General features: G+C 43.3%; 1 protein-coding gene across 1 annotated transcript; it reads right to left on the reverse strand.

Moving 5' to 3' along the window:
- Positions 1–13,580: 13,580 nt before the first annotated feature.
- On the reverse strand, positions 13,581–61,212 carry aif1l.L (allograft inflammatory factor 1-like L homeolog). Its single transcript, NM_001092679.1, is given in 6 exon segments — positions 13,581–14,281; positions 35,002–35,164; positions 35,313–35,354; positions 40,036–40,102; positions 60,759–60,820; positions 61,091–61,212. Coding segments are annotated over 6 exon segments (447 nt in total). The 5' UTR covers positions 61,116–61,212; the 3' UTR covers positions 13,581–14,193.
- Between the last annotated feature and the right edge of the window lie 82,967 nt (positions 61,213–144,179).

Raw genomic sequence — 144,179 nt, forward strand, 5'->3', positions numbered from 1 at the left:
TCTAATGTGGTTTTTATAGTTTTTGTATTGTTTGATACAAAGTTTCTCCAACTCTGCAGAACCAGTGGCTGCAGCAAAATAATCCTCCAAGTAGAATCCCAGTTTACCATGATCTTTGTCCCTGCAGCTGGAGTACAGTAAAGGCAAAAATAAAATCCAATACAAATCTCTACACAGTCACCGACTGCTCTACAGGGAAACAAACAAAGCTGCTTGAGTTCTGCACGGCTGGGAAGTAAGGTGGGGGCTCCCCCTGCTGTTCATAAGTATGATTGTTTCCTTGCAGGGCAGTTAGGGACCGTCTGACAATTTCTATCCACAGCAGTAAATGAAGGGAGAATTTCTCTGCATACAGTCAGGTTTCTTACAAAAAAGGTACACATTTTTTAATTAAAGTATATTGGAGATAGGTTTCGTTTTCATTAAAGAAAGTAAAAATTGGATATTATTTTTTTGCCTTTACATACCCTTTGACCAAAGCATTATAAAGATATATGAGGAGGACCAGGTGCCCCGAACCTCAGCAAAAGGGAGAGGACATCACCACACTGCCTGCAGGGTAGGCACTCAAAGAGCAATCCTCCAGGCAGTTGAAGTAAAAAGGTCTCTATTGAAGTACATATATGGACGCATTTTGGGCTCTCACAACACTTAATCATAGGCTTTGAGAGCACGAAACGCGTGAGGCTGGTCTACAATAGAGACCTTTTTACTACAACTGCCTGGAGGATTGTCCTTTGAATACCTACCCTGCAAGCAGTTTGGTTTTAAAGTAGTACAGGAATGATATTGTTCTGGGGCCCTAAGGAGTGGGCTGAAAACTGTGTCATATCTGTTTGGGATGTTGTCTCCTCCTAACACATCTCCGTAGGCTTCCATTACGATCAGAACTTGTAGGTGACCAGACACTCATCACTTCCTGATATGGTACCTCCATCCTCTGGTCATCATCTTGGGCTCCTCCCCCATGTGAAGTACCCACAATGGCTGCACCCCCAAAAAAGCCTCATTCATTTGAGAGAGAAAATTCTGCTGTTTTATATTCCCTCCCAAGCAGCTTTGGGAAGCCATGACTTGTTTCTTTTGGTCTCTTGCCATAGCAGGGTGTTGACTCTTGAACAGGAAGTGAATTATGCAACGAAAAATGATTTCGAATCTTGGAAAATGAGGCGAGCACTCCAAGAGCATATTAAATGCTGTGAAACATGTTTCGGGCCTGTACTAGATCCTTTGGGGAATAACATAAAGATCCACTTAGTCTCCATGTGCAACAGCATTCTCAACTTATCCCCTCCTCTTTGATCTAATGTTCCCTTTTGTATAACCCCCGTATATGCAAATAATCGAAATGACCCGAAACACAGTTATGAAAATGTTTGGTCACTGTATTTTGGGACTTATTATTTGTGTTTTCTCGTGCCCGTTCTTTCAGAGTTCTACTAGTATTGAATGCCATGTTTATTGCATGTTATCAGATAAACTACATGATGAGTGTTACAATTGATAAACTAATTCATTTTAATATGAGAAGAAAAAGTGTCCCTCACTTTTAGATAACTACAGGCAGGTCTGGACTGAGAATTAAAATAGGCCCTGTCATTTCAGGTACACGGAGGCCCAATAAGCCCCCACCAGCCCACTAAATACTGACTTTCTATGGCACCTTATAGCAGCCCCTCTGGCATTTGCCAGAACCCACAGATTGCCAGTCCGGGCCTGACTACAGGTGACCCAACTCTTTGCCCCACATCCAAAACAGCCTTTATGTTCCAACCAGGTAAGTTGTTTTTCTTCACTTTTTATTCTACTTGGGGAAAGCGCATTTCTCAAAGTTCTAGATTTCCTAGGGGCCCATTTACTTAGTTCGAGTGAAGGAATAGAATAAAAAAAACTTGGAATTTTGAATGTTTTTTTTGGCTACTTCGATGATCAAATTGGCTACTTCGACCTTCGACTACAACTCCGACTTCGAATCGAACGTTAGACTATTGGACCATTCGATAATCGAAATACTGTCTCTTTAAAAAAAACTTCGCCATCTAAAACCTACCGAGGTGCAATGTTAGCCTATGGGGAAGGTCCCCATAGGCTTTCTAGAATTTTTTTGGTCGAAGAAAAATCGTTTGATCGATTGAATCCTTCGAATCGGAAGGATTTAAGCGTTCTTTTTTCGTTTGATCGTACTATTTGCGGTAAATCCTTCGATATTCGAAGTCGAAGGATTTACATTCGGCAGTCGAATATCGAGGGTTAATTAACCCTCGATATTCGGCCATATGTAAATCTGCCCCCTAGAGACAAATCTGTATATCTTCTAAAATAGGATCTGTGTTTCATATATTCAAATTTTTCTTTATGATTTTCACATTGCCCTGATATTGTGAGTTGTTAGTTAACACACATGTAATCGGATCAGGAACATCAGTGGAATTATATCTAATTAGGTTGTCGGTGTTCATCAGAAACCAAAAAAGTTGTGCGTTTTTCTCCGAAAGTAATGACCAAAAAGTATAATTAAAAGTTCAAACCATTTATTAGGACATATAGGTGAAGGCCTGACGCTTTTCGTGCCTATTGGGGCACTTACTCATATATATATATATATATATACTGCTCTCCGAAATTCTCTCATCAAAATTGGCATCTTATAACCACGAACAAGTAGTCTGTCTCTCAGGCACAAGATTTATCCACAAAATCATTAAAGTCTGAACATAAACGTTATTATCTCAAAAACTGGCCAACGGGTATATTGGGAATTAAATGGATATAATAATTAAGAGCTTGTATGTGTAATGTGTAACATAAATAATAAGGTCTGGATGAAATGAAGATGCCGAAGCACTTTAACCCTGCTAGTACTGCCTGTAACTAGTAACGAGCATGAAAGCACCATAGTGCTGTGTAGATTCAATGGTTGCTACGCTTACAGGCAATGTGCATTTTTATGTAGTGTAATACAAGGACATTCTGCTGTAAAGCATTTCACATATTTGCTATTGGTTTGGCCAGTAGAGGGCACTGCTGCATTGGACTTTGTGGATAAGGATAATACAAATTGCCATGTCCCGTGAGATCCACTCATTTGATGGGGTTACGACATGACTACACTTCTGGCCTGCTGCACCACCCATATGCTGGGCCAACACTTGTGTCATACTGCAGACCTGGGGACAAACAAAGTTGGACGAGGACCACATCACTGCACCAATGCGATCCTTGCCCAATGGCATCTTCAAACCTTCCTGATAGATATATCCTAGGGACGGAGAATTTCTTGACCCGCACCTGGCCCGGGCACGCTGCTGCCCTCTATTGATAGACCCGCGCCCGCCCCGCAGTGATGTCACAAAAGTCTATAAACATATATAAGTCTATAAATTCTGGTGCCAGAACTTCTAGATTGTGTGCGGGGAAAGCAAGAGAAGATTTTGTGCATTAGTTGGCCCGAACCCGTCCGACCCGCATGTTCCGCTGGTTTCGGGCCAGCCCGCCCATCCCTAATATCTCCCCATTTTTGACTAGATATCGGTTTGGTAGGTATGGGGGTGTGCCCCATACCCAGGCCAACAAACCGCTCACTCATTCTGGAAGGGCCAAATTGGCAGCTAAATGGTGCATTGGTTTCTGGGGATCTAAATTTTGGTCACAGCCCCTGTTCGTTTGTAACAAGGTTACAGATATAGGAAACCATTAGTTCCAAGAATATCTAGGGAAGCAATTACGTGTTCACCTCTTTTAAGTCCACCTAGGAGAGCAAGTTGGCATTCTACCCAAATATCACCCTAGTTAGCCTTTAGGATGAGCTCTCACCTTTCCAACTTTCAAATGGGAGTCACTGATCTAGAGTCCTGCAGTGGGTCGGGTACTCGCTAGAGTTGCCACCTTTTCTGGAAAAAAATACCGGCCTTCCTGTTTATTAATCTTTATTCCCTATTAATAACATTGGGATAAACCATCATTTTTACCAGCCAGGCCAGTAAAATGCCAGCCAGGTGGCAACCCTAGTACCCGCTAGGGTTGCCACCTTTTCTGGAAAAAAATACCGGCCTTCCTATATATTTATCTTTTTTTCCTATTAATAACATTGGGATCAACCATCATTTTTACTGGCCAGGCCTGTAAAATACCAGCCAGGTGGCAACCCTAGTACCCGCGGGTACCCACAGGTTACCCGCAAAAAAAGGGGGCACCCTGCAGAATGGGGGGAAGATTTTCAGGTGTGGGGATAGATGCGGGTCGTGGGTCTGTGGGTCGGGTTGCGGGTCTCATCTAAATTTTTTATCTTATGTAATATTTATGTTAGGGATGCACCGAATCCACTATTTTGTATTCGGCCAAACCCCAGAATCCTTTGTGAAAGATTTGGCCGAATACCGAACTTAAAAAAGGGGAAAACATTGTTTACTTCCTTGTTTTGTGACAAAAAGTCACACGATTTCCCTCCCAGCCCCTAATTTGCATGCGATTCGGCCGGGCAGAAGGATTCGGCCAAATCCGTTTTGCAGCAACATAACTTCTTGTTTGATGGTGATCGGCGGGTTGCGGATAAGGCAATTGCGGGTCCGGGTTGGGTAGCGGATCAAAGTGGGTAAATATGTGGGTTGTGGTTCCGGTCGTGGACTGCAGGTTGGGGGTTTGGGACAGGTCCAGGTTTTAGGAATTGGTTCCACGCAGGACTCTAAACTGATCCCATCTAAAAACAAATGCTCTGCAATTTGTAGCTGTATTGTTGTTGCTACTTTTTATTACTGATCCTTCTATTCAGGCCTCTCCTATTTATATTCCAGTCTCATGGTTGCTAGGGGAATTTGGACCCTATCAACCAGATTGCTGAAATTGCAAACTGGGGAGCTGCTGAATAAAAAGCGAAATAACTCAAAAACCACAAATAATAAAAAATAAAAACCAATTGCAAATTGTCCCAGAATATCCCTCTCTACATCACACTAACAGTTCATTTAAAGGTGACCAACGCCTTTAATTAGGAATAGGGCATCATTTCCCTGCCCGATTCTGTAACTCTTGTTTCAGTTGCAAGTGAGGGATATTCAGGTGTGCAGTCCGTGTGAGATTTGAGCCGGCACCTGCCCGGGTATCACAGAGAGGTGAGACAGGAACCAATAAAGTAGTACAGATTTAGCTGTTTATTCTCTTCTCGCCCAAGGCTTCTAGTGTTGGCTCCGGACCAGAGGAGCTTCCTGTTTATTTATGGGCTCAGCAATTGCCAAGAGGGAGATTAAACTGGAAAAAAAAGTGAAATGAAAGAAAAAATAGGAAGTGCAGTACAGCGGGAGAGCGGAACTGGATAAATGGCCTTTAGAATTGCTGAGAGAAGGGGGGCCCGGGGTTGGGAGCGTTAGTCCGAGTGTCCTGGTAGAGGTCACCTCTGTGTTAGAGTCAAAGCTGGTTATACTGGTTCCACACTGTCCTTGCTGAAGGTCAGGCCTGTGCCAAGCTGGAGGAAGGAGCCAACTTTAGTGGAGAAGTAGAAAAAGCTAATTATCCCGCAATGTGTCTGCGGAAACATCTAATTAACTTGCTCTCTTCTAAATAGGGAAAAGTCTAAGTAGAAGTGATGCACTGGATGCACCGGTGAGCTCTTTCACTGCTGTCGAATATCTCGTTTTAACTGTGAAATCGTTCAAAGCTGAGTTTATTTTCTCCTACCCAGATTAAGTGTTACAGTAGGCTTGTTGTGTGTCAGCCCCTTCCTTGCGTTTATACAAATGAGCTGATGAGCTGCCATACTGCTTTCATTAAGGCATTTCATTGAGGCATTCTCCTTACACCTCAGCTGAGGCAAGCAATATGGCAGCTCCCCATAATAAATTTAAAAAAACACATATGCGGTTTTCAGCACGGTTTTTTAAAAAAAAGACCACCACGTACGCTAACCTAGTGTGCCATTGGCTAAGCTTAGAATAACTTGGTGTATTTACACATCGGTCGGCTTTTTTAAAAACCGCATGTGTGTCCGGGCCCTTATACTTTCTAATGCAATCAGTATGGCACCACTCACCCATAGACATAACTACAGAAAGACAGACACAGAACTTTCTGGGCGCACCATAAGCTATACCCTCATACTGTACTGTCTAAGGGAATCAATATGGCACCTCCTCCCATATGTATAAATACAAATATACAGAGAAGGAATGTTCTGGGCACACAATAAGCTATACCCTCATACTGTACTGTCTAAGGGAAACAATATGGCACCTCCCTCCTCCCATATGTATAAATACAAATATACAGAGAAGGAATGTTCTGGGCACACAATAAGCTATACCCTCATACTGTACTGTCTAAGGGAATCAATATGGCACCTCCCTCCCCCCCATATGTATAAATACAAATATACAGAGAAGGAATGTTCTGGGCACGCAATATGCTATACCCTCATACTGTACTGTCTAAGGGAATCAATATAGCACCTCCTTCTCCCATATGTATAAATACAAATATACAGAGAAGGAATGTTCTGGGCACACAATAAGCTTTACCCTCATACTGTACTGTCTAAGGGAATCAATATGGCACCTCCCTCCCATATGTATAAATACAAATATACAGAGAAGGAATGTTCTGGGCACACAATAAGCTATACCCTCATACTGTACTGTCTAAGTGAATCAATATGGCACCTCCTCCCATATGTATAAATACAAATATACAGAGAAGGAATGTTCTGGGCACACAATAAGCTTTACCCTCATACTGTACTGTCTAAGGTAAACAATATGGCACTTCCCTCCTCCCATATGTATAAATACAAATATACAGAGAAGGAATGTTCTGGCCACACAATAAGCTATACACTCATACTGTACTATCTAAGGGAATCAATATGGCACCTCCTCCTCCCATATATATAAATACAAATATACAGAGAAGGAATGTTCTGGGCACATAATCAGCTATACCCTCATACTGTACTGTCTAAGGGAATCAATATTGCACCTCCCTACAAAAAGTATTAATACAATTATACAGAGAAGGAATGTTCTGGGCACACAATAAGCTATACCCTCATACTGTACTGTCTAAGGGAATCAATATGACACCTCCTCCCATATGTATAAATACAAATATACAGAGAATGAATGTTATGGGCACACAATAAGCTATACCCTCATACTGTATTGTCTAAGGGAATCAATATGGCACCTCCTCCCATATGTATAAATACAAATATACAGAGAAGGAATGTTCTGGGCACACAATATAATATAACCTCATACTGTACTGTTTAAGGGAATCAATATGGCACCTTCCTCCCATATATTGTATTCTGGGCACAGATAAAATAAAAAGTTGGGCTGAGCCCAAATTAAAAATGTACCAATGGGGCTAGATTTTGCAATAAAAATGTTTTCGTAAACATATATTGAAATGGCTCATCACTGGGCCCCCTATGGCTCCTGGCCCCTTCTCCTCTTCACGTTCTGCTTCCTCTATACTTATGCCCAGGTCCGGCTGGCAATCTGTACATTCTGGCAAATGCCAGAGGGGCTGCTGTAAGATGCCATATAGACAGTCAATATTTATTGGGCATGTTAGGGCTGTTGGGCCTCTGTGTATCTATTATGAATATGTGCCTGAATCTCACTGCTTGCTGTGCACTTTTCTGACCTGAAGGGGGCACTAAATGTTTTTTTTTTTCATATATATTACATAGTGTTGCTACTGTCTATTAATTAAACCCTAAGTCTGTGCCCACCCCTCTCCATTATGCTAACTACTGCTTACACATTGATATGAATGATGGGCACTGTTCCCTGTGCATGTGCCAGATGTATGGCGAAGGTCTTAGCTGAATGTCACAATTTTCTGCGCGGAAGGTAAATATTTAGGCAGGGCCACCTGATTACTGTAAGCTGCAGAGAACCCTCGGAATCTCACAGCAGGGAAGTTGTCCTGAGCTGTTTCTAAACTACAACTCCCAGAATGCTCTCACTGTATTTTAGCAAACACCCTAGCGATTGTATCCGATTAAAGGAAAACTATATCCCGGAACAATGTAGGTCTCTATAAAAAGATATTGCATAGAACAGCTCATATGTAAAACCCTGCTTCATGTAAATAAACCATTTTCATAATAATATACTTTTTTAATAATATGCGCCATTGGGTAATCCTAAATAGAAAATTGCCATTTTAAAGAATAAGGGCCGCCCCCTGGGATCGTAGGATTCACGGTGCCCACAACAAACCATACATGTTAAGTCACATGAGCCAATTAACAGACAGAGTCCTTTCTTTTGTTTCCAAACTTCTTCCTGTTACAGTTAGAGCTGCAGTATTTCTGGTCAGGTGATCTCTTCCTGTTACAATTAAGAGCTGCAGTATGTCTGGTCAGGTGATCTCTTCCTGTTACAGTTAGAGCTCCAGTATTTCTGGTGAGGTGTTCTCTTCCTGTTACAGTTAGAGCTGCAGTATGTCTGGTCAGGTGATCTCTTCCTGTTACAGTTAGAGCTGCAGTATTTCTGGTCAGGTGATCTCTGAGGCAGCAAACAGATCATCACAAAATGGGGATTCAAGGCAAGAGATGTAATAGGGAAATATTTACTTAAATGGGTGCTTCACCTTTAACTTTTAGTATGTTATAGAATGACCAATTCTAAGCAACTTTTCAATTGGTCTTCATTATTTATAGTTTTATAGTTATTTGTCTTTTTCTTCTGATTCTTTGCAGCTTTCAAATGGGAGTCGATGTCCCCTTCTAAAAAAACGAATGCTCTGTAAGGGCAGGGGCACACGGGCAGATACGGGGAGATTTCGTCGCCTGGTAACTAATCGCCTCTTCTTAGGCGCGACAATCTCCCTGAACTCTGTTCCCCCTGCCTTCCGCCTGCTGAGAAAACGCAAACGCAATGGCACTCACAGCGCTTTAATTTCAGAAAGTCGCCGGAGTTGCGTCACGAGGAAACTTCTGGCGATTTCGGAAATCGAAACGCCACGAGTGCATTGCCGCAGGTGATTTTTCATTTTAGCAGGCGGAAGGCAGAGGGAAGGCAGTTCGGGGAGATTGTCGCCCCAAAGAAGAGGCGATGATTAGTCACCAGGCTACTAAATCTCCCCGAATCTGCCCGTGTGCCCCTGCCCTTAGGCTACTAATGTATTGTTATTGCTGATCCTTCTATTCAGACTCTCTCCTATTTTCAATAATAAAACAATAAAACAAATTGCAAATTAATATACTTTCTACATCATACTAAAAGTTATCTCAAAGGTGAACAACCCCTTTAATATGCCACTTAATAAGATTAATTAAATATTCATTTTGGGGGTATAGTTTTCCTATAAGACATACAACTGTCAGTTTTACTTGCTCCTTACCTGACGATCTTTGTTTGAGCAACCGTGATAGTATGAAAGCTATGTAACGGTAACGATCATTTGCATTCATTAAAGGGAACATTATGACGGAGTCACAGATGGAAATTGTTTTGCACTTTGCACTTCCCGCTGTGCATTCAGTATATGAGTTTACTATTGTCTCCTGACTATAACTGCAGGGAGCTGGATCTGTCGGGCAACATTAACAATTAAAGGAGAAGGAAAGGTTAAAACTAAGTAAGCCTTATCAGAAAGGTCTATATAAATACACCAGTAAACTCTCAAAGTAATGCTGCTCTGAGTCCTCTGTCAAAAGAAACAGCACATTTCTTTCCTTCTATTGTGTACTCATGGGCTTCTGTATCAGACTTCCTGTTTTCAGCTTAAACCTCCAGGGCTAGGGTTTGAGCATGCTCAGTTTGCTCCTCTTCCCTCCCCCACCTCCCTTCTCTGCTGTAATCTGAGCTATAAGTGAGCAGGGAGAGACTCAGGCAGGAAGTGATGTCACACCAAGCTAATATGGCAGCTGCTATCCTAAATAAACAGAGAGTTTCTAGAGCTTTTTACTCAGGTATGGTAAAGCATTCTACAGAATATATATAGCACTCTATCTTGCACTATTGCAGCTAATCTATTGGATTGGATTCCCCTTTAAACTGACTTGTATCCAACTAATTTCTAAATGTAATTGTAGTGATAGAAGTCAGGCATGCTATATGGTATGGCTTTGTGTATTATAAATAATTAGTACAAAGGATCCCATTGGGGTGTGAACCCACTGCCAGAGACCCTGACAGCCTAGTCTGACCATGATAAATTGGAACCTGTTGCTGCAGGTTTTTAATACTGGGGGCTGGACGGTCCAGGTGATATTTAAAGGCCACAAGTACATCCCTTATTGTTCTAGTAAGGCTGCTGTCACATCAGCATGTTTTAGCTGATGGATCTGTTGGGGTATACGTTCAATCACTTGCTAGCCATTGAGTGTATTCTGCGGTCCATTACTGGCCTTTGGCCGTGATACATAGTGGCGCAGCGTACCACAACATTGTTGTTGACATCGTCGACTGTTTCAATAGCTCACAACAAAACCCGTGAGTCAACTGTTGTGCTCAGTGTTTAACTAGGGGCAGGCAACACGGCACCTACCTGGGGTGCAAACATTTAGGGAAAAGGCGGTGCAATTTCAGAAAATGTTTGTTGGGGTTATATTGCTGTTCTTATGTCCAAATTCCAAGTCATTTTTAATAAAAACCGTGCCCTTAAAACCTTAAAGCGTTGGATGGCATTATGGGCACAAAGGTCATGATGGTCCTTATGTCTTCTCACCTTTTTTATATAGGTTGATTTGTACCTGCCAGCAACTCTCGATAATGGACAGCACCTCTTTGTATGAGTAAAAAGCCTTTATTGTTACATGGCTTACGACCAACGATACTGTAACGTTTCGAGCCACATCCTGGCTCTTTGACAAACTAACTGATACATTTATCAGACTTCCTTTTAAAGCACTCCAAATAGCGCCCTCTGGTGTATTTAAGATAGATACAAAACATGGTCAATTTAAAACAATACACACAAAGTTTCCAATATTATACAATGTAACAGCAACTCTAACAGACAGTTAGTAATCCATACCTCCCATTAGAGTCCTGCACAGGCCCATTTCTTTTATACTCGTACCCGACCCATACCCACTACCCGTGACCCCCAACCCTGACCCGTAAGCCAGACCTGCAACCCAGAATTTTCCCCCGCTGATCCGCTACCCAAACCACAATACCTTCCGACCCCGGGACACACAAAACTGATCAGTTTGGACTGAAAGTGATGTCACTCCGGCACCGAATCCGGACAAAAATAGAAAAAGAACTGCCACAACTACAGGAGCTCAAGTGCACACCTCTGTCAGGTACCCAACAAGATCCCCCATTATAGCTATAAAGGTGTATAATGATATAATTAGCTAAAATGAATATCTAAAACGATATATAATGTCCAATAAAGTTGTTTGCTTTCTGGAGGGATGAATAGGTTAAATATCCACTGCGCTGATGTTGCAACAATTCCAGTCACAATTACTCCAATGTCCTGGCCCAATTTCTCATCAAGACCCAACGCCAAGTCACATGAAGCCAAGGTTGGCTCTGCTGATCATTCCCAGTTGCAAAACACCCTTATTAAATTCATTTTTGTGCTTTGCTGCGTGAGATGTAACCAGCAAGTTAAGCTGTGGCTGAAGTGCAAGCGTGAGCCTAATCTTGCCCAATATATTGTCATTTTCAGATGATCCTGCTGTAAGTGGAGATGGTAGAAAGCTATCGCTAAACTCCACGTTGCTCCTATGGGAAATGTATCTTGTTAGGGCCATAAAAATGATTTTTAAAGTTCTGACATCATATTTGAAAGGTGGCGAGGCACTTGCAGTGTTTTTTTAATGTTTGAATGTTTTGCACTGCTAGAAGTCTCTGATATGTCTGGCTGTGGAGTAGAGCAGCCCTCCAACAGGCGGAGAATAATTTAGGGAGGCATCACTTCTTCTAAAGACCGTGATCCCCAACCAGTGGAGGAACATGCTGCTCACAAGCAGGTGCTTGTTTTTGGTTGCATAAAAACCAGGGATACTGCCAAATAGAGTCTCCTGTAAGCCGATAGTCCACATAGGGGCTACAAAATAGCCCTTATTTGGCATGCCTGGGGAATATTTTTCATGCTTATGTTGCTCCCCAACTCTTTTTACATTTGAATGTGACTCACGGGTATAAAAGGTTGGGGACCCCTGTCTAAAGAGACCAATCACTGTATAGTCCAAAAAGTTCTCCAAAAACGATAGCAGGGTCTTCCATTTGTTCCACTCCAACCTTTGGTCAGGGCCCTCTTTAGCTTATAACAAGGTTACAGATATAGAAAGACATTGGTGTAATAGCCATTCAGCCATGGTTTCAATAATGTTAATATCAATATCTATTCACCCCACATCTCAGCCTACTTGACCTTCATGCAGGGCTTTCTAGCATATGAGAAGCATAGGAGAAGAAATAGGAATTCTTTACAAACCACACCATAAGTGGCCTTCAGGTTCAACCCTACCCCTACTCCAGGCCCAGCATGTTGGTAATCTATGTCTGAGCCCTTGGCCATAGACATTACAATTGCGATCTTCCTTATGTGTGTGTGTGTATATATATATATATATATATATATATATATATATATATATATAGATTTTTGTATATAAGGATCCGCACACCAATATTTTTCATCAAAATAAGTGTTTTATTCGGTACATAGATCCGACGTTTCGGCCCACATTAGGGCCTTTTTCAAGGATAATGCATGTACATCAAAATGGTGTTTTTATACCACTCCCCCATTTGAATCTGGCGCCAAAAATGACGTCATTAACCCCAGAAATTTTCTGGGGTTAATGACGTCATTTTTGGCGCCAGATTCAAATGGGGGAGTGGTATAAAAACACCATTTTGATGTACATGCATTATCCTTGAAAAAGGCCCTAATGTGGGCCGAAACGTCGGATCTATGTACCGAATAAAACACTTATTTTGATGAAAAATATTGGTGTGCGGATCCTTATATACAAATCTCTATATGAAGTCTCTTTGGACCCTGCACCCACAAAGATTATACCAAGTCCGGTTTTCAGAGTGCGGTCGTTTGACACAGACTATATATATATATATATATATATATATATATATATATATATATATATATATATATATATATATAAATATATAGGCCCTAACACTGGACTGGGGTATTGTTGGCTGTGCTTGATGGCTCATTAATGCAGTCTTGGGTGATTGTTTATTATTTTTGGACTTTTGCTGACAGGCTCTGCCCCTTATAGGAACACCATTGACGATGATTACAAAACCGTTCCACTTAATTAAAAAAAAAAGTACCATAACACGAATCTCTGGACTCGTTCCAGTGTAGCACATCTGCAGCAAAATGCTGATTTCTGTGCGTTTGTTTAGATATCGGCGGAACCTCTTCCTAACATGATTGATGTTTATGCTAATAGGATCTAAAATTAAAATTCAGAAGAGAAAAACATCATTATAGCTTCTTTTTTTTCCCCAACAGCAATTAAACGTTCATTTCTGTTAGAGGGATGCTTTTAATCGCCATTACCAACTTCTCTTTCGGTATTTTTATCCCTTTTTTTTTTTTTTGGAGGGCTGAATAAGAAAAGCAACGCACAGGTTTCTAACGTGTTTAATGTTTCCCTTTATTAAATCATACACATTGTTTAACGCAGCTCGGCGTCACTCAGTATCGGAAAATAAAAACAAGCGCTTCTGATCGTATACACAAGTCTTTACAAAATATACAGAGGTAAAAATATCAGAAAACGTTTCAGCCCCTCAAAAATCTGATTCATACTTTTTTTTAATAAAAGCCTGCAGGGGCAGGAGAGAGAGATTTTATAAAGGGCTTTACAGGCTATACATTGGCTCATAAGAACTGATGCTCTAATTTAATTGGACAGGAAATAAAAAGAGCATTTGTTAGATAAGAAGAGACACTATGGGGCAGCACATTCCGGCTACATTCATCCCAAGACTGAATTCTTCTCCTGCCCAGTCCAATGCCCCCTCCACCCAACAACTGCACCCTATAATAAATAAGACTTCTATGTGATTTACAAGCAAACAAGATGGCCGCATGACACAGAGATGAAGAAGAGGCAAGATGTGAAGGCTGCGTCCGCAACCCCATTAAGGCACATGGTATACTGGAGTGCGTTTGTTGAAACAACACCCCGTAACACTTGGCTTTGTGTAGGCAGGAAAGTAGCACTGGCCGCCGTGCTGTCGGTCTCCTTCAGGGAAGGCTGCTGATGTCTCTCTTGGGTGGTGGACCCTTTGGCTTGGGACATGTGACTTCATTTTTTCCCTCAAACATCATGATACTGGCAGTAAGGAAGAGACAAAGAAAAACACAATTATATTTACAAATATCTTTAAAACAATTGACATTTTTTAATTAATTTATAATGAGTTCCCCTTTAATCCCTTGTTCACCCCCACTTTTATGGAGCCTGACTTCGATTCTGACTGGTTTTTTTTGTGGTCATTTTGTGGTTTGTATGTTGCTTGGGTTTCTTCCAGACTTGACAGTTTCCTTCCCCAATATGAAAATAATTGTCAACAGAACAGTCATATGTGCATTCTCACATATGTATGAGTAGGAGCTGCCATAGCGTTTGCTGCAAAGGCATGCTGCCTTACAAACATCAATATATATATATATATTAGACTAACTGATGATTGTTTTACCATTCTTGCCTTGTTAATAACCCCAAAGCGATCAATATTGCATATGGTTTCTCTAAAATATGCTATTAATTTGTTTTAATGCTTTTTATACAGATAAACTTGGCCAAGGCAAGCAGTATGGCAGAGCTATTACAGTGCAGAATTTGTTATCCATTATCTGGACCCACTACTAGCAATATCTATCTACCCTCCTGGAAGAAAACGTAGGGATAATCTAGACCACTCCCTGATAAGTCTCAGCGCAGAGAACGAGAGCGATTGTTGAGTTTGGGGTAGCTGAATAAAGATGTTTTCTACATTGAGTCCTTCATAGTGTGCTAGGGCCTATGTAGAAAATGTATAATACCCTAGAAAATGTAAGGATATATGCAGTGGCACGTTCATATGAAATACCTCCCAGAACACACAGCAGGATAAACACAGGTTCCGTTCCATGTATAATACCCCAGAACACACAGCAGGATAAATACAGTGCCAATTCCATGTATAAAACCCCAGAACACACAGCAGAATAAAAACAGTTGCAATTTTATGTTAATACCCCAAAACACACCTAGGAATAAACACAGTGGCAATTTTATATTAATAACCCAGAACACACCTTAGAATTAAAACAGTTGCAATTTTATGTTAATACCCCAGAACACACTTTAGAATAAACACAGAGGCAATTTTATGTTAATACCCCAGAACACACCTTAGAATAAACACAGAGGCAATTTTATGTTAATACCCCAGAACACACCTTAGAATAAAGACAGAGGCAATTTTATGTTAATACCCCAGAACACACCTTAGAATAAACACAGTGGCAATTTTATATTAATACCCCAGGACACATCTTAGAATAAACACAGTGGCAATTTTATATTAATACCCCAGAACACACCTTAGAATAAACACAGTGGCAATTTTATATTAATACCCCAGGACACATCTTAGAATAAACACAGAGGCAATTTTATATTAATACCCCAGAACACACCTTAGAATAAACACAGAGGCAATTTTATGTTAATACCCCAGAAAACACCTTAGAATAAACACAGTTGCAATTTTATGTTAATACCCCAGAACACACCTTAGAATAAACACAGTGGCAATTTTATATTAATAACCCAGAACACATGGCTTAGCCACCCGAGCCTCCATTAAATTCTGTCTATACCAAGGTACTTTCCACTAAACTCTGCTTCTTTGGGGGCCCCGTGGTTTGGGACCATTCTGCCAAAATTGGGACTATTGGTGCTGTATCAGGAAATAAAAACACCTTTGGTGCTCCAGCTGTTCGTGATCTACAACTCCCAACATCCTAAGACTAAAGCTGGCCATAGACGCAAAGATCCGCTCGTTTGGCGACATTGTCGTATGGTCGAACGATTGAATTACGATACGCCAAGGGGCTCCGACGGGTTCGGTCGGGTAAAAATCAAACCTTCCCGATCGATATCGTGGCCAGATATCGATCGGGAAGACCCGTCGGAAGCCCCCATACACGGGCAGATAAGCTAAACGACCGATTTCTGCAGCTTTATCTGCCACCTTTACTTGTTTCACTGAAAGTTGTATGATTTCTGGGAATCCCCATATTAGATTCGTTCATAGTATTAACTGAAAAGCTGTGAATTTCCCCTTTGTAAAGAGCATATCTGCTTTCAATATTTTCTTGCTCTGCTACTGTTTCTTATCCAGGGTGATTATCACTTTACTTTACCCCACTGGTGTAAATTGACATTTTCTATTATTTTCATCTATTTGTGTTACTTCTCCTTGACAACTAAAATGAACAATGTTTTTTTCTAATTGTGATGCTTGTGCTCCAACTGGAATATACAAATTTGGGTTCAGATTTAGTTCAATAGGCTTTGTTCCACTGAATTTAAAATTATGGATTTTGGTATTTAATAAAAGACTTCAGTGTAATCGGCAAATAGTTCTCGATGTTTTTTAGAGAAAATGCCAAGCTGATTCAGTAAGATTCTTTTTAACGTCGGAAAAATATAATTCTGCCTTTTATATCCCTAAGAGTGTCAATGCCATGTCATCATTGGAAATAAAAGGCTTAAAATAAAACAGCCAGACTGTCCCTCAATCCCCCTTTCAGGGAATGGAATACTCTGAGCTCCCATTTCTGCTCCCCATGGGAATGCATTGAAAATGCATGTTGCTGCTCTCAGAACAGGGGGGGACATGGCAAGCATACAGAAAAGGAATTGTTGAGAGTCTAGGCTCATTGCCACAAGGGAGTCGGCATCAAACGCACCCGAGGCAAAAGGGCTGCCATCCCATCCATCCAAACGAGGACCTAATGCGCTCTCAGATAATAGCTGATAACTGAGAAAGGTGGAGGGAACTGAGAGTGGAGTAGAGAGAAGTGGGAATAGAAAGAAGAATAGGACCAGTGACAAAGGCGCCCAGTGTTCTACAGGACTGGGTGATGTAACTTTAGGCACAGAAGAGCCTTGGAGCTCATAGGACTGCCTGTGTGCACCTCTCTCAGTAAAGCTTTTTAGGCAAGGTGACATTCTACCTCATCACAAAGACCCTTATTGAATTGCTTTGATAGGCAAGGATTAGAGATTCCGAAAGACAAATCCCTCTTTACTACTATGCTGGCTATTCATCATCCAAGGAAGAACAGACACAAATCCGGTCAAAATATAATCTTTGCGCTTGTGCCCAATGTAATGTTATGGAAAGTAGAGAAGCGTTGTATGAAAACTTCAAAGAGAACCAATTTTTGTTAATGTTTAATATTGCCATGTTTATAAAAGAGCAGACACAGTGGGCACAGATCCTACCCTCTGTACGCTGCGGTCCTGCCCTGCTTTATGACAGCTGAGATTCTAGCTATCTGTATAACAGAGCATTCTGTCCCAGTGGCTGCACAGATCCTATCTGATCCCCACTGTAAGCAGCAGTCCTATTCTGCTTTATGGCAGCTGAGATTCTAGCTATCTGTATAACAGAGCATTCTGTCCCAGTGGCTGCACAAATCCTATCTGATCCCCATTGTAAGCAGCAGTCCTGTCCTGCTTTATGGCAGCTGAGATTCTAGCTATCTGTATAAAACAGCATTCTGTCCCAGTGGCTGCACAGATCCTATCTGATCCCCATTGTAAGCAGCAGTCCTGCCCTGCTTTATGACAGCTGAGATTCTAGCTATCTGTATAACAGAGCATTCTGTCCCAGTGGCTGCACAGATCCTATCTGATCCCCACTGTAAGCAGCAGTCCTATTCTGCTTTATGGCAGCTGAGATTCTAGCTATCTGTATAACAGAGCATTCTGTCCCAGTGGCTGCACAAATCCTATCTGATCCCCATTGTAAGCAGCAGTCCTGTCCTGCTTTATGGCAGCTGAGATTCTAGCTATCTGTATAAAACAGCATTCTGTCCCAGTGGCTGCACAGATCCTATCTGATCCCCATTGTAAGCAGCAGTCCTGTCCTGCTTTATGGCAGCTGAGATTCTAGCTATCTGTATAACAGAGCATTCTGTCCCAGTGGCTGCATAGATCCTATCTGATCCCCATTGTAAGCAGCAGTCCTGTCCTGCTTTATGGCAGCTGAGATTCTAGCTATCTGTATAACAGAACATTCTGTCCCAGTGGCTGCACAGATTCTATCTGATCCCCATTGTAAGCAGCAGTCCTGTCCTGCTTTATGGCAGCTGAGATTATAGCTATCTGTATAAAACAGCATTCTGTCCCAGTGGCTGCACAGATCCTATCTGATCCCCATTGTAAGCAGCAGTCCTGTCCTGCTTTATGGCAGCTGAGATTCTAGCTATCTGTATAACAGAACATTCTGTCCCAGTGGCTGCACAGATTCTATCTGATCCCCATTGTAAGCAGCAGTCCTGTCCTGCTTTATGGCAGCTGAGATTATAGCTATCTGTATAAAACAGCATTCTGTCCCAGTGGCTGCACAGATCCTATCTGATCCCCATTGTAAGCAGCAGTCCTGTCCTGCTTTATGGCAGCTGAGATTCTAGCTATCTGTATAACAGAGCATTCTGTCCCAGTGTCTGCATAGATCATATCTGATCCCCATTGTAAGCAACAGTCCTGCTCAGCTTTATGGCAGCTGAGATTCTAGCTATCAAGACTGTCATTTGCTAGAAATTGTAGCATGGTTACACCTGCTAAGTAGCTCATTATTTTACCTGATATTGTGTATCCTAGTTTCAGCCTCGTTACAATCTTCCTGCATCTGTTCTCCGCACAGTTGAGTTCTTCATACCACAAAAAAGCGTCATAAAAAATAGACAACGTTGCATATACAAGTTGAGGTGTATACAAACATATACCAATCCACCAATCGCAATAGCATCCCTTAAGTTTAGAAGAAACCGCACATGGGGGACTTTCACCGTTGCTGTTCTCACCAAGAACACCCAAAATCTCAATGCAATGCGTGGCAAGTACAAGCAGCAGTAGGCGGACAATGAAGCGATTGCATCTTTTAGTGTAAAAAGTGCAATTATAACCTCTGCACAAGAAATCTCGCCCCACCTAACCCAGTTTAATGCAGGAGAGGTAAAGGCTCAGAGGGTGAAGGGTGGCTGGTGATGAGTCTACAAGTAGGACAGACGTGTTCTTCGGTATTTATGTTATAATGCAATTAATTTTACTATATTTATTGTTAGGGGCAACTAAAGTCCAAAATTATTTATATTTCCATTATGGTACTGGTGTTTCTCTCATGAGTTGTAGTTGTGTTGCCATGTGCTACAGAAGTGGCATATATCATATTAGTTTAGCTTTGAAACAGGAAGGTTGGCTTTAATACTCCAGTAGACTCTCTTGTACAGTGTTAAAGGTTGCTCTAGCGCTAGCCCAAGGACCATTTGGACTTACAACTGAGGTATAATGTTGGATCCTGGAAATTAGTTATGTTTCTGGTTCCTTCTAGACTTTCCTTGGAGATCTTGGAGAAGATGTATGACTAGGACTCTAGATATCAATGCAGAAGTTTCAAGACATGATGCAATAAGCCATTATCTGAAAGGCTCAGATAATTCAGTGCTTACCTTTTCAGCACTTGGAAAGGCAGTAGCACATTAAAGTTAAAGACTGGGAATAGTTAGGAAAGTAAAGATGACGGGGAAACTTCCTTTAAGGATTTGTTACCTGGGTTCCCCTTTCCAAGCAAGTAGGGTTTCCATGAGATACATGTATTTGTGGGTGTAACCTGGGCCCCTGTAAAAAAAAGCATAACATAAACATACAAATTAGCCTTTTTTCCTTTCTGTATTGAAGTTCTGCTTCCACCTTGAAACCAGAATCAAATTCAATATCAGTGTCAAATATCTAAGGAGTCTAGAAAGAGGCAACCAACTTCCAGGTATCTTCTTGTTGGGCTTGATGGTCATCCACAACTGTATCGCATGGGTGGAACAACAGAAAAGAACATTTGTTATTGTTACAGAACTTCTTGATTCCACATTGAATCCAGAATCAAATCCAACCCAATATTAGTGTCAAATATCTAAGGAGTATAGAAAGAGGCAACCAACTTCCAGGTGTCTTCTTGTAGGGCTTGATGTCATCCACAACTGTGTCACACGGGTGGAACAACAGACAAGAACATTTGTTATCGCTACAGAACTTCTTAGAAGTAGGAGAACAGTCTCTTCTATTCTTTTTCAGCTGTGATAGATAGATATTAAGTGTTCTCTTTTTTTTTCTTGACTTTGTGAACCTTTGACCGGCCTTGGTCTATCTATCAACAGGAGTCTCAACCTCTGACTCTTCCATTGAAAGTATAAGCTATACAAGACCCTTCACTGCCCAGGGTCCAAGTGACAAGCAGTAGACTTTCTTGCAGCTTTTCCATATCTTTCAGAACAATGCTTCCTCTATGGTATGTTTCATAGGTTTTGTGTGTGAACTCCATTCTTCTGGCAGCTCCTTTGACATTATCGTTATCAGATTAATCGAAATATCTATGTTGTTCCTGTGACCTTCATGCTAGAGACCTACAAGAGCTTCCTGGCAGTGTTATGCCTCGTTGTTGCATGAACACCATATTTCATACTCCTATAGCATTACCTCTGTAATCATGATCTTTTGCTCTTCTTTTGACAGTTGCTTTGCAATGTATTTTGTTGAGGGCAAGGAAGCATTGATAATGGCCTGTATGTTCAGAAATAGAACCCTATTCTCCTTTAGATTATGACCTTGTTATGAATATTGCCTACTGCTTTTTTCTGTTTAGATTTCTACGTGTCCATTGCCCAATTAATATATATGCCCTGGCTCTTGGTCCAGTACCAAGTTCAGGGAAGACTATTTAGAGATCCTGCAGGTGACCATTACCTTGATTTCCACTTTTTCGTGTCGGCAACCTGGTGGAATATGTTTGCCAAAAGAATTGATATTAAATTATATTTTCAAGATAATGACTAGTGGAAGGCCAAGCCAACAAGATGTTTCTTTTCAGGACATATCCTGGGGTTACCAGGCATCTCCTGTACTTATTACATGGTGGCTTCTCCATGTAGTGGCTGTAATTCCACATTCTTTAGACAATTCTGTGTAGGCCAGCAGGAACCAGTTTCTGGAACAATCAAAAAGTGGCCAAATTTGTATTGCCCATCATTAAGTGCTGCCTTCCTGGCGGGGTTGATCCTGGATTTTCAAGAACATATTTCTAGGCATACTGATCCTTTTGTGGTGGACATTTGATAGGCCGATGACTTTAACAAAGATATGGGTACAGGGACATGCACGCTAACTGGAATGGAATCCCCAGATTGGCTAAATTGCAAATTTGGCTTAAAAGCGAGCTTCCTTTATTTTCTGTTGAGTAAACAGAAAAGGGAAGTGGCATATTATTCATATTATTCATTTCACCATCTCAGTAAAGGGAAATATTTTATCTATATATAAACTTAATTTCAGCATCATTTATCTAGTCAGCAAGTTTTGGAGTGCTTTTTATTTTTTAGGCTCCAGGCAACAAGTGATTATGTTAGTTTGCCATGCACAGCCAATTTATGTGCAAACTGCATACAGGGTCAGACTGGGCCTGTGGGGAAAAAAACCCCCAGTGGGATCCAGTCCTTGTGGGTACGTTAGCGACTGGAGTGGTGGGCCCTAGATGTGACTGCCCTGATGAGCCTTGGGCATCCCAGTCCAACACTGACTGCAGAAGAACAAGGTGTATCCTTTTATTCCACAGTTTTGGCAACAGATTTAGCCACAAGGAGGTTGGGAAGACATGTTTTGTGCCTTTTTATTTACCTTAAATTTGCAGCATCCAAAATGTGGTTGCTAGGGTCCAAATTACCATAGCAACCATGTATTCAGCGTTGGACTGGGGGGCCCAGGGCCCATTGGCCTGCAGCCTCTGACATCCCCTGGCCCCCCAGCCACATCCCAGTTGCCACCCGCACCTCCCCTCTCGCACCCCTAGGCCCCCTGTGGCTCATCACCCCCGACCCCTACTTTTATTTGCTCAAATTTTTATCATTGGGACCAGAGCAATGGGGATTGGCGCAAGGGAGATTTAAAAAACTATTGTATCTCCTGCTCATCCCCAGTATTTTTGAACCAATGTGGGTGTGGTTGGGCAGCATGCCTCCCTTAAACCTCTGCCACCCTAGGCCCGGGCCTTGGTGGCCTCTCCACAAATCTGTGGCCTTCATGCATACAGCACACGTGCATACCTTTTCCTGCACGCCGAGGTCAGGGTCAGGGAGGGAGGTATGCAGCAGCAGTGCAGGGAGCGGGTTCTGGGCCTATCCGACCCTGCATGTATTTATTCTAATAAGAGACTGGAATAAAGGAGTAGGTTTGATAAGAAGAGGGGTAATAACAATAACCGTAAATGTGTAGCCTTACAGAGCATTTGTTTTTTAGATGGGTTCAGTGTCCCCCATGTGAAAACTGAAGAGAGTCAGAAGAAGGCAAATATTTCAAAAACTATAAAAAAAAGTTTAAAAGTTTCTTAGAATTAGCCATTCTATAACATGCTAAAAGTTAACCACCCCTTTAAAGCCAAATACATTTTTTTCTAGATCGTATCGTAAAAGGTACAGTTTCAACTGTTCTCTCCAACTGTCAGTTTTACATCCTGTGGCAGCAGTTGCGGTTGTAGGACACACATTCTCCTTCTCTTCTCCACCCAAGCTCGTCAAACCCTTTTTAAACATGCGGCGCGGCTTCATTCTGCCAGGAGAACATAAGAAAATCTACTCTCGCCCTTGAGGATTGGTGACTAATTATCTTGTAATTTAGCAGGGAAGGTAAATGTTGTAAATACATCTAGATTGCTCTTAGGTACATTTCAGCTGTGCCCAATAAAACCGGTTCCCTCTCCTCCCTGGGTCAGGTGTAATCCTGCTACCCAACGACTTGAAACTACTCCGTTTATTTTACAATTACTCACGGAAATATTATCATCGGAATGTTGAATTCAAAGCACAACAATATAACTAAATGCATCCCGTGCTAATACAGCAGGAGAAATGTTAATATGGAACCATGTCTCATGGAACAGAAATTGGAATCCATGTTTTTTTTGCTTCACTTTTTGTTCTTGTTGTTAAAGGAGAAGGAAAGGTTACAACTAAGTAAGCCTTATCAGAAAGGTCCATCTAAATATACCAGTAAACCCCCAAAGTAGTGCTGCTCTGAGTCTCCTGTCAAAAGAAACACTGCATTTCTTTCCTACTATTGTGTACACATGGGCTTCTGTATCAAACTTCCTGCCTTCAGCTTAACCCTCTTTGCCCTGGGCAAGAGCATGCTCAGTTTGCTCCCCCCCCTCCTTTCTCTACTGTAATCTGAGCCCAGAGCAGGGAGAGACTCAGGCAGGAAGTGATGTCACACCACGTTAATATTGCAGCTCCTATCCTAAACAAACAGAGAGTTTCTAGAGCTTTTTACTCAGGTATGGTAAAACATTCTACAAAATAAATATAGCATTCTAGCTTGCACTATTGCAGCTAATCTATTGGCAATAAAATGTCTCCGTAGCGTTCCTTCTCCTTTAAGAGCCCACTAGATAAATAGAAAAGGGGCTCTAGAAAAAGCCATGTAAAGTAACAATAACAAAACATATGGTGCATTACAGAGCTTCTATTTTCTGGTTGGTGGGGTCAGTGACCCATAGACGACCAGGAAGAATTTTTTCTGCGGACAATAGGAAGGAAATAATTTAAATACCATAGAATATAAATACTATTAAGATCAATAAAGGAAAGGCCCACCATTAACACAGTAGGTAAGCTTCCCCTTTAAGTTCCACCAAAGCCAACATTTAGATCAATGGAACATGTGGCTGTCTCTGTTTCCAAACTACTAATAGACTGCACTTTGGAAATTTTGATTGATGGGATAAAGAAGTGTTTTAATAAGATAATGGTACTGTGGTTTCTGACAGTTTCTTCTAATTCTCTAGTTGAGGGCATCTCTATGTATTGCAGAAAAAACTGCCAATCAAAGGACAGCTTGTGATGCCGCTATGTGCTCATGAGATAGAGAGACAGGTTTCATTAGAATGTTCATTATACATTCGCCTTGTTCTTTTCAGTTCCCCCCCCCTCCCCAACAGTGGAATATTCTTCCTGCGAATCATGTGACCTGAGTATAAATAGCTCCCTGCTAATGATTTTATGTCAGAACTTTTCCCCCATGAAGCCCCTCTGAACGGCCCAGTGGGTAATGAAGACCTTTGCATTCTTTGGGCATGTGAGTGCTGTAATATATGCATTAGAATGAGCAGACACAATTCATAAGAACAGCAATGCACTATTATTTCAATGTACCCGGCCAATTATTTAAAGGGAACCTCTATCCAAAACCCTTTTATTTACCTAAAGAAAGAAATAATTCTGAAAGTATAATTCTTCGCAACATTCCAATATTCATGGATGAAATGTTCAGGATATATATATATATATATATATATATATATATATATATATATAATAATATCATATAAAGCAAGGCACTCATAGGACTTTGAAATATGGAGAAAAGCGATACAGCTTACTTATTATTCCAATGTTTTGGTCTTCCTTGAGACCTTTGTCAAGGAAGACCGAAACGGAATAATAAATAAAATTTATTTATTTTTCACCATATTTCAAAGATAATATATATATATATAATATATATATATATATATATATATATATAATTTCTTTCTGTTCCATGCTTTTGCCTGTCTGGCCAAATATTTATCAGTGAGCATGTGGCCAAATGGGGTAGAGATTCCCTAGTTTGCACCAAGCCAAAAGCAGTAGCATCACTAGTAACCGGCCAGCCCACCACATGCCAAAAAATCTCGCTGTGTCCTGCCTCCCATGATAAGACTCATCTCAGCAATAGGGGGCCTCATGGGGGGGGGCGATAGTTACTCTACTGCCCAAGAGGGCAAAATTCCAAGTGTATGACCAGCTTTATATGAGCCCAAACCCAGTAGCTTAAGAGGGAAGGTCCTCCTCCCTCACTTTCTGGCCAAGTACAAGGCTGTGACTTTGGGTTGGTGGTCATAAATTTTGGCTTTGCAACTTCCAGGGCCAGGCTTCATGGCACAGATTGCCAAAACAGGAGCTTTTAAACCGGACGCCCACAATTCATTTGTCAATCAAGTGTCTAAATGGGCAAACCTTGGACCCACCTGATCTGTTTATTTTGACCTTGGTTCGCATCTCAGTCGGTTGTTCATTTGAGAAAACAATTTCGGAACAAGGCGCCATGTCACATGGGACAACGTTGCCAACTTGCCTTTGCTTTATTTAGCTGGCTTTGTGACAGGGCTGCTAGTTGCCCAACCTTCCAGCCAATATTTACTGTCTAGTTGCCTTGTGGTTGTTTTGCTTTAAGAATTTTCCTCCTAACAGATTTGTTGGCCTGCCTTCTGCTAACACATCCTATAAATTGTCCAAGTATATTACCCTGCGCTTTTACTGGTCGCTCAATAAACACCGCACTATATTGGCTTTCTCCTGTGCTTACCTTATTCCATTCAATTCCCTTTTAATATTAATGTAGCCGGGCCTGGAAGCTACCAAGTAATTAATGTAGGAACGTCCAATATACTCCTCTCTCAGGTTCTTTGTGAAATGGCCTCACAGCGTCCTGGCAAAGAACGCAAAAGTATTGATTTTAAGGACCCTATTGGTTTGTAATTGTTGATCGGACAGGTATTTTCATTTTTTACACCTTCAGGAGAAATATACCCATTTTATGATTTGTTTTCCAGCGGGCGCAGCTACCCCAGTTGGACACCGAATAAATGTTGCATTCTTGCAATTGTAAGACTTTGGGTACCAATTTGTCAGCTCTACAATGTAAGGCAGCTCTCACTCGTGTACAAGATAAATGCACAATAATGCAATGTTCTAGAAACACAATACACGTACAATCATAAACATGGCGTCCCAGTATATTATGTCCCCCACTCCACCCTGACACAGCTATGTCGAATATATAATCCTGTAAAGGATCTAAATGAATAGGTCCAGACAAATGTATTTCCTTTCCCGTTCTGTTTATATGTCCTATTACCTTGTTCAATTAAGCAGCCAGACAAACAAGAACCGTCTCTCGTTAAGAAGAAATCGTTGTCACCAAACTGGTTTTATTCCTGCTTAATAAATGGGCGTTCAGTAATAACCACAGGAAGAGGTACAGGATTCCATAGTGAGGTGGTTAGGAAAGGCTGAATGACTCTTTCAGCTACTGTATACATTATAGTATATGAATGCCACACTTGTGGTGGTGGAAATGTGCCTGTGTTGTCTGTTGAATTGGAAATGCAGTTTTACAGATTGTGTGAATCTTTTGATTCAAGTGGTTTATTTTTGCCTATTAATGCTACGTTAGGTTATGGGCTTCTGCCCATTTAGGCAAGCTTCCCTTATTTTATTAATTTATAGAAACATTGGGTTAAGTAACCCTGCTATATTTCCAGGGGTACCCAGAGCACAAATAAGCACTCACCCCAAATCTCCCTCTAACTGGGCTTCAGTTTGGTTCCCCTTAGCTCATAACAAGGTTACAGATATAGAACATTGGGGTATAGTCACCTGCTATATTTTGAGGGGTACCCAGGGCACAAATAAGCACTCACCCCCAAATCTCCCCTAACTGGCCTTCAGACTGGGCCCCCCTTAGCTCATAAGGTTACAGATATATAGAAACATTGGGGTAACAGTCCACCCTGCTATAGTTCCAGGGGTACCCAGGGTACAAATAAGCACTCACCCCAAATCTCCCCTAACTGGCCTTCAGACTGAGGCCCCCTTAGCTCATCACAAGGTTACAGATATATAAAACATTGGGGTAACAGTCACCCTGCTATAGTTCCAGGGTACCCAGGGGCACAAATAAGCACTCACCCAAATCTCCCCCTAACTGGCCTTCAGACTGGGCCCCCTTAGCTCATAACAAGGTTACAGATATATAGAAACATTGGGGTAACAGTCACCCTGCTATTAGTTTCCAGGGGTACTCAGTACACAAATAAACACTCACCCCAAATCTCTCCCTAACTGGCCTTCAGACTGGGCCCCCTTAGCTCATAACAAGGTTACAGATATATAGAAACATTGGGGTAACGTCACCCTGCTATAGTTCCAGGGGTACCCAGGGTACAAATAAACACTCACCCCAAATCTCCCCCCTAACTGGCCTTCAGACTGGGCCCCCTTAGCTCATAACAAAGTTACAGATATAGAAACATTGGGGTAACAGTCACACTTAGGGGTACCCAGGGCAGCAAATAAGATTTCAACCAAAATATCTCTCTTCAGGGCAAGCCATCCCTCACTTGCTTACCTCTTGCTACTTTGGATCTACCTATTGGGCCATTCCCACAGTTTAAACCAACCCCCCCCCCGAGGTATAATATTTATTTCACTGGAAACCATTTCTTTGAAAGGATATTCTCTTTATAAAGCTTGTATTTACAATCGAATTACCACTTATATCCCCATCTTGAATGAACAAGTACCGGTCAAAGCGACTAAGCCACCAAGTGACTCATCTTTGATCAGATATGGACATAACAATAATACAGCGTTTTCTTCTGAGAATTCACAACAACTCTGGCCGCCTTTACAGAAGATTAACATTTGGAAAGGAAGAGATAGAGAATTGATCCTGAATGTATTACGTCCTACGTGTGAGAGCCGAGTGTATCCCCAAAGTGTGTATAAATCAGACGGTGTGCAAACACATTAGTATTGCCGTTATTTTTGTTGAATCCAGTGCTAACATTTGATATTTAATTACTGGCTTTAGTCTTGATGAAAGGAGCAGCTCTGGTTTTAGCTAACGGGAATTTAATCTATTTACCATAAGGCTATAAAATGCTTACATGAAATGCTTGGGGGAATACGGATGGACGTCTGTCCTAATTGTGGCAATCTCTGTTCCAAGGCGAGAGGTTTAACTGAAGCTGACAGAGCCCTGGGGGTAGAGTTGAAGTTAACAGGCTCGTGGAAGCCCATCAACCTTGTGTCAATAATGTAACCCCCCTAGGGCTGACACTTTTAACCCCCCAATAAAGGATTCCAGTTTAATCTTTTAAGTCAATGGATTTAAAGCTAACGCAGCATCCCGCCACCGCTTGTGTTAGGAGTCGCTGGCTGATCGATTTGATTGGTTGTCAATCAATCTCCCCGAACTGCCTTCCCGCCAGCGATTTACATTCTAGCCAGCGGTAAGGCAGTTCGGGGAGATTAGTCGCCCGAAGAAGATGGCCCTCGGAGTGCTTCGTTTTCTGAAGTTGCCTCACGAGAAACTTTGGGTGACTTTGGCGACTAATCTCCCCGAATCTGACCCTTTGTCTCTGCCCTAAAGGTGACCATACATGGGCAGATTAAAGCTGCCGATACCAATTCGGCAGCTGATCAGCTTTAGACGAGTCTCCCCGATCGTTATCTGGTCAAGATATCGATCAGGGATGTTTGATTACTCTGGAGATCGAGGACCACATTGGCTAGTTGATGTGGTCCTACAACCGGTCGGTGCACATTCTCTTCGTTATAATCAAGTCAATTGGCCCTAGGGCTGAACGTTCTGATTAACCCGACATCACTCTCCCATTAGTGGGCATATCAATCTTTTAGAGTATACCAATTCGGCAGCTGATCAGTTTTAGACGGGTCTCCCCAATTGTTATCTGGTCAAGATATCGATCAGGGATGTTTGATTACTCTGGAGATCGAGGACCGCGTTGGCTAGTTGATGTGGTCCTACAACCGGTCGGTGCACATTCTCTTCATTATAATCAAGTCAATTGGCCCTAGGGCTGAACGTTCTGATTAACCCGACATCACTCTCCCATTAGTGGGCATATTGGCGGAAAGATCGCTCATTTGGCGACCTCCTCAAACAAGCGGATCTTATGTATGGCCACCTTAATGGCTGTTGACTAACTAGCAGTTGCTGGTCAGTACTTACACCTACAACTACGTTTGATCAGCAAACCAATTTGGTCTAGTGCAAGTGGTCTGAGTAAAAGGTATTGGCTCCCTCAATCCCCATGTTACCATTGTCTATACCTGCAACCAGGACTGCCATCAGAGGGGTACAGGTGGTTTTGCTTTCAGTAGCCACAAGAGACACAAATGTGCATACTTTGGGCATTGTTGTAGTGAGGCTTATGGTAAGTGTGCAGGGCTCAAGCCCACCATGGACAGGGTTTTAGTATCATAAGGCATGGTTCGGCCGGATCAGGGGTGTGACCAGGAAAAATTCAGCCCACACTTGACCCTAACCTGAAAAAGCTTAACCCACACCTGACCCTTGTTGGCTGAGGTGATCTTTAAGGACTGCCTCAGTATTGCTCTCAGTATTGCCAATAGCTTGTCCTTTCTGCGCCTGTATTCATCTACCAGCCTGGTTTTAACATATTCTAGTATCCATTCAGCTTCAGGCCTTGTGGTTGCCACTGTAGGACCCGCACCAGACCAATACCAGTGTCTTTCCTCTGTACACTACGTCTGTGCACAGCTCTGGTTCCAACACATGGAATCCTCAGGAGGAGTGGGCTACGCAGTCTGATACACACCCAACCCTAACCTGCAATCAATGGCCAAATTTCAACCCAAACTGTGCCCAACCAGGGGTCAATGTGTAGTTCACCAAAGGGTTTTGGGTCAGGGATCCCTCATTTAGTAAACCAGATGCACTAGCTATGCATTGTGTAATACTTTGCAATATTTTCCTTGTGGGATTCAGATAGTTATAAGTTGCAAACAGTTGCAAACAAATACATTGGTTTCCTAGCCCGGTCTGTGTGTTTTCCTGATTTCTGCTGACGTTGCTAATTGTATCTTCCAATATTAAATTTAACAGAGCTGTGCTTCCTGCCTTTGCACAATATCTCCAGTGATGAGACTGTGGCAAGGAGCTGATATGTATCTAAAGGGCATTATCTGCAACCCCCTCCTTCCCCTTCCCATCTGTGCTTTGTGTCACCGCTGTGCCTGGCACTTGTTCTAGCTTGGCTCAGCAGTTTAGGGTGGGATAAGGGGTGGGTCACAAGGCAACAGGCAGCTGCACTACACACGACCCATCACATTCTGAGTCAACGTCCCACCCAAACCTCAGCCTTGAGTGCATGCCCAGAAACAACGCATGGTGTTTGAAAACTGCATTGTAGGAATTTCCCTGGCCAAACATCATGCAGGGGGAATATTTCTTCCCAACACAGTCTGGCATTGACAGATCTTTCTAAAAATGACCAAGGGCCAAACATGCAATTTCTACAGGCTGCATTTAGCCCGTCAGCCTTAGAAGACATACATCATTCCCATCAGTGCTTGCCCCAGTGGAGCTTGCAATCTATCACATTCAGACACATACACACACTAGGTTCAGTTTTATCAGGAGCCAGGTAAACTGCCAGTATGTTTTAGAAGGAGTGCCCAAGCAGAGCAGGACCAATACAGCCAATGTGCCAAGAGCCTTAGAACTAGACCAGTATTGGGAGTGAAAAAAAATTGTTAACCATGGGTACTCAAGGCAGAGCCAGGTCAAGTAGTATTGCTGCCCCAAGGCAATACCAGTCCTGTTTGCTTGCGCCCACCACAACCCCCACATGCCACCATTTCCCCCCTCCCCAGCTGTCAATTCTCACTCCCACCTAGGGTTTCCACCTTTTCTGGAAAAAAATACCAGCCTTCCTATATATTTATCTTTTTTCCCTATTAATAACATTGGGATCAACCATCATTTTTACCGTTCAGGCCAGTCAAATAACGGCCAGATGGCAACCCACCCTGCCAGTCAGTCCCTCACTTCTCCCAATGTCTAGTATGTCTTTCTGCCGGTCTACAACCCCAAATGGAACTGTGTCCCCGCACCAAATGCACCCTGCCTATTGTGCCTCCCCCTAGTAGCGGAAGTATCCCTGCTGACACTCACTCATGCTTAGTATTCCTAGAGGCAGAGTTATCACCTCTCTCCTATTCATCTGGACACACATTTAATCCATATTCTAAGGCTAGGGCCACACAGGGGCCAAAATCAAGTAGCCAAAAAACGCTGGCTGATTTCAGCCCTGCCACGGGCAGTAGCTTCCTCACTTTGACTTATTCAGAAGAACAGGCTTCGTCAGATTTCCGCTCAAAATGCAGAGACTGCCAGTTCTTCAGTGAAATCCAGCAAGTCTATTTGCGTCAAGGCCAATTCAATGCGGAAAAAGAAAGGAGGCTAGTGCCCGCTGTAGAAATCAGCCAGTGTATTTCAACTAGCTGATTTGGGCCCCATGTGGCCCTAGCCTAGACTGTTAATCAGCAGTTAATTTGGATGCATGCTTCAAGGCTGCCCAGAAACCAGTAGCTGCAGCATGGAACTTAATTAATTTCTAAAAAAAAACCGCAGAATTAAATATGGGTCCAGTTTTTAAGGGGGAGTTGCAGCTCTACTTAGGGGTGCCATGTTGAGATAATCTAGGATTTTGGACAGGGGTGTAATAGACCAATCTGAAGTTATATCTCTGGTGATATAAATACAAGGGGTGCATGGGGGCCCGCAAGTCCCTTAAGGTGGCCATACACGGGCAATAAAAGCTGCCGACAGACCGAGTCGGCAGCTTATTGTGTATGGGGCCCCCCGACGGGCTTCCCCGATCGAGATCTGGCCGAAAGTCGGGTAGATCTCGATTGGATGGGACTAAAATTCCCAAAAAATCTGTTCGTTGATGCGGTCCCACGATCTGACCACCCGTAAAACCACCGTTAGGATCCGATCGTATGGCCCTAGGGCCCACGATCGTATCAGCCAGATATTGCCCACCTCAAGGTGGGCATTTTGGGGAGAGATCCGTTCGTTTGTCGACATTGCCAAACGAGCGGATCTCTCCGTGTATGGCCACCTTTACACTTTCATGGTGGAAGACTTAAAGATATGGGGTGGGGGGGACTGGGGTGTGGGTCTCAGATTAAGGGTAACTTGTCACAATCAGTGCAGGCAAGACATCATATATGGTCAGTAATACAATGATGAAGTCAGAATAACGCTGGCATCATGTAGCACGGAGAATATCTATCTTGGCATAGTTTTATGGTATCTCTACCAAGAGTTTGATATTCAGCTTTGTTTACTTTACTGCACATGAGAGTCACGCTCACGTCTCCTGCAAGCTTCTTTTATGGAAATTATAAGAAAATAAGAGGGCTGCGGTCATAGTTATGGTCATCAGGTGACAGCTGACTCTGGGGGGATGGGAGTAAAGACGTCACCTATTAATTTTCCCATTTGATAATTAGTCACCCTAAAAACCAGCTGTATCTGTGATTATAGGCATGTACATGAGCCCAAGAATTTGGCCCCAACCCTGAGTCTTACATGTGCCTGTAAGCATTCCCAGTGAGCTAAAACACAATATACTCCAGCAACAGCTGAGCGAAAAACATGTGCTAGATAACATTGTTCTTCCTCAGACCTAATTACTCTCTTGAGCTCTGAAAGTGGCCGTTTCTGAATTTAGGAATGGGATTTTCATTGCATTAATATAAACAGCAGGTGTAGAAAGTTGTCCATAACATTAAAGGGTCCCGTTATGAAAGGATTCAGTGTTTCTACTCGTACATTACTCCCAGATGAGCCCCCCATCCCTTCTAAAGAGCATTGAAATACCCCAAGCATCAGGCAACACCAGCAGCCCTGGGAATAAAGGTGACAGAGCACTGATTTCTGTTTGTAGCACAGAAAAGAACATGCCATAATTAGCAATGTATTCTGTTATGTTAAATCGCTCGTTCACCCAGACAAAAATCCAGACAAACATAAACTGAACCTGCCTTTCCACTGCTCACAGTCTGGCATCCAAAGTCACATACCGAGTAATGAATGTTGTTTTCGAGTTATGACTGTAACATATGACTGTAACATTAACTGAGCCAGACATCAACTGTCACACTTAAACTGCCACTAAAAGGGTCAGGACACACAGGCAGATTCGGGAGATTAGTCGCCCGACGACGACTGATCTCACTGAACTGCCTTCACACCAGCTATAATCGAAATCGCCGGCGGGATGGCACTCGGAGCTCTTCGTTTTCCAAATTCGCACAAAATTCCCTCAGGAGGAAACTTTATGCAACTTCGGAAAACGAATTGCTCTGAGTACAATCCCGCTGGCGATTTATATTTTAGCCGACGGAAGGCAGGGGAGGCAGTTCGGGGAGATTAGTCACCCCTGAAGAAGAGGAGATCTGTCGCCGGGAAACGAATCTCCCGGAATCTGGGCCTGACCCTAAGGAGATGTCCAGACTGGCCAGGACCCAATGGGAGACTTTCATCATGTCCTATGGTCAACAGCCAAGTGCCAAATAATCGACATTACAGGTTTAACCTGCAAGTCCAGGACTTTGTGCATAAGGGGCCTGGGGAGGAGTGCAGGGAACATTATGCACCTACAAAACCAGCACCCTGCACTCATGGGGATGCACCACATAACAGATAAACTGTAAATGGAGGGCTGTGCCTGTGGAAATCCAAAGGAAGTTATGCTATAGTGGGGGGACCATATCAGATTGTATAATAGGCTGCTGGCAAAGAGATGAATCTCTAGGTCAGTGATCCCCCAACCAGTAGCTTGTGAGCAACATGTTGCTCTCCCCTTGGAAGTTGCACCCAGTGGCCTCAAAGCAGTTGTTTATTTTTGAATTCCAGGCTTGGAGGCAAGTTTTGGTTGTATAAAAACAAGATGTACTGCCAAACAGAGTCTCAATGTAGGTTGACAATCCACATAGGGGCTACCAAATGGCCAATCACAGCACTTATTTGGCACCCCAAGAACATTTTTCATGCTCGTGTTGCTCTCCAACTCCTTTTACTTCTGAATGTTGCTCACGAGTTCAGAAGGTTGGGGATCCCGGGTCTAGGTCATGAATGATCAGAGTTGGACGGAGGGAGGGGGGGCAAAAGGCCCCACAGGGCCTGCTGCCTTAGGTGCCCCCTCACCACTCCCTGGCCCCCATCCGCAAGCACTCTCTGCCTCCTCCAAGCTGCCACCCCCCTCTAGCCCCCCCCCATCCTAGCCACAAGCCCCCTCTGGCCCGCTGCTCTTACCTATTCCTTTGTGCGGCAGCAACTGGGGCCAGGGGGGGAGGGCAGAGCAGCTTCTGAGAGAGGTAAGTAGAGTCCAGGACAGTGTCTAAAGTAGGGAGTGGGTCTGGGCCGGTGGGGCACACGAGAGCTGGAGCCCAGGTCTGGACTGGAACTTGGAGTCAAAATAGGCCCTGACGTTTCAAATACACAGAGGCCCAAACAGCCCCAACCAGCCCACTAAATAGTGACTGTCTATGGCATATTACAATAGCACCCCCCTGCATTTACCATAACCCACAGATTATTGCCAGTCCGGGTCTGTCGCGGCCCGCCTGGTTTGTTCCCGGTGCCCCACTGGCCCAGTCCAACCCTGTGAATGAACACTAAGTGATCTAGAACAGATTTTATTGAAGGTGTCTACTGTGATGACTATAGTTTGCACCTCTTCCTTCCTGTAGGTTCACTATAATTAATGACCATTAAAGCAGGGGCAGCTGGGTAATGATTCCATTATCAGCAGTTCAAAGAGCATCATGGATGTAGAACGACATAAATAGTCAAGCTACAGTGCACTCTAAAAGTTGCGATTCTGCATCACCCAGGAATGTTCAGTGTTACCCATTTCTCCCTCCACAAAGTTCCTCCTTTATGCGCAAAATGATAAGGGAAATTCCCTTATTTGGTACATAGGGTGTTTCCCAACATGTGATCACTAGGCAGGTTCTGCTTTCATAGAACACTGAGACTGGGAGATGAGGTGTTGCTTATTCAATAGTAAAGGGAACATTTCCCTCCTGCCCCGTATCAGACCCGAAATTACATTTACTCACAATTTCATCACGGCAGAACGTTTTCCCAGCATCATGGTTACAAAATCCCGGTAGCTGATTGCCTCACTTTTGCCTCCCGTCACTTCATATATCAGTTTCTTAACTTCTAAATGGGTTTTAGCAGCTCCCAGGTTCTCCATCATTTTCTTCAGGCCCATCATATCTATAGGGGAAAGGGGATAGGTATTAATAACAATAAAGAACATATTCTGGGGCTTGTTGATTTACCCTGAATGTGCAGAAAAGGACTCTATAGAGTGTTCAGTTTTTTATCCATGGAACAGTCTGAGCTCTGAAAACAATTCACTTACCCAGCTCTCCTTGGTGGTTAAGGTCAAATTCCATGTACTTTTCTGGAAGGAAAGAGCAGAACGAAGAATAAATGTTTAAGTACAATCAATAAGGATAATACTACATCGTACTACATGTGTCTGCTCCTCAGGGACAGAATAAGATCAGATTTTGCTTTTCACTCAGGATGTCCTTCAGGGCCTTTCCCACTTATCCCCCAAGGTCCGTGTGTGACCTTCATAGCAATTAACTTCCATTTACTGGTTTTTTTTACATGAAGGATCCCAATTACTGAATCATAGTCGTTTTTCAGTTACTCAATTCCTGTAAATAATGACCATAGTTTTTACTCATTAATAGTGATGAGTGAATTTATTCACCAGCCATGGATTTGCCGAGAAATTCCGAATTTTGCCATGTGCAATTTTTTTCACGAAACTATGGCAAAAATTTGCAGTGAGAAAATTCGTTAAGAAAAAATGCCCTTACGGAAAAAACGCCCATTGACTTTTATGCATAAGGACAAAAAAAAGTCGCTATAAGAAAAAACGACCGTTGACTTTAATGTATTTGGAGAAAAAAAGTTGCCATACGAAAAAACACACATTCACTAATGCATTTGGATAAAAAAAAGTTTCTATAAGAAAAAACGGCCATTGATTTTAAGGGTCGGGGCACATGGACAGATTCGGGGAGATTAGTCGCCAGGCGAGAAAGCTCCTCTTCTTCAGGGCGACTAATCTCCCCGATCTGCTTTCCCCTGCCTTCCGCAAGCTAAAATGAAAATCGCTTAGGGGCAGGCACTCGGACGCTTCGGGAGATTAGACATCCAAAAAAGATTTGTCGCTGGGCCACTAACCCCCGCCGAATCTTCGTGTGTGTCACCAGAAAAAATTCCCGTTGACTTTAACGCAGAAGGACAAAAAAATGCCATAAGGAGAAAAAATGGCTATTGGCTTCACAAAATTTCAAAGTTCGAAAATTCTTCTGCAAAATGGGACAGATTCGCTCATCACTTCTCATTGACCACCTTTTGCCACCAGCCTTACGCATTAGGACAAAAAAAGTCGCTATAAGAAAAAAAAAAACGCCCATTGACTTTAATGCAGAAAGACAAAAAAGTCGCCATATGGAAAAAATGCCTATTGACTTCAATGTGTTTCGCAAAATTTCTTAATTTTTTTTGCAGTTTTGCATATTTTTCGGGGAAGCGAAATTGGACAGATTCGCTCATCATTACTTATTAACCACCCTTTGCATCTGATGTGCCCAATTTTGCTTTAGCTCGTCTGTCTCTGACATATTTTCCTAGAGTTAACGGTCGGACTAGGAATACAGGGCTCAACAGAGAACCCGACATCCATTGGCCACTCTCATAACTATCATGGACACAGGGCCAAATGGGAGATACTCTGCTCCTCTCTCAGGCCAGTTTGAAGCTGCTACAGATATGGCTCCGTGTATCTTTAATTAAAAGCAAACAAGGCCGGCCGTCTGATTTTCAAGCGAGAGAGTATGCCCAGTGACACCCGGGGAGATTTATTTGGCTATAAGACATTAAGATGTAAGTAGCATAGTTATCTGCAGTTCTACATAAATAAATGGGCCAGCTAAGGGCACTTTATTGAAGGCCGAACAGATGCCAGTGAGGATTCAGTGCGGCTCAGTATCCTAAAGATGAACTACCCTGCATGATGAAATGCAAGAGAAACAAACTGCTTCTTCCTTGTGTATTATTTCTGGCCTCTTTGGAAAAGGCTTCTCGTGTTCCTCTTCAAGCACATCCAGGCCCGGACTGGCAATCTGTGGGTTCTGGCAAATGCCAGAGGGGCTGCTATAAGGTGCCATTGAAAGTCAGTATTTAGTGGGCTGGTGGGGGCTGTTTGGGCCTCTGTGGGGGCTGTTTGGGCCTCTGTGTGGGCTGGTTGGGCCTCTGTGTATCTAAAATGCTGGGCCTATTTTAATTCTCAGTCCGGACCTGAGCACATCGATCCTGCCCGTTATACTAATATCATTACCTATTGCTGCACAGAGGAAGGAATATGTCAGGTTGGATCTCTATAAGGCAACAGTTAACTTCGAGCACATTTGCAAAATAGATCAGCGTTGACTCTTTCTGTGCTTTTTATATAGTAGAGCCCAGCCAGGAAGCTTTGGTTCCCATGACAAGAGTACATATCTCTGTCTCCCATGCTCCAACATGGGGAGGTCCATTCAAGTCCGAATTTATCTCAATATTTTCCGAAAACTACTCCGACCAAATTCGCACAGGGGTTTTCTCCTTATTTATCAATACACTTTCCCGAAAATTTTGTTTGCGCCAAAAAATCAGAAAAAAATCACGAAAACTCAGATTTTTGCCCAAAAACCACAAAATCTTGCACGTAACCCAGCGCAGATCAAGATAACTTCTCCCATTGACTTAAATGCAACATCGACAGGTCTGAGATGGCGGATTTTCAGATTCAGATTTTTTCCATCCTCGGGGTATAATAAATCCCGAAATATTTGTGTTTTTCGAATTTTATACTAAAAAAACTCAAATTCTTCAGGTTTTGGCATTCGGAGTTAAATAAATAAACCCGTTAGTGTTGGTGACCAGAGTTCCACCATACCACCCACCTGCTAGGCTGTCCCATACTTGCCCAACCCAACAATCCTGCAGGTTTCAGGCCTTGTAGTTGAACACCAGCTGACCCAGTAGAGGTGAAGAGAGACAAGAAACTAGTTTAATGATAAGCTTCTCAAATATTGTTCTCGGGGAGAAGTATGGGCAGCACGGAGGAGTCACTGCACACTTCAATCAGTAAGTAAGCGGCAACCTTTTTTAGCTGACCCGCGTATAAGCCGAGGTAGAGTTTTTCAGCACATTTTGGCTTATACGCGAGTATATACGGTATATATGTATATATAGCAGTTGATCTCTTTCTGGACAGGCTAATGATGGCACAAACCCTTCTGGATGTCAGTCTATTGGCCCATGTATGGGACACACCAACATGTCTGCTCAAGGGCAGGTTTGATTTCCCTGTTGGGTGAGACGGCCACTACAATAAGATAGCATTTTACCTACATTATCATCCAATCATCTACCCAAGGGTCATACAATCGGATCAAACTGATATCATCCAGCTCAAGGTAGTCATATGGAGGAAAGATCTGCTTGTTTGGCAACTTCACCAGATCAGAACATGCAGATCTTCAGGTATATGGCCAGCTTAAAACTTTTCAAATCTGCATTATACTCATGCTTGCAGGTATACAGTATACTGTATGCAAAATTGTGTTCCATTTGATTTATACGTGTACTCACTGCACTAGATATGGCAAGAGCACAAGCTCTAGTTGCAGAAGAATTTCTAGGAAATGTGGTAGGGCAACATGGTTGACTAGGTATAGTCCTGCATGGGGTCGGGTACCTGCGGAATACCCGCAAAGTGGTTGAGTTTCGGGCAAAAAGTCCCCGATTCCTTGGCAGTGCGGGCAGTTTGCGTGTAACTGACTTGGTACCCAACAAAGGTGCGGGCTTGGTCCTTTCCACCCACCCTTGTGGTTCTTCCAGTTTTTTGGGAAGATTTGGCACTGGAGTGACATCACTTACGTTTTCACGTGTCCCCCGGGTCGTAAAGTTAGTTGGCGTATTGTGGGTTACGGGTAGCGGGAACATGCGGGTCAAATTGCAGTTGCGGCTATGGGTTGGGTACGGGTTTAATAAAATGGACCGTGCAAGACTTCTTGCAGTCTCTGTAGTTCTAGAAAAATACATAGTTGTCCCACCCAAAAAACATGATCTTAATCTCAATTTTAATTTTTGGACAAGTTGGAAATCAGCTGTAAACAATCTACTTCGTGTGCCAGCAATTCATTTCCTCACTAGAGGCAAACTGGGGATATACTGGGCAGATGTGGGCCCTGCAGCTGAAATAACCTTCCATCTGTGTCCATAACTAACACTGCTTTATGTCCCAGGCGTTGAACAGGGGCCCGTGGGCTGAGCTGAAATCTGTAACCCTGCCTGCTGACACCGGACTGTTGCCTTATCATGAGAACAGCTGAGGTTTCTGTTGCAGAGAAGGGAATCTTGGAGTGAGCACAAAGAGGACTCTGTTTGAATCCACGGAGGCTTGTGGGACCAGCACTAAGGAAACCTTGAGTTAGACAAATGCAAGCTTTTGGGGAGGGAAGGGGGGGTTTTAGTCATAATCAAGGCCTTCACTGTCTGACAGCAAATAGCTTTCCACCTACAGTGAAAATGTTAGCGGGGAGCTGAATGCAAAGCAGCAACAGCATAGAAAGAGCCATAAATGCTCCCATTGAAGTGCCGTCTCCTGAACTGCTTTCAGCATCTTCTCAATGTACATGTAATGCTCAGCCAGCAGGAACCTTTCATCTGAGCAAAGAGAACTTTATCCTTTTCTCTTGGGCCCAACAATACAGCGCCCCACAGGGACATAAACTGATAGGTCAGGCCGCTATAAGTCGTTGAGTAGCGAAGACTTAATCAGCCGTGCTCTCATTTATAAAGGTTACAGTGTATATTAGTGTGCCAGTCGTCCTTGGCACAGCAATCAAGCTTTCAGCAAACATTCTAGGGAGATGATCGTTAGTCAAGTGCAACTTGCTGGAAGTGACCACGTCTCACCCGAGGAACAGCACCATAGTTACCATTACCATTACCAAAGCACAGGTCAGGATACTGGGAATTCTTCCTGGAAGACACGAGCAAGGGAAGGGCGCACTTACTTTTAAAGGACATCAGTTTTTTATCCAAGTCCTCGTCATCCTTGTATTTTTCATCTTTAAGGAACTCCTGGGAAAGGAGAAAAGCACGATTATGATTTTACTGTTAAAGAATGCAGAAATGCAACAGAGAGGATGGTCGTTTTCTTTACTGATCCTTATGAGTAGGCTTTGCCTTTAATATATTTGCCCACAAGGACGTAACTAGATGTTACTGGGCCCTACAGCAAATTCATTTTGGGGCCCCATAATATTGGTAAGTTGACCTATTGTACCAAGGTATGTGACAGTTGCTCATTAATGTTGGCCTTTCTGGGCCCCTTATACTCCTGGGACCCTGTTTACCCATAAAAGAGCAGTATAATATGAGCACATGCAACATAAGGGGCCATATAATCTCATAAGGGCCTATTTAGCTGCCTGACCACCTTGACAATTTTCCCAGTTCTACCCATATCCACCCAACTACTGCCCCTTTACCAGGGTGCCATGCCCTTTTGGACAGTGGGCAGAGGCCCTGCATGTGCCAATATGAGGGTATAGCTTGCTGTGTGCAAAGCACATTCCTTCTCTATAGTATAGGGTTGTCCTATCTGATTAATACAGCCTTTCTGTGAACCTGTCAAATGCTACCTACTAACTGGTGGCGCCCTTCTCTTGCTGCCAGTGGGAAAGGCTAGTTACCGACTAAACTGTCGACGAGCGGTACTGCAGGTGACACTTTTCTACAAACAAACGAATAGACCTTATTCAACTTGAAGATGTTTCCGTGCCGCTGACCAACAATTACTATAACTTTTATTTTCAATCGGCTGAAATATGGGGAATCGGAATGTTTATGTCATCCATTGTTCCCAAGCCTAAACAGGATTGCATATTGTCTGTCTGGTCTTTCTCTCGGGGCCACATTGGCACTTACACACACACAGAGCCCTCTCTTGTTTTGCCTGCCTGGCTAATTGTATAATCCGGCTATTTGCTGCCTCCCTTCTCGAGCCCTTGTTGCAAGAGAAAGGTGCCCCTGGAGGGGGCCAGTGTGGGAATATCAGCCTGGCCTTAGATCACACTTGTCTGTCAATAGACAAGATATATCCACCCCCCCCCAATTTGGCTCCCCTGCAGCAGCTGAATCGCTGTTTTAACCTTTTAGCTGCAGTGTGTTTTGAAGGCTGAAAGTACTGCATCGTTTTACATGGACTTGCTCCTGTAACACAAACTTTTTCGTATATCTTTTTCTGCACAGTAAAAAAGTATACTTCTAAAGACTGGCAGGTCGGTGGCCAACAGGGGCCCCCCATCACTACCACAACCCCCCGCCTCAGAAGCAGGGTGGGCTAAAAACGGGTATTAGTTTGGACTGGCGGGACCCACCGGGTTTCTACCCGATGTCCAACTCTGCTTCTAAGCAACTTTCTCCTAATACATTCATTACATTTGTTTCATTATTTATACGGATATTTGTAAATGGGATTGCTATTGAAAGTAGTATCTGTTTATTTTCTGGTTTATTATCTGGTTCTGACCCTTGACCGAGTGTAGCAGAAGTCAGATTTCCCCCAGGTCTGTTAAGGTGGCCAGATCTACTCATTTGACGAGGAATTTGGGCTGGGCTAATGCTCTCTCATCCAATGGAATATACAAACCTGTCTGATATCTACCAGCCAGATATCAGTTGGGCAGGCCCTTTGTAGGGCCCCATAGCATCAGAGTAAACCTTGTTTTCTGCCTGATGTTTCTGACCACCCCTAAGCTTAGCTGCTCAACAGCAGCCCAGAGCCTACTGAGCATGTGCAGTGCCACTGACACACAAATAGGGTTGCCATCTTTAATAAAAAAATTTACCAGCCGGTAGGGGGGCGGCAACAAAAAGGGGTGGGCTGTGATGTAAAAGGGGCGGAGCCATGCACAGTGACACAAAAGGGGCGGAGCAACATACATGATGGACAGAAACCTGAAAAAAAAAGAAAGTACTAAGCAAATTGGGCCAAGCGCTTTTTCTTAAGGGTATTACAAATTACTGGCAAATTCTTTGCCGGTAAATTTCTAATACCGGCCCTGGCCTTGGCAGGTGTTTTACCGGCTAGGCCGGTAAAATACCGGCCCCGGCCTTGGCAGGTGTTTTACCGGCTAGGCCGGTAAAATACCGGCCGGGTGGCAACCCTACACAAAAAAGATGACCTAACAAGATCCAAAATGGGGAACGGTTTAATTGCAACTTTGAGGGCCAGGATAATTACTAGAGCATTTCTAACCACATAATTTTTATGGGTTTACTTTTTCTTTGTGTGTGCCATCCTCAAAGTGCAATTATTCCATAATATCCCGCTTTTGATTGTTCTCATTTCTGATTTTATAGATGCCAAATTAGCTCTGAAGCATGCTGTCCCTTAAGCTAGCCATTTGTTCCTAATATTACCCAATTTACCGAGGTTTTGTTTCTACTTCCTTTGCTAGTGTTCTTATATTGGAGAAAAGTCGCCTACGCACTGTCCATATCATAATGACACACGTCTTGCCGGCAATGCCTAAAAGCACAGTTTTGCTACAAAAAAAATAATAAAATAAAGACAAGTAAGTTTTCTCCTTAAAAAGTATTGACAATAGAATCTTGAACCCTGTAAAGCCTCCTCTCTGCAGCAGAAAAACCCATGTAAGATTTATCCCGACATCCTATTAGGCTTGCGCCAGCCTTCCTTTCACCAGGCGTACCTGCTGCATGATAAAAAAGCCCATAAAACGCCGCAAAAGGAAATAGTTCTACTCCTCGGGAATCCGAAAAAATTCAGACTAAAAATAATAGGCGAATGTGTCAGGCTGGGGGTAGTGGCAGCATTCGTGTTATTTATAGAATTTAGCCAATCTTGCCTTATAAGTGGAAGATTATAACAGGACTGGGGATTTTTTTTTTTTTCTGCCCCGGATCAGTTGATTGGTTCATGGCAAGAGAGAGGAGATAACTACTGAGAGATAAGGCTTATAGGCTGTCTGGATAATGCTACTTTAGGTAGTAATCTGTGCAGTTTAGAAGGCGTTGAGCTGGGGAGGGGTGCAAACACTCCTAGCAACAATAAAGATGAGGATCACACTGTTGTTTAAAGGGGAACTTCAACCAACAAATTGATTTCTGCCTAATGAAACTTTTACGCAGCTTCGCGATATCCATTCATTCCACATTCACATATACAGGTATTGGACCTATTATCCAGAATGCTCGGGACCTGGGGTTTTCCGGATAACGGATCTTTCTAGAATTTGGCTCTTCATACCTTAAGTCTACTATAAAATCATGTAAACATTAAATGAACCCAATAGACTGGTTTTGCTTCCAATAAGGATTAATTATATCTTAGTTGGGATCAAGTACAAGCTACTGTTTTATTATTAGGGTAAAGTCACACTGGTCGATTCGGGGGGAGATTTAGTTGCCTCGTTTTTGCAGCGACTAATCTCCCCAAACGCCTTCCCTCACTCTTGCGCTGGCTAATATGAAAAATTGCCAGCGCTAAGCACACGTGGCGATTAGTTTTCCGAAGTCGCCCGAAGTTGCCTCACGAGGAAACTTCAGGCGACTTCGGAAAAACGAATTGCCGCGTGTGCTTAGCGCCGGCAATTTTTTATTTTAGCCAGCGCAAGAGTGAGGGAAGGCATTCGTGGAGATTGTTCGCCAGGCGTGAGGGAAGGCATCCTGACGACGGTTCAGAGAGAACCGAAACGCGTTGATGTGGGATAGTTTATAAAACTCCTATTTCATGATACCCGTGAGTGCTCCTAACTACATTTATTTATTTATATATATATATATATATATATATATATATATATATATATATATATATATATATATATATGTATATATATATATATATATATAGTGAATAAAGTACCCCTCTTGTAAAATATAAGGATATTATAAGTTACCGAGGAGTTTCATGACCATATAAAAACACGAGGCCGAAGTGCTTAACACTACTCACCGTTTATAACTGATGACATCACTACTCACCGTTTATAAGGATATAATTTACAAGATATTCATGGCTTTTGTGTATTATATATATATATATATATATATATATATATATATATATATATATATATATAATATATATATATGAAAATTAATTTCTTCAGTGTTACTGCTTTCAGACACTTTGCCGTTATATTCATTATTCTCCTGGCGGCCACACTAAAATGGACTCATTTTTGTGCACCTGTTGATGGTATTGTGATACTAAAGTCTATCGTTAGTATAGATATGGGTATATATAATTTATGTGAAAGTATGTAGAGTTGTGTGTATGGATCCTGGGTTTCATTGGAGTGGTTGAACTTGATGGACTTTGTCTTTTTTCAACCCAATTTAACTATGTAACAGGGCTCACCCCCCACAAGGGCAGGGTCGGACTGGGCCGGCGGGGCTCTGGGAAGAAACCCGGTGGGACTCTGGCTCTTGTGGTCCCTGCCGGCCCAGATCTGCACCCTGCCGAATCTCCCTGATGCATCTCCCTGCTACGACCTCCCTTTATCGGGCAAGTCATGGCAAATACAAAGTGCCCACATGTGCAGTGCGGCGGGGGGGCCCGGCTCAGCAGGGGACCCAGAGGGGGGGGCCCTGCAACTGCAGCCCGGTGGGCCCTGGGCCCCTAGTCCAACCCTGCACAAGGGGCCCTAATTATTAGCCCACCGGTCACCTGGGCTCCATTGATAGACAAGTAAAATGCCCCTATCATTCCTATTCATGCCCCTGGCCACTCCCCAGTTAAACTCAAACCACACCCATGGCCCACCGAGAACCCGCCCACTTGCCATACAAGGAACGCCCCTTTAGAAATCAAAGAACCACGCTATTCCATCTCGGGGACCCTTGACTACGTGTACGTGCCGGAAGTGTAACGCTCCCCACTCTGAAAGTGCCATTTGCAACAATTTGCCCGAAGATTGTGCGGTGCCCAATTCATGAAGCATTCATTTTGATACATTGCATTCAATTGAGCTGGATGCAACTATGCACATAGCTGGAATGATGCTGAGTTGTGAGGAAATGTGCTGCATTTGGGGGACGGCACAGTGAATTGCAGCACTTTACTTTACGCACTGCACCTTCTTCTTTGCCTCCTGCTGGTATGTCAAAAATGCAGCCTTTGGGGATCTGTCTGTCTCTCAGCCGACTTGCTGGCAGTGGGATCAAACGCTTCTCTGAATGTCCCCAACAGAGGAGGGTTTTCATTGCATTGAGCAACAGCCAAACCCAGCATCCTCCTTAACCAATGGCAGTTAAAGAATATTGGGAGGTGTAGTTCGGCAGCAGAGCTCCAGACTGCGCTGAGTTATTTATCACAGTGTGAAAGTGGCATAAAAATGGCCTCTTGTCATAGAGATAAGAACTACAGAAAATATAGCCTCCAGTAATAGTACCTGTCCCTCAATAACTTATAAGGGTGTTCAAAGTCCCCCCCTCAAAGTTTATTTAGAAAAACAGAGCACATTCAGTGCAGCTCTACAGAGGTATGCTGATGTTTAAACAAATTGAGTTAGCACAAGGGTATATTGTACTGGGAAAATAGTCTATTTAATTCAGAGGGCATATGGAAACCATATTAAAGTCATTCCCTACACAATATTCCAGAGCAGTATCCCAGGACAAACTCTTTGTTTAATACCCCAGAACACAACTCAGAATAGATATGGTGCCAATTTCATGTTTTATACTCCTGATCCTGAACACACAACAAAATAGACGCAATGGTGATTATCCTACCTTGTGTTCTGGGGTATCATACATGGAATTGGCACTGTATTTATCTGCTGTGTGTTCTGGGGTATTATACATGGAATTGGCACTGTATTTATCTGCTGTGTGTTCTGGGGTATCATACATGGAATTGGCACTGTATTTATCTGCTGTGTGTTCTGGGGGTATTACATGGAATTGCACTGTATTTATCCTGCCATGTTTTCTGGGTATTATACATGGAATTGTCACTATATTTATCCTGCTGTGTGTTCCAGTTATTAAACATGGAATTGGCACTGTATTTATCCTGCTGTGTGTTCTGGGTATTATACATGGAATTGGCACTGTATTTATCCTGCTATGTGTTCTGGGGTATTATACATGGAATTGGCACTGTATTTATCCTGTGTGTTCTGGGGTATTATACATGGAATTGGCACTGTATTTATCTGCTGTGTGTTCTGGGTATTATACATGGAATTGGCACTGTATTTATCCTGCTATGTGTTCTGGGGTATTATACATGGAATTGGCACTGTATTTATCCTGCTGTGTGTTCTGGGTATTATACATGGAATTGGCACTGTATTTATCCTGCTATGTGTTCTGGGTACTATTATTGGATTGGCACTGAATTTTATCCTGCTGGTGTTCTGGGGTATTAACATGGAATTGGCACTGTATTTATCCTGCTGTGTGTTCTGGGTATTATACATGGAATTGGGCACTGTATTTATCCTGCTGTGTGTTCTGGGGTATTATACATGGAATTGGCCTGTATTTATCCTGCTGTGTGTTCTGGGGTATTATACATGGAAATTGGCTTCTGTATTTATCCTGCTGTGTGTTCTGGGGTATTATACATGGAATTGGCTCTGTATTTATCCTGCTGTGTGTTCTGGGGTATTATACATGGAATTGGCACTGTATTTATCCTGCTGTGTGTTCTGGGGTATTATACATGGAATTGGCACTGTATTTATCCTGCTGTGTGTTCTGGGGTATTATACATGGAATTGGCACTGTATTTATCCTGCTGTGTGTTCTGGGGTATTATACATGGAATTGGCACTGTATTTATCTGCTGTGTGTTCTGGGGTATTATACATGGAATTGGCACTGTATTTATCTGCTGTGTGTTCTGGGGTATTATACATGGAATTGGCTCTGTATTTATCTGCTGTGTGTTCTGGGGTATTATACATGCGGACATTGGGGGGGGGGGCACTGTATTTATCCTGCTGTGTGTTCTGGGGTATTATACATGGAATTGGTACTGTATTTATCTGCTGTGTGTTCTGGGGTATTATACATGGAATTGGTACTGTATTTATCTGCTGTGTGTTCTGGGGTATTATACATGGAATTGGCACTGTATTTATCCTGCTGTGTGTTCTGGGGTATTATACATGGAATTGGCACTGTATTTATCTGCTGTGTGTTCTGGGGTATTATACATGGAATTGGCCCAATATTTATCCTGCTGTGTGTTCTGGGGTATTATACATGGAGTTGGCTCTGTATTTATCCTGCCGTGTGTTCTGGGTTTATAATGATGACATTTGCCACTGGATACTATGACAGAATCTGCATATTCCCAAAATAACAACTCTTGAAACAATGTAGCAACTGCTGCATTGTTTTAGGAGTTAGAACCAGCAGTGCAGAGGATATAAACAACCAGCCAGACACTGCTTTTAATAGCAATTACATTTACTAATAACAGTGAAACCAGTGAAAATGTGAAAGTGCCGACGCAGAAGTTCATTGTTTATTGTAACACTGGCATCCTTATAAATCATCCCTAATCTGAAGGGCAGTCGGCTCCCGGGTGGAATCCTATGCGTTGTTCTTGCACCGCAGGAGCCTGATCCGACATGTACAGCCTTTTAACGTTTCAATTCACTCAACGCCAGGGCCAAATTAAGATTATAAATGTGGGTTGTTGACTTACATTGCAACACAGTTTGACTCCTCGCCGGCCTGAGCTCGTTAGTGGAATGGTATAATTATTATTGTAATCGCCTGTGATTAACGTTCCGGCGTTGTGCTAATCGGGCAGAAGTGAAATATGCCAATTATTTCTAATTGTGCTTTTTTTATTTACTTTTTGTGTTCTGTTTGTGTTACATTGAATATAAATATAACGCGCATTACTGTCCCTGCAGGGTGAATAGGTGTTGAGTATTGCGTTTTCAGTTGCAACATAAGATATTAGAGGGGCACAAGAGGCCTCCGCAGAAGAGCAATCATTCGGGTAACCCCACCACATGGTCACAGGGTTTGCTCTCCATTAGTTATATGCACTGGGACTATGTGCAGGCACCATCAGCGGGGTACAGGGGGGCACATGAGGAGTGAATGTGTGGTGCGCAGTTATGAAAGGGGCAGGGCTTGCAGGAGAGGATTGTGCAGAATTGTGGTGTGGTCAATAAGAACAGTGTCAAATGAGGGACATGGAGAGCACTACTTACACTCTTCAGGTGTTGTTGGATGCGGTGGTGCTATTCTTTAGACGTACGGCCCCGTTAACACTTAACACAAAATATTCGCAGGAAAGGCAAGCACTTCACCACTTCTTGCTGTGCAACAAATCCTTTATTTTAAGGCAGTTTTGACATTTCAAGTGCAGAACAACGTTTCGGGGGGCGAGGAAGGGAGGTGCAAACTCCCCGAAATGTTGTTCTGCACTTGAAATGGCAAAACTGCCTTAAAATAAAGGATTCATTGCACAGCAAGAAGTGGTGAAGTGCTTGCCTTTCCTGCGAATATGTCGCTAAGAACAGGACATGGCCATGCATGCGTGAGGCATTATCTGGCCCTGGAGAACCATTCTACTTCTTAACAGGGCCCATCATCCTGGGTGCTCTGGTGACTGATGGGCTAACAAGTGGGGCCCATTGTGGGGGCTCAGTTGACGTAGTAATGAAGGGTCCCCATGATTACTTGTGGCAACTCTCTGCAGGGCTTTAACATAGGGAAAGGGCCAGTTACTTCCCTCCGAACAGGTATATACAGGGTCAGACTTGGGGTTACCATCTCAGGACCTCCCAGGTAATACCCGACGTTGCAACTCTCTTCTTTCTCCACCCCCTGCTCGTAACTCGTAAAGGGTCAGGGAGATTAGTCACCCGGCATCAAATCTCATTTTATTTGGGGCGACTACACTCCCGAATTGCCTCCTGCCGGCTAGAATGGAAATCGCCGGCGGGATGGTACATGGAGCGCTTCGTTTTCTGTAGTCGCCTGAAGTTTCCTCGTGCGGCAACTTTGGGCGACTTCGGAAAACTAAGTACTCCGAGTGCCATCCCGCCGGCGATTTACATTCTATCCGGCGGGAGCCAATTCGGGGACATTTAAGCTAAAGGCAAAAGTTATTTGTTAAAAAGGTGTTTGTTAAGAAGAATTGATACTAACCCATATGATTTCCATTTTAATTACTATCTATGAGGATATCTCTATCTTGGGGAGACAGTCAAGAATACATTATACTTCCCATAAACCTCTGAGACAATTCCAGGTGCTTAATTCAGATTCCAGTTGAAACGGCAGATCTTGTGACATAAACATTAACCAAGTAGATAAAGTGTCCCAGCCAAGGTTACACAGATCTGAGAGCAGGTCATTCCTATTTAAACTCCCCGGTATTTCCTCCTAATAAAGCACTTCGGGTGAATATTAAGTGCCAAAAAAAAGTAGCAAAGAAACATAGGAAATATATAAATTTATAAAATTTATATAAATTATAAATTTCATTCTAAGCCATTTTTCAGCCCACGTTCATTACAGGCTTTCATACAAAAGTTATTTGTAACCGTCACTGTCTCTTGAAACAATGTAGCAGAAACCAGCCTCGCTTTTATATTATAAATATGTTAATTATGCCCGTGTAACAATACAGGAATAACTCGAATGCCGATCAGATTCCTCTCGTTGTGACGGGGATACGTTTGAGCCGAGTCACCGAAGGGAATAACACGGGCTGGATGTGTTTAACGTGAGCTGTCTCTTTAGTCACCACATTTTGACACGTTCGACCAATTATATAACAATTTTATTCTTGCAGGAAGAGACATTAGACGGTTTTGAGGAAGGGCTGGATACCTTTTTAGCGAGTAAGAAAATGCCAAGATAATGGGGCTTGATGCAATTGGGTGTTTAATTGTGATGCATGGGTCTGGCATTTTCAGACCTGCCTTTGTCACTTCTCAACCTGGGTGAAACTTGGCCCAGTTTCTATGGAGATGTGACAGACGTGATATAAAAATTTTGCTTGAAACCTGCCCCTTGATGTTTTATATAATTATAAGGATATTAGAAGTCGCTGAGGGGTTCTGTGACCATATAAAGGCACAAGGCTGCAGGCTGAGTTATACAGGGAACTCTGAGTATCACTCATGTATTATAAGGGATAATGTACCCCCTACTGTAAATGATAAGGATATTAGAAGTCACTGAGGGGTTGTTCTGTGACCATATAAAGGCACAAGGCTGCAGGCTGAGTTATACAGGGAACTCTGAGTATCACTCATGTATTATAAGGGATAATGTACCCCCTACTGTAAATGATAAGGATATTAGAAGTCACTGAGGGGTTGTTCTATGACCATATAAAGGCACAAGGCTGCAGGCTGAGTTATACAGGGAACTCTGAGTATCACTCATGTATTATAAGGGATAATGTACCCCCTACTGTAAATGATAAGGATATTAGAAGTCACTGAGGGGTTGTTCTGTGACCATATAAAGGCACAAGGCTGCAGGCTGAGTTATACAGATAACTCTGAGTATCAATCATGTATTATAAGGGATAATGTACCCCCTACTGTAAATGATAAGGATATTAGAAGTCACTGAGGGGTTGTTCTGTGACCATATAAAGGCACAAGGCTGCAGGCTGAGTTATACAGGAACTCAGAGTATCACTCATGTATTATAAGGGATAATGTACCCCCTACTTTAAATTATAAGGATATTAGAAGTCACTGAGGGGTTGTTCTGTGACCATATAAAGGCACAAGACTGCAGGCTGAATTATACAGGGAACCCTGAGTATCACTCATGTATTATAAGGGATAATGTACCCCCTACTGTAAATGATAAGGATATTAGAAGTCACTGAGGGGTTGTTCTGTGACCATATAAAGGCACAAGACTGCAGGCTGAATTATACAGGGAACCCTGAGTATCACTCATGTATTATAATGTGAGGGCCCTGGTCTGCTTTCTCTACAGGGGGGCCCATGGGTGACTTGTGACACAAGCAAAATTGATTTCCGTCACATTTTTACCTGCTAAAAAAAAATGTGTGTGGGTCCTGGTCTCCCAAAGTTACACCCCTGCACAAGGTTGCAGGCTAAGTTGTATTATACAGGTAATGGAATGCCAAGGTGACTTCTAATATCATATATATATATATATATATATATATATATATGTGTGTGTGTGAGTTCCCACTAGCCCTCAGATACATGTATGTAGATGTCGTAGGCAAACGAACAACTAAAGAGATTCAGACAAGTGTCCTAACTCGCCCTTTTATCTCATTTACGTTAATTGAGCATATTACATATTAGTAAGGCCGTGACACCCAATGAGAGAGATTAGAAGATCAACCTTCTGCGCTTTATTAAAGCTGAGACAAGTGAAGAAAACAAATAATCTACAGAGACGCTTATTAACCCTTATTTGTAGAAAAGCCACTCGTCCAAGTTTTCAAATGCCAGCGGATTGCTCCAAATTTAGTGAAATATTGAAAGTAGATTTAGAAATTGACACGAGAAAAGCCTTTGTCTTGGTTACGGACTATAGGGTGACATGGATAAAATCATGAATTTAAACTAGGGATGCACCGAATCCAGGATTCGGTTCGGGATTCGACCTTTTTTAACAGTATTCGGATTTGACCGAATCCTTGTGACCGAATCCTAATTCGCATATGAAAAGTAATGGTGGGTAGGGAAATCCGTGACTTGTGTCACGAAAGAAGAATTTTTTCCACTTTTTCCTTTCCTGCCCCTAATTTGCATATGCAAATTCAGATTCGGTATTCGGCCGAATTTTTTACTAAGGATTCGGGGATTCGGACGAATCCCAAATAGTGGATTTGGTGCATCCCTAATTTATACCAGGGATGTTAAGTATGGATAAAGATAATATAGTTACACTGTTTCTCCTTTTTGTTGGCGCTAATAATACAAGTATCTATCGTACCACAATCTGTGGACGTGGGGTGGGAGACAAGGCGACCGATATCCGTAAAAAGCCTTGGATATCGGTCGTCTTGTCGATCAGGCAGGACTGAAATTTTTGAAGGTGCCCAAACATCGTAACCTTAATGCTGAATAAACCTTAAGAATTATTTTTGTTTCTTCCTTTATATCTGACGATTCAGCTCTTAACGTTAGTAGAGTGGACGAAAGATCTGTGTATATATCGTGTATGGCCCCTTTAAGAGTGAAAGTATAGCCAGGCTTAAAGGGGAAATCAACGCAAATACTGTTTTGTAATTTTAAGCACCTTTTTCATTGCACATTTTCAATGGATTTAAACATATCTGCATATGTACATATCTTCGCCCGAAAGCAATGTTTGTTTATCCCTTTCTGTTACTCTCGAAACAATGTAGGAATCGTCCGAATCCCAAATTCGAGAGAAGTGCAATCACGGCTAAAAATCCATTGTCTGTGGCTGGTCACACACAACCTCTTCACCTCCCATGGCCCTTCTATTGTGTTGTAATCCCTTTAGAAGACAGCAGAAGAGATCTGACATGGCAGTCCAGGGTGAGGTGATGTCCCTGGGGCCTGAGCCAGCAAAATGGAGCAGTAAAGCTTCCACTCCGTGACTAATACATTGTTTTGCTGGTCATCATAAAAGAATGCCGGCATAGGTATTCCCTTGTACTAAACGCAATTATTTGTTTTTTTTCTGAAAACTACTCTGACAAAACCCGCATGGGCTTTTTCCCCTTATTTATTTGTACATTCAGGATCGGACTGGCCTGGCGGTACACCGGGAAAAAACCCGGTGGGCCCCCTTCTGGCCAGACCCCCTTTCCCGATCTCCTGGCCCTACAAAAAAAAATTTGTGGCCGCTCCTTTTGCACATGCGGACGGCTCCTTTTGCACATGCGCATCATCGCAGTAAGGGGTCCGGATGGGGGCCCTAAACAGGAGTCCCGGTGGGCCGCAGTCCGACCCTAAATACATTTTCCTGTGCAGGAAAAACCTAAAAAATTCGTATTGTACAAATGTTTTGGATTTTCCAGACAAAAACCAGACTTTTTTCAGATTTTTGCCCGAAAACCATGAAATTTTTGGATTATTGCACCAAACTCAACGCAGATCAAGATATCTTCCCGACTTCTCCCAACGATTTACATGCAACCTTGGCAGTTCTGAGATGCTGAATTTTCGGATTCTGACTCTTTTCTATACTCGGGGTATAATAAATCCCCAAAAATTGTTTTTTTTTCACTAACAATTCGGATTTTATAGAAAAAAACATGAATTTTTTCGGGTTTTTAGCCCCTTAGTGTTTTGTTGCCCACTCACTAAAAAAGCTGACAATCATGCCATATACCAATGGCTCTTTGTAGGACAAGATATTTAGAACTTCCAAAGAATTTACCCTAGTTTATTGCTCCTTGCCTAGAAGGTGCCACTCCATTGTTGTGTTTGTTTTGTGATCATGTACATGACAAGGGTGCAGTAAAGACACAACCTCAGTGGAGCGCACAAGAGCGGATTCATTGTGAAAACAATCACACCCACTTGTTTTTATAGATATTGTTGTTATGTTATAGGCAAAGTATACACTGGAAGTGGGAATTAGATTCTACTTATTTTCTTGTAAGCAGAGGTTAAAGTGTGTGGTAATGATTTACTATATGCCCACAACATTCCTCCTCTGTGTGTTTGGATTTACAATTTTACATCCCCTGATTTTAAGTTTTCCGTCATTTTACATTGTTGTTTTCTGGTCCCCTCTATATATTTTGCATAATACATAATTACATTTTTTTCTGGATTTTACACTATTTTTTTTCTGGTCCCCTACAAAATGTAAAATGGGGGGTTCTACTGTATATCTATGGGGGCTGCCATATTGTTTCACTTTATTGATATCAGGACAGTCACTCAGCCATATTAACCAATGCCATATTTAACACTTGAACACTAGTCTTCCATCTTATGAAGACTTTTCTTGTCTTGGCATACTAGTCCCAGCATTTGAAAAATAGAAAGAGGGACAAAAACATCTGCCGAGCTAAGCCCGTTTTATGGCCACACCCCCTAAATACCACTTCCATTTGACAAAATTTGGCAGGCTATAGAAAGTTTAAACCCAGTCACAGTTTCCCCAAGACACCTGCGTATCTTAAGTAGTTACAATTGTATCTTTGCTTAACTTAAATGTAACAAATGTATCTAAGTGCAGCTACTGAGTATTCTGGGCTCTCTGCCAAAAGCCTCTTATTTAATTACATTTCAGAACTTTTGTATCTTTTTCTGATTGTTCAGTGCAGGAAACCAAAGAGAAAGTTGAGACATTTCAGTAACAGTCCGGGACTAAGGGATGAGCTGTCGAATTTGGGACTGTCCCGTTAAAAAGGGGACAGTTGGCAGTAGTGATGTGAGGGCTGGCCCAAAACCCGCAGGTTCTGGCCGGCTCCTGCACAAAATTTTCAGGTCGGGGCAGGTCTGGGTTGAACTCTTCTCCTGCTCTCCCTGGACCCTATATTTATAGACTTGCCCCTGCCCAATCCCTTTTGTGATGTCACTGTGGGGCCTGGGTCTATAAATAGAGGGGGAACATGGGCCGGACCAGGTCCAAATTGGTAGGGGTGGGTGCAGGTCAAGAATTTCTCAAGCCCACACCCTTGGGCCCTGACAGGCTGCTGAAATAACTACAAAAGACATACATACAAATGTTCTTCCTTAATACAACAAAATACATCTCAGAAATCATTTGAGACCCATATCCATTAGTCTGTCTCATCAATATCAACCTTTTTGACCTCTAGTCTCTGGATATCTTTGAAACCTATTCCACCTGCAGGGTCTTCACCAGTAGAACATAACGAAAGACCATAAAGAAAGACCAATTTCCTCCTCATCTAGAGACTTCCAATGACCCTCAAGACTCCATTCTCCTTTTACATCCTTTCCTACACCTTTTCTTCCCCATATAAAAAAAAAGATTCTGTTACAGAAACCTCAAAACTTTCCTCCAAAATTGCTTTTTCTTTCACCAACTTTTTATCCAACGTACCTTCTCTATATTCTTGTCATTTTTAATGACCTCTCTCTTCTCTTTATCATCATCACAATGTCTACTCTTCATTGCCTTCTCTTATTTTGTATAAAACAGTGGGTTTACAAACTGTTAGTCTGATCTACCTGGGGGGGTGAGTAATGTCAGGGGTCCTTGACCTGAAGGCCAATAAGAGTGAGAATTGAGGAGAACGGCCCTTTGCTTGCGTTTGATATTTGGGGTGAATATGTGTTTGCTGTTCTAGAATTTGGTGAAATTTGGGCTGATATACAGGTACGGGACCTGTTATCCAGAATGCTCTGGACCTGGGTTTTTCCGGATAATGGATCTTTCTGTAATTTGGATCTTCATGCCTTAATGTAAACATTAAACAAACCCAGTAGACTGACTTTGCTTCCAATAAGGATTAATTATATCTTAGTTGGGATCAAGTACAAGCTACTGTTTTATAACTACAGAGAGAAAGGAAATCGTTTTTAAAAATTTGGATTATTTGGATAAAATGGAGTCTGTGGGAGACGGACTTTCCGTAATTCGGAGCTTTTTGGATAATGGGTTTCCAGATAACGAATACCATACTTGTAATAGATCTGCACTATCATGAGCTTAGTAGGGACTCTAACGAAAGGTTGCAAATTACAACTTGTTATATCGCTTGTTATTATGCTTCAAACATTCGCCCGATGCTCATTTTTTTAGCTTCACAGCTGATTGCAAAGTGTCTAATGGAGCCACACCTGTAACAAAACACAAAGCGCTTTCCTTCACTATTAAAAATGAACAGGGTATTTATAATATTAAGTTAAACCTGAGTTTTCTAACCACAAAGCCAGAAACCTTCCTCATCATATAATTTTGCTAGAAGAGCCAAAACAACTGACTGTCTTTCAAGGGGTACAGACTGATGCTGATACTGGTAATGTCTTGGTTAGCCCTTCCTAGTCATAAAAGCCTTTCTTTATTCATACTTTCTCCAGAATTCCTCCAGTCCCTGCAAAAGCTTCAAACTTATATCAAACTCAAACTCAGGTGATAATAACAAATAACATCCCCTGGATTAAAGCCTAATGATTGGTTAATAAGGTTCTTTGGCACACGCCACCTATCTAGATCTTTCCCTTTTCTCACCAGCTACTTCAGTTTAGCCACTTTCCTCCTCTATATATGTGATAGTTATCAGTTTTGAAACAAACTTCCTTCCCACTCATTTTCAGCATATGTAAGGCGGTTTGGTAAGTAGAAGCAGGCAGGTTTGTAGGGGGGAACAGCCATTGTAAGAAATAATAATGATTTCCTCTGAAAACCAGTGCTCTCATTTCTCCTCATTGGTCTCAGGACATGCAAACAGATATTAAAGGGATTTAGGGCAGAGACACACGCTCAGATTCGGGGAGATTAGTCGCCCAGCGACAAATCTCCTCTTCTCTGCAGCGACTAATCTCCCCAAACTGCCTCCTGCCGGCTAGAATCTAAATCACGGCAGGATGGCACTTGGAGCGCTTCGTTTTCCAAAGTCGCCCGGTTTCGACGTGAGGCAACCTCGGACAACAAAGCGATCCGAGTGCCATCCCGCTGGCGACTTAGATTCTATCCGGCAGGAGGCAGTTCAGGGAGATTAGTCGCCTAATGGTTAAGCTGAGCTCAGGAGAGGTGGTTAGGAGAAAAAATAGGTTTAGACAGAGTTTATATGGGAACCAGCAATGCTCTCTCTTCATTGCCTCACGAGGAAACTTCTGGCGACTTCGGAAAACAAAGCGCTCTGAGTGCCATCCCGCTGGCGGGAGGCAGTTTGGGGAGACTAGTCGTCCCGAAGAAGAGGTGATTTATCGCCGGGTGACTAAATCTCCCCGAATCTGAGCCCTTTTATTCTAATTCTTTTCAGCTTTCAAATGGGGGTCACTGACCCCATCTAAAAAACAAATACTCTGTAAAGCTACATATGTTTTGTTATTGCTACTTTTTATTATTCATTTTTCTCTCCTATTCCTATCCCAGTCTATTATTCATATCAGTGCATGGTTGCTAGGGGAATTGGGACTAAAACTGCAGACTGGAGAGCTGCTGAATAGAAAGCTAAATAACTCGAAAAATATAAAAAAAATGAAAGACCAATTGCAAATTGTCTCATAATAACTCCCTACATCATACTAAAAGTTAATTTAAAGATGAACCCCCACCGAGTAACGCCAATAGACGTCAAACCCTTATTCCTCCTGCAGTCACATGGTCAACCGTATTAACAGGCCAGACACCACATCCCTGTTATTTGCACCCCAGTTGTTGTTAGCCCCTTCCATTAAAAAGCATTGTAACCCACCTTGATATATCCCAGTATAACAGGAGAATATAGGGAGGAACCGGGGTTAACCAAGGTGCAACTCACTTTGGGGACATCTCTTTTGCTCTATCTATTAAGACTCATCGGGGCTCATTATTCCCAGCAATAACAGTCTGAAGCATATTCAAGGGTAGATCTAACTGCTGTATGATCTGATATACTCTGTGCTTATGTAACAGGAGATGGATCAGACAGCAAGCATTCTGACCGTATTAAAGGGCCATGGGAAAATAAAGCAGCTTCTCAAATAGAGACTGGGACAATCGGTGGTTACTGCCGTGAATGGGATTAAAGGCATTGTCTCCTTATTTGTAGTTTTGTAACAGACAGGAGCCGACGCATATACAGAACTGCCAGACGTTCAGAGAAAATCAAACAAAATACAATGTGTTTTTTTTCACGCTAAAGAAGTTCATGTGCTGAAAGGCTACACAGGAAACTATCCCAGCTGGCTTTAGGAGAAGCACATAAATAGAAGTACAGAGACCAGGGAAGGACAGTTAGATTTAGTTTGCAAAGGCTACCAATAGAAGAATATATATATATACCCCACAAGATCAAGCCACAATCTCAGTTGATCTCAGACATTAGATACAGGTTTATAGTTCATGGTGGGTCAGGCTGGGTCCAGATTGGGAGAAGGTGGGTTAGGGCAAGCGTCAACCAATGCATCACTGTTGGCAGAATTCAGAGATTGGCCGAGAGAAACTGGTGCCCAAGGCAAGTAAGTAGCTTTTGCCACCTGCCCCCCCCCCACAAACTAGCCCTCCCATCCACCTGCCAAAACAACCCCCCTTCTGCTTGTTACCCTGAACCCCCTACTCACCACCCAAACTCATTCACCTGCAGGCTGCTCCTACTCACTGTTTAACTTAAAAATAAGTCAGGGCCAACTCAAGGCAGCAAGTGCGTGTATCATGCAGTATATATATATATATATATTTTTTTTTTTTTTTTTTTTTAGAATTGCGCCCTTGCAGTTTTCCCTTGGCAACTGCCTTTTCTCTCTACCCCTAGTTCAATGGTACGTTCAATTGTAGATAAAAAGAAAAGCATAGTGAACTGAATCAATGTTTGTGCTTGGGTGTCCATTAGAAAATGAGGCCTATATTGTGTAGGAAATACTTTTAAATACATACATTAGGCATTTAGTCTTTCATACCCAGAGGGAGTGTGACCTTGAACAAACTCGGCATAACAAAGTCAATTTAAAGGCACACTATGCCACGGCACTGGCATTTTAAAGATACAGCCTGGCTTGCTTATATCACTCCTTTTCCATAGAGGGAGGCCAGTGTTTGGGTTTGAGTGTAGCATAAAATAAGATGGCAAACAGAGCAACCAATCATTTTTCTTGTGCCCATGCCCATACAATAGAGCTGCATATCCCCCAGCTTTGTATAGGCAATGGCATATGGAAAACTTTAGGGTGGCTACCTTATTTAACTCTTGAATTGACATAAGCTTCTCCTGACTCTTGCACCTGATACAGCATTTTATTGGATGCTGACATATATCCTGTCCCTTTAATTCCCCGGCGCTCATAAAGAAATAAAGTCACAGGTTTCACATGGACCTGACCTGAGAAGCGGCACTAAAAAAAAAAGAGAAGTTGCCTATCAGGGAATAGGAAATGTATATGTTTAGCAGTGTCTTCACACGCACACGTTGGGGAGAGAGAAGCAGAAAAATGATACAGAAAAATACCATAAAATCCCGTGGATAAAAGGAGTTGAGTAAGGTAATAAAGGAATAAAGTCTGAGAGAGAGAGAGATATTATTACACTGTGCTGAATTGTGCAGTGCCAGGGATTCGGGAAATGTTCACTTCTAAAGGGCTTTTCCCTTGCTACTTATTCCCTTGATACTGCTTCATTCACTTGTTTAAAGGAACACTGGATAAATAAATAATCTGGTTGACAAGGCAAAATGAGGCAGTAATGGGCAATTAGTAGCCCTCCATATGTTGTCAAACTCCAAGTCCTAGCCTTTGGCTACAATCACAGTCATCAATCTTTTAGTTACACTACGCAAGATACTCCATAGCAGCTGTGATATTTACTCTCCAGTGTTTGTGCATTAGCAGCCAGCACTTGTCTTATACAGCAGGGTTTGATAATGTGATCTAAATCAAGGTTACAGATATATATATATAGAAAGATTTGGGTAACAATCACCCTGCTATAGTTCCAGGGGTACCCAGGGCACAAATAAACACTCACCCCAAATCTCCCCCTAACTGACCTTCAGACTGGTCCCCCTTAGCTCATAACAAGGTTACAGATATATAGAAACATTGGGGTAACAGTCACCCTGCTATAGTTCCAGGGGTACCCAGGGCACAAATAAACACTCACCCCAAATCTCCCCTAACTGACCTTCAGACTGGGCCCCCCTTAGCTCATAACAAGGTTACAGATATATAGAAACATTGGGGTAACAGTCACCCTGCTATAGTTCCAGGGGTACCCAGGGTACAAATAAACACTCACTCCAAATCTCCCCCTAACTGGCCTTCAGACTGGGCCCCCTTAGCTCATAACAAGGTTACAGATATATAGAAACATTGGGGTAACAGTCACCCTGCTATAGTTCCAGGGGTACCCAGGGCACAAATAAGCACTCACCCCAAATCTCCCCCTAACTGGCCTTCAGACTGGTCCCCCTTAGCTCATAACAAGGTTACAGATATATATAAACATCGGGGTAACAGTCACCCTGCTATAGTTCCAGGGGTACCCAGGGTACAAATAATCACTCACCCCAAATCTCCCCCTAACTGACCTTCAGACTGGGCCCCCTTAGCTCATAAACAAGGTTACAGATATATAGAAACATTGGGGTAACAGTCACCCTGCTATAGTTCCAGGGGTACCCAGGGTACAAATAAACACTCACCCCAAATCTCCCCCTAACTGACCTTCAGACTGGGCCCCCTTAGCTCATAACAAGGTTACAGATATATAGAAACATTGGGGTAACAGTCACCCTGCTATAGTTCCAGGGGTACCCAGGGTACAAATAAACACTCACCCCAAATCTCCCCCTAACTGGCCTTCAGACTGGGCCCCCTTAGCTCATAACAAGGTTACAGATATATAGAAACATTGGGGTGTCACCCTGCTATAGTTCCAGGGGTACCCAGGGCACAAATAAACACTCACCCCAAATCTCACCCTCATTTGTTTTCAGCACCCACCCCTTGCCTTTCCATTACACTAGCTGAGGACCCTGTGATCCAGATGATCAATACAAGTTTCCCGGCACTTGGAATAAAGCAGTACAAGTTACACAAGTTATCCTTTAACTGTACACGGCCAAACAACTTATGAAGTGCGCCCCTTTGTGAACCCCCGTGTAGTGTTATCGTCTCACCTTGTTCACCTCCTCCAGTCTGTGCTCCTGCTGCGCCTTTTGGATCACGAAAGCTTTGCCACCTAGAAAAACCCAAAACTAAGTGAAAAAAAAAAGTACAAAGACGAGGTGTCGTTGCAAATCAAATATTTTGCCATGAATAAAACATCTTTGTCGTGTTTGTAACGGTTAAAAGGAATTGTGATCAAAGCAGACAGGGTGCCAGAACAGGTCCCTGAAGTAGCTTACAATTGAATTCTCTAGACAAATAATAAGAAACACTGTTACTCAGAGTTTTGTAGTTGGAGTGGTTAGAGGGGTAACGGGAAAGCTTTGCCAGGCAGCAGATTTACCTTGTTTAATGTTATTGGAAGACATGCTGAGATGGCTGTGACTGAGGGTGGCTCCGAGAGATTAGCCCCAGAGCTGAGAGAGGCAGGAGCTGCTGTCTCCTTACTGCCGAACAGATGTCTCTGCAACTCTCTACTCTCTGGTGTGTCTTAAGCAGCCCAGCCCTGCCCAAATAGCTCAGCCCTTATTTTATCTTAATCAGTTAAATCATTTTACTCCCTTGGCAATAGTGTTATGCCCCCTGCTGGCACGCAGGAGATTGCATCCTTTTCTAACCCCAGCTGCTATGATTTATTATTCTGTATTTATATAGAAGAGATTATACATCATTGCAATGAGTCCTTGCCCTAGTGAATTTACAATCTAAGGTCCCTACCACATTCCCATCAGTCTCTGTCCCGGTGAGCTTACAATCTAAGGACCCTATCACATACCCATCAGTCCCTGCCCCGTGAGCTTGCAATCTAATGTCCCTATCACATTGCCATCAATCCTTCTCCCATTGAGTTTACAACCTACGGCCCATATCATATTCCGATCAATCCCTGCCCCAGTGAGTTTACAATCTAAGGTCCTTATCACATTCCCATCAGTCCCTGTCCCAGTGAGATTACGATCTAAGGTCCCTTTCACATTCCCATCAGCCCCTGCCCTAGTGAGTTTACAATCTAAGGTCCCTATCACATTCCCATCAGTCTCTGTCCCATTGAGCTTACAATCTAAGGTCCCTATCACATCCCCATCAGTCCCTGTCCCAGTGAGCTTACAATCTAAGGTCCCTTTCACATTCCCATCAGCCCCTGCCCTAGTGAGTTTACAATCTAAGGTCCCTATCACATTCCCATCAGTCTCTGTCCCATTGAGCTTACAATCTAAGGTCCCTATCACATCCCCATCAGTCCCTGTCCCAGTGAGCTTACAATCTAAGGTCCCTTTCACATTCCTATCAGCCCCTGCCCTAGTGAGTTTACAATCTAAGGTCCCTATCACATTCCCATCAGTCTCTGTCCCATTGAGCTTACAATCTAAGGTCCCTATCACATCCCCATCAGTCCCTGTCCCAGTGAGCTTACAATCTAAGGTCCCTTTCACATTCCCATCAGCCCCTGCCCCTCTGAGGTTACAATCTAAGGTCCCTATCACATCCCCATCAGTCCCTGTCCCAGTGAGCTTACAATCTAAGGTCCCTTTCACATTCCCATCAGCCCCTTCCCCTCTGAGGTTACAATCTAAGGACCCTATCACATACCCATCAGTTCCTGCCCCAGTGATAAAAAAAATAAGGCCAATTGAGTTGCTTAGAATTAGTCATTCTAAAACATACTACCTGTTTTCTTAAAGGTGAACCATCCCTTTAACCTGCCTATAAATGTTGGAGGAAAGTCACCCAGACCATACAACCAACTTACAAATAGTGCATTGGCTGGAATCAAACCTAGGACCCCATTGATTCAAAGGTAGCATCAGTGTGCTCCCTTCTGATATATAGATGAAAGATGGGAGTTAGCTGATAAAAAAAATTCTGAAAGGGACTTCATGAGTTTTATAATATATAATATGTCATGTTTATTTACCATCAATTTATTTATTTTTAAATGTTCAAGTAAAGCACATCAAACTGTCCAGAAAATATATCTGTGCTTGTTCATGGGTTTTATAGATGATATACTGTTTATGATGAGAGCAAAACTTTTATGCTTTCCATAAACTGCATCGAAATGTTGCCCTCTGGTGACCAGAGCGATGTCAGAAATGGTAGAAAGCCATTCATTTCTAGTTCCGAGTTTCTCAGATATGGCAGAAGCTTTGTTAATAAGCAAGCAACAAAGTGCAGCCACTGGGACAGAATGTTCTGTTATACAGATAGCTAGAATCTCAGCTGCCATAAAGCAGGACAGGACAGCTGCTTACAATGGGGATCAGATAGGATCTGTGCAGCCACTGGGACAGAATGTTCTGTTATACAGATAGCTAGAATCTCAGCTGCCATAAAGCAGGACAGGACTGCTGCTTACAATGGGGATCAGATAGGATCTGTGCAGCCACTGGGACAGAATGTTCTGTTATACAGATAGCTAGAATCTCAGCTGCCATAAAGCAGGACAGGACTGCTGCTTACAATGGGGATCAGATAGGATCTGTGCAGCCACTGGGACAGAATGTTCTGTTATACAGATAGCTAGAATCTCAGCTGCCATAAAGCAGGACAGGACTGCTGCTTACAATGGGGATCAGATAGGATCTGTGCAGCCACTGGGACAGAATGCTCTGTTATACAGATAGCTAGAATCTCAGCTGCCATAAAGCAGGACAGGACTGCTGCTTACAATGGGGATCAGATAGGATCTGTGCAGCCACTGGGACAGAATGTTCTGTTATAAAGTTTCAAAAACATCAATTGGCAAACAGTAGTGTGGTGACGTATATATCATTTTTGCAGTGAGTTTATTACATTACACTTCTATACATCTGCTGAACGTCTGTTCCATATTGTCACCCTTTTTATGCTTTATTTCCAAGCACAGTCTAATTTCCTATATAATTCCATATATATATATAAATGGCTATCCTGTGTCCTTTCTACTTTTGTCTCTCTTGCCTAATAATGTCAGGGGGTGAAGCCTTTGCCTTATTACTTTTACTGCAATGTCTCGTATTCAGTTTGCCCTGAGACAATCTCAGTGGAACCTACATAACTTTGTGTCATTATAACTGTGTCCTGTAGATAATAGGCTATAAATCATTGATATTTTTACACTGAATCAGTCAGGCAGTGGCCGCCACAAGGATTCCTTAAGAAGCTGCGTTAGTAAAGACGTCCCTCACCTGTACATATCGGCACGTTTATTATTTAGGGCTTAGTCACATAAAGAATGGGCAATGCCTTTACTCATCGAAAATTCCTATGGCACGTGGGGACCAAAAGCCCATGAATCAGGTGTGACTCGCGGATCATTCATTGACTCTTCCTCTGTGCTGAACATGGCAAAAAGCGGCGAGGCATCCTGACAGCGTGTTTAATCTGACAAATTTGGCATTTAGCAAGCATCTGTTTCCAAAAATGTGGCCCCGCGCCAGAATTCGGAGGCGCAGTACCATGTTGGCTGCTTTTGGATTTCACTGAAGAGACCTTATGGATTTGAAATGAAATGCCTTCCTTGTCTTATTGTAAAGGATAATAGGATTACTGTGCTTGTACCTGGTGGGGATAGGATTCTACAGATAGGGCAACTTCTTATTTGGGGGCATATGGAAGCAAAACAGAAGGCAGAATATGCCCCAAGGGTATACAGTATATAGACAGTAGATTTTCTGCCAGGCACACCAACTGTAAACCTCCTAAATTCCCCAGTTATGGCTAAGAGTTCACCTTACTTAGTTTTTTGGTCACCAGCTCTCCAGTTTGGGAAATCTGGTTGCTAGGTTCCCCCAGCGACCAGAGTGGTTTATACTGTACTTATGTACAGAAGTTTTTTTCTTAGCTTTGTACTGGCAGCCTCACGACACCCTGCTGTAGTTCCAGGGGTACCCAGGATAAACACTCACCCCAAATCTCCCCCTAAATGGCCTTCAGGCTGGGCCCCCTTAGCTCATAACAAGGTTACAGATATATAGAAACATTGGGGTAACAGTCATCCTGCTATAGTTCCAGGGGTACCCAGTGCACAAATAAACACTCACCCCAAATCTCCCCCTAACTGACCTTCAGACTGGACCCCCTTAGCTCATAACAAGGTTACAGATATATAGAAACATTGGGGTAACAGTCACCCTACTATAGTTCCAGGGGTACCCAGGGCACAAATAAGCACTCACCCCAAATCTCCCCCTAACTGGTCTTCAGACTGGGCCCCCTTAGCTCATAACAAGGTTACAGATATATAGAAACATTGGGGTAACAGTCACCCTGCTATAGTTCCAGGGGTACCCAGGGTACAAATAAACACTCACCCCAAATCTCCTTCTAAATGACCTTCAGACTGGGCCCCCTTAGCTCATAACAAGGTTACAGATATATAGAAACATTGAGGTAACAGTCACTCTGATATAGTTCCAGGGGTACCCAGGGCACAAATAAACACTCACCCCAAATCTCCCCCTAAATGACCTTCAGACTGGGCCCCCTTAGCTCATAACAAGGTTACAGATATATAGAAACATTGGGGTAACAGTCACCCTGATATAGTTCCAGGGGTACCCAGGGTACAAATAATCACTCACCCCAAATCTCCCCCTAACTGACCTTCAGACTGGGCCCCCTTAGCTCATAACAAGGTTACAGATATATAGAAACATTGGGGTAACAGTCATGGGGATCTTTGTAGATTCCTTACTGATTATAGATCTGGGACAGGGCTGTCCAACCGGCAGACCCCCTTTATGTGACCCACCATATCAAAGTCTGCCTGCTGTGTCTGTTTACCATATGTAAACTTTAAAAGGTATCACTACAGAGATTAACTGGCCCCTCCATTGTTTAAACCTCAAATTCAGACTAATCCCCTGTATTGTTCACACCTGTGATCCCCCTGTATTGTTCACACTTGTGACACCTCTTTTGTTCCCATCCAAAAGCCCCTGTACTGTTCTACCTGAGACCCAGAATGAAACTGCCCACATTGTTCACCCCTTATTCAAAATGCTAATGGGGCACCAGCACTATGTCACTGTATGTAGTACATATTAGACTGCTCCTGATTCCTGTCTCCTGCTCTGTTCTGTATTCCCTATGCTCCCTGTGTGTGTCATACTCTGCCTGCTCTTTGCACCCTGTGTGTGCCATACTCTGCCTGACCTATGATCCCTATGGAACGTGAGTCTGGTATTTGTTTAGCATTTGAAAATTATTGTTAGGGGCCCCTAAGGTGTTTAATCATATGCTGGGGTACTGTATTATACACAGGGGAGGAGGAGGCATATGGATTTATGGGTAAGTCTTATATGACTTAACTTTTTTCACATATGAGAGACATCCCTGCTGGTGCCGGGCCAAGGTAGTTCGGCACTCTAGGCAAGAGCTTAAATGAGCGCCCCCTGTCCTGCATTACCATTTCCCTCCTTACCATGATGGTTTTTAAATAAAGAGAGCAAGAAAGTGTACAACACTTTTTCATTTATATTACTGCCCCCTGTACCTGTACCAGCAAGCCCTGTGGTTTAAAGTGGGTGTGGTCTAAAAACAGGGAGTGGCTAATGTTATCGGCCCTCCACCATGTAGATTGGAAAAATTCCGGCCCTCTGTACCATGTAAATTGGACAGCACTGATCTGGGAGATAGGTTTACAGAAGCAGTGAGTATGGAACCTTCCTGGAAGATGCAGGGGCCCCTGTACAGCTGTATCCCGAATGACCCCCAGTTGCATCATCCCAGTCTCTGTATCCGTGCGTATCCCCCACCCTCTGATTATTGTTACTGTGAATTAGCCCCTTTGCACTTCAGTTTCTGTGATGTAATTGCTGAAGCCATGGTGCGAGGAAGTGAGCTAGTCACCCACCCACATAGATTGTAAGCTCTTCAGAACATATATATATGCGCATCACACAACTTTACGGCACCTGCATAAAAAAGGCCATTGTACAACACCGGGAAAAGGTTTTTTTTTTTTTAAAGATCCAGCTCTGAAAGGGTAAATGTATTGCAATGTAGTGATATATAACTGAGGATATACAGACAATTAATGGAAGGAAGGTGATGTTAGTGAGAAGTTAGTGAAGGATCTGGGTTGTAGTTTGAAAGCAATTGGTGAGCAGAGTGTGTGTGTGTGTGGAACAGGGCCTCCAGCCAGAGAGTGATGCTATTGCCCAAGGGTCCACAAGGACACGGACCATCTCCACCCAACATCTGTTTGAATTCCGCTCTTGTAGAACCCAACGCAGTTGTACGGAGCAAACTGACACTTCCCGAGCGCCTGTAAACAGTGAGAAAGCCTCCAGCTATGCATTCTTGCTCCCTTCCACTGCCTCTCTGAAGACTCTCTGCACAAGGAAAAATAAATGACCTCAGTTTGGGAGGGAGAAGCAGCAGTGCAGAGACAGGACTGGGATTCAAAATAGGCCCTGCCATTCCTAGTACACAGAGGCCCAAACAGCCTACACCAGCCCACTTAGTAGTCACTTTCTATGGCACCTTACAGCAGCCCCTCTGGCATTTGCCAGAACCCACAGATTGCCAGTCTGGGCCTGGGCCAGGGAAAGGAACAGTCAGAGAGAGGTGCGCAGAGTTTTGGAAACTAAAGGAATTATTTACTACAGTTTCAGGTGCAAGGATTTCTTATTAGATAGGACGGCACATGGGCAGGACTATGGAACAGAGCTGTATCCCCCCATTAACCTCATTTATGATTCACTGTCACTTTGCATGAGTTCTTCCATTACTGATCCAGACACCTCATAGGACGAGGGGGGCACCACCTGTTTCACCGTCTGGCTTTCATGCTCGTAACAGTACAGGCAGCAGACCCTGCAGCTGCTTCTTCTCAAGAGTATATTCTGATATACTACATCTATGTAGGCCCAAACTCATGTGCATTTAGTATATACATGTACAAAATGGGTCGTAATCCTAAAAGGTTTGGTGCCCCCCTCCTCCCAAAATCATTTGGATTTCAATTTGACCCGCAGTGGTTATACAGAGGCCAGCAATGAATAGATGAATGGCAGCATATAGGTGGTTGAATTGCTGATTTATTGTAAGGGATAATGTACCCTCCTACTGTAAATTATACAGATATTAGGGGTTCTGTGATCATATAAAGGCACAAGGCGGCAGGCTGAGTTATACAGGGAGCTCTGAGTATCACTCATGTATTATAAGGGATATTGTACCCCCTACTGTAAATGATAAGGATATTAGATGTCACTGAGGGGTTGTTCTGTGACCATATAAAGGCACAAGGCTGCAGGCTGAGTTATACAGGGAACTCTGAGTATCACTCATGTATTATAAGGGATAATGTACCCCCTACTGTAAATGATAAGGATATTAGAAGTCACTGAGGGGTTGTTCTGTGACCATATAAAGGCACAAGGCTGCAGACTGAGTTATACAGGGAACTCTGAGTATCACTCATGTATTATAAGGGTTGAGGAGTCCAGTGATATTATAAAAGGGATTTGATATCATAATATTTCAGAAAAGGTGTATATTTTGTCATGTTTGCCGTTGCAAATTTTTTTTTCCAAAATACACAGACACTTTGGCTTATCCTGCAAATATGTATTTATAAATTCAGAGAGTGAATGTTGTGTGATGTTCCATTTCACTGAGCATTTCAGAGGAAGCCGTACGGCAGGGACACTCTCTGAGCCACGCTGGGGGGGGACAGAACAATGAGATGGGCCCGGGAGCATCCGGCTGATTTAAACAACAGGAGAGAGACAATTCCTTGGTCTGTAATTGGATATAATTTATACAGAGACATGCAGCAGCGCCTTGGCTTTACTCCCTGTCCCTGACACGGTCTCTGCTGGATTCAATGATTTTTTTTGGGTTGTGCCACTGTCCCTGTAGTTTAATGATTTTTAAGCTCTGCTCGCTGCTTACAGGGCAGAAATAAACCTTTGTCACTGCCTTGCAGATCTCTGCACTTAGCAGCCCTTTCTAATGCGGCACGTAAGGAGGGGGCCATGAAATGCTGAGCACATCAAGGGGTAATAGTCATCTTTCAGTTTGGCTAACAAAAAAAATATCTGCTATTAAATTCCATCTATAATGAAGTGCTTCTCTGTACATATATCTTACTGGATATTTAAGGGTGCCAACCTAAGAAGCCAGCACTGCCCTATAGCACCCAGTGGTGTCGCCGTGGCACAGTGTTGTCCAGGTCTATTGCAGCCGGCCACCAAAAGCTATAAAAAACAACAAAAAAATAGATTTCATATTAAAAGGGTCAATGAGAACCAGTGCCCAAGACTCGGGGCATTTGTCAGTAAATCGTTTAATAAACGAACTCGTCTGATTTGTACACGATTAGGAAATCATTTGGCAAGACTGAATTGGATAATGACTTATGGCTGAAGGAACTCTGTGTATATCATTTTAAAGGAGAGATTAACACAGAGGAAGCTTTTTTTCTGATTATAACGGCATTCTTATACAGAGATACCGTGTGTGTCCAGTGACTTGAATTCTGAAATATACATTGAGCTACTGTTCACTTTCCATGTGCATAGAATTTCTTCAGATTCTGCCAAGTGCATATATCTCCTGTACATTGTGTATAGAGCTGCTGTACATTGTGCATAGAGCTGCTGTACATTGTGCATAGAGCTGCTGTACATTGTGCATAGAGCTGCTGTACATTGTGCATATATCTCCTGTACATTGTGTATAGAACTGCTGTACATTGTGTATAGAGCTGCTGTACATTGTGCATATATCTCCTGTACATTGTGTATAGAACTGCTGTACATTGTGCATAGAGCTGCTGTACATTGTGCATAGAGCTGCTGTACATTGTGCATAGAGCTGCTGTACATTGTGCATAGAGCTGCTGTACATTGTGCATAGAGCTGCTGTACATTGTGTATAGAACTGCTGTACATTGTGCATAGAGCTGCTGTACATTGTGCATATATCTCCTGTACATTGTGCATAGAGCTGCTGTACATTGTGCATATATCTCCTGTACATTGTGCATAGAGCTGCTGTACATTGTGCATAGAGCAGCCGTACATTGTGCATAGAGCTGCTGTACATTGTGCATAGAGCTGCTGTACATTGTGCATATATCTCCTGTACATTGTGCATAGAGCTGCTGTACATTGTGCATAGAGCTGCTGTACATTGTGCATAGAGCTGCTGTACATTGTGCATAGAGCTGCTGTACATTGTGTATAGAGCTGCTGTACATTGTGCATAGAGCTGCAGTACATTGTGCATAGAGCTGCTGTACATTGTGCATAGAGCTGCTGTACATTGTGCATAGAGCTGCTGTACATTGTGCATAGAGCTGCTGTACATTGTGCATAGAGCTGCTGTACATTGTGCATAGAGCTGCAGTACATTGTGCATAGAGCTGCTGTACATTGTGCATAGAGCTGCTGTACATTGTGCATAGAGCTGCTGTACATTGTGCATAGAGCTGCTGTACATTGTGCATAGAGCTGCTGTACATTGTGCATAGAGCTGCTGTACATTGTGCATAGAGCTGCAGTATATTGTGCATAGAGCTGCTGTACATTGTGCATAGAGCTGCTGTACATTGTGCATAGAGCTGCTGAACATTGTGCATAGAGCTGCTGTACATTGTGCATAGAGCTGCTGTACATTGTGCATAGAGCTGCTGTACATTGTGCATAGAGCTGCCGTACATTGTGCATAGAGCTGCTGTACATTGTGCATAGAGCTGCTGTACATTGTGCATAGAGCTGCTGAACATTGTGCATAGAGCTGCTGTACATTGTGCATAGAGCTGCTGTACATTGTGCATAGAGCTGCTGTACATTGTGCATAGAGCTGCTGTACATTGTGCATAGAGCTGCTGTACATTGTGCATAGAGCTGCTGTACATTGTACTATATAACATTCTCTAATAAAACCTCTGTACGTGACCCATAGATGGTGCAGTGGCTTCCTAGGAATACAGTTAGGGGTGCACCTTTGCATTTACCCGTTTCCCCTAGTTGCTGATGAGCCGTAATACATCCCAGTGTTTTATGGCCACGGCACCGCATTCATTCTGTAACATTTCGGAATATCCCTCAGCCGCTCTATATATCCCCATCAGTCCTACTGCTACAAACATTGACCCGTTCATCCGTCTTGCCTCCCACAGAAACAGCTGCGCACAGCAGTCTGCCACCGCCTGATCAAGACAGACACCATCAGGGCACCCACTTCAGCTCCGATATACTCATGGACAAAAGGAGAAGTTAACCCTACAGTTGACTTTTGGTACAGTGTAGTCAATCACATGCTAGGAGGATTTGCAACTATTAAAGGAGAAGGAAAGGAAGGACACTAAGTAAGCTTTATCAGAAAGGTCTATATAAATACACCAGTTAACCCTCAAAGTAATGCTGCTCTGAGTCAAAGAAACACTGCATTTCTTTCCTTCTATTGTGTACTCATGGGCTTCTGTATCAGACTTCCTGTTTTCAGCTTAAACCTCCAGGGCTAGGGCTTGAGCATGCTCAGTTTGTTCCTCTACCCCTCCCTCCTCCCCTTCCTGTAGTAATCTGAGCCTAGAGCTATGAGTGAGCAGGGAAAGAATCAGACAGGAAGTGATGTCAAATGACCTGCAATGAGGGTCCCCAATGAAAGTATAGTTTTCGCTCACCACATTTTTGAAGTGGCCCAGGTGCACCGCCCTGATCATCATGGGGAGCGGACAAACCAAAAATTTCAACGGAGCAGGCACTCAGAATAAAGGCAATCTTCCACCAGGTTGTTCGAAAAAGGGAAGAAAAAGTTTATTGTGTCCTCAGCCTTACGCGTTTCGTGTTACACTTAGTCATGTGGAAGTGATATCACACCGAGCTAATATGGCAGCTGCTATCCTAAACTAACAGAGAGAGCTAATAACACTATAGCTTGCACTATTGTGGCTAATCTATTGTCAATAAACTGCTTCGGTAGCTTTTCTTCTCCTTTAAGAGTAATCTATATCTAAATGTGGCCCTACAGAGTCAAACAAAAGCTGCCATTGTTGTTTAACTACAACTCCCAGCATCCTTTGTAGTTGACCAACTTCTCTCTTCATCCAGAGTAGTTGGAAGCCGCAAGGACAGAAACCCTATGCCCGATTAATAACTGTTGCTGGGTACCAGATGGAGCCATATTTCTTGTTAAAGTACTTACTGTAGCCTTAGATTTATGTTCTGCTTCTGAGCTGTAAGCGAATGTCAGCGTGAAAGTGCAGCTAAGTGCCGAGTCTTCCAGCCCCACGGAAAGGCTTTTGGGCTTGGCTTGTTCCAAACTGCAGCTGCTGCTTCTCAGCCTTGGAGTATTTGTATGTTGCTCATAAGTATTAGAACCCTGGGATTGGCACAATGCATTTTCTACCCCCCTCCCCGTGTGAAGTTGTACATGCCCATGACTGGCACAACCTCTTTTGCTTCTAGTAATCAGTACAGCTGTGATCCCTGGATTTATCTCCAAGTATCTGGCGGCAGGCTCGGGAATTTTCATTTTTTATGATATTTGTATTAGGGTTGCACCGAATCCAGGATTCGGTTTGGGCTTTTTTCAGCAGGCTTAAGATTCGGCCAAACCCTTGTGCCTGGTCAGTCTTAATTTTCATTTGTAAATTAGGGGCTGGTAGGGAAATCACGTTTTCGTCACAAAAGAAGAATTTTTTCCACTTTTTCCTTTCCGTTGCATATGCAAATTAGGATTCGGATTCACTTTGGTATTAGGCCGAATCATTCATGAAGGATTCGGGGATTCGCTGAATCCCAATAGTGGATTCGGCACAACCCTGATTTTTATTTACCTTATGGACACCCCTGGGCCACCAGCCTAAAGTTTGGGCTCATGGGTGACTTTCGGTAAGATTTGGCCCTGGGCATTAGGCACAGAGTGCAGAGTACACCAGCTTTGGCTATGGAGCTATTGATTAGAATTAGGGATGCACCGAATCCAGGAATCGGTTTGGGAATTTGGCCAGGATTCGGCCTTTTTCAGCAGGATTCGGCCGAATCCTTCTGCCTGGCCAAACCGAATCCGAATCTTAATTTGCATATGTAAATTAGGGGTGGGGAGGGAAATCACGTGACTTTTTGTCACAAAACAAGGAAGTAAAAAATGTTTTCCCCTTCCCACCCCTAATTTGCATATGCAAATTAGGGTTCGGATTCAGTTCGGTATTCGGCTGAATCTTTCACAAAGGGTTCGGGTGTTCGGGCGAATCCAAAAAAGTGGATTCGGTGCATCCCTAATTAGAATATGGCCTATAAAGCAGGGGTCCCCAACCGCGGGTCCGCAGCCGAGTAGGGGGCCGCGGATAGTCTTCAACTGGCCACACAGAATTGGACGACGTCGCTCCAGAATTGGACGCCGACCCCCTCCTGACCCCCCCAGTCCACCGGTCCCCAGGCCAAAAAAGGTTGGAGACCCCTGCTATAAAGGATGTAATTTAGGGGGTCATTTCCTACGTGCTACGCAGGGTGCAAATTATTATAAATGGACATAAACCGTCATGTTTTTTTCACTTTGCATCCTGCCCTGGAGGTAGAGGAATTACATTAATACTTACATTAAGTAGTTACAATTGTATCTTTGCTTAACTTAAATTGTAACAAATATATCTAAGTGCAGCTGCTGAGTATTCTGGGCTCTCTGCTAAACGTTTCAGAAACTTGGTATATTTTTGTGGCTGTTCAGTGCAGGAGATCAAAGAGAAAGTTGGGACATTTCTGCGGGCTGACCTGTCGAATTCAGGACTGAAAAAACGGGACAGTTGGGAGTAGTGATGTGAGGGCTTGCCCAAAACACGCAGGTCGTGCGGGTTCGGGCCGGTTACTGCACGAAATTTTCAGGTTGTGGGCGGGTCCGGGTTGAACTCTTGTAGACTCGCCCCTGCCCAATTCCTCTTGTGACGTCACTGTGGGGTCTGGGTCTATAAATAGAGGGGGAACATCGGGCCAGGTCCGGATTGGGAGGGGTCTGGTTAGGGTCGGGTGCAGGTCGAGAATTTCTTGACCCCACACCACTAGTTGGGAGGTATGCTGATTTCTCTGCAGCCATGCACAATGCATTTAAATGAATTACTCCTAAAGTCCCCCATAGACGGGCCGATAAAAGCTGCTGACAGACCGAGTTGGCGACTTATTGGCCCATGTGTGGGGCCATCTGACGGGCTTCCCCAATCGATATCTGGCCGAAAGTCGGGCAGATCTCGATCGGGCAGTTTAAGAAATCCCGTTGGATTGCGGCCGCATCTGTGCGTTTCTGCAGTCCCACTATCCAACCCCCCTTTTGGATGCATTATGATCCAACTGTTGGGTCCTAGGACCGACGATCGGATCAGCCCGATATCGCACACTTTAATGTGGGCTATTGGGGTCTCTACGTCTATGGCCACCTTTAGCCATGCTGAAAAGGGGAGGCGGCTACCCTAGACTCTTTGCTACCGAGGAAGTAGAAGAGACTCGTGAGCACCACCCCCCCACACACACACAAAAACCAACCTACATTTAAAGTAAAGGCAAAGTAAACTGGCTTAGTAATTTTTGCAGCTAAGCAGTGGCCTGTGCTCATGAGCTGAATGTAGATACAGAGAGGGCGATGATCTAACTTAATGTATTTGCAGTGCATATATGTGATGATGGAAATAGATACATCTCTGCGGTATATTCAATCCGGAGGATCGGCCCATTGATCTGCTGGCCTCACATACATCCCTATAGGCACGTGCACACGTTCATTTATCTTCCTATATATCTTCCTATAGGCGACGAATCCAAGCCCTCATTTATTTATAAACTCATCCGCACGTCTCCCACCTGCTCTATAGATTCACATTAATCCATCCACACATTACCCGCAGCATTGACTGATCTGTCTCTATTCACTACTGTAGGAAAGGGCCTAGCACAGCAGTTTGTTGCCGGCTGAACTGCAATCCAAGCGGTGTGAGTGTAGGACTCTTCTCAGCTGGAACCGGCTTAGCCCTTGACTTAGGGCAGAGACACGGGGTCAGATTCGGGGAGATTAGTCTCCCGGCGATAAATCTCCTCTTCTTCGTTGCGACTAATCTCTCCTCTGCCTTCCCTCCAGGTAGAATGAAAATCGCCGGCTGAATGGCACTCGCCCGAAGTAGTAATAAAAGGATAATTCCTCTCCTTGCCCCCCTTATTGGATTTAAGGGGAAGTTAAGGGGTTGGTATTAGGGATGCACCGAATCCACTTTTTTGGATTCGGCCGAACCCCCAAACCCTTTGTGAATAGATTCGTCCGAATACAGAACCGAATCCGAACCTTAATTTGCATATGCATATGAGGGGTGGGAAGGGGAAAACATTTTTTACTTCCTTGTTTTGTGAAAAAAGTCACGTGATTTCCCTCCCCACCCTTAATTTACATATGCAAATTCGGATTCGGATTCGGTTCGGCCAGGCAGAAGGATTCGGCTGAATCCGAATCCTGCTGAAAAAGCCCGAATCCCGAACCGAATCCTGGATTCGGTGCATCCCTAGTTGGTATCCCACTGTTTGTGTATGTAGAATATATTGGGAAGTTATATACCAAACAGCCTATGTGAACAGGGTGAAATAGTGCAAGCGCTGCAGTATATAGGAAGAAATAGAGTATATCTAGTTACGGGAAGAATAAAGGAGGAGGAGCCTATACAACGAGACTTGTCCATCCTCAGAGAGCAGTGGGACTCCTAGCATGGAACTGCAGTCACATCTACTGCTGAATTGAAAGTGTGAGCTTGAAAGGGAATGCGTGTGTGTATCCTGCATACAGATACTAATGCAACTCCTGGGATGGGGGGAAGGCAACATACTACAGAGGGAAGATGCCAAAGGTAGAGCTGTCAGCCAGTGTCATTCCAGTAAGAGGCAGGATGATAGCATGTAAAGGAGACATTGCAAATCTCAGGTGCGCTGAATTCTTGCACGCAATTAAATCATCATACGGTACTGGTATGACAGCTCCTTCACATATGTATAAATACAAATATATAGAGAAGGAATGTTCTGGGCACACAATAAGCTATACCCTCATACTGTACTGTCTAAGGGAATCAATATGGCACCTCCTCCTCCCATATGTATAAATACAAATATATAGAGAAGGAATGTTCTGGGCACACAATAAGCTATACCCTCATACTGTACTGTCTAAGGGAATCAATATGGCACCTCCCTCCTTCCATATGTATAAATACAAATATACACAGAAGGAATGTTCTGGGCACACAATAAGCTATACCCTCATACTGTACTGTCTAAGGGAATCAATATGGCACCTCCCTCCTCCCATATGTATAAATACAAATATACAGAGAAGGAATGTTCTGGGCACACAATAAGCTCTACCCTCATACTGTACTGTCTAAGGGAATCAATATGGCACCTCCCTCATCCCATATGTATAAATACAAATATACAGAGAAGGAATGTTCTGGGCACACAATAAGCGGCTGGCTTATTTACAACAGGGTTGCCAGATTGGCGGTTTTCCAGCCAAATTGGACTAATTTACTCATTTAAAGCCCAGATGCATGTTGGGTAATGTAGTTTTTGTTTAACAATTTGCCAATTGGCAGGTTTAATTTTAAGACTACAATGCCCAGCATTCAATCGGACTGACTTGTGTAGAAGTCGGGAGTTAACAGATTTTGGGCTCTGTACCCAATGGCATGACTACAGCTAGCCAGGCCCCCCCCAGCAGACCCCTTGGTCCGGGTCCCTCTGTCCCCCGCTCCTCCCCCGCGACCGTGATGTCTGCTGTATTATAGTTATGCCACTGTCTGTACCTCTGTCTCCCGTCACTCTTAAGTATTCTAGCGTTTTCTGGTGACTTTCCTCAATTTTAGACAATTTTGGGGCAAAAATCTGCTGGCCACCAAAATGCCTAGAGGTTGACCTGTTTTGGCAATAATTATTGAAATTGTATATGTATTAGGGTCTATACATATACCTCCTGGGCCCCCCCTCTGTAGTTACGCATTCCTCCAAACATTTTGGAAATAAAAAGAGGGACAAAAAAAGAACATTTTGACTACACCCATTTATGTGGCCAGATTATGAAAGTTTGAATATATTTCTGTGGTTTTTTTCAGTTATTACTAATGAAGGTGAATTGCCCTTTAAGCTGTGAGTCTAACTTCTTCCAAGGGACCTGTAATCTTATATTGTGACAATTACTTATTTGCAGCTCTCTGCCAAAAGCCAATTAAGTTAGAAACCTTGTTTCTTTTTCTGCCTGTTCAGTGCAGAGAAAGTCGGGACTTTCCAGTTTAAACAAGGGACTGCGGAAAGAGGGACTGTCCCTCTGAAAATGGGTATTTGTATTTATACATATGACAGTTTGGAGGTATGGTTATGCCCCATATTTACGTCCCTATTTTTTTGGGCTACTTTTGAAGTGCCTCTTGGCTGGTTTTGTAGCCAACTTTGTCTGGTTTTGAAAAGGAGACCTGGCAACCCTGATTTACTGTACCCCCTGCCCTGGAACCCTTCCAAATGGAGAGAGAGCCTTGTGTGCACAAATTCATTATGGTGACCGGGGAGGCCTACGCGGCTGCGAATAAAAATGATGTGACACAGTGTAAATATACAGTACATCAAGTGTTAGTAGCAAGGGCACGGAATATTATACAGGAGCTTGCCGAGGGAAGACTTATTAGGCGCCGCTTGAAGAAGAGAGAATGGGAAATCAAGGCAGGGATGGAGGAGAGGAAATAAATATTAATATAGCCATGGATGTGAATGAGAGATTTAGGGCAGACGGATTTGGAATAAGAGAGGCAGTAATGGCAGTTAGGAGAGCATCAAGGAAACATAAGAGAGAGCCGGAGTGCCTTATAGAGAAGATGGATTAGACCAAAGCCCAGGCTCAGCCTCATTGCTTAATCTCCTTCATTATTTCATTGTATTTGTTACACACCTCCACGAGCCGGAGACATTGCGCTGCCAACCTGAATCCATCCGCTTATCATCATAAGGGTTTGTTAATGGAGAGCCATTTATTTATGGCACTTTATGGTCTACTCGTGAATCATGCTTCTTTCCCAGGCCTCAAAACTCCGTCGTTAAAGGGGAACTCCACCCATAAAACTCATTTTGTTGCCCGTTGAAAAAAAAAATAACGATTCTAAGCAAATCTCTGCACATTTTCAGCGGTTTTAAAGTTTAATTTAAAGTTAATTGGGATGTCATTGCTACTGAAAGCAGCATCTGTCTGTTGATATTCTAGGCACTGCTGGTTCTGACTCCTGAAACACTGGTGGCACTTACGTTTCATTTTATTGCATTAAATAACTCGCAGTATGAATGTATAGTTCCCACCATATGCACTTACGTCAGCCCCTACCCTGGCCCTGGGAGTATGTTAGTCAATTGAAGACTGTGCATGTTCATTGTATACTTCCAGTGATCAGGGATGGTGGCTCTTCTCCTGCTCTCCCTGCCCGCGACCCGAAGGTTTTGTGCAGGAGTCAGCCTGAATCCGTCCGTTTTCAACCCTTGAAACTCAGATTTAATGGAAGTTAAAGGAACATTTCAGTGTAAAAATAAAAACTAGGTACATAGATGTGCAAAATAAAAAAAGTTTCTAATATAGTTAGTTATCCAAAAATATAATGTATAAAGGCTGGAGTGACTGGATGTGTAACATAATAGCCAGAACACTACTTCCTGCTTTCCAGCTCTCTAACTCTGAGTTAGTCAGTGACTATAAGGGAGGCCAGATGGGACATAATTGTTCAGTGAGATTGCAATTGATCCTTAGCATTCTTATGACCCATGTGGCCCCCTCTCAAGTCACTGATTGGTTACTGCCTGGTAGCCAATTAGTGGAAACCAAGAGCAGGAAGTAGATTTCTGGCTATTATGTTACACATTCAGTCACTCCAGCCTTTATACATTACATTTTTTCCTAATTAACCATATTGAAAATATTTTTTATTTTGAACAGCCAGTTTTTATTTTTACACTGAACAATTCCTTTAATATAATGCAGCCAGCTTGTGCCTCTGTTTCAACATGGAATGTGCATGTATACAGGATATATATATATAAATGAAACACTGCATTATTTTCTGCAGGGTGTAACTTACCCTAAATCAGTCCCCCAGCCCATAAATAACTCCCTAACTCCTCTCTACCTGCTAAATTTCCATTTATAATTAGTTCACACTTAATAGAAACCTATTTTCAGCCCCAAGTGATTGTCCCCTGCCTAAATCATACAAATTGTTTAGAGACGATTCTGCTCCTGCTCCAGGGACCTTCTCATTAACTAAGGCCCGTTAGACGAGTGATGGCCTAATTTAGCAGCCCGGCCCCTGTAGACTGGTACTAAACCCTCTCATAGAATTCTAAAGCATCTGTCTGCACCAAGCAAAGCCCTGATCCACCACAATGTGGAGTAAGTCCAGTAAGAACCCAGGTGGATACACCTGGGACCCTCTTTTCTGCAGTTGGAGTTAGAACCACTAAATGTTCCAAAAATTCCATTATATCCATTTTTTTTTTGCTGATTGGCTAGGTTTAATTACAGAGTTATATCAAGCAAGCAAAGTGCAAAGTAATCTCCCTATGCTAGATATTCGCCAGATGACTGATGCAGCGTTGGTTGGATGAAGTCTCACCGGAGAATCCTCTTGCATGAGTAATTAAGTTTAGGCCGCCTACTGCGGAGAGCTGGAAGTTTCGTATCCCCTTTAATATGGTTAAAACACGTCAAGACAACAGATTTAGGTTCTGCAAATTTATTGCGACAAGCAAATTACATTATAACATGCGCAGTGTTGAATCAATCTTGATTTATCTCTTGAAGCCAAGTGCATTCTCCCATTGACCCTGCTATATATCACTCACCGGCTTTATGGGTAGTACCTCCATAGGTATCCCTTCATGTCTGAAACAGATCTCATCAAACTTCCACCCACCGACACTTCCCCTGCTCCCGCCCTATCAATCACTGTAAACAAGACTATCATTAATTTCAGTTCTCATGTCTGCTGCACTAGAACCATCTTTATATCCTATCTCTAAACCTAGTTTCTAAAGGTTGCCATAGATGTAGAGATCCGCTTGTTTGGCAATGTTGCCAAACGAGCGGATCTTTCCCCGATATGCCCATATTGAAGTGGGCAATATTGGGCTGATCCGATTGTGGGCCCTAGAGCCCAACGATCGGATCATAATTGATCCGATACGGGACGAACATATGCGGCTACGATCCGACGGAATTTTTAAACTGCCTGATTGAGATCTGGCCGACTTTCAGCCAGATATCGATTGGGGGAGACTGCCGGATGGCCCCACACACGGGCCAATAAGCTGCCGACTCGGTCTGTCGGCTGCTTTTATCAACCCGTGTATGGGGGCCTTTACACTCTCAAAATATTGCAAGGAAAGTGCCACCATCCATACTAATCTGTTTATTTCTTTATTCTATTTACTGCCTCCCAAATACTGACTTATTTGCTTTCCAGTATTTCCAGACTAATCTAATTAGCCCTTTGTTACTCTGTCCTGTCCCCCTATTTCGCTGGTTCCCTGGAGTGGTGGGGACTGGTCTTAGCATGAAGGCTAATTAGGATAACATTTGGATAGAATGTCTGTTTGCACCATTAGATACACCCGAAAGCCCAGCTTGAAGGTCAACATTTGCTGAATATTTATTTATATTCTTGGAACTAACTAATACACCAAGGTTTTCCTATATGTTATTAAATAATAGGGGTCCAGCCAAAGGTTGGGCCTCCTCCAAAGGGTGCAGAATAAATGAAAATCTGTTGTTACTCTATACTTCTCCCCCCTGCCAGTGTTTCCCAAACTATAAGGCTGGACTCTCTAGGGTGGCCTGGACTATGGTAAGATTTGGAGAGAGTGCCTGCGTTCTCTCCTAAAAACATGTCATTTGGAGTGAACATTTATCTGCTTCCCTAGATATTCTGGGAACTATGGCTGACTGATGCACCAATGTTTTCCTCTAAGTTATGAACTAACAGGGGCATGGCTAAAGGTTTGGACATCCAAGGCAGCTTTAATTGGAAACGTCTTAAATACACTTCCCTGTACATTCTCAGATTACATTACAACTCCTGCCTTTAATATATATAGTCCTCTTCAACAATGTCACCATGTATATCTAGACCATTCTGTTCCTCCAATAACTGTAACCTTTTCTTTTCCCTTGTATTCTCCTTACTGACACCAACCAGTCTCCACCAGAGCAGCACCCTACCCGTGGTATTCCTTGAACCACAATGTCCATCATTTCCGTTCCCACCTTAGATCCAAACACTCCATTGACACTCATCTCTTTAGTCAAGTCTACCCAATGACCTTGTCTTTAGCCACCATATCAACAGCAATGGTCCTTTATTCCTTCATCTTCTAGCTCATGCTTTCTTTGTCAAAGCCAACATGTCTAGTAATAATAATTAAGATGGCCCTTTTGCCTGACTCTGGTACTTTGCCATTATAAGTACCTTCTGTTGCTCACTTACCTATATTTTCTATTGTTACCTTCTGCCTCAGTACCTTGCTGTTTAGTATCTTTATGTACAGTTCTTCAGAATATGGAGCTCTACAAATAGGCAGCTTACATTCTTCTGGATGGCATACAGCATATGGTGATGCTGGCCTTTTCTCCACCAGAATCCATCTTTTAAGTGGGTCAAAGACACATAATGCCCCATTGTCCCTTCTAGTTCCAAGTGGCCCAGACACTGACATAATGTATTTTATGCACAATATCATCTGCAGTTTGAATGAAGTAAAAGAAGTAACCTCTATTGTACTGGAGACAGAGCATCATTAGAGCTATTGTTCTCATGTCCTTGGGCTTGTCATTGTATACAGGAGCTATTAAATGCTTCCGAGTCCAGAAATAGGTCTTCCGACGTACGTTCAAAAATTATTTATACAAAATACTTATTTAGAATACCCCCGCATTTTGATTGATTTCCTGCAAGTGACACGACCACGATTGTGCGCCACGTTACAGTTGAGTGTAAAAAAAAAAAATCAATCGACTTTTATAATAATAAATGAACAAAACAAAAATAATATTGCTCCCCCTTGCTCCATCCAACAGCCAACACGCAATCCATTGAATTAATTTAGTAAACAGCTGCCCGCATAGATAAACATTCTCTTAGTATTTTGCCAACTGAATACCCCTCTGGCACTGAATGTATTTAAGAAAGCACTAGATAGGAAATTGCTACAACTGCTGATAATTTCGAGCACCGAGTTTATCAGGCCCTCGTTTTAATCCAATTTCTGTTACATGGCGCATAGAGACTAGTGGCTTGTCAGAGGTAACGAAGCAGATTTAGGATTAAAACCAACCTCTCTCTCTCTCAAACTACCAAGGAATTCAGATGGGATGTTGCCACCTTCGCCAACGCACTTTCATCAGTTTAGGATGTGGACAAGAGTCTGTTATAGACTGCAATAAGAAGATAAATCAGAAGATTTCAGCAGTCGCTGCCCTTCACTCTTAGCAGCAGAATCTTAGTTGCTCATCTAGTTCAGCTTCCTATCAACTATTGCTACCCAACTGGTGGCCTGCAGGCCGCATCCAGCCACGATGGTTCCGGTTCCTTTGCCTGCCCAGAACTCTTCTGCCTTGGTTCTTGGCGGCATCCGAGTAGAGAAGGGCTCCTACTGACGTGAAAGGCGGCCTTTATAGGTAGAAGTGTCAGCCTTGATCGGAACCTTGGCGTTTGTTGTGGGTTTTGGATACCGAACGTGACAACTAGTATCTTGGGATTGCTGAAATAGGTAAACACAAGTCCCCTAAACTCAGCAGGATAGAGACCTATAAAGAGACCTACACAGTGACCCATTAACTTGACTTGAACTAGACCCAGTTTTAGAAGCGATCCTCTCCAAAAGATATTTACATAACATCAGACCCATCATTCCAAGCTGTTGGGAGTCACTTGTCTTTAAGCCTCTAAGATGTGTTATTGGTGTAACGGGGACAAATATCACCTGGATATGGTTGACGTCTCAAGATAGCGTGACTATTATGAGTTTTTTTGACCATTTTCATGTCTTTGAGACTTGAGATTTTAAGAAGTTTTATTCTTGACGTGCTAAGCAGAATTTTTCTGACGTTCAATGGTAACAGGACCTTCTGCATTAGGCTTTTATGGTGCTCAAAACCATTCATTTTGTAGCTTGGATAACTTATATTTGAAACTTGAAAACTTCAAAAGATCATTTTCCAGGAACATTCACATGGCTATGGCTTCTATACTGTGTTCTTGCTCAGAATGTGAAGCTCTAGGTTGCTCTTTCAAAGAACTGGTGAAGATGTTTTGCCTCCATTGTGGGTGTGATTGACCTCTTCTCAAAAATCAGACCAGACTCCTCCTCATCTCACTATTTTCATACCATCACTTTGCCTCCCAGGACTTTGTTACTGCTCACAGGAACTTAACTGCATCTCTGGCTTTGACTATTCTCAGTAGCTTCTAAATGCTAACAGTATTTATGGCAGATTTCTTGATTCTTCCTGTGTCTCTGGTTTTACTGTGCTCTGACTGAGCTGCTCTTACTGTAATGTTGCCAAATAAATGTGATTTAATCTTTTAATCTATCTTCTGTATTTGCTAGGGAACTCAAGCTGTGCTGCCTTTTGATTGTTGCACTCACTTCCTGGCAGCAAGAGGCATCATTCTCCAGTCACTGTGCTAGGGTGTCAGCTTTTTCACCTAAAATCTCACCCGTTATCCAGTATCTAGCCATTAAGACTAGGAAATACTCTGAGCACAATGAATATGTAATCAGACACTAGTCTGTCCAACATCTCGTTCTCAAACCAAGGGAAATTATATGAAGGTGGTCCTCCCATTACTGCTTATAACAGCCTCTGGGAAGATTCCCTCTAGATGTTGAGACATTGTTGGTAGTATTTTCTTCCGTTCAACTACAAAAGCGTTATTGAGGTTGGGCACTGATTTTGGGAATGGCTTGTAGGTGGTGCTTCAAATGATTCCACAGGTATTTAGTTGGGTTGAGGTTATTGCTCTGTTCAGGATAGTTAAATTAGAAAAGGGCCTTATCTACCAAACCTCACATGGTGTAGTTGGGTGGAGGCTTAAGCCTGCAGGGTATTTATTGTGTATTCAATTGGCTTTTTTGTATCACTTGAAAAAGGGATTTCTTCCCGAAACATGTCGTGATTAAACACCAATAAAGGGTGATTGCAGAGAAAAGTACTGCCTATGTTCCAGTCTGGTTCGACTCTTCACGCTTATATCTACCAAACCTCCTCTATTAGGGTTGCCACCTGTCCGGTTTTGACCCGGACAGCCCGGTTTTATACTGCCTGCCCGGCTTTCCATATTGGGATGCCGCCCCGATGCCATGACCCGCCCTGCCGCATCATGGACCCCGTTGTGTCATGGCCCCGCCCCATTACATTGCGTCTCCTCCCCCTGCCCAGATTTCCACGGGACAGAAAGTGGCAACCCTATCCTCTATCCAGAGGATCCGAATTCTGCTGAAAAAGGCAGAATCTTGACCAAATACTAAACCAAATTCTGGATTCGGTGCATCCCTAGGGGATGCCTTTTTCAGCAGGATTCGGATTCGACCGAATCCAAAAAAAATCACAGAAGTTTTTATCATACAAACAAGGAAGTCAAAAATGCTTGAATCGCGCGCGGTTTCCTTTCCCCCTCGTTTGCCGAATTTACACGTGCAAATTAGGGTTCGGATCCAGTTCGATATTCCGCCAAATCTTTCACAAAGGATTCTGTATTTGACCTAAAATAGGGGATTTGGAGCATCCCTAGTTTTCACTGCTCTAAGGTCCAGTTATTGACCGATTTTCCAACTAAACGAGATGTTTATAAATTACACTTTTTAGCAGATTTCATCATGATGTTAAATTTAAATACACTGCAGCGTGGCTTAATTGCACAAATAGTGCATTGGTCTGCAGCTTCATTGGTTCCTAAATGAGTTGTCAGCACTATTAAATGTTTAGAATTAGCAAACAGAATTCTCTATTGTGAATTAATGGTAAATGAGCCCTAATAATCTTAGCACATTGGAATCCTAAAGACCTCCTGGGCTTGGTTTATGGTACTAGTCAGTATGACTATCCTCCCAGAATCAGTGCTAAAGAATAATATACGGCCCCATGTGTTCTAGCTTCTGTATTCCACTCTCCTAGCTATAATGATCTTCCTTTGTCATCTAACAATGTAATGTAATAGCCATATGTTTGTTTTTTTTTCCAAGCACTTGTGCGCTTGATTGCTGTTATATATACACATATATACAGATAAACACGGCTTGATCCTGAATCTTCTCATTTACAACTGTAATAACGCAGCGGTGGGAGCGTAAGCAGCAAAGCTGCATGGAGTATGGCGCGACGACCAGTAGGGGGAGAAGTTGGGCTACAGTCACATAATGTTCTGCTATAGGCACGTAGAATGACTCATCTGGGACCAGACAAATAAAGACCTTTTCTTACTGATTTGAAATAAGTCTCTCTGATTTTAAACATCAGCAGGCTCATAGACTTAGGGAAGAAAGAAGGAAAAAAATTAAGCCATCCAAGAGCAAAGAGAAGCATCACTGTGAAGACAGCCCAAGCCTATCAATAGTTAAAGGTTTAATTCTGTTTTATTAAGCTGAGCTGTCGCTTGAGTTAATAAAATATCACCGGTATAATCTCTCTTGTTGTCATGCAACGCGGCTCATTTTTACAGATCACTGTAAACAGCGTATGTCAGATACAGTCATTGCCTCGCCCACAGAGCTGGCAATCTAAGTATGGCAGGGGAGGCAGTGACACGAATGACAAAGGCTTGTTTGTGCCTTGTACATACATATAGTTTTTAAAGTTATGAACAGGGCAACTTCCCACAGTACCCTAGCAGAGGAGCATTTTTAGGAGGGAAGACTGGGAGATAATGGATAAAACAGGGCAAGATGGAGACACTAAGTCAAGTTGTGTACAGTAGCATACTATGGCATGGAGAGGACAAGACTGAGACACTAGGCCAAGATGACAATAGCAGGATGAGATGGCAAATGTGGAACAAGAAGGTCACAGTGGAACAAGAAGAACACAGCAGAATAAGATGGTCACAGTAAGAGAAGTGGGAAACAGTAGGACAAGATGATGTCCGTAAATGTTTATATTCATTTTGCATGACCCAAGATGGACACACAGGCCAAGAAGCCAACAAAAAGCAAAGATGGTGACAGTAGGACACGATGGGAACATTAGACCAAGAGGAAGACCGCAGGCCAAGAGGACAAGATGGAAACAGTAAGACAAGATGGAGACACTAAGTCAAGTTGTAGGCAATAGGATAATATGGCTTGGGAAGGCATGAGATGGCAACCGTGGAACAAGAAGGACACAGCAGAAATAGGTGGTCACAGTAAGAGAAGAGGAAGATAGTAGGACAAGATGGTGACCATTAGTTATGTGCAAGCCGGGCCGATACCCGTGGGACCCGCGGGTCGGTCGGGTTCAAGTCGACCTCGCACCCCTTACAATGCTGGCTTCCGACTTCCGGGTTTTATAGCTGCGTGCCTGGTCGCCCTGCCCCTTTTGTGACAGCATCGTCGGCGCGGGTCTATAAAAGGAAACCCGGAAGTTGAGCTCGAGCAGGCGCGGGTGGTGGGAGTTCGGATATCGAGCTGGTGCGAGTGGCCATTAAATGATTATATTAATTTTGCATGACCCAAGATGGACACACAGACCAAGAAGCCAACAAAAAGGCAAGATGGTGACAGTAGGACACGATGGAAACATTAGGCCAAGAGGACAAGGAAACAGCAGGAGAAATTCAGATAAGGGCAATATTAGAAGATTTGGTGGAAACAGGAAAAGATGATGGAAACTGAAGGGCAATATGGTGAAAATAAATCTTTGTAAGTGTTTGCCAAGATGAAGACACTAGGCCAAGATGGGAAAAAATGAATAAAGATGGCAACAAAAGAGCAAGATAAAGAAAGTTGGCTTAAATAGTAACAATGGGACAAGATGTAAACAGCATGGGAAATAGAGACAGTAATAAAGATGAAGATAGTAGGGCTAGATGATAATAGCAAATCTTTATATCAATGTTGGCCAACAAAAGATGGTGCAAGTAGGCCAAAATGGTGACATCTTCACCTGCTGTGCTAGAACAAGCCAGACTATCCACCATCAGCTAAAGGCAGTAACTTGTATCTTCTACATTGGAATTGTGGTGTATTCATGAACTGAGAGTCATTGGTACTAAATTGCATATGTGTCTCTGTTGGAATTGCAGGTAGTCACTCAGCCTCGAGAGGGTATTGTTTATACACCCTAATTCAACCTTTGTGGGGCAATATTAAAAACGACATGTTCTTGCTGAATTCCCTTTTGAGCAAATAGCATGGAAATGAGACAAAACAAGCATTTTTTTTCCCTCTTACAATGCACAAAAAACCATAATATACAAACACATAGTTACTGAGCTCGCGGCTGGCTAAATGATATTTATTATCAAAGCAGCAGTTTGGGAAGGGAATGGGGGGGGGGAAAAACAAAAAGTCACAATATTGCCTCTCTCCGAAGCCTTGATTTGTGCGGACCCTGCAGTCTAGCAATCTCAGCTCTTAGAATAATCTTTAGTAATGTCCCTCGGAGCCACAGACGTATATTTTACTATAGCAGGATCTCATTCCCTGCACTGTATCTCAGGGTGAAAATATAGGAAAATTGATGTCTGTGCATCAGCCTAACGAGAGAAAAACAGGGCAGTTCTACTTGTCTCCTCCAGCTGCTGTTGTAGTGGAACTGCCTGCTTCCGACGGATCTCCATGGCTGCTGGGAATGGTAGTTCAGCAACAGGCAAATGGCTCCTAATTGGTGATTAAATTCCTAAATTATTATTTGTGGATATAATAAGTTTATATTGGAACCAATTAGTGCTAAGGTATGGAATCATGGGATTTAAAGACAAGCCCATATAGCTTAGCAGTTCAAGCATATCACTTTCTGGATCAGAACTCGGGGTACGCACCACTAAGTTTAATGTTCTGAGCGAGTTATGACCCGTTCTAGTAATGTTGGGTTCTATTCCTTCCAGGGACATTGCTACATGTTTGGTAATAAGTATTTGCTGCCCTGCAGCACTGGGGTTTTATATTTGATCTCATTCTAAACTGTAAGCTCAGCTGGGCAGAGACTCGTGTGAATTTATATTACTGCATCACATATAAGGAAAATCCAAACTTTTGCCTTTGTTATTCTAATTGCACTCATTTCATAAAAGCTAAATGCTGACTATTACATTCCTCTCCTTAATACCATCAGCATTTATTCCCGAAATTCTAATAGGCAGTGGCAGAACATCCCAAGCGGCGGCAGAAGGCAGAGAGTTGGTTCCTAACAAGAGCCATTAGCTCTGGGTCAGACTGGTTTGAAGACCAGTGCCAGCTGGCGTCTGGAGTCAGAACCAGCAGTGCAGAGACTATGCACCCACTGAAAATGTTTAAAGGGAAATAAGAATATACACTGGTGTGTGTCAATCATTTACAGTAGATATGCTTAAAAAAAAAAAGTAACAATAATAGAGCAAGGCAGAATATTTAGTTGAGGGTCCTGCTCGGCACTGTGCCTATAGGTCTCCAGATTGGCTACAGACTAGTAACTCTCTGCAGGTTCCTTTCTCGTACACAGAGACGCACTATTTCTCTTTCAGCCTTTTAACAAGGGAACAAATCAGTCAATTTCACTTCTCATATTATTGATAGCTCAAACATTTCCGTTGTACAAATCATTACAGCTAGATCCTGCAAACCCATTCATCTGGAACACCCTATGGAATTGCCACAGACGCTGCTTCTGAACAACTTCTTAAAGGGATTCTGTCTTCTTTATTTATTTTTTTTTCTTAATTGTTCCATTTCATGTCATTGGCGGGCTTAATGAGGTCTTTTGTTTCCTGTTATAAAAGCGACCAGACTTTGATACAGTTCCATGTTCTCATGAAAAATGGTGGAATATATCAGTTATCCTACTGTAGTTCCAGGAAATCCGGCCATTAACCCAAATCTTGCCCTTAACTGGCATTAGGATGGACCCCTTATTCACGGTTTGGCCCACCAGGGGACATTTCATAAGGCGCATGTTAGACTACTTGTATTTTTGGCCTAGGTTAAAAACCAGAAGATAAAAACTCCATGAAGACCATGGTTGAACTGAACTACGTGCCTTCAGCCCTATTCAGAAATAATTGAAGAACAGATTGACCAACACTGATATCAGGCATTACAGTCACCATCTATTGTACCCGCTGCTCCATTCTTACCTCCTCAATATACACAGGGCCTTTGGCATTTGCCATATTTTGCCCCTGATGAAAACAGTTGACAACAAAGAGCAAACGGAGACCCAAATTCCATATCTAGCCTAACAGGAAGCAAACAAAACAGGGTGTTTGCATAGGCATTTCTTGTGCATCTGAGAAAGCTGTTAACCATGGGGTTTCAGGGGTACTCTGGGCAGCAAATAAGAACACACCTCAAATACTACCCTAATGGCCTTCTAACTGGGCCCCCTTAGCTCATAACAAGGTTACAGATATATAGAAACATTGGGGTAACAGTCACCCTGCTATAGTTCCAGGGGTACTCAGGGCACAAATAAACACTCACCCCAAATCTCCCCCTAACTGGCCTTCAGGCTGGGCCCCCTTAGCTCATAACAAGGTTACAGATATATAGAAACATTGGGGTAACAGTCACCCTGCTATAGTTCCAGGGGTACCCAGGGTACAAATAAGCACTCACCCCAAATCTCCCCCTAACTGGCCTTCAGGCTGGGCCCCCTTAGCTCATAACAAGGTTACAGATATATAGAAACATTGGGGTAACAGTCACCCTGCTATAGTTCCAGGGGTACCCAGGGTACAAATAAGCACTCACCCCAAATCTCCCCCTAACTGACCTTCAGACTGGGCCCCCTTAGCTCATAACAAGGTTACAGATATATAGAAACATTGGGGTGTCACCCTGCTATAGTTCCAGGGGTACCCATGGCACAAATAAGCACTCACCCCAAATCTCCCCCTAACTGACCTTCAGACTGGGCCCCCTTAACTCATAACAAGGTTACAGTTATATACAAACATTGGGGTAACAGTCACCCTGCTATAGTTCCAGGGGTACCCCAAATCTCGCCCTAAAATAGGTGTTATCGGCCATACTGTATTTTCAAGAATATTAATGACTGCAAATAAGTTTGCACCCAAAATCTTACCCAAACCAACATTTAAGCTCTGCTTTCAAGTGTATCTAGGACAGCTTATTGGCATCCACCCCAAATCTTACCCTAAGTGATGACCAGTCTCAGTCCCCCTGTCAATGCTTCAAGCCTTCACTATATCAGGTTTGCACCTGCAAAAAATGAGAATGAACCCAACCTTTCAGCACAGCGGTCTTTGTCAAGGGGATTCTCTTTACAAAGGCCGCTGTGCTGAAACGTTGGGGTCATTCTCATTTTTGGCAGGTGTATCTGCTCCTTGTTGCTTTCTTTCTGCCTTGTACACACAGTTGGGTGGTATGTATGTCACTTTTATTTATGCTTACAAGCCCCACAGTTTGGGAACCGCTAACTTAGAGACATCAGGAACCCAGCATCTTAGCCTCTTTAGGACCTTATATAGTGTATTAGTGGGTCTATGATTAATCAAGTGATTGCCCTTGATTGGTCATGAGGTTCAAGAGAAGTGGAAAGGTAGAAAAATACAATACTTCTGCCTGGAAATCTGTGAAAATTGCTACCAACTGAAGATATTTCTCTCTCTTTATTGAGCTTGTGGTCCCCCCAAAAGAGCAAAATTTGGTTCTTTATTACTTTTACTTGGTCTCATTTAAGCAACATCCCCCCCAGGCTAAGACAGACAGTGGTGGCAATAAAACTTTAGAGAATCTTTGCCATGGACACATTTTCAGTTCAATAAACCGATGGGGATAAGCAGAATGCAGCATTCCCATAAACAACTTGTCTAGTAAACCAGAAGGTATTGACAATATATGTTCACAAGGAAAGTAATATAATTAAATCCACAATTGAGCAATAGTGGGTGGAGACATGCAACTCACTCTTTATGGCTCAGATTTATTTTATTAAGCTCTAAACTCACATTTTAATAAATCTTCCCCTTAACTCTCTTGATAGGGACGATAATTGCTAAGATGGGACCCCACATTGGTGGTGGTCTTCAAAAAAAAGTATCGACCCAGTGCGGGTTCTACAGAGATTGGCAAAGCTATTTTCACTGTACTTTTTGATGATCTTCCATGATGAATAATTTTATGTACATGGAAAGTATAGAAGATGCCTTAGAATGTCTGTGCTATGTATGCATCCCACCAGGAAGGTGCAGAAGATGACTTGGAAGAACTAAAATAGTGGTGTAACTCTCTTTAAAACTACCTGAGATGGATGATTCTAAGAAAGAGGAGCACCAGTCTTGGGTCTCAATTCAATAGAATCTTTAGGCAGTATAGTAACAAATTGACATATAACACTGTGTTCGGTTCATCTACATAGCCAGGTTGCGCCACACTTCCCTTGAATTCACAAATCACGACAATTCACTCCGGAGAACCATTTCAGACAATCTGTGATCCTTTATTAAATAAGTTGCACTACATGTTTTGCATCCAGAGATCCTTCCTCAGGTGCTTGTGTTACCCACATTCTATTCATTCCAATGGGATTTTTAGAACTGCGTTTATCAAATGGTGAGTTCCTGACAAACACAAGCACCTGAGGAAGGATCTCTGGATCCAAAACATTTAACAAAGGATCACGGATTGGCTTAACAAATTGGCAAACGTCTTGTGATTTTGGGTTTGTTTAATTGCAGATATGTTTTAAATGATGGGTCAGCCAAAATGTGGCATTGTGTGCGTCAAAATTAAAACTCAAAATTAAAACCTCTTTCCTTCTAGCAACATTTCCACCAACCATTTCCATCTTGACATTGGTGAAAGTCTCCATCCAAAATTCCTTGCAGCTCTGGCCAAACAAACATTTCAGGAGCCTGAGGAGGTCAACCCAATGCCAACCCTGTGACCCACCTCCCTGTGCAATCTGACTGATTGAGTTATGGTGGAGCAGTTGCAATCTCTTAACTAGAAGTGCTGAAATTCTGGTCAAAAAAGCCCCCCCCAGTTGCTTGACCAGAAGGTTGCCATCTTGCCACGGTCATGTGGATATTTGGAAGCAGGTACTTTTCATGGTGCTAGGGACAGTGACATAGAAGTGCATTAGGGGAACCTCTACACATGGAATATGAGCTTTTTTACATGGCAGCTCTCCCATCTGTATATATGGCCTACTAAAGTTTCCTTGGTGAGGCAAACGTGGGTTTTATTGCTTGCCTATTGAGAAAATGTAGGTCAAGTTTGCAACCAATACTCTACTCATTAGGAGGCAAGATTTATATCTATCAGAAAATACCGTATCATCAAGTTCCTTTGTCTAAACAGGACAAAACCAATACGTGTTAATGACAAGATAGCGAATGCGGTTGGGGAAATGAACATTATAGGGAATAATGTCTATTCTATCCCATAATTGAAAGTTCAAGTCTTCGGTTGCTTCTTTTATAGAGACAGGAACGTGATGACATAGCAGTGCTCGGCGTTATCTCTCTCTCTCATCCCTCCAACACTTAGAGCCTTGAAAGGGAATAAAACCCATTAAGGTCTATGGGCATCGAAAGCACATTAATGTCTATTGGTGTCAGAATGAATTGCAACTGCGGAGATACAGTAGAGCCAATAATTAGTATATCAATTGTGCCCCAGTCTTTGTGGATTCACCCTAATGACATAATTGATGGCTAGTATTCACGTTAGCAATTACCCCCATGAACATAGACATTCCATCCCTGCGGCTCTGTTAAGACTGACTATGCTTTCCATATAAACCAGCTCCATGTCTCCATGATACATGCAGGCTCAACACATATATGGGTGTACATGCTTTGGTTGCTTCAATTATATTCTGTAGGGTTCTGGAACAAAATTTCCACAAAATGTTTACTACCAAGCACACATACAGCTCAACCTATCATCATATCTCTCTCACCAAATGTTCTTGGTCTCTTCTCAACAAAATCAAGGCCCCAAGTATCTCAGAGTAAAGCAACCATTGCACCTCTATGTAATGCCACTCTTGGTTTGATCGACATTTGCACCAAATATAAATGACCTCGCCCTCCCCCAACTTTTATCAATCCTGCAATTATGAAAACAAATTATCTTTGCGATGGTCCATTTTCTGCAATTGGCCTTTTTTTATAGACACTTCCCCATTCAGCACAATAATCTACATCCCACCCTATGATCATATCTCTCACCTAATGGTCTTGGTCCCTTCTCAACAAATCAAGGCCCCAAGAAACTCTAAGTAAAGCACCCATTGTACCTCCTTGTAATTCCACTCTTGGTTTGAGGGAAATTTGCACCCAGTAAAAATAACCACCTCCAACTTTTATCATTCCTGGTTTGATAAAAACAAATAATCATTGTGAGGGCTTAATGTCTGCATTTGATCTTTGTTGAAGATACTTCCCCATTCAGCACAATAGTGTAAATCCCACCCTATCATCATATCTCTCACCTAATGGTCTTGGTCCCTTCTCAACAAATCAAGGCCCCAAGAAACTCTAAGTAAAGCACCCATTGCACCTCCATGTAATTCCACTCTTGGTTTGAGGGAAATTTGCACCCAGTATAAATAACGCCCTCCAACTTTTATCATTCCTGGCTTGATGAAAACAAATAATCATTGTGAGGGTTTAATGTCTGCATTTGGTCTTTGTTGAAGATGCTCCTCCATTCAGCACAATGTGTAAATCCCACCCTATCATCATATCTCCCACCTAATGGTCTTGGTCCTTTCTCCACAAAACAAAGACCCCAAGTATCTCAGACTAAAGCAACCATTGAGCCTCCATATAATTCCTCTCTTGGTTTGAGGGATATTTACACCTAATATAAATGACCTTCTCTAACCATTGCTCTTGATGATGAAAAGGAATAATCATTTTAATAGTCCATTGTCTGCATTTGGCCTTTTCTATGGACACTACAGTTGTTTCTGCCCCCTAAGGAAGCAACAACTTCAAGATATCAAGCAAACCATGTTCAGATAGCTGGGCATTATTGATGCCGATGACACATCTGGGTACCGTGACTTGTCTAGAGGCCTGTGAATGTCACAGCAATGAGCCTGGTAACATTGAGACTCATTCAGCAGCAGCTCAGACAACAGGTGTTGTGAGTTTAAGAAGAAAGGAGACAGGGGAGAGCACCCCCACCTTAACGTTGAGTTGCAAAGCTGCCAACCAGGGAACCATAAGCAATTCATCTCAGCGCTAGGAATGCCAACAGCTCAGACTGTCAGAACCTGGCTCAATATATGGTAATGAAGCTTTGAAAGTCTGGTGCCGTGGGATCCGTCTTTGGAGCTCCCTAATACCTTCATAATGCATGGGTAGCGCGCCCCCCTGCTCACGAAATCAGCCCTCCCCAGGCACCGAGCGCAAGAAATAAGCAGAAGGGAAAGTTTGAGCATGAGAAAGTAAAGAGAGAAAAATAGATATACACATGGAGTGTATCTGCAGTGGGGTAAGTGATCGACAGAGCAGAGAAATGGAGAAGCTGGAGAGAGAGTCCAATGCAGGTAGCAGGAAAAGAAGAGGATAAAAAGATGATGAAGTGAACTTTCCCTAAAATGAATAATTCAACCACCTCAAAGGAATACACCGTGCTGGGCCTATATTGCTGATCAGCCCATAGGTATAAATACAGATACAAGGAAGTAATCTGTGCCCAAAATAAGCCATACCTCCCCATACTTTTCTGTTTTGTGAAACAATATGGCAGATAGGGTTGCTGCCTTTTCTGGAAAGAAATATCGACCTTCCTATCTTTTTTCCCTATTAATAACATTGGGATCAACCATCATTTTTAGCGGCCAGGCCGGTAAAATACCGGCCAGACGGCAACCCTACTGGCAGATCTCATCTATATGGCACGCACTAAACTATCCTTTCATTCTGCACAATATGGCAGCTCCTACCCATGTTCCTCAGACAGCAGGAGAGAGAGCAAGTGAGGCAGAGGTAGCTATGGGGAAAGTAGACTCTGCCTGTGATTAACATCAACAGTCGGGAAAGAGATAGTGGGGAAGAGTCAGATAAAAGAGACAAAAACATGAGAGAAGGTGACAGAGGAAGGCTGCAGATTAGCAACAACCAGAAAAACCGGGATATATAAAGATTAACCCTTCAGGGAAGCCTTACAGCCAACTGCCACTAAATGTCTTGCATGGCCCCCAGTACAAGATATATAGACAGGGGAGAGATGGGTGGGAAATCCAAACTGCAAGGGAGGAGGGTGACTGCAGGTCTAGCGATAAAGGTACATTAAAAAAGATGGTGTGCGAGAGAGGGAGAATGAGAAAGGGAGGGAGACAGGGCCAAACAGAGGGACGTTGAAAGAGATAGCAAAACAAGTAGAAAATAAGACAGGAGGCAGTATCCATAGGGGGCAGCAGGAAAGGCATGATTACATTATAGATTAAGGTTATCTGTGCTCCCCTATCCCTTGGCAGCTGTACAGAAAGGCAGAGCAAGGCTTTGTGCATTCTTGAAAGAGCACAGCAAGAAGCCTCGGGGGTAACAAACAAGCAATCACACACACACGGACATACACACATAAGCCATTTCCCTGGCACCATAATCACACATACCTGCTCTGCTTTACTCCCACTCACTCACAGCATTTGGGTCTGGCTTTTAAAGCTCTACTCTGCACCGTCACGCTGCCCAATAATCCCCCTCCCAGCCTGACCCGCTAGACTGGCGTTTTCTCAAAGCAGACCCATCTTCTAGTGTGCCAGGTATTGAGCTTGACCCCTGCGAGGCCAGAGAACCTTCAAATGCAGCTAAGCTGCCCTAGAGTATTGTAATTGCCTTTTATGCGTAGGAAATCTGCAGCCAACACAGCTCACTTGGCATCTGTGCACCCATGGCCCTGGGTATTTTCCAAAAGATTTCCTAGTTTAATGGAATATGCTGACATTCCTATGCAGACCACCAATGTAATGATCACATTGACCTCCCTAGTCTGTTTCTTTACCAATATACTTAAAGGCTCAGGCTGTTTGGATTCTATAAAGGAAGCATGGGTGTTATGGCTTGCCTCTTGCCTTGCTTAGGTATATTAGTAGAGTCACTTTTATTGGTATTGATTTCTTAACTACCCAGTGTTGGACTGGATTTCCTAGGGCCACTGGAGAACCTGACATCCAGAGTCCACAGTTAGATCACAGATAGTTCTAAATCTTGCAGGTGTAATGCAAAGCTAAGGCAGAAAAAATATAGGGATGTTTGTCCTTAAAGGAGAACTAAAGTTTAACTAAAGAAGTATATATAAATCTTGTACATGATGTTCTGTGCTTCTGTACCAGCCCAAGGCAACCACAGCCATTTAGCAGTAAAGATCTGTGTCTCCAAAGATGCCCCAGTAGCTCCCCATCTTCTTTTCTGCTGATTCACTGCACATGCTCTGTGCTGCCGTCACTTACTGAGCTTAGGGACCGACTAACAATATACAGTACACATAGAATAGAAATGTCACAATATAAGGCTGATTAGTAATTAATACAGATAATTACTACATGGCAGCACAGAAACCAGTGCAATTAGCATCAGAATTTAATAATCAGCAAACCTGTAGCATCAGCTTATATTACAGGGGAAGCTCATTTTCTGCTGGATAATTAGTGACGAGCCCTAAGCTTAGCTTCTCAACAGCCAATCAGAGCCCACTGAGCATGTGAGTGTCACAGACACTTTCCAAGATGGTGACCCCCTGTGACAAGTTTGAAGTCCTGGATCATTGCTGCTATTGACAAGCTCAAACTTTAGGCTGGTGAAACAAGTTCAGTATATAAAATATACCATTTTTAGCCATATTCTTTTTTTGGGTTTAGTTCTCCTTTAATGTACCTTTTCTGATTTGATATTCATCCCGTGCTACCTGCACTGTGAAGAGGAGCCCAGGTGTGTCTAGAAGCCAGAAAAAGAGATAAGAAACTACAGGCACTTTGGAAATCCATTGAAGATCAGGAAGTTCTGAAAATCAGTTCTGAAATCCATTGAAGATCAGGAAGTTTTGAAAATCAGTTCTGAAATCCATTGAAGATCAGGAAGTTCTGAAAATCAGTTCTGAAATCCATTGAGGATCAGGAAGTTTTGAAAATCAGTTTTGAAATCCATTGAAGATCAGGAAGTTTTGAAAATCAGTTCTGAAATCCATTGAAGATCAGGGTTGTCCAAGTGTACACCCAATGGGGCAATTATGCTCATCCAAGAGTACATTCACTCTTTAGTGGGGCGATCATTTGTTTGCCAACAAAAACCAGATCTAATGAGACACCCCTTCACTAACCACTGATACTCCGACCCAGATCTCAAGGTGACGCCTAGTTATCTCCTTCTGGAACCAATGTTCTTCCAACTGTAGACTTTCCAGCATAACCTGACACCCCTTCCCATGGTGACAAGCTTATTGACCCAATAGATTGAGCAAGTTGCCTGGTGGGAATGTTTGATTTCCATCTCTTATCATATTAATGGCACTTTCAAAATCTGACACCTTATGTTGCAAAGACCCTTCAGTACAGCTGCAGCTGCATTTACCCCATGAATATATTCATGAGCGGCATGTGGGGGGAAGGCACAAAATGTACCCCTACCCACCCTCTAAAGGTGGGCCGATAAAAACTGCCGCTGCAGCTTATTGGCCCGTGTATGGAGCCCTCTGACGGGCTTCCTTGATCGATATCTGGGCAAAAGTCGGCCAGATGTCGATCGGGCAGGTCTAAAAATCCAGTCGGATCGCGGACCATATCTGTTTGTTGATGCAGTCCCATAATCCGACCGACCATATTCCTTGCATTATGATCCAATCTTTGGCCCCTAGGGCCCAGGATGGGATCAGTCCGATATCACCCACTTCGCCCATCTCTCTCTGTATGGCATCCTTAACTCATGCATCATTTAGATTTAGGGAGCAGGCACAGACATAGGTGACCCCTTTTATCTCCCTATTTCTGCCTGTATGTAACCCACCCATATTGGAAGCTCTATGTGGCAGACGCCTCCTTCCTTCTGTGTTTCTTAACAACATAAATATATATACAGTAACAACAATAAAGTGGTAATTGCATGGGAATGATGGTGAAATATATCATTTAGGTGCTGCAATGTGCAGTGCGGAGGGTCCAGGTGCCTCTCCAGACCGTCTCCGAGTGCTCCAGCCAACAGTCATTCATTTTGCTTTGGCAGGAGACTCTTAACCGTTTTCCTAGCAGCAAAGTGTACCAGTTTCCTGAGTTTCCTGTCATTTATTATATTGCCAGAAATGTATGAACCAGTGATGAGCTATTAAAAAGCAGCCAGCGAGGCATCTCTCTGCATTCAGCAAAAAGCACATGATCAGCTTCGGGGCTCGGTGAAAAAAACATTGGCATGGGTAGGGTAAGACTTAAGGGGCCACTATATATCCATAATTAATTTCTCTCCAGTGATTATTCCTTTGTCTTATTTCCTATAGATTTTCTGGAAGCTTTCATATCGCACATTCAGTCTTGCTTTAGCTTCCATTGTTTATTATTGCCTTTATTACATTCAGAGCTGTGCTTACTGTATGTGTTATAATCCACAAAGCAAGGTAAAGTGTGTGTCCCTGAGTTACCGTCTGCTGGTTTTGAACTTTGAAAAGGAATGTTGTTCACTAGTGATGTGCGGGCCGGCCCAAAACCTGCAGAACCCGCAAATATTATTCGGTTTGCGATAAACGTACTCCTGCCTGCGGGTCTATAGAAAGAGGGGACGGAGCTGGCCGGGCTGGAGTACCAGGGCCAGAATTACAAAGCGGGTACCCCTAGGCCCCCCATCCCCTCCCTTGTATTTGCGCAAATCTTCATCATCGGGACTTGAGTAATGGGGATTGGTGCATGGGAAATTTAAAAAACAAATTTATCTCCTGTGCATCCCTGGTGTTTCTGAACCAACGTGGGTGTGGTTGGGCAGCATGCCACCCCCTAAAATCCTGCCTCCCTTGGCCCTGGCCTTGGTGGCCTGTCCACAAATCAGGGCCTGCAGAGTCCTGCCTCCAAACGTCACCCTGCCTTCTTATGTCTTAGTCCCATCACATTGTCTGAGTTTTGACCCTAGCATAGATAGCCCCTATACTAAGCACAATTCAGCAGGAACAGCCCCTAAATTTGCTCATAGTCTGTACAGAGAGATCCCATAAAACTATGGCAGCATAGGTATTCCCTGTACTAAGCACAATTCAGCAAGAACAGTCCCCTAAGTTCGCTCATAGTCTGTACAGAGAGATCCCATAAAACTATGGCAGCATAGGTATTACTCTGTACTAAGCACAATTCAGCAGGAACAGTCCCTAAGTTTGCTCATAGTCTGTACAGAGCGATCCCATAAAACTATGGCAGCATAGGTATTCCCTGTACTAAGCACAATTCAGCAGGAACAGTCCCCTAAGTTTGCTCATAGTCTGTACAGAGCGATCCCATAAAACTATGGCAGCATAGGTATTCCCCTGTACTAAGCACAATTCAGCAGGAACAGTCCCCTAAATTTGCTCATAGTCTGTACAGAGAGATCCCATAAAACTATGGCAGCATAGGTATTCCCTGTACTAAGCACAATTCAGCAGGAACAGTCCCCTAAGTTTGCTCATAGTCTGTACAGAGAGATCCCATAAAACGATGGCAGCATAGGTATTCCCTGTACTAAGCACAATTCAGCAGGAACAGTCCCCTAAGTTTGCTCATAGTCTGTACAGAGAGATCCCATAAAACTATGGTAGCATAGGTATTCCCCTGTACTAAGCACAATTCAGCAGGAACAGTCCCCTAGGTTTGCTCATAGTCTGTACAGAGAGATCCCATAAAACTATGGCAGCATGGTATTCCTCTGTACTAAGCACAATTCAGCAGGAACAGTCCCCTAAATTTGCTCATAGTCTGTACAGAGAGATCCCATAAAACTATGGTAGCATAGGTATTCCCCTGTACTAAGCACAATTCAGCAGGAACAGTCCCCTAGGTTTGCTCATAGTCTGTACAGAGAGATCCCATAAAACTATGGCAGCATGGTATTCCTCTGTACTAAGCACAATTCAGCAGGAACAGTCCCCTAAGTTTGCTCATAGTCTGTACAGATATATCCCATAAAACTATGGCAGCATAGGTATTTCCCTGTACTAAGCACAATTCAGCAGGAACAGTCCCTAAGTTTGCTCATAGTCTGTACAGAGAGATCCCATAAAACTATGGCAGCATAGGTATTCCCTGTACTAAGCACAATTCAGCAGGAACAGTCCCCTGAATTTGCTCATAGTCTGTACAGAGAGATCCCATAAAACTATGGCAGCATAGGTATTTCCCTGTACTAAGCACAATTCAGCAGGAACAGTCCTTCAAATAGGCTGTAAAGAGATGTACCTTCAGATATAGAAATATTTGTAAATATTCCCCCAGGTCATGTTCATTTGAAGAGATTTGTGCAGCATCTTTGAATAATATTTGTATATGGAAATCAGTCTGCCTCTTCCACCCTGCCCGGCAACTAGAGTAAATATACCATTTTGTTTTAGGGGGCCTAATTTATCATTGTGCCTTAAAGTAAATTCCCAGTTTGATGTATTAATCTCATAAAGCCACGCAAGTCAGCGGCACCTGCACGCGAGGAGAGAAATAACTCTGATAAACCTGAGCATTAGGGAAACGGTAAAAATGTTACTTTGGAATTTAGTAGATTGGAAAGTTTGTAAATGAAATAAAAGCCTTCGATCCCATTTGTACATTAATTGTTTTTCCTGAGTACAAGCTATAAAACCAGTGTGCCGGGTCTTCTGCTTCTGAAAGAGCCAAGGGCAGTGGTTTGGGGCTACTGCTCACCTGCTGCCGGCTAAAAAGAAAGCTAATCATTGATTGGTTGCTATGGGTTACTGCCCAGGTGTTAATCTGCCCAGTGTTCAACTGTTGCAGTGTTGTAGTATGTGCATGGGGTCTGCATGGGTCCTGTCAGTCAGACCCGTGCCCAACCTGAACCCACAACCTTGATCTGCACCCACCACCCAATAAGTTCCCCATCCTAGTCCTGCTGCCCAACCAAAATAATTTACTTACCTTTTGACTCAGCACGCGTCATGTTGGAGCTGAAACTCCAAAGTTGCCAACTAGTATTACCACCAAGGGAATAGTACTTGGCCTTACACCTCCTTTCCACTCACAATTGGCATGGTCCACATGCTAGAGTCCTGCATAGGGTCGGAATACCCGCGGAATACGCACATGATCAGGGAATCTAAACTTTCTGCCCAAAAGCTGATCACTTTGCAGGTTTTTTGAGGGTACCGACCTGATGCAAGACTCTAGCATGTGGACCAAGCCAAGTGGGGAGTGGAATGGGGGTGTAAGGCCAAGTACTAATCTCTTGGTGGTAGTACTAGCAAGAAGTTTTACTCATTGATCTTTGGAAGTTACAGTATAACTGTTCTATGAGGGCTGGCAGCAGATTGGGAATGGGATTAATAGTCTTAAAATAGTCACTCTAAACATGGTGAGAAGTTCATTTTGTTCTAAAACTAATCTAACTGTAAAATAAGGCAAATCCATGGCAAAGTTGTAAAATGTAGCCATCCCCACACGTGCGCCTCGGCTGCAGGGCAATTTTTTTTATCTTTCCTCCCTTCCAACGATATTTTCCTCCCAGAGGGCCCCCAGGAACGGGTTAACTCAGTGAAGTTAGCATTTATTATGACATATTTAATGAACATTAATTAAGACAGAAGATGGCAGAATCCCTCAGGCTGACAAAGAAGGAGCTTCTTTAATTATATCAGGAAGAAGGAAGAGCGGGTAGAGATTGAGAGGTGGTCAAGGAGCTGGCGGAAAGGAGAAAAGCAGAGAGTGATGGACTTTGGAGGGTGAAGGAAAGAAAGATGAAGAGAGCAATGAAAAGCAAAGCAGAAATAATGGAGACAGACGTGTAGAAACCCAAAAGAAGGAACGTGTACAAAACACCATAAAGACATAAAAGGCATGGGCCAGGAGGGGTGAAATGATAAGACTGAAGGGAACAAGTCTTGCCAGAGTCAGACTGGCCTTCCACTCTACCAGAGGATCTCCTGGTGGACCCAGCCCAGGTCTTTTCCCATCAGCCCTTTCTTATTTCCCCATCTGTCTATTTGACATCTATTACATTTAGCATTGCCTACAACTAATTGTTGTGAGAGTTGGCCCACAATGTCTAGTTCTCTGGTGGGCTGTAGGAATTCTATTCTGACAGTGTGCCTTGAGGAATTTGTGCAAATCAAGGGTGCTGAGCACCGCAGATGAAAAGTAATGAAGATTTTTGGAGGCTTAGCCTCCCGCAAAAAAAGACAAACTCTTATATATTCATATATAACTATAAGCTGTCCAATGAAGTCCTCTTGTGTTAATATCCCCTAACAAAGATAACACCCTCCTTTCCTAATTCTAAACAGAAGAGTCCATCAGCTCAAGCCTTTGGAGGCAAATTAACTAATGGGTTGAGCATGTATGATGGGGATTTCTATTTTGACAATTTACAGTTGGTCATCCATAGAGCTGGGCTCATGTTTCTAATAAATATATGTTGGAAGGAGTAGAGTGTTGAGGTTTCAAGAATGTCTGGGTTCCTGGAGGATCTGGATTTAACTAGAGTTGGGCATTGACAAGTCGATATTGGCTACTGAGTTGTCTATCTATTGACCTAGGTATGAACCTAGTTCAATGAACTATGTTCAGAGTGTCACCTGATAGGGGTTCATTCTGATATGAATGGTGAAAGGCAAATATAAAAGCAGTTGAGAGCAGAAAATGCTTTGATGCATTCAATTCAATGATTCAATTGTCTTCTTTGACCGACAACTTAGTGTAATGGAGTCTACTGACCTGCTCCAAGATGGCGTCCAAAATGGCGATTCCTCTTCCCTGCACATGGCTCCGGGTGGTCGCAATCATCCTGCATCATCTCCTTCTTGCCCTGTGATTGGTCGCCGGCGACGGAACGGACGCCGGCGTCAGAATCGGGCGCCGGCGTCAAGGCGTCAGCGTGGGGACGCTGGCGTCTGCGTCTGACGCCAGCGCGTCAATTTTGGCGCCAATAGACTGGACTATAAAGACCCTCATTTCCATCCTGACCTTGCCCAATTATAGGTCTATTTCATATAGTTCCTGGGTGCGATATATTCTGTTTGCTTATCCGTGTTTGAACCTTGCCTGTTATCGACTTTGAATCTGTACTGCCTGTCTTGACCATTCTGCCTGTTTTACGACCATTCTTTGATAAACCCCTTTCTGTACCGCGAACTTGGATTGTTGCCTTCTCTTTGGTCCTTACTTCAACTGCGCCTTCGGGCATTACAGTATAATTGGGCCATGGACCCCTCGGAGGAGGCCCAAGTACCCCTCGATGTCGGAGGGGCCATTCGGGGATTGGCTTCTCGCATGAAATCCTATGAAGCCCAGCAGTCTCAAATTGGCCAGGCAATTGATGTTATCCTGGAGAAATTGACTGCCATGTCTCCAGCGGCTCCTGCGGCTGTGCCTGTTCCTGCCATTCCTGCTCCTCTCCAGGTGTCTGAACCTCGTGTTCCCGCTCCACCTCTTTTCAGCGGAGACCCAAAAGCTTGTCGTGGTTTTATTAACCAATGTGAAATTCAATTCACTCTGCAGCCAGGCCAGTTCGTCTCCGAGCAAGCCAAGGTTGGTTTTGTCATCTCCCGTCTGCAGGGGAAGGCTCTGGAATGGGCGTCTCCCCTTTGGGAGAAGAGAGACCCGCTGATCGACAACGCCGGGGCCTTTCTCCAAGAACTCCGGACGGTGTTTGACGCTCCTGGTCGTACTACTGCAGCCTCGGCTCGACTGTTCCAGCTTCAACAAGGCACTCGCTCAGTTCCCGAGTATGCCATTGAATTTCGTACCCTGGTGGCAGAGACCTCCTGGAATAACGATGGTTACCACGCGGCCTTTTACAACGGCTTGGCTATACGCATTAAGAATGACCTCGTTTCCCGGGAAATTCCTTCTCGGTGGGAGGATCTGGTGGCCTTGGCGGTGAAGGTGGATACCCGGCAGAGGGAGTTCCAGCTTGAACTCGACCGAGAGCGTACAAAGAGGTACCCCCGGTTCCAACCTTCTTTGGCCCCCCGCTTCCAGAGACCCCTGCTTTTCAATCCTGTTCCCCCTGAGCTTCCTCCTGCTCCTATGGATTCTGCTTCTTCCTCCTTGCCGGCTGAAGAACCCATGCAGATTGGGCGGGCCCGCCTGTCCGAACAGGAGAAACTCCGGAGAAGGGCTGCCGGCCTGTGCCTTTACTGTGGGGGTAAAGCCCACTTTGCCCAGGAGTGTCCAGTGAAGCCGGGAAACGCCAAAGCCTAGGTAAGCTCGGGGAGACTTACCTGGGTGGGATTTGTCATTCTCCCCATTCTTCTACTCTACGTTTCCTTCTTCCGGTGCAGATCCAGTTTGGCTCTTTAAAGTTTTCCTCACAAGCCTTTCTAGATTCCGGTGCTGCAGGAAACTTCATGGATCGATCCTTTGCAAGACGTCATTCCATCCCTCTCCAACCCTTGGCAGTTCCTCTTCGTGTCCTGGCGATTGATGATCGTCCTCTGTCGTCTGCCTTCGTCTCGCATTCTACTCAGGAACTTTCTTTTAAGGTGGGCACCTTGCATTTGGAGAGATTATCCTTCCTCCTCATTGATTGCCCTTCCACTCCGGTTGTCCTGGGACTGCCATGGTTATGTGCACATAATCCAGTCATTGACTGGTCCACATTGCAAGTTTCCAGATGGAGTCCTTTTTGTTTACAGAACTGCCTACCCACTGTTCCGGTTGTCAAAATTTCCTCTGTGTCCTCTAATTCTTCTCTTCCCTCTGTATACCAAGCATTTGCCGATGTGTTTAACAAGTCTTCTGCTGAGATTCTTCCTCCCCATCGGCCTTACGATTGCCCAGTGGAACTTCTATCCGGCTCTATGCCCCCCAGGGGCCGCACCTACCCACTCTCTCCTTCGGAAACTTCTGCTATGAAGTTATACATCCAGGAGAATCTTCAGAGAGGATTCATCCGTCCTTCCACCTCCCCTGCCGGTGCAGGTTTCTTCTTTGTTGAGAAAAAGGATGGTAGTTTGCGGCCCTGCATCGACTACAGAGGACTCAACAAGATCACAGTTAAAAACAGGTACCCTCTTCCTCTTATTTCTGAACTGTTTGATCAACTCAGGGGTGCCAATATCTTTACAAAGCTGGATCTTCGGGGGGCATACAATCTTATCCGGATCCGTGAAGGGGACGAGTGGAAGACCGCCTTTAATACCCGTGATGGACATTATGAGTATTTGGTCATGCCCTTTGGTCTCTGTAATGCTCCTGCGGTCTTCCAGGAGTTTGTTAATGATATTTTTCGGGATTTGTTGGGTCTATGTGTGGTCGTTTATCTGGATGACATTCTTGTTTTTTCTAAAGATCTTTTGGAACATCGTGCCCAAGTACGTGAAGTCCTCTCCAGACTAAGGAAGAATAATCTCTTTGCTAAATTGGAGAAATGCACTTTTGAAGTCTCGTCTATTCCTTTCCTTGGCTATATCATTTCTCCTCTAGGTTTCAAGATGGATCCTGCCAAGGTGTCTGCAATCCTGGACTGGCCTCTTCCTACTAGTGTCAAAGCCATTCAGAGGTTTGTCGGCTTTGCCAATTATTACAGACAGTTTATAAAAAATTTTTCTTCCAGACTTTCTCCAATTCTGGCCCTGATTCGTAAGGGGGGCAAACCTCAACACTGGTCTCCTCAAGCCCTGGAATCCTTCAAGTCCCTCAAAGAGGCCTTTTCTTCCGCTCCAATTCTTCGGCACCCAGAACCTCTACATCCCTTCTTCATGGAAGTCGACGCCTCTGATGTCGGAGCTGGAGCAGTTTTATCACAGAGATCCATTTCTGACGGTAAACTCCATCCTTGTGCGTTCTTTTCTAAAAAATTTTCTGCCCCTGAACAGAACTATGATGTGGGGAATCGTGAACTACTTGCCATCAAATTAGCCTTGGAGGAATGGAGACACTTACTGGAGGGTTCTTCGGTTCCTGTGACGATTTTTACCGACCATAAGAATCTTGAGTTCATCCAAACCCTCAAACGCCTGAATCCCCGGCAAGCCAGGTGGGCACTTTTCTTTTCCCGTTTTAATTTTGTCATTACCTTTCGTCCTGGCTCCAGAAACAGGAAGGCCGATGCCTTATCCAGAAGCTTTATTCCCGAAGATTCTGTGTCCGAGGAACCTGAACCTGTGGTACCCTCCATCAAGATTATTGCTGCCTTGTTCCCTTCCTGTGCCTCCCAATTGTTGTCCGCTCAAGATTCTGCTCCTGCGGAAACTCCTCTTGGTGTTGCTTTTGTCCCTCCAGAATTTCGTCTTGCTATTTTGTCTCAGTCTCATAGTTCCAAACAGGCCGGACATCCTGGAATTCAGAAGACGACCGAGCTCTTATCTCGTCTTGTATGGTGGCCAACCTTAAGAAAGGACGTTAAAGATTTTGTCTCCTCATGTTCCACGTGTGCTGTGTCTAAATCCGGACATTCTCCTCCCAAGGGTTTTCTTCTTCCACTGCCCATCCCATCTCGACCCTGGACTCACCTCGCCATGGACTTTATTGTCGATTTGCCCATTTCCTCCGGCCACACTGTCATTTGGGTTGTTATCGACAGATTCAGTAAGATGGCTCATTTCACTCCTCTCCGCAAACTGCCTTCTGCTCCTGAACTTTCAGAACTGTTTATTAAACATATTTTTCGCCTCCATGGCTTCCCAGCAGAAATTGTGTCCGACCGTGGTCCCCAATTTGTGTCTAAATTTTGGAGGTCACTGTGTAATGCTTTAAATATCTCTCTTCAATTTTCTTCTTCTTATCATCCCCAGTCCAATGGTGCCGCTGAACGTGTTAACCAGGCCTTGGAGCAATTTCTTCGTTGCCATGTGTCTTTGTGTCAAGACGACTGGTCGGACCTTCTTCCCTGGGCGGAGTTTGCCCATAACAATTCTTTACATTCTTCTTCCCAGAAATCTCCTTTCTTCTGTGTGTATGGCCGGAACCCATTGGCATTCCCTCAGGATCTCTTACTCACAAATGTTCCTGCTGCTAATGATCAAGCCGCTCATATGCTGGCCATCTGGCAGGCCACCACTGCTAATCTGGAAAAGAGTTCATCCTCTCAAAAGAAGTTTGCCGACAGGAAGAGAATTGCCGCCCCACCCTATGCTCCTGGTGACAAGGTCTGGTTGTCTACACGGAATATTCGCCTCAAGATTCCCACTCCTAAGCTTGGCCCCAAATTCATCGGTCCCTTTCCCATCATCGAGGTCATCAACCCTGTGGCAGTTCGTCTTCTTCTTCCTCCCGAGATGCGGATCCCTAATGCCTTTCATGTGTCTCTCCTTAAACCTGCAGTGTCTTCCCCCTCTTCTTCTTCCACAGCTCCTGTTGTTATCGATGACCATTTAGAATTTGAAGTCAGCAGGATTCTGGACTCTCGTTTTTCCAGGGGCGCTCTCCAGTACCTTGTCGAATGGAAGGGTTTCGGTCCCGAGGAATGCTCTTGGGTGAAAAAGTCGGATGTCCATGCCCCCATCCTTGTTCGCAGGTTTCATAGGCAGTTTCCTTCCCGTCCTGGTCCCGGTGGTCCTGAGGCCCCCCCTAAGGAAGGGGGTACTGTAATGGAGTCTACTGACCTGCTCCAAGATGGCGTCCAAAATGGCGATTCCTCTTCCCTGCACATGGCTCCGGGTGGTCGCAATCATCCTGCATCATCTCCTTCTTGCCCTGTGATTGGTCGCCGGCGACGGAACGGACGCCGGCGTCAGAATCGGGCGCCGGCGTCAAGGCGTCAGCGTGGGGACGCTGGCGTCTGCGTCTGACGCCAGCGCGTCAATTTTGGCGCCAATAGACTGGACTATAAAGACCCTCATTTCCATCCTGACCTTGCCCAATTATAGGTCTATTTCATATAGTTCCTGGGTGCGATATATTCTGTTTGCTTATCCGTGTTTGAACCTTGCCTGTTATCGACTTTGAATCTGTACTGCCTGTCTTGACCATTCTGCCTGTTTTACGACCATTCTTTGATAAACCCCTTTCTGTACCGCGAACTTGGATTGTTGCCTTCTCTTTGGTCCTTACTTCAACTGCGCCTTCGGGCATTACACTTAGATGTCCAAAATTTACAAAGATCTGCATGATCACAACCTCTCCAGATAAGCAGATCTATCCATGCATTGCCAGCTAATGGCAACATATTGGCCATTTATTATCAGAAAACCTTTCCCCTTAGCTTTTGTGATGTCACTAAAAGGTTTGGTTGAGTCTGGGCTTGACAACGCAATGCCGGCTTGTCTTGGTAATGCAGATTGATGAAGTCTTATCCTCCACAAAAAGATATATGTTTAGATTTAATGAAAGTTGTTCAATGGAAATCCTTCTGTTAGTCGCCTTTCCCAAACACATATCGCACCCTCCTTCCCTGTTGAGCTCTGTGCGAAAAAAGCGTAGAAAAGTTATACATTGATGCTTCCAAGACGGGATGGAGAGAATGCCAATTACACCTGAAGAGGAGTGGACCTGTGAATGATCATGGATTGATAACCGCAGTCGATGGTGGGTGGAAAGGAAACAAAGACCATGACAAAGATGTTATATGGGCGATTATGTAACAACGTGGCATAGGGTTGCCCGTAACTACTGCCAGCAACTAATCAGATCATTCAACAATTCTTTCATTATTCTAACTGTGCTTGACTGTCAAAATCAAACTGCTCATGGGTTGCTAGGGGTTACTGTACAAAGAGAAACTTTTGCCTTTATTGCAACATAAACCTTTCAGCTCGGAGGAAGAAAAGAAGCAGAAATGAGAGATAATTGGACCAGCTGAGTATAAGCGGGTGGCACTGGCCATACGTGCACGAAAATTTTCATACGGTTCAACTGATATCAAACCAAAATGGCATCATTGTCTGCGTGGTTACACGTGGACCCGTGAAACCCTTGCCTTGTTAACCCTCTGTTGTAGTTGGCATATAGCTGATTGGCTTTAATAACAAGCCAGGCAAAGCGATGACCCAATTCAGAGTATTTATTGAATAACCCAGATCCTGGTAGTCCACCACCAGCTTTCTGCCAACAGATTAGAATGGTTCAGCCCAATAAAGAAAACCTTTGTCTCTTTGGATCCCCTTCCACATGCCCCCTGATTGGATTTCCCACTGTCTCTCTCTCTGATGGTGGGCCTGGTCCTACACAAAATCACAATCGACATAGCTTAGTGCGGGGGTCCCCAACCTTTTTTTACCCTTGAGCCACATTCAAATGTAAAAGAGTTGGGGAGCAACATAAGCATAAAAAATAAGGTTGTCATTGGCCATTTGCTAGCCCCTATGTGGACTGTCAGCCTAGAGGAGGCTTTGTTTGGCAGTGCACCTGGTTTTTATGCAACCAAAACTTGCTTCCAAGCCAGATATTCAAAATAAGCACCTTCTTTGAAGCCACTGGGAGCAACATCCAAGAGGTATGTAAGCAACATGTTGCTCCTGAGCCACTGGTTGGGGATCACTGGTCCACGTCCATATAGGTAAACCTGGATCTGACCTGTGACCTGCACCCAGATGCACAAACGACCTGACCTGCATCAGCTTTGTTCACACCCAAGCCCACTATCCATGGTCCTTGCTGAAACTCAGAAGTGACATATCTCATTTTGGGGGTTAGTAGATTGTGCTCAGAGTGGTCTGTTCCTACCTACATCATCATTTACCTACCTGCCCAACAGGTTCGGACTGAGAATTAAAATAGGCCCTGGCATTTCAGGTACACAGAGGCCCAAACAGCCCCCACCAGCCCACTAAATACTGACTTTCTATGGGACCTTATAGCAGCCCCTCTGGCATTTGCCAGAACCCACAGATTGCCAGTCCGGGCCTGCTGCCCAATGTCCACAGGTCTCCACAGGACTATCAAAGAGGTAGATTGGGCCGATAAAGGCTAATTCACGTTTTCTATTTCTTTACATAATTATCGGTGATATAAGACTAGATCTTGACCTTCTATGAATGAATTACCAGTGTTTCCATACTAGGCCCTGTTTTGCTTTCAAGCCTGCAGAAGAGCAAATAAGAAGGGAAATGTATAATATATCCCCCATTCTGTAAACAGGTAAGATGGAAAAACATATTTATGCACATGCACGCATACATAGGGACCGCAAACTATATGTGTGAGCATTCTCACGAGAGCCGCTTGTCCTTCTGTATTATTGTCACTTTAAGGCACCAGACAGAGCAGAACTAATCACTGGCAAAACCGTGAAAATCCTATGATTTTCTAGCATGTCTTTATTTTTTTATAAGACTGCAGACCTTCCATCTCCATCTAATAAAACGGGGATTGGAAGCGGCTTACTGTTACAGCTGAGCTTATCGCCACTTTGTAAAATCTCCCCAATTATCCATTAAATCCCGTTGAGGTCAGGCTATTGAGTTTCCCTGCTGCAGCCTTGCCAGGTAAGAAATGTGTGTATATATATATACACACATATAGCTAAAGCACAACTTTTGATGGACAGAATTAATGTTTATATATGTGCATCCTTGCAGGACGTAATGGCTTGTTCTGAGTTCTTCAGTGAGCACAGTCCATCAGTTCTACTGGAGCAGCCCAACCCTTTGGAGATGCAGAGATTTAGCCGGCTAATGGTTAGAACATGTACAGTGGTGATGCATATTTTGACCATGCACAGTCGGCCATCCATACAGCTGGGTTTGTGTTTCTAGTGAATATATGTGGATAGGAGGAGAGTGTTGAGGTTGCAAGAATATCTGGGTTTCTGGAGCATCCAGTCTCAAACATTTGTTGTAGAGTTGACTACCTATTGACCTTTTATGGGGCCAAAATTTGATTCTGATTCCTATCTGATATGGGATCTTTCTGATATGAATGGTGAAGGCTGGAAAATCCCACGAAACAAGGACCTCATTGGGAGGAAGATTGAGTGATCCATTGTGATTCACTTACCTGCTTTGACCCACCACCTAGATCTCCCAAATAGGCGACGATCTGCATACTTGCAGCCTCTTTATATAAGTTCTGCCCATGCATTGCCAGCTAATAGCAACATATTGGCAATGTTGTAACAATGTGAAAGTTACTGTGCCCTTTAGCTGTTGTGATGTCACTTGCAGGTTTATTGGAGTTTGAAATTGGCCACCCAGTCCTGGTTGGTCTTGGTAATGAAGATTCATGGAGGCTTAGCTTCCACAAAAATATATATGTATATATTATTGGAAGTTTGGCAATGGAAAGCCTTCTAACACAAACACAAATCTCAGCCACCGTCCATGAGCAGTAGTAGAAGAAATAAAGTAGAAGAATTGCAGGGCAAAGACCTTATTGGGCTAGAGATGCTGTGGTCCAATATAATCTGGTTGTTAGCCAGGGGGCATATGGCATTATCAGCCTGCTTTGACTCACCTCACTCAAAAGTAGGCAAAGACCTTCATGCTTAGCAACCTCTCCAGATAAGGACATCTGCCCATGTGTCGCCAGCTAATGGTAACTTATTGGTTGTCAAATTACCTCCTTTCCCCTTAGTAGGTTCACTTGAGTTTAGGATTGATCACTTATTGTGTGTTGGTCTGCGTGTAGACTAATAATGGCAGGTTAGTGTTGGAACAGCTCATTGCAAGTTATTTTCCACCTCAAGTTCAGTTGTAGGATTATCAGCCTGCTTTGACCAACCACTTAGATGTCCATAGTAGTTAAAGACCTTCATGCTTAGCAACCTCTCCAGATAAGGACATCTGCCCATGTGTCGCCAGCTAATGGAAACTTATTGGTTGTTGAAGGACCTCCTTTCCCATTAGTAGGTTCACTTGAGTTTAGTATTGATCACTTGTTGTGTGTTGATCTGCAGGTGGATTGATAATGGCTGGTTAGGGTTGGAACAGCTCATCGCAAGTTATTTTCCATCTGAAAGTCTACTTTTTTGAATTGAGAAGGAACGTGGTGATCAGTAGAAGCTTATTGGGTAAGTGTAAAATTTTTGACATTTCACCCCAATTTAAGCATGTGCAGGGAACAGAATTTGCGGGTCTGTTTAGTTGGCTGAAAACTACCTTAAGCATCACTATAGGGCGTAGATAGATCTGATATTTTAGTCCAAACAGACTGACAATGTCTTTGTAGGTCTCGTATATGACCACAGTCACATGTCCCTTCTGATTCAAGCTCAAGATGACCTGTTGATGCAGGTGAACCATGGAGCTAACGCTACTTTGAAGGCTGTGTTGCAAATGATGCAATCCCCACCCAGACAAGCTTTGGCCACCATGAAAAAAACATGGTAAATTGCACTTTGCACTCGCATTTGTAAATGAGCCCTTGTGTTTTAGCAAAGTCAATAGGGTCTTTGCCCCGCTCTAGTCTTAAGCCTTGCGTTGAAGTCTGATATACAAGACAACGATAAAGCAGAGCTAGAATGGCCCAATGCCTCCTGCGAATGTAACGACGGCAAGATTTCGGAATCAATACCCTCTCCATCGGCTGTATGTAAAGCTGGTTTATTTTAATAAATCTCCATCCGAGTAAACAGTATCTCATCGCATAAAAACGGGGAAATTACTCCCGCTGAGAACAGTGGTTACAAAAACTTCCATTAGGCAAATGGAACAGTGCGTGTGTCGCTGCGGCTGAATCAAAGGACGTTTATCCAATCTTCTATAGCTCACCTGGGCTTTATACGGATCATTTCATAGCACGCGGCCATTTTTCATCTTGGCTGAGTAATAGTGCCTAATTACGACTTCATGCCGGGGCCTGATTGTGTTTACTTGCAGTACTTAGAGCAGCATTAACACTTATATTTATGGCAGATGGAAGAAGAGCGATGTTTCCTATTCCCAAAATCCGCTTTGCAATGGCTTGGTTCCCAAGATTCTCTCCCCGATTAGCCCATCAGTCTGCCCAGACTAAACCTACTGAGCTATAGGCAGGTGACAAGTTCATGTACAAGGTTACGTAGCACCCTCGGCCCATTGGTGCCCCCTACGTTGTGTAGTGTTGCCAACTGTGCAGTTGTGACCTGGACAGCCGGGTTTTTTGAAGGGCTGTTCAGGTCAAAACTTGCTGCCTGGTTTGTTTTCCAACTTAGGAGAACTGGGCAGGATTTCCTGAGATTGACGTCATGACCCCGTCCCCGATGTCACAGTCCCGCCCCACCATGGCAAGTTCCGCCCCACTGCATCATGGCCCCCGCCCCCGGAGTTAGTCATGGGGAAAGGTGGCAAACCTAACATTGTGTCTGAATGAATGGCAGGCTAGGGGGGTATCCAAGGGGATGGCCACGTACCACCATTTGCTCAGCCCTCATGAATACAGTGCTGCTCAACACAGGCAGTGCTTTATTCACACAGGTCTCTGCACACCAGATCTATCTGTGGTAAAAAGTGGAGAACTGGGTTACCTATGCTACCACCTCTGGGACCCCCCACCCCCGTTCCCTCAAATCTTCATACCCCTTGCTATCATGCACTCCCTTTCCCCATGTGCATGTTGTACCTTTTACCTCTTACTTATGGCTGTAGTAGGGGTTGGAACACCCAAAGAGCTCAGAGTAGTCCTGGGTGGATGGGGCCCACCAGGTTTTTTCCTGGTGTCCCTTCAGCCTAGTCCTACACTGGTGGTAAGTGACAGATAGAATGCAAAAATCATGGTTGTTTTCACCCACTTTGCACTTTGCACCCTCTCCATACTTCAAGGGTAACTTTTGCAAAAATAAAAAATGTAATGGCTTCCTCAATAAGAAGTAAGAAACTTTCTAAATACAATATATCTTATAGGGGGACTCCTTTTGCCTAGAAGATGTATTAGAGCTCACTCTATTAAAATCACCAGACATCATGTCTCTCTACATGCAGAATTTGTGCAAAAGGCAGTTATTTTGTTTATACTGGAATCAGTATAAACAAAATAAGCTCTAATACATCTGCTAGGAAAGGAGCCCCCTTATTAGATATATTGGCTCATTCATCTGACACCCAACTCCTGAATGAAGAGAGAATGAAGAGAAACAGATTCTGAGAGAGGAATAGTGAAGATAAACTTGATTATTTCAGAAATGATGCAGAATTTTTAATTGATTGTATTGAGAAAGTTTCTTACTTCCGTATGAGAAAGCTTATATACAATTTTAGTTTTTGCGCTAGTTGCCCTTTGAGAAAGGAGTTCTATGTGATTCACAACGCTGAAACCTGAACAAACTGTTCTGAACTGAACAACCACAAGAACCAATCTCTTCCGCTTAAAACCTGACAGGTGACAAGCCAAGCTGGTAGCCATGCCATCAAGCAGTGCCGGGACCACAGGAATGTGCCCCTGGCATAATTGGAAGAGGCGATGCAATTGAATATCAGTTAGCAGGGGGGAAGTGGAGAGCACAAGTGGGAACTGAGTGGTGCAGACGCTGGTTGGGACTGGGGGAGTCCAAGCCCACCGGAGCTTCCACATTAGGGGCATGGCCACCAGCCACACCAACAGCCCCCTGCCCCTCCATATCCTCTTCTCCCACAGCCAGTGCATGCCTACTTATTTCTTCTTGCAGTCGTGATCTGGGTGGGTAGGAGGTGGGCGAGTAGCTCAGGCGCCCATGGGGATCAGGTCTGGGCAGGTGGGTCCCATGAGGGCTACCAGCCTCTGGGTTGGGAGCCAATACTACATGGCCCAAGTCTTCATTGAAGACAATACAGAGTGGGGTGGCCATTTCCTTGTTCCTCACGTCCTACGTCATCATTTGTTCTATTTCATGTGCATACCTCCCAACTGTCCCGTTTTCAGAGGGACTGTCCCTCTTTTGACAGCTCAACCCGCAGTCCCTTTTTTGTACAGGAAAGTCCCGTTTTTCTCTCCACTCAACAGCCAGAAAAAGAAACAAAGTTCTTAAACGTAATTGACTTTTGGCAGAGAGCCCAGAACAGCCGCAGCTGCAGATACTCTTGTAACAATTTTGAGATAAGCAAATAAGTAATTGTAACAATACAAGATAACAGGTCCCTTGGGAGAAATTAGACTCACAGCTTAAAGGGCAATTCACCTTCATTAGCAAAACTGTAATAACTGGGGAAAAAAAACACAGTTCAAACTTTTATAACCTGCAAAATTTTGTAAAATGAACATGGTAATTAGGGGGTGTGGCCACAAAAAATGGGCACGGCTAATTTTTTGTCCCTCATTTTATTTCCAAAATGTTGGGCGGAATGCATGTGTATTGTTGTGTCTGCTGTAAGTGACAATAAAGGACTTAAACCAAAAGGGAGCGTCTCCCAGGCTGCCTCCAAACAGCGCTTGTTATGAATAATTGACATAAATATCTGTAAATGTTACTGCCTGCTCTTTCTTATCATTTGAATGTTGTGATTGCCCCTTTCATTATTGTGACAGTAGTCTTTTTTCCTCAACGGTTTTCTTTTTCCTTTTTATAAATGTCCCAGCGGAACAGCATTATCCTCAGTGGCGTAACTAGATGTTGCTGCGCCCTACAGCAAATTAATTTTGGGGCCTCCAACATATCCAGTGTTTGTCCAGTTTTACCAATATATGTTGAAATTGCTCATCAATAAGAGCCTCATGGGGCCCCCTGTACCTCCTGGGCCCCCCTGCAGCCGCAGGTCTGCTTCCTCTGTAGTTACGCCCCTGATTATCCTGCAGGGAGTGCAGTTTTAGGGGGGTTACAAATAGGACCTGCCATTCTTAGTATACAGAGGCCGAAAAGCCCCCCAGCAGCTCACTTAGTAGTCACTTTCTATGGCATCTTACAGCAGCCCCTCTGGCACTTGCCAGAACCCACAGATTGAAAGCCTGAGCTTGCGAGCGAGAGAAAACGGCAAGTGAATTAGCCAGGGACTGATATGGTATGCCAGGCACTCCTGGGTGAGTCTGCAGAAGTCACTACTTGCCATGTACTCATGCTATGTCTGTGATTAGAATTTCAAATGGGTCGTTTAGCTGCTAATTGACAGGAAGATTTCCACGCACTACCCTAGTGACAGTCGCATTGACCCTAAGAATTGCTCAGGGAATAGAACAGCACTTACTGAGTTGTGTTTTTTTTTTTTTTACTGAATCTAAGGCTTTTATTGCTTAAGATGCCACTATACCTTCTGCTGTACTTGCAGAATTGCAGCAAACTTAAGGACTGTTCCTGCTGAATTGTGCTTAGTACAGGGAATACCTATGCTGCCATAGTTTTATGGGATCTCTCTGTACAGACTATGAGCAAACCTAGGGACTGTTCCTGCTGAATTGTGCTTAGTACAGGGGAATACCTATGCTGCCATAGTTTTATGGGATCTCTCTGTACAGACTATGAGCAAACTTAGGGGACTGTTCCTGCTGAATTGTGCTTAGTACAGGGGAATACCTATGCTGCCATAGTTTTATGGGATCTCTCTGTACAGACTATGAGCAAACTTAGGGGACTGTTCCTGCTGAATTGTGCTTAGTACAGGGAATACCTATGTGCCATAGTTTTATGGGATCTCTCTGTACAGACTATGAGCAAACTTAGGGACTGTTCCTGCTGAATTGTGCTTAGTACAGGGAATACCTATGCTGCCATAGTTTTATGGGATCTCTCTGTACAGACTATGAGCAAACTTAGGGGACTGTTCCTGCTGAATTGTGCTTAGTACAGGGGAATACCTATGCTGCCATAGTTTTATGGGATCTCTCTGTACAGACTATGAGCAAACTTAGGGGACTGTTCCTGCTGAATTGTGCTTAGTACAGGGAATACCTATGTGCCATAGTTTTATGGGATCTCTCTGTACAGACTATGAGCAAACTTAGGGACTGTTCCTGCTGAATTGTGCTTAGTACAGGGAATACCTATGCTGCCAGAGTTTTATGGGATCTCTCTGTACAGACTATGAACAAATTTAGGGGACTGTTCCTGCTTGAATTGTGCTTAGTACAGGGAATACCTATGCTGCCATAGTTTTACGGGATCTCTCTGTACAGACTATGAACAAACTTAGGGGCTGTTCCTGCTGAATTATGCTTAGTACAGAGGAATGCCTATGCTGCCATAGTTTTATGGTATCTCTGTACAGACTATGAGCAAATTTAGGGGGCTGTTCCTGCTGAATTGTGCTTAGTACAGGGAATACCTATGCTACTATAGTTTTATGGGATCTCTCTTCACAGACAATGAGCAAACTTAGGGGACTGTTCCTGCTGAATTGTGCTTAGTACAGGGAATACTTATGCTGCCATAGTTTTATGGGATCTCTCTGTACAGACTATGAGCAAACTTAGGGGACGGTTCCTGCTGAATTGTGCTTAGTACAGGGAATACCTATGCTGCCATAGTTTTATGGGATCTCTCTGTACAGACTATGAGCAAACTTAGGGGACTGTTCCTGCTGGATTGTGCTTAGTACAGGGAATACCTATGCAGCCATAGTTTCATGGGATCTATCTGTACAGACTATGAGCAAACTTAGGGAGCTGTTCCTGCTGAATTGTGCTTAGTACAGGGGAATACCTATGCTGCCATAGTTTTATGGTATCTCTCTGTACAGACTATGAGCAACTTAGGGCTGTTCCTGCTGAATTGTGCTTAGTACAGGGGAATACCTATGCTGCCATAGTTTTAATGGTAACTCTCTGTACAGACTATGAGCAAATTTAGGGCTGTTCCTGCTGAATTGTGCTTAGTACAGGGGAATACCTATGCTGCCATAGTTTTATGGGATCTCTCTGTACAGACTATGAGCAAACTTAGGGGACTGTTCCTGCTGAATTGTGCTTAGTACAGGGAATACCTATGTGCCATAGTTTTATGGGATCTCTCTGTACAGACTATGAGCAAACCTAGGGACTGTTCCTGCTGAATTGTGCTTAGTACAGGGGAATACCTATGCTGCCATAGTTTTATGGGATCTCTCTGTACAGACTATGAGCAAACTTAGGGGACTGTTCCTGCTGAATTGTGCTTAGTACAGGGGAATACCTATGCTGCCATAGTTTTATGGGATCTCTCTGTACAGACTATGAGCAAACTTAGGGACTGTTCCTGCTGAATTGTGCTTAGTACAGGGAATACCTATGTGCCATAGTTTTATGGGATCTCTCTGTACAGACTATGAGCAAACTTAGGGACTGTTCCTGCTGAATTGTGCTTAGTACAGGGAATACCTATGCTGCCAGAGTTTTATGGGATCTCTCTGTACAGACTATGAACAAATTTAGGGGACTGTTCCTGCTGAATTGTGCTTAGTACAGGGAATACCTATGCTGCCATAGTTTTACGGGATCTCTCTGTACAGACTATGAACAAACTTAGGGGCTGTTCCTGCTGAATTATGCTTAGTACAGAGGAATGCCTATGCTGCCATAGTTTTATGGTATCTCTGTACAGACTATGAGCAAATTTAGGGGGCTGTTCCTGCTGAATTGTGCTTAGTACAGGGAATACCTATGCTACTATAGTTTTATGGGATCTCTCTTCACAGACAATGAGCAAACTTAGGGGACTGTTCCTGCTGAATTGTGCTTAGTACAGGGAATACTTATGCTGCCATAGTTTTATGGGATCTCTCTGTACAGACTATGAGCAAACTTAGGGGACGGTTCCTGCTGAATTGTGCTTAGTACAGGGAATACCTATGCTGCCATAGTTTTATGGGATCTCTCTGTACAGACTATGAGCAAACTTAGGGGACTGTTCCTGCTGGATTGTGCTTAGTACAGGGAATACCTATGCAGCCATAGTTTCATGGGATCTATCTGTACAGACTATGAGCAAACTTAGGGAGCTGTTCCTGCTGAATTGTGCTTAGTACAGGGGAATACCTATGCTGCCATAGTTTTATGGTATCTCTCTGTACAGACTATGAGCAAACTTAGGGCTGTTCCTGCTGAATTGTGCTTAGTACAGGGGAATACCTATGCTGCCATAGTTTTATGGTAACTCTCTGTACAGACTATGAGCAAATTTAGGGCTGTTCCTGCTGAATTGTGCTTAGTACAGGGAAATACCTATACTGGGTATATGTTTGTGCCTCACCTGGGCTGTGTTTTGACATCAGATCTATTTATGTGCCAGATTACTGTTTGGATTTTACAAGACTGAACCCCCAACAGGCAGTGGTGACCCGACCAGCCCTAAGAAAAACGTACGTTTCAACCTGTAATTGATAATCCGCTTATGGACCAGCAATTATGTCATACTGTAACCCTTGAGTTTAGCTGGACCCTAATCCACGGAGTCAGATATTAATGGGTAGCAAAGTCTCCAGTGAGGGGTCAGCCCACGCACACAGGCCATTCCCGGGAATTCTGCATTATAGCCGCTACATGGGAACGTACTTGTTCAACAGAAATCAATTTTTCCCATAATAATCTGGCCATTGGGGTCACCGAATTATTGGAGGTTATGGATGATCTCATTATACCTTGGCAGGGCGATTAATATGGCAAGTGTGGGGGCCACAAAACCGTTTCCTCAAGCACAGAAAAGTCCAAAGGTTAAATGCACTGTAGCCCACTGGATTATTATTGTATATTGTATCAATATTTGGATAGACAAATTTGTTGTTGCTCATGTAGATTTGGCCAACCACCCCCTAGTCTCCTGCACAAACAGCCTAGTCTCACACTTTCATTACGTAGCAACGCTTAGTTGCTTTTCTGCAGTTATGTTACCGGCATTTCTGGGGTTAATGCCTTGCTATGAATCAATTTTTTTGGAATGATGTTGCTAGCATGCTAGCAATGTTCTGAATTCATTGTCTACAGTGAACTTACTGGTATGTCTGGGGTTAATGCAATGCTCTGAATTTGTGTTTTTTTTTTGCTATATCAATACACTAATAACCGTACTGGAATGTCTGGGGTTAATGCAATCTTCTGAATTCATTTTCTGCCGTGAACTCACTGGTATGTCTGGGGTTAATGCAATGCTCTGAATTTGTTTTCTGCTAAATCAATACATCAATAACCATACTGGGATGTCTGGGGTTAATGCAGTGTTCTGAATTTGTTTCCTGCAATATCAGTATACCAATAACAATACTGGGATGTCATGAGTTAATGTAATGTTCTAAATACATTTTATCCGATGAACATACTAGTATATTTGAGATTAATGTCTGGGGTTAATGCAGTATTCTGAATTTATTTCCTACAGTGACCTTACTGGTATGTCTGGGGTTAATGCAATGCTCTGAATTTGTGTTCTGCTAAACCAATAAACCAATAACCATATTGGAATGTCTGGGGTTAATGCAATGTTCTGAATTAATTTTCTGCAGTAAACTTACTGGTATTTCTGGGGTTAATGCAATTCTCTGAATTTATTTTCTGCTATATCAGTACACCAATAACCGTACTGGGATGTCTGGGGTTAATGCAGTGTTCTGAATTCATTTTCTACAGTACTGGTATGTCTGGGGTTAATGCAATGCTCTGAATTTGTGTTCTGCAATATCAGTACACCAATAACCATACTGGGATGTCTGGGGTTAATAGCTTTCTGAATTAATTTTCTTCAATGGTAATACTGCCATGCCTGGAGTAAATGCAATGCTCTGAATTTGTTTTCCGCTATACCAATAAACCAATAACCATACTGGTATGTCTGGGGTTAATGCAATGCTCTGAATTCATTTTCTTCAGTGAACTTACTGGTATGTCTGGGGTTAATGCAATGCTCTGAATTTTTTTCTGCAATATCAGTACACCAATAACCATACTGGGATGTCTGGGGTTAGTGTTCTGAATTCATTTTCTTCAATGGCCATACTGACGTGTCTGAGGTTAATGCAATGCTCTAAATTTGTTTTCTGCTATACCAATAAACCAATAACCATACTGGTATGTCTGGGGTTAAAGCAATGCTCTGAATTTGTTTTCTGCTATACCAATAAACCAATAACCATACTGGTATGTCTGGGGTTAATGCAATGCTCTGAATCCATGTTCTGGAGTGATCTTTCCGGCATGTGTGAGTTATGCAGTGCTTGCTCTTGATGAAGTGAGTGCTGATGGGGGATATGAATGCAGAATTTCATATTTACGTCACACCCCATATTATGTTGAGACGGCCCAGCTGGAGGGTTTTCACAGACTGATATCTGAGGTTGGGTAACGGGTCACACATTTATTTTAATATAACTGGGGTCTCAAACATTCAGTGTGACAAATAATCAGCCAACTGTAGACTAGACGTTTCCTATATAATATATATATATGTGTGTGTGTGATAGGATAAAATGGAGTGTGTTTTATCAGCACAAATACGGAGCGTAATATCCCATGCGCATATATTGTGCACTACATCCATTTATGTTCTATCCAGCCAATTATATAGCCAGCAGAACTCTCCCAGGTCACAGCTCTGCCTCTCTACAGAAACTTGCCAATTACAATTTAGCTCCCTAATGGATCCAATTATCCCTGGAATTGCAGTTTTGCTCCCAAAATTCCACATGAAATGTTAAGTGTATTCACACGGTGGGTTAAACAGAAAATCCATACGCGCCTCTCTTTTCCCCACAATCGTATTCTCCTATTTAATTGCCAGGAACATCAGCCTGGGCTAAAAAAAATGATTCATCTCTGCGAAGGCAATAAATCTCGTCAAAGTCCATCGCCATTTATTACATTTAGCAGTTGGGTCATATTTTATCCCAGTAATAATCTTTTGAATATTTTTAAAGCTTATGATATGAGTGGCTGTTCCTGCTGAATTGTGCTTAGTACAGGGGAATACCTATGCTGCCATAGTTTTATGGGATCTCTCTGTACAGACTATGAGCAAACTTAGGGGACTGTTCCTGCTGAATTGTGCTTAGTACAGGGGAATACCTATGCTGCCATAGTTTTATGGGATCTCTCTGTACAGACTATGAGCAAACTTAGGGGGACTGTTCCTGCTGAATTGTGCTTAGTACAGGGAATACCTATGCTGCCATAGTTTATGGGATCTCTCTGTACAGACTATGAGCAAACTTAGGGGACTGTTCCTGCTGAATTGTACTTAGTACAGGGGAATACCTATGCTGCCATAGTTTTTATGGGATCTCTCTGTACAGACTATGAGCAAACTTAGGGACTGTTCCTGCTGAATTGTGCTTAGTACAGGGGAATACCTATGCTGCCATAGTTTTATGGGATCTCTCTGTACAGACTATGAGCAAACTTAGGGGACTGTTCCTGCTGTATTGTGCTTAGTACAGGGAATACCTATGCTGCCATAGTTTTATGGGATCTCTCTGTACAGACTATAAGCAAACTATAAGCAAACTTAGGGGACGGTTCCTGCTGAATTGTGCTTAGTACAGGGAATACCTATGCTGCCATAGTTTTATGGGATCTCTCTGTACAGACTATGAGCAAATTTAGGGGGACTGTTCCTGCTGAATTGTGCTTAGTACAGGGAATACCTATGCTGCCATAGTTTTATGGGATCTCTCTGTACAGACTATGAGCAAATTTAGGGGCTGTTCCTGCTGAATTTTGCTAAGTACAGAGGAATACCTATGCTGCTATAGTTTTATTGTTATCTCTCTTTACAGACTATGAGCAAACTTAGGGGACTGTTCCTGCTGAATTATGCTTAGTACAGGGAATATGCTGCCATAGTTTTATGTAATCTCTCTGTACAGACTATGAGCAAATTTAGGGGACGGTTCCTGCTGAATTGTGCTTAGTACAGGGGAATACCTATGCTGCCATAGTTTTATGGGATCTCTCTTTACAGACTATGAGCAAACTTAGGGGACTGTTCCTGCTGAATTGTGCTTAGTACAGAGGAATACCTATGCTGCTATAGTTTTATTGTTATCTCTCTTTACAGACTATGAGCAAATTTAGCGGACTGTTCCTGCTGAATTGTGCTTAGTACAGGGAATACCTATGCTGCCATAGTTTTATGGGATCTCTTTGTACAGACTATGAGCAAATTTAGGGGGCTGTTCCTGCTGAATTGTGCTTAGTACAGAGGAATACCTATGCTGAGTGAGCGCCACTTTCATAGAAGCTTATGAAACAAAGCAAGAGGAGAAATTTAAATTAAAGTTTAATTCCCCTTTAAAAGCATCTGTTTACAATCCCAGCCTTGACTGGGTGCTGGAATGAGTGTGTTTTTTAACCCAAGGGTAATTGGCATGTCATTAGCTCCGTCCAATCAGTGCCACTCGTTGGCACCCTGCAACTTTTTCAGCTGCACCCACAACTCCTAGTGTTTTGCCTGCGCCTCCTCCTGTTGCCACTAATTAATCTCTTTCTCACACTTCCTAAATCTGATTTAAGGACGCTAAGTGGTAAACAAGAGAAATAGTCTAATAATTATGGGCAAATGATCACGGCGAGCCCATTCGTCTTCTGCAAGCGACTTCGGCATCCATCTCTTCCCTAATTCTCCCCTTTATACTCTTAAATGAGCGCCGGTAATTTATTTCATAATAGCGCGGCTTTGCTTTCCCTTTTGCCTGCACACACTGATATATTTGTTTCACTTTGTAAATGGAAAACTTGTTACAAATTAAAGCGTCTGGCTTGTTTGTCAGATTTATGTCTAAAAACGCTCTCTTTATTAAGGCTGAGTAATATTAATAAGCCCGGCGCGCCGTTCGCGGGGAAGGTGAGTCAACTTGCTTTTATGGCTGCGCAATGACTCTAAAGCGAGGGCAGGCGACAATATTGCGACTGCTGGGCTCACAGAGCATGCTGGGATTTAGAGTACTTCAACCTCTGTTGGCTGTCATTGGGGTGAGTTGAACCGTTGGTAAATCGTTATCTTTAAAGAGATTCTGTTATGATTTTTATAATTTTTTAATTTCTAAATGACACTGTTTACACTGCAAATAATTCACTCTACAATATAAAATTTCATTCCTGAACCAGCAAGTGTAATTAGTTGTAATATTGGTGTGTAGGTGCATCTCAGGTCATTTTGCCTGGTCATGTGCTTTCAGAAAGAGCCAGCACTATAGGATGGAACTGCTTTCTGACAGGCTGTTGTTTCTCCTACTCAATGTCACTGAATGTGTCTCAGTGGGACCTGGATTTTACTATTGAGTGTTGTTTTTAGATCTACCAGGCAGCTGTTATCTTGTGTTAGGGAGCTGCTATCTGGTTACCTTCCCATTGTTCTGTTGTTAGGCTGCTGGGGGGAAAGGGAGGGGGTGATATCACTCCAACTTGCAGTACAGCAGTAAAGAGTAGAAGTCACATGACTGGGGGCAGCGGGGAAACTGACAATATGTATAGCCCCAAAATCTGTTTGCTCTTTTGAGAAATGGATTTAGGTGCAGAATTCTGCTGGAGCAGCACTATTAACTGTTGCCTTTTGAAAGAAAATTTTTGGATTAAAGAAAAAACTCCCAGAGCTGCTTCTATGTTGGTCCACCATAGACAATGAGTTTTGTATCCAAGTCAATGGGATGAGGCAGGGTCAGACTGGGCCGGTGGGACACCGGCAAAAACCTGGTGGGCCCTGCCGGCCCAGACCCGATCCCCCAGGCTGTAGATCTCCCTCCCTTGACTCGCTGATGGTACATTCAATTTATGCATGCTCTGGGGAGGTGGTAGCATGGGGCCCTATAAGGGGGTGCAGCGGGGCCCATGGGGGGTGCGGGGGTACCTGGGACAGCAGCTCCGGTGGGCCCTGCACCCACCAGTCTGACCCTGGGATGAGGCTTCGGAAACCACCTTTATAGAGCAGAGAAACGGAGCATCTTCATTAGGAATCGGACTGGGTGTCCAGGGCCCACTGGTGTAGCAGCAGGAGGTGGAGATGGAGAGCGGATTTTCAGGAGAAGGGGCCCTTGACGTTGCAAGGGGGTTGCAATGTCATGGGCCCCATCTCCCTTCATCCGCCCTACATCTCCCGCCCCCTGCTGCTCCACCACATCACATACGTTTTACTTAAACTCGCAGCGAAAGGGAGAGGCGAGGGAGCATCCGCAGTGTCATAGGGAGTGGGTCAGTGGGGCCCCACTGGGTTTATCCTATTGTCCCCTGGCCTAGTCCAACCCTGGGCTTATTTATATATTCCACAGGCACCAGTGCAGGAGCCTTATACCTAGGGCCACATGTGGGGGATCTGCTCCCCGCTGCTATTTAATGCGCCTACGCCCAAATACATTGCCTTGGCTTGGGTGCAGACAGACAAGTAGGGGTGCCACCTTTTCTGGAAAAAAATACCAGCCTTATTATATTTTTGTGTTTTTTTCCCTATAAATAACATTGGCATCAAGCAACATTTTTACTGGCCAGGCCAATAAAATACCGGCCAGTTGGCAACCCTACGGACAAGGTCCATTTCGGTGCATTTCATACTGATATCTGCAGAGGCAATATATTCAGGTGCCAACAGAGCAGCAGTGGAGGAGCGGATTCTTTGCCTTTGATTCTTTGACTATGGCTCGCTGAGATCCACAATATCTGGCCCTAGACTAAGGGGTACAACATTGCACCCCTTAGGAGCCAATCACATGCAAAGGAACACTGATCTGTCATAGTCAAGTGGTAAGCACTGGGCTCCCAAGCACCCTTGCTAGCGTGTGTCGGATTCAAGGGAAAGGCCCAATCACAAGGAGCTAATACATTATAAGATCCACTCGTTTGCTCTTTCCCCCGTTTTGCCCAACAAATGAGAGATTTTTTGATAATGAGAGAATCTGGATTCAAGGTTCTCGAGCTGAGGCTTCTCCATCACCTTGCCCCCTCCTTCTTCATGTACCCCGGGACCCTCACACAGATAGTTCCTTGTCTCATCATAACCCGCCATTTACCCCGGAACACTCGGAAAGCGAAGCGGTTTCTTCATTTATGGAGAGCTTTCATTGATGATTTATCCCTGAAGAAGTCACGATTTTGGTGAAGAAACGCATTGGGTTTGAATCTACATTATTGATTACCAATGAGCTGATGTTGCCTACGATATTGTATTATCCCTTTTAATAAAAATAAATGATAAAAGGAAATCACAACAGGGAAGTGCGCCCTTCTTTTATGTTGTATTTTAGACATGTTACGGATTGACCATCCTTTTTTTGGAAGAGTGATTAAGAGACTACAACGAGTAAACACCTTACTGGGATTCCTAATTGGACTATTAATCGAGTCCTAACACCTTGCTCAAAGAGACTTGGTTTGAATTTGGGATCGCACAAGACTGCTGTGTTTTTTAAATGTAATTTTAGCTAAGTCCTAGCGCCCCCTAATCATTGAATATATGCCATGTTGGGTCATTTGGCTCTATGGGGCTTTCGGGAGGAAGACTGCATCAACCAGCTGATGTGAAAATCAATCCTACCCAATCATCTTCTGTCAAATTTTTGACCAAATATCGGTCGTGCAACCCAATTGTTGTTCAAACACTTAAAGGCACAACCCACCCGGCCCCACTGTTAGTTAAAGCGTCTCATTGTGTATTTAATACACCTTTAGACGAAGATAAAGGGTAAATAATATGCACATTATCATCATTGTAACAGAATCAGTTCTGAGCACATGTGGGGACAGCAGATAATCATCCCATTACATGGAAGAGGTTGCACCGCTCTATTACTGTATAATCCCTATTCTGTCGGCCGTATGGTTTCACCCGGCACCTGATAAGCACTCTTTAAAGGAATACAGTGGGAGGAGAGTAGATAGCCCGCCCCTAGAAGGGTTCATAAAAATCTGTGCAAACAATCACAAATAATTACCAACAAAACGTACATTATTAATCGCCACCTAGAGAATCCCATGGTGATCTGTGTAAAAGTCTAAGTATCGTCAGTTTGTATTCATATTGGAAAAAGTTCATTAACCTCTGTTGGGGGCGTTATATCAACCTGGTTAAATAAAAACATTAAAGGGATACTGTCATGGGAAATCCGTTTCTCAAAAGAGCAAACAGGTTTTTCTATATTCGATTTTGAAATCTGACATGGGGCTAGACATATTGTCAACTTCCCACCTGCCCCCAGTCATGTGACTTGTGCCTACACTTTAGGATGGAGCTTCTTTATGGCCGGCTGTTCTTTCTCCTACTTAATGTAACTGAATCAGTCTCAGTGGGACTTGGTTTTTACTATTGAGTGAATACTACTACTACTACTAAAATACTTGGTACGCTTTACGCTTTAACTGTTTGAGAAAGCCCTAGTGTGGCGAAAGGCGTTGCAGTACCCAGGTGGGATCTCTCCTTGGTCTGGACTTTTATCTCTATATGCTTTTAATTCAAACAAAGAAAAAATCGTGAAAATCTGTAAACCGCTGGATTTTCGTGATCCGCTAGTTCGTGAAATCAGTGAAGCAGCGGGAGATCGTGAAAAGAAATCTGAGTTTGCGTTCCACTGTGGAGCGCATTCACTAAAACAGATGTTGAGTCCATCTTGGATCCTCGTGAAAAAGACATTTGCAGAGAAGCAAATTCGTGAAACAGGCTTGAGGCTGCTGAGAGTTCAAACCAGACTGTGCCCTTGAGAAATTCCGGAACTGGGAATCTGGTGAGACCATTCCATCTTCTTTTTGGGGGGCTTTTACAGCTGGCAAGGAGGAGGGAGTGGGGGACGCCCCAATACATCCCTTTGAAAATCTGCTCTCTATACTTAGCCACTCATCGATCTGCCTGTTAAAGGAAAACTATACCCCCAAAATGAATACTTAAGCAACAGATAGTTTATATCAAATTGAATGCCATATTAAAGAATCTTACCAAACTGGAATATATATTTACATAAATATTGCCCTTTTACATCTCTTGCCTTGAACCACCATTTCGTGACTCTATCTGTGCTGCCTCAGAGATCACCTGACCAGAAATACTACAACACTAACTGTAACAGGAAGAAGTGAGGAAGCAAAAGGCAGAACTCTGTCTGTTAATTGGCTCATGTGACCTTACATGTGGTTTGTATGTGTGCACAGTGAATCTTACGATCTCAGGGGGCGGCCCTTATTTTTTAAAATGGCAATTTTCTATTTATGATTACCCAATGGCACATACTACTAGAAAAGTATATTATTATGATAATGGTTCATTTACATGAAGCAGGGTTTTACATATGAGCTGTTTTACTCAGTATCTTTTAATAGAGACCTACATTGTTTGGGGGGTATAGTTTTCCTTTAAATATATTCAGTAAAGCACTCTGCATTCACCAAACTGGGAAAATCTTAGCCATAATCCCTATTGAAATAACTCTTTCGCCTTGCTGAACTACAACTCACAACCTTTTTTTTTTTTTTAAGTCCTTTAAATTACAAGCATATACCACAACCAAGGAACAGTTGTTTGAACTGTCTCTACAGGAAAAGTGATTACCCACCTGGATAGAATATATTATTGGTTTTATATATTTATTCTTCAACTATTCATTGTGCTTCCTGGCTGGCCAGTGTTTCAGAGAATATATAATAAATTGTATTTTTAATATATTGGTTTCGCAATCCATATTCTATCTGTTTTTTTTTGTACAATGTTATCCTGCTGTAGCAACTTTCTGCCGGCTTCGGTCTGACCAGTATTTTAATGGAATCAGATGATGGAAAGTGCAGTTGCTATAGATGATGTGGCAGCCATGTGTGTTCATAAGGTAGGTAGGGTCAAGCAGTGCCCAATCTATGCCCAGTATTAATATCGATATGCTAACTGATAATGTAGGGATGGGAGCCCTAATATATTTGTCTTTGTTGCTATCTGAACTTGGGAAACAGAAGTGTCAGCTCCTGTCCCACTGGATGTGCCAGATCTGTATGTGCCCCTCCTTGGAGGGAGCCACAAATGAATGCTCTAGTTTTTAGATTAAACATATTAAATATGATTAGGGCCTCAGAATAAAGAGACATGCCATGACAAGACTGGGATTGGATCAGACAGACCCATTTCCCGAGGGTGGAGGGGAATGTAGACCTACAAGAGTAGCTTGCAGACTCTGCGTCCTATGATTTGCCATCAGTGGGAAGGGATGCACTGACTGCCACTTAATTCTGGGTGACAGTTGATCAGAACATACTGTTCCCACTGGCAGCCTGGCCCATGGCTACTAAAGTTCTGTGTTGGGCCAGGGCCGGTTTGTATTGTGAAGGTCAGTGCACATGTGCAGAATGAAATAAAGATACAGCTGTATGGGAGGACAGAATATAGAAGGGGTGATGCACTGACCAATGGGATTTCACAAGGCATCTTACATCAAAGAACACTTCTCGTTATATTTTGAAAAGGGGATAATTAAAGAGGAACTATCTGGAAAATGAAAATTTCATATAAGCTTCAGCACACCGAAATAAGAATCTTTCTAAATACAATCAATTAAAAATTCTGTACCGTTTCTGAAATAATCAATTCATATTCATTATTCCTCTCTCAGCACCTGTTTCTTCATTCTGTCTTCATGCAGCAGTTGGGTGTCAGTATTCGTTGATGGTTAGATCCAATATATCTTATAGGGGGGCTCCTTTTGCCTAGAAGATGTATTAGAGCTCACTCTATTAAAATCAGCAGATATCATGTCTCTCTACATGCAGAATTTGTGCAAAAGGCAGTTATTTTGTTACATATTGTTTGTACTGGAATCAGTTATTTGAGTGAGCTCTAATACATCTGATAGGAAAGGAAGCCCCCCTATAAGATATATTGGATCTAACTGTCAATTAATATCTGACACCCAACTGCTGCATGAAGAGAGAATAAAGAGAAACAGATTCTGAGAGAGGAATAGTGAAGATAAACTTGATTATTTCAGAAACGATGCAGAATATTTAATTGATTGTATCGAGAAAGTTTATTATTTCAGTATGGGGAAGCTTATATTAAATTTTCATTTTCGTGATAGTTTCCCTTTGATTTAAACAATAAGATTGAGATAACTTGTCGTCAGCCAATCAGAACCATTTCCCATTTTGGTCAATGGGATAGAAACAGTATAAGAATGGAGCTGGTTTTGGCTGATTTTAGAAAGGAAGGAGGAAAGAGAGAGAAGGGAAGGATGAGATTGGAAGGAAGGAAAGAGGGAAAGCAAGAGAAAAAGAGAAGTTGGTAGAAGGAAGAGCATGACCTCTTTAAATTGTGCCTGCGGGGGGTGACTTGATCTTCTCTGCCCTTCACTGCTGCCCTGGCACTGCCTGGTGTTTGAGATCAGACTGATATGTTTTCCAGCAGGTGCCTGAGCATCACTAGGAAGATGCATTGAAGCAGGTAGATGCTGCTCACGGCTGGGAAAAGCTCTTATGACTATTGGCTGCTTGCCCTCCAATCCAGGGCCATAACGGAGGGGAGCAATGGAGGCTTCTGTTATAGGCTGGGCCCAAAGCTTGCAGTCTCATTGACTCATCAGCACAGAGATGCCAGACAGCCTTGAAAAGTCAGCAAGTCTGCTTGGCAGCAAACAAGGCAGCAGTTTACTAGACACAGACAATGCACTGTAGTGGGGGGGGGGGGGGGGTATTGACCAATCCAGTGGCAGGAATGAGTGCCAAACATTAAACTACAAGTGCCAGTTCTCTGGTTCTGCAGCTCTTTCCGTCTGAGACACTTTGTTCAAAGATTTGTTCTTATCTGTGTCTAAGTACAACACCTGTCTGCCAACCCTTGTGCTGCTCAGTCTACTGACAATATGCATAGGCTTGGATACCCCCTACTGCTTAATATAAGGATGTATAGCAGTCACCAAAGAGTTCCATATACACAAGGCTGCAGGCTGAGTTATACAGGGAACTCTGAGTATCACTCGTGTATTATAAGGGATAATGTACCCCCTACTGTAAATGATAAGGATATTAGAAGTCACTGAGGGGTACTGTGACCATATAAAGGCATAAGGCTGCAGGCTGAGTTATACAGGGAACTCTGAGTATCACTCATGTATTATAAGGGATAATGTACCCCCTACTGTAAATGATAAGGATATTAGAAGTCACTGAGTGGTTCTGTGACCATATAAAGGCACAAGGCTGCAGGCTGAGTTATACAGGGAACTCTGAGTATCACTCATGTATTATAAGGGATAATGTACCCCCTACTGTAAATGATAAATAAAGTTAAAGACTATATGGTTTGTGTCAGCTGCCCACATAAGTATGTGGGAAGCTGACACAAACCAAATAGTCTTTAACTTTATTTTGTAAGCTTTATTTTGTGAGATTGTAAGCTCTGTGGAGCAGGGCCCCACTCCTTGAGTCTTAATTTTACCTTTAATTGTATGTATTTGCATATTTGTTGTTATTGCATTGTTGCATTTACACATAGCGCTATATGGATACCAGAGTACTTGGGTACATGGAGCAGTAGATAAACACATGTCAGGGGTCATAGGAATTAATGTGCAAAGCGAGGCTAATCACTGAGTTAAGCTTCATTCATCCATCATTCCACTGGGCTGTATGGCCACAGATTAATGTGTTTGATGTCTGTCCACACTGAGATTAAGTGGTGTTTGTGCGCTGAGCGTCCGTCTCGACTAACACACGCACACAAGAAGCTCTAACATGTGTCACTGTGTGTTCATAGACTGATGTACATGTGTAATTCTACAGGGATTTCACTCATGAACACGTCCCTGCTCAGTGCATTAGATTCATTATCTTCTCCCAATAGCTCTGATAGCCTGACATTCCTATACTTTATATGAGCAGCAACAATACAGACTTTATAACTGAAATTACTTTGTCTTCTGCATGTAAACCTATAATTCCTACACACATACACCTCTCATTCTGTACTCACCCTGAATTCCTACACAAATACACCTCTCATTCTGTACTCACCCTGAATTCCTACACACATACACCTCTCATTCTGTACTCACCCTGAATTCCTACACACACACACCTCTCATTCTGTACTCACCCTGAATTCCTACACACATACACCTCTCATTCTGTACTCACCCTGAATTCCTACACACACACACCTCTCATTCTGTACTCACCCTGAATTCCTACACACATACACCTCTCATTCTGTACTCACCCCTGAATTCCTACACACATACACCTCTCATTCTGTACTCACCCTGAATTCCTACACACACACACCTCTCATTCTGTACTCACCCTGAATTCCTACACAAATACACCTCTCATTCTGTACTCACCCTGAATTCCTACACACACATACACCTCTCATTCTGTACTCACCCTGAATTCCTACACACTTACACCTCTCATTCTGTACTCACCCTGAATTCCTACACACATACACCTCTCATTCTGTACTCACCCTGAATTCCTACACACATACACCTCTCATTCTGTACTCACCCTGAATTCCTACACACATACACCTCTCATTCTGTAGTCACCCTGAATCCCTGAATTCCTACACACATACACCTCTCATTCTGTACTCACCCTGAATTCCTACACACTTACACCTCTCATTCTGTACTCACCCTGAATTCCTACACACATACACCTCTCATTCTGTACTCACCCTGAATTCCTACACACATACACCTCTCATTCTGTACTCACCCTGAATTCCTACACACATACACCTCTCATTCTGTACTCACCCTGAATTCCTACACACACACACCTCTCATTCTATACTCACCCTGAATTCCTACACACACATACACCTCTCATTCTGTACTCACCCTGAATTCCTACACACTTACACCTCTCATTCTGTACTCACCCTGAATTCCTACACACATACACCTCTCATTCTGTACTCACCCTGAATTCCTACACACATACACCTCTCATTCTGTACTCACCCTGAATTCCTACACACACACACCTCTCATTCTGTACTCACCCTGAATTCCTACACACATACACCTCTCATTCTGTACTCACCCTGAATTCCTACACACATACACCTCTCATTCTGTACTCACCCTGAATTCCTACACACACATACACCTCTCATTCTGTACTCACCCTGAATTCCTACACACTTACACCTCTCATTCTGTACTCACCCTGAATTCCTACACACATACACCTCTCATTCTGTACTCACCCTGAATTCCTACACACATACACCTCTCATTCTGTACTCACCCTGAATTCCTTTACACATACACCTCTCATTCTGTACTCACCCTGAATTCCTACACACACATACACCTCTCATTCTGTACTCACCCTGAATTCCTACACACACATACACCTCTCATTCTGTACTCACCCTGAATTCCTACACACTTACACCTCTCATTCTGTACTCACCCTGAATTCCTACACACATACACCTCTCATTCTGTACTCACCCTGAATTCCTACACACATACACCTCTCATTCTGTACTCACCCTGAATTCCTACACACATACACCTCTCATTCTGTACTCACCCTGAATTCCTACACACATACACCTCTCATTCTATACTCACCCTGAATTCCTACACACACATACACCTCTCATTCTGTACTCACCCTGAATTCCTACACACTTACACCTCTCATTCTGTACTCACCCTGAATTCCTACACACATACACCTCTCATTCTGTACTCACCCTGAATTCCTACACACACACACCTCTCATTCTGTACTCACCCTGAATTCCTACACACATACACCTCTCATTCTGTACTCACCCTGAATTCCTACACACACATACACCTCTCATTCTGTACTCACCCTGAATTCCTACACACTTACACCTCTCATTCTGTACTCACCCTGAATTCCTACACACATACACCTCTCATTCTGTACTCACCCTGAATTCCTACACACATACACCTCTCATTCTGTACTCACCCTGAATTCCTACACACATACACCTCTCATTCTGTACTCACCCTGAATTCCTACACACACATACACCTCTCATTCTGTACTCACCCTGAATTCCTACACACTTACACCTCTCATTCTGTACTCACCCTGAATTCCTACACACATACACCTCTCATTCTGTACTCACCCTGAATTCCTACACACATACACCTCTCATTCTGTACTCACCCTGAATTCCTTTACACATACACCTCTCATTCTGTACTCACCCTGAATTCCTACACACACATACACCTCTCATTCTGTACTCACCCTGAATTCCTACACACACATACACCTCTCATTCTGTACTCACCCTGAATTCCTTTACACATACACCTCTCATTCTGTACTCACCCTGAATTCCTACACACTTACACCTCTCATTCTGTACTCACCCTGAATTCCTACACACATACACCTCTCATTCTGTACTCACCCTGAATTCCTACACACTTACTCCTCTAATTCTGTACTCACCCTGAATTCTTACACACTTACTCCTCTAATTCTGTACTGATAAAGACACCCATAAACATTTCCTTCTCTTCACATAAAGAAATCCCATTTGCATTAATTTCTCATATTGGTCTGATCCTAGCACAACCTTATAACTCTACGTTCCAGCTCATGAGAGACTCTAGGACAAATACACATCACATATTATACGGTACACGTGTGTTATTGTTGTACTGCCATTCCGTGCTGGTACACATGCCCTGTGCCAGTCCATCGCTGGGATATTAAAGACTTCCCATCATTTCCATAAGCCGTGTATGTGTGGGATTACCGGCTCTTCATCTGAGAGGAGTAGGTGAGAAGGGCATTTAATAAAAAGTGAGAGAATTGGAAATTGCACCTTTAATATCCCCTAGCAGAGGGCAGGGATAAAAATAGTGTGATATCCCTTCATTCTGCACCATTAAACTGCACCGTTCCCTGCTGCTTCCTAAATGTTTAACCCTCTCTGCTCTCTCATGCACCAATAAAAGGGAAGGGCTCATTTAGAAGGATTTGTACCTACCACTGTCACCCACACAATCCTGGTTTTGCTTGATTTCTCCGACATGGTCTGATGGGAATTTTATCAGTCTAAAACCAACCAGGAGACCCTCTGATACTCCCTGGAGATATACACATAGCTCCAAATCTTACCTGGTCATTTGGACTGCTATTGACTGCAAGCTCCTGAACCAAAGATGTCAACCTGGATCTGAAGGGATTGTCACATGGGAAGTTTCATCAAATCTCCTGCGTGTCCCCAGTGCTTCGGAATCAATGAGTATGTGGCTGGACAGCAAATTGCCCAATAAATCCTGCTGCCCTAGTCCTGGACCTTTTATGGCCGACCCACAAACCTGTACCTGACCCCTGCCCTACCCCGGACAACTGACCTGCCCTGTCTTGATTTTGAATCCTTCTGTATGGTAAGGGACTTTAAGTAAATATATTGTTACATTTAATGTTTGGCAGCAAGAATGATACATTAACTAAATTGTAACTAAATTGTAACTAAAATGTGGTGATTATGTTTTGATTGACATTAGCTCTAGCAGGCGAAAGATAGGAAGTGCTGAGATTTAATGGACTTTACTGATTTTTAACAACACATGCACAAGAAAACCCCATGAAATGGATTATTGTTGAACTTCGCTCAGATATGTACTTGTGCCCGTGACAATGGCTTGTCGAGTCAGGTGCAAGTCAGAAGTTGGGAGTTTTAGGGTTGGTAGCACAGCAGGACTGCCCCATTCCTCCCTGGCCTCATGGCCTCCCGCCATGCTTTCTGCTCCATTGCTTTGGACAGATATCAGAGGACTATGGCCCACCACCTGGAAATTAGAACATACTCACAAATGCTTCGCCAACAACCCCACCTCTTCTGTGTTTAGCAAATAGAGATTTCCCACGTAATGGGGATTATTGGAAGGCTGACCCTTCCTCGCCTACAAATACGGCATTTCTGTGTTGCACTTAGCTTCCCTTCTTCACGCTAACTTACAGTACTTAGATCCTTCTGCAGAGTGTGTGGCCCTTGGCTGGGAACCTTAAAATCTTTGCTCCTGGGCAAATAAATGGTGGACCTGAATACACTGTTTGACCATAACCACTTGCAACATGTCTTAGATTATTATTCTCTACATCACCTTCATCACAGGAGAGATGTGGCCTCCAAGTGTTCCCCACCACCACCCTATGCATGAGCTCCAATAACCTCTTTGTGTGACGTCCTTACTTTACTTTGGAAGACCAGTCCGGCACTGAGCTGATGACTCTATCTGGAGTGGCTCATGCACCAACTAGTGTAGTCTTGTATTAACTTCATTGTATGATCTGGACCACTGCTGTCCAACATCTTCCATCTAGTGGGCTGATTATCCACTATATATATATCCTGTGTTCAGAGAGTGGATATTTGATCCACTACATTGAATAAGTAGGACAGTTGAGGACTACAAACAGGTCTATACAACCATCATTAGCTGTGCATCAGCCTCTTCAGACTGAGTTATCAGATGAGAGTCATTCTGGCCTGCTAGGCTACCAGAGGAACTTAACCAATACCAATTCCCATCAGCCCTTTCTTATTTCCACCATAGCTCTATATGAAACTTATTACATTCAGTAATTTCTACACCTAAATGTTGTGAGCGTGAGACCTCAATGGGATGGTCTCTGGTGGATCCAACACTGCATCAGCTTATTGGCCTTTGTATGAGGTCAAAATATCCTGACTAACGTCCATGGCTTTGGAGACCCTACATAAACCCTCCAACTTCGACTCCTCAGTTTATGGTACCTCCAACTGCAACCCCTAATGTATTTTCCATGTTGATAGAAATAAGTTAAGTACACAACATACAAGGCATTTTATCACTGCCAAAGCTCAAAATATAAACCACATCCTTTGGTAATGCTAAACCAAAATCCAAGTTGAACTACATAAACCAAAAACAACTGGAAAACCTAAAACAACTTATATCTTAATTGAACCTGGCATATAGCTGTAGAATAGCTAACTACAGCCCGAAATAACTTAAGTCTTGTTCTTCTACCATATCCTCCTTCACAATCTGATTTGATTGTATTTAGTGCTTGTATTTAAAGTCGGAGTCGTTATATTTTCAGTGACTCCAACTCCAGATACCTGAAATTTCTCCTGACTCCAACTCCGACTCTGACTCCACAGCTCTGCTAACATTTGCCTGATCCCAGGGAAGACATGGGACCCTGTTATCACCAAACTGTTGGGCTTCAAGTCTAATTAAGCTTCTTTGGGGACCTTAACGGGTAGATCTTTAGGTACATGACCAGCTTCAGATGAAGGTGCCCTTTAAATCTGATGTAATAAGCACAGGCTTCCATGCGTCTCCCTCTGCGTCGGCTGGACGGTGCTTTTGGCAGCAAAAGGGTAAATAGTCTGGGTGTGTTAATAGAAACGTATCAATCTCTTTCTCCTGTGTGTACAAAAAATGTCTTGTCTGGTCTAGGCTGGCATTAAATTCTGTGCGGCTAATGGTCTGTGGCCAGTGTAGGGGAAGAGGAAGAAAATAACTAAAATGATAAATAAGCTTCTTTCATCTCAAGCAGGCACGAGGAATACTCTAAAAAGGTATCGCTTTCACTGTCCCCATGGTACTGGGCGGGGGGGTGGATTACTGTAAAAATAGCAGCGGATGAGCCAGAAGGGGATGATATTTGTATTACCTGGCTTTTAGATTAACAACACTGGATTCTGAGCTATGCCAAGAGCTTAACCCATAAAGCTACCTCTGAAGGTGCAGTAATGATGTCCATTCCCCCCACCAGTTGTCTGTGATTGGCACACACAGAGCTCGGAGAGAGGCGCCTCCGTGCAGAAAAGAGACTGGATACAGTAATCAATTTTCCCTCCTGAGATAACACAGGGAGTGATTAATGGCTTAGATTATGTAACATCAAACACAGAAAGTAACTCAGTTGTAGAGAGAGAGGAGGCTTCAGAGGAGCCCAAACACCCTGTCCTCTACCACCGCAATCCCACATTCTTCTGCCAAGTGTAAGGCAATCTAGAGTCGATGTTGGCACGCGGGTTCAGCCCTTGTTTTTGCCTGGAAGGTAAACCTCAAATTTGCAGCCACAGCATTATGGACCGTAGGCATATCAAAAAAACCCTAGTATGTACCGTTGACTTGGAGCTGATCTGATTGCCTTCTCATTGATAGTGCCATCAGCTGAGGGACTTGGTGGGCCATGGACATGTTCTTTAGTTAGTAGGCCTACATCGATCTGATTGTTCATCCAAGCAGTTTGCAGCTTTTTTTCATCTGGCTTCCCAAAATGAGCCTTGAGATCTTTATACATGTGGACAGCCTAACTGGTACCTGACCATATTCCTGTGTTGGAGCTTGTAAACTCCTTTATTCCATTGTATCATGTCAGATCTGAGTGCAGATGGAAAATATTATTGCTCTGCCTCTCCAGGGTATTTACGACATACCATTAACATTATTCCTGATATAATGCATAAGTACCATAATAAGAGTTTAATATTATAATGGCCTACTTCTGACCTCAGAGGTACGATTAGAACATCGTGATTTTACAGTATTGACAGCGCTGCTGCATTATCCGGAGTAAAGTGGCCCTAGCTCGGATGGATGGGGTAATGACTGCGACTGTTGAATGACAGCCTTCAGCATCTTCTGACAGCAAAATCACAGCAGTGACATCGCTTGTGGGTATTAATATAGTCAGGGATACAAGACAGGAGGTGCAAGCGGATTGGTTGATGCAGAATAGAGCTACTAGCATCTCCTTACAGCCAAATATTCCCAATATGGAATGGGTACCTCCAGTCAAAAGTACAGTTATGGGATCCCTTATCCGGAATCCCACATGTCTGTGATCATGGAACTACTCTAACTTCAGGGTTGAACTGGGCTGACGGAACACATGGAATAAACACAATGGGTGCTGATGACTCATGCCCCTCACTGCTCCCTGACCTCCCTACTGGCCCTGATTGTGTTGCGTCAAGAAAGAAAACAAGGTACATATTGGGTGGAGTTGGGTTGTTGCTGGGGCCGGGAGTCCCACAGTAAACCCCAGAACCTCAGTCCATCGCTGTCTGCAAACCAAACACCTACATATAAGCATAAAGAACTTCGACAGTAGAACAACTCACCAAGTTGAATGGGTGGCCCAGGTGCTCCTGCCCCAGGCCCTCAGTCCAAGGGAGCGGACAAACCGTATGTAGAAAAACAAAATGTTGGGCACTCAAATAGGTCACACATAGATCAGACTACTAATGAATACAAATTAGAAATATTTTATTTGTATAAACAATTCATGCCTAACACGTTTCGTGTCAATAGGACACTTAGTCATAGCCTATGACAAAGTGTCCTATTGACACGAAACGCGTATGACCAGGCAAATGTCATCCTTGTTTGAAGACCAATTCTTTAGAAATAGGTATTTTGGCCCTTTAATCAGGGATCCCCATCCCCTCAGTTTCCTCTCTGTGATACAGGTGAGACAGATCCCGGTCTTTGTTGGCTGATTAATGCCCGCTATGTAACTGCTTAAACATTTATTTTGTGCAAAGTCAATACATGCGACAATCCATTTATTTTTAGCCTTAATTAATTACACAGGCTGTGCTCTCGATAGCCAATCAATCAGGCTCCGGCGATGCTACTGAGGCTAAAAATGTGCTGAAGTTACCCATTAATACACCTTTCCCTGGAGGCTGGGCACGGTTGTGCCGTACAGAGGTGTCTTGTGTCAGGTTGGCAGCGATCGATCTGTTGTGTTAATCACCTGCACTTTAGGATAATGCTACTGTACAGCAGTTTTCTCCGATGTCTACAAGCGTAAAGGTGGCCATACTTGCACCAGTCGTTTCATACAATCGTCAGTACATGCATGGTGGTCAACAATCCTGACCCATATCCATGTACTTCACATACTGAATGGTTCAATGGCCGGGTAGGTTTGAAAACCTCATCCACCAATATTCCATTTTGTCCAGTGCAGGTTCATCTGCAGATGAAGGAGGAGGACCCTCAGATGTTCCGAGGTTTTCAGTCCAAATGGAATAATAGAAAGGTGGCCATATCATGTACAATATCTGTAAGTTATATACGGCAGCGATTTTCCAACTTTTTTCAATCATTACATTTCAAGCTCCCTTTGACCAGGGCCCTTCTTGAAGGCCCAATCTCAGGCAGGGCTCATAAAATCTGTACAGATATAAGAATATCAATGCATCAGTCATTCATCCCTCCATAGTTCCAAGAATACATTGTATAGGAATGCATATTCACCTCAAATATCAACCTTACTGATTTTGGACCTCTTTAAAGGTTCAACTTCTGGTTAGGACTCTTGAAGGTCCAGCGTTTGTTTAGGTCTCATGAAATGGGTTCGGATTTAGTAAAATATCAATGTATTAGTCATTCAGCCATAGTTCCAAGAATTCCTAGGACAGCAAATACATATTTACTTAGGAGAGTAAACAGCCATGTTCCCTAATTCTCCCCCTAACTGACCTTTAGACTGAGTCTCCCTGCCATTCCTCCAAGACCCCAACAGTTTGGGAACCACTGTCATATGGTATTGGCCTATGTTTAGCATTTACCTTAATAGACCTTCAAGCTGGGTCTTCAGATGTATCTAGGAGACTAAACAACCATATTCCCTAATACTCCCCCCTAACTGACCTTTAGACTGAGTCTCCCTGCCTTTCCTCCAAGACCCCGACAGTTTCGGAACCATGGTATTGGCCCATGTTTAGCATTTACCTTAACTGACCTTCAAGCTGGGTCTTCAGATATATATAGAAGAGTAAACAGCTATGTTCCCTATTCTCCCCCTTAATTGGCCTTTAGACTAAGACTAGTTGCCATTCCTCCAAGACCCTGACAGTTTGGAAACCACTGTCATATGTATTGGCCAATGTATAGCATTTACCTTAACTGACCTTCAAGCTGGCTCTTCAGATGTATCTAGGAGAGTAAACAAGCATGTTCCCTAATTCCCCCCCTAACTAACCTTTAGACTGAGTCTACCTGCCATTCCTCCAAGACCCCGACAGTTTGGGAACCACTGTCATATGGTATTGGCCAATGTATAGCATTTACCTTAACTGACCTTCAAGCTGGCTCTTCAGATGTATCTAGGAGAGTAAACAGCCATGTTCCCCATTCTCCACTTAATTGGCCTTTAGACTAAGACTAGTTGCCATTCCTCCAAGACCCTGACAGTTTCGAAACCATTGTCATCTGGTATTGGCGCATGTATAGCAGTCTTTAAGTAGCCGTGGAAAGATCGGCTTGTTTGGAGAAGTTGCCAGACAAGCAGATCTGTGACTTTGGTGAGCCAAATGAGGACGATGTGATAATTTTGGCTCCCAGTTCAACATTTGGATCATTATACAGAGCTGCCGAGGGAGCACAGTAACAAAGGTCCAATGCTGTCCTTGCCCAACTGTATTTTCAAACCTTCCAGATTTATATCTGGCCAATCTCCGACCATATTTCCACCAGCCAGGTTGTTGCTTTGTGTCAATAAGCTTCAGACATAATGGATGTGCCGGGGTCGGGCCTATGAGTAGAGTTAGGGCTCACCTGTGCATGAGACTAGTGTGTCCCCTCGGCCAACTCATTTCATGCAGCAAAAGAACATTGTTGAATTAAAGCAATATCTCCAGCGGCCCTCGAACTCTCTCGCCCATGTGCAAGTTTTTGTTTATAGCCTTGCGCAGAGAGACGAGAGCACTTGATTTGATAGGGTGCATTGTTCAGACTGTAGTACAGCCCAGAGTGAAGTGCTCTGAATGCGAGAGAAGCTTTACCTCCCCCCAAGCACTTGCACAACACAACTCATGCGCTTACTTAGCAAAATCAAGTCATGGCTTACTGTGCACCCTCTCCTACACATCCCAACATCTCCAGCACCCTCCTGAGCTGTCAGCACTCTATCCCCGGGGGGCTTTGGGTAATTACATCTCTGTGCTGCCTTCACCGTATTCCATTGGGTAATTTGATTTTGCCCTGCGATTCCTGAAGTTATACTGCCAGCGCCAGCCCCAAGTAATATCTTCAGGTATATCAAGACCCCGGAGATGATAACATTATACGCAGATTACTCTTCACAATCCTCTTTCCTCTTACATTTATTTCATACTCACCTCATTTATTCCTTATATTGGAGGGCGAGGAGCCGCCGCTTAAAGGGAAAGAAAGGCATCTAGTCTCAGGGGAAGGACTGAAACCATTATTGGCTAAGATTATTCAAGTTTGTTGGCCCTGGCAAAGTGTACCCAAGGTTATTGCATTGACTCTTTCTCTGCTGGGGAATTTTTTGGTCCCTAATTCTGAGAATTGTCTTTTCCTTGCATTTCTTGGTTGTTTTTGTATCTATAGCGCCAACATATTGCGCAGCATTATACATGATTCCCATCAGTCCCTGCCCCAGTGGAGTTTACAATCTAAGGTCCCTATCACATTCCCATCAGTCTCTGCCCCAGTGAGTTTACAGTCTAAGGTCCCTATGACACTCCCATCAGTCTCTGTCTCAGTGGAGCTTACAATCTAAGGTCCCTATCACATTACCATCAGTCCCTGTCCCAGTGAGCTTACAATCTAAGGTCCCTATCACACTCCCATCAGTCTCTGTCTCAGTGGAGTTTACAATCTAAGGTCCCTATCACATTCTCATCAGTCCCTGCCCCAGTGAGCTTACAATCTAAGGTCCCTATCACATTCTCATCAGTCCCTGCCCCAGTGAGCTCACAATCTAAGGTCCCTATCACATACCCATCAGTCCCTGCCCCAGTGAGCTTAAAATCTAAGGTCCCTACCACATTCCCATCAGTCCCTGCCCCAGTGATCTTACAATCTAAGGTCCCTATCACAGTCATTAGGAACAGTTTTATCAGGAAACAATTAACCTGCCTGGATGTTTTTGGGGGTGAGGGAGTAACCTGTGTACCTGAAGGAAACCCATGTAGACACGGGGAGAACATACAGACTCCCCACAGGGGGTCTACTATACAGAAGAGCCTGTAGTTGGGGTCCCCTGTTTGGGGTTTTCATGAATGGTAGTTATGACACTGGGTGACAACTACCATGTGCCCAAGTGCAAAATTCACCACCAGACCCCTGTTGACAATGCAGCATCTCCTTAAATATTTCAACTACCACTGCAACTGCTGGGCCCCATGAGGAGCTTTGGGCCCTCGGGTAGTTGTACCCCCTGCCTCCACCATACTGATTATGTATCCCAAAAACAGCTTAAAGCCCAATCAGGTGTCTGGGTGAAGCGTAGCTGTTATGAGACTGATCTGGACCAATGAGTCCGAACAAGGGCAAAATTGGTCTGTATTTTGGATTTGAAACTAACTAGTTAAACAGCACACAGTTGAACTCCTAATCCTGAATTTCCCAGCACCCCCTGCCATCCGCTCTTACCTTCTTGGTAGCATAATTGATTCCCTTGCTGAGACAATGAAGTGTATCCGGAGCTACAGCTGCAATTATAGAACAGACTTCAGCTCTTAATCCTCTGCTCTGCAATTTAATGAGATTTTGCATTTGCCGCTGGCAGTTTGCTACCCCAGAAATTGGTCGCCTTAGGCCATGGCTGCCACAACCCTTTGCTTTCTGGCAGTTTCTGGAATTCAGATCCCAACGTTAATGAACTAGTCTGAATTTGGTAATATGCTCTGTACTCCCGTCCACATTTCTCAGCATTGGGCATCATATGAATCTGAGGATGCTTACCTATGGCCTATCAGTAGGGATGCACCAAATCCACTTTTTTGGATTCAGCTGAACCCCCGAACCCTTCGTGGAAGATTCGTCCGAATTCCAAACCGAATCCGAACCCTAATTTGCATATGCAAATCAAGGAGGCGGAGGGAAAAATAGAGAAGTGCACGGCTAAAAAATGTCCTTGTTTTGTGATGAAAAGTCGCATGATTTTAAGGATTCAGATTCGGTTCGGCCAGGCACAAGGATTTGGTCGAATCCTGGCTGAACCGAATCCTGGATTTGGTGCATCCCTACCTATCAGTTTACCTGCCATATTATCATTAATAGGGCAGCTAATTATATGCAGCTATTCACAGGCAGCCCATGCCCTGCAGAGCTTGCAATCTAATCTTCATCTTAATGAGAAGGAGCGGAACACTGGGCTTCCTGAGCCCTACTTTATTCATCAGAAATTCAGTTTGCTCCTCCATCATGAACTAGAACTTATTGGGCCACACAGCAAAGTCTTTTTCAAAAGTCATACTCATGATTGGAAACCCACATTTGGGGTGCCCTCTTTTATACTAAATATTGGTTTTCAGGGTCCCAACAAGCAAAATTTCCCCTTCTGTAGTCGTCCCCAACCATCGGGCCGCGGGCCAGAACCGAGCTGTGGACAGTCTTGAACTGGCCGAGCCTAGCGAACAATTAACGTGGTGCGCTGAATTGGATGTGAGTACGCCATAATTGGACGTTGTTGGGGTGTATGGTTGGGGCAGATGCAGGTAT

The sequence above is a fragment of the Xenopus laevis genome, chromosome 8L (assembly GCF_017654675.1).
Source record: "Xenopus laevis strain J_2021 chromosome 8L, Xenopus_laevis_v10.1, whole genome shotgun sequence".
Classification (NCBI taxonomy): domain Eukaryota; kingdom Metazoa; phylum Chordata; class Amphibia; order Anura; family Pipidae; genus Xenopus; species Xenopus laevis.